This window comes from Hippocampus zosterae, chromosome 15, assembly GCF_025434085.1.
Source record: "Hippocampus zosterae strain Florida chromosome 15, ASM2543408v3, whole genome shotgun sequence".
Lineage (NCBI taxonomy): Eukaryota > Metazoa > Chordata > Actinopteri > Syngnathiformes > Syngnathidae > Hippocampus > Hippocampus zosterae.
The window spans coordinates 907,438-1,029,333 of record NC_067465.1 but is presented as its reverse complement, the minus strand read 5'-3'; the positions used below and the strand labels follow the sequence as shown (position 1 = coordinate 1,029,333).

Sequence of the window (121,896 nt, the reverse complement as noted above, 5' to 3'; positions counted from 1 at the left end):
CGCTAACATGACGCAGCACTCGGCTCGCAAGTCAAAGCGGATAATTGGCCGGGAAAAAAATCGTAAACGGCGTCATCCGTAGCACTGTAAAAGACAATTATGAAGATGAATAGATTTAAACTTCACATATTCATTTGCCATCCAATTGAGTCACAAAAAGTTCAAGCCTATGAACATGAAACTGATTATCTTCAGCCAATTTTTTTTGGGGGGGGGGTCTCGCACGTTTAAGCAGACATCCCATACATTTAAAACCCACACACAGCTGGCTGACCTTCAGGCTTTTGGAGAGAGACCCCCCCCCCCCCCCCATCCTACCCACCGACCCTTTCACGGTTAATGTGGCATTATTAGCGACCTGTCACGACGATGCTTTGGAAGAAGAAGAAGGAGGAAGAGGAGGCGGTGAGGCAACCAAGATTCCTCGCCGGGAGGGAGGAGGCGGGAGGGGGTGTGGGGTTGGGGGGGGGGGGGGGGTGGATGAAGCCCACCCAGCCAGCATTGATTGCTGCACCCCGGCAGTGTGCGCTGCAACGCGGTTGGCCGCTGATGACACCCCCTCGTAGCCGGATTATTTAACGGGCTTCAGCCTCATCCTCATGGAAGGTAAGACATTTTTTCCCTCCCCCGCTCGTATAATTTGCAACCTCACCTCTTTGTGTTTATTGTCATTTGATGCGTTTCAAAGCTCCATTGCGCGCTTTGAGAGCAAAAGCCTCTCGCGCTGGTTAACTTTAACAACGGGCAGTAAGTTGTGCGCAATTACGCAATCAATCGGCTTTTGAAAATGATACGCGCGTCTCGTCGTTGACTTGCTATAAGTTGAAAGCTGATTTGGGGCGTCAAATGCGGCAGGTGTTACCTTTAGGACCCCGCGGGCGCAAAAAAAAAAAAGAAGAAAGAGAAAGAAGGAAGACAGCGCTTGCCTCGGTGTTTTGGAGCCATGATCGAACGTCTCCGCTTGATGCTCTTCTGCAGCGCAACAAGCTGAGCAATTGCGCAGAGTCTCGTCTTTTGAACAAAAAAAAGCACTTTGTCATTTAAAGTGTTTTTGTAACCCCGATTCAAGCGACATCATTCTGGCAGCATAAAGTGCCGCCTTGTCGCCGTGCGCCACAATTGCTGGAAATGTGTTAAAAGTTGCAAAAAAAAAAAAAAAAAGAAGACCGAATACGTCGTCGTCGCCGTCGTCGTCGCGGAGAACTTGTTGAACGTGAGTATTTTCTTCACGTTGTGGCTTTGGGTGCATCCCAAGAACGATGCTGCTGTTGTACGCAGGGGGGAATTGAACACACTTCAACTCAACTGAACCTTTTTGTTGACGGCGAACCGGAAGCTTTTTTTTTTTTGTTATTTCGTTTTTTATGTTTCAACATTTTTGGAAACGCGCGTGTTCATGAATGTATTTTAGGGGGTCCTTTGAACACCAAACCACCCATCCCCAAATCTCTCTCTCTCTCTCACTCACTCATAATAGGACACCAAAAAGTCTGAAGGCTCTTAAATTCACAAGAAAGTGGGCCAATTTGGCTTGAAGCAGCCATTTTGGGGTGAATTCCAGCCTTCAGATGCTCATCAAAATGAGCCCCAATCTGAAGATTTTTTATGGGTGGGTGGATGTCAACATTTAATGATCATTTTGAGAATTCGTTTGAAAATAAAGCACCCCCCCCCCCCCCGCTGAGACCACTTTTGCCAAGTGACATGAAATTGGGTAAGACGGGATGCATGAAAAAGTGTAAATGAAGTCTTTGTTTTTGGTTTCAAGCAAGAATTTGGCTTAACTGCCCAAGCTCATAAATTCATCCAATTATGGTCAATTGAGCAATGTTTTACAAAGCCGCTGGACTTTTCCAGCCTTTCTCGTCAACGATATCATTCTGCGTCTCCTAATTGACTTTTCCCGTGGCATCGGTGCTCACTGACTGCCGAGCTCCATGACGGGAACAAACTTTGGTGGCTGTTGCGTCCTGGCCGCTCGTGTGCGGTGTGCCTCAAGCTAGCTTGCTACGGTTCTCATCACGCTGCACGATTGGTTCAATGCCGAGCAATTTATTCTACGATCGGCTCTTTGTACCGCCCACCAAAATATATCGACCGCATTTCATATCTATTTTTTTTGGTAATTAATCATTTATCGGAATTTTCTGCCCTAATATCAGAATCGGATCGGCATAAACAAACCAAAACAACCCCAAAATCCATCAGGTTAGCCCAAATATTGAGTACGTGCACATTCAGATCTTTCGATGCCACCAACTAGGCCAGTGCCGATTACTTTTGACGTCAAGACCACGTCAAGGCCAGGAAGTCGTCGCGGCTCTTACGTGTCGCAAGCTTGCTTCGATGTCCGGTGTGAAAGGGTCTCCTGAGTTATTTACGATTTGTGCCGTCTGCCTGCGTGGTTGCATGAATGTTACATGAATGCCGGCGATGTGATGTGCTCTGCGTTTTTTTTTTTTTTTTTGGGGGGGGGGGGGGTTTCTGCGGTCATCTGAGAGAAGTAGCGCGCGAATAACACGGGGCGATAACGGGGTCCCTCGCGTCGTCACCCCTCCCATGCAAATGGAAAGCCGTCTCACCTACGCGACGTTTGGATTCTTTTTCGTGCGTACGTGGAGCTCGTTGGGCAAGGTTACTGCTCAAAGCAACACGGAGACATGGAAGAGGATTAGGTGGCAGCGGGATGTGCGGGGGGGGGGGGGGGGGGGGGGGACGGCTCCAGAAGGAGAAAGACAATCAAAAACACGTGCCAGCGCACACATGCAAGCTCCGGCCAACTGATGCCGCCGTGACTCATATCTAGACGACGGGGGCCGAGGATGCCCGTCGGCTCCGACGTCCCCCCTCCGGCATCATGGCGGCGGCGGCGGCGGCACGGACACGTCGATTCTCGAGCCGAGCGGCCGTTCCATACAAAGATGAGTCACGGTCGGAATGGCGGCACGACGGGAAGCCTTGTTTTGTTTTGAGACGGATTCAATTTGTGACACGGCCGTCTCAATCATTGCCGTGTTTTGGCTCCCTAACTCCCCCTGTAGGCGGTGAAGTGGAACTTTTCCTCGACGCCAACAAAATCAACGCAATTGCATTTGTCAGAACAAACAAAGTTGATTTCTGATCCAAGTTTGGAAGAAGTACTTTATGATTATGAGTCAAGGTGTCAAAGTCAATGATTGATCATCAACTGATTGATCAGCAAAAGAATCCACAACTATTTTAATAATTTAACTTATAATTGCCTAAATCTTCGGATTCCAGCCACTCGATTGAAATGAATTCTTCTCCGATTTTTGTCGTCCTTCATGAATTTGACGGATTATCTTCTGTATTCAATATAAAATCCTGCTACTCACATTCAAATCCATTCATGACCTAGCCCCTCCATACCTATCTGACCTCATCCATATTCCTACGCCTGTCCGCTCTCTTCGTTCCTCCTCCTCTGTCCTCCTCTCTGTCCCCCCTGCTCGCCTCGTCACCATGGGAAATAGAGCCTTCAGTCGCTCTGCTCCCCAGCTATGGAACTCACTCCCCGCTGACCTTCGTAATACAGCCTCATTAACACATTTCAAATCCCGCCTCAAAACACATCTGTTTCGACAAGCCTATTCACTCAGACCATAAAGCCATTGTTTTATTTATTTATTTTGTTGTATTTTTTCTTATCTTATTTGATGTAGTTTTTTAACATTGTACTCGTGATTTTAACTGCTTGTTGTAAGGTGTCCTTGAGTTTCTAGAAAGGCGCCCACAAATAAAATGTATTATTATTATTATTATTTCATCACCATAATACGCTCGGGATGCAAAGTAAAATTTTGCGAGATTATTTGACAAATTGATAGAATAATTCATTCTAAATATATTTCATTATGAAAGCCCCATTGTCGAGATTACATTTGGGGGTTAGAAAGTTATCTTATGTGGTTAGGGTTAGGATTAGGCTAACTGTTAGCGGTGTCGGACCTTTGCGTGCCTTCAGCGATTCTCGTCAAACATGTATAAGAAGCTTTGAATTCATTTTCAACTTTCACTTTCACTGTACTAGAATCTCTACGCGGATAATATTCCAAAATCAATCAGCTGTTGCCACCATGAACTCACTCACTCGCAAAGACGGTTTTAAACGTCTTTTCAGCCTTGGTCCAGAATTGGCTGCTACTGAATGAGTTAAACACGGTCATGTTCAAGGGGTTATTTGTAGGCTAAAGTTCCAACACTTTGTTGCCTAAATCAAGTGCAGGCATTCATACCAAAAAAAAATCCAAAGCATTATTTATCATGATCATTATTATTTTTTGATTATATATTTTTTTTAACCAAGGAATCTACTAAAGGCGCGCTTGGTTTTGGTGAAGCCGACAAGGAAGCTCTTGGCCGTCGGCTGACTTTGAAAAGGCGTCCATGTTTGGAGGCTGTGTGAACTCACACACATCCACACATATGCACACATAAAGCGGCGTTTCACTCGCTTGAGGGGGGGGGGGGGGGTGAAAGCAACAGAGTGAGGAGGGGGCACTCACGCGGTGGTCATCTAACATCCCGCCTTTCCTTCCAGACTGACAGCTGCTCTAATATTGATGATTTTTTTTTTTTTTGCCACTGCGTCTTTTTCAAATGACTTTTCATGAGATTCAACTTGCCAAGGTTGCGTAAGTGGACGCGGTCGGATTTAATGCGGCAGCTCCTTGCTCCGGTTATTTCGCGATCACCGCAACATTTGCACAGTAGAAATTGCACAGCTGAATTTGTGACAAAGGCTGCCAGATTTTTTACATTTTTTTAAATAACTACATGGCAGGTGCACATTTGACCCTCATAAATGCTTACACTCAGTCACGACAGTCGATCATCTCTTTCAAATAATCAACGTGCAACCATTTTTTGCAGAATCACCGTCCTCTCGTACGCCGCCGCGTGTCTTTCATCTCCCCGTTTCAATCCGACTTTGCCATCAAAGCAATCTTGCCTCGCTTGGCTGCAGTTGCTGCTGCTTATTAGCTTGTCGTCTTCCCTATGAAATAAAAAATAAGATGGGTGTGGCGGGATTGAGGATGCGAGGCGCCGCCACCACCAGCCGACCTGCTGCCGGTCCTTAATTTGGCTGCCTCGGTAATGAAAGTCAGGCGTTATGAAAGAGGGGCCGCACGTAGGGGGCGCCTTCCCATGATGCCTCCTCAGATCAGAGGCTGACATTTACTTTTTTTTTTTTTTTGAAAGGTGCACATTAACATGACGGTCCTTGACATCTCATCGTGTTTGTCAAGCGGCTTTTCTTTATTTCTTTTTTTCCTCATTTGAGCCGTCGGCCCCCCCCGACTTTGCGGCCAACCGCTGCCGGGCGCCGTCAGCGGTTCGTCGTCTTGACTGATGACTTGTGATGGCTCCGCCGCCAAAAGTACAATCCCTCACAGAGACCGTTTCTGTCTCGCTATTTGACTTTAATATTACCCCCCCCCCCCCCCACACAAAAAAAAAATGCCTCGTGAGGCAGCAGTTTGGAAAAGCAATAAGTTAAATGCAGCGACTTGGGCAGATGGAAATAAGCCCCTTTGTATGAAAATCACCGAGCGGTTGGGCTTTGCAGCTCTCGGGCTCCACTCGAATCCTCCACTCGGAATTGTTATTACAGAGTCGTGCACGCGTCAAGCCGTGGAGGACCAACGGCAAATCAATTTGCTTTGTGTCGTACGTGGGACCCCTCCAATGTCACCGTAGCAGCACAAGCAAGCAATATAAATGACAGCGGTGTCAAAAAAAAAAAAAAAGCCAAATTAAATTCCTCACACAGGAAGTGAACGTATTGAAATGATGTATTACGCGTATGCTTGCAATTCTATATATGAATCTCGATGTTGTGAAAAGCAGGACTTTGCATGAGTAATATTTTATTTGAATTTTTTTTTAAGCGTGTTTCTTCCGCCCCTCAGGACGGCAGCCCCCGTGGTTCCAAACGCCAGCGCGGGGAGCTCAAACCGCCACGTGCGACGGCCTCTCGGCGCATCGCGTCTGACCTCAGAGCAAACAAGCGACCCGTCGAAAACACACGTTGGGTACAACCGGAGCGTCCGCGCGGAGGCTAATGACGGAAAGGACGCCGCGGTGGTCGTCGACCACGAGGCTCATCTAAATCGGCCCGAGACGCGCTTTCAAACCCGAAAAAGACGAGGAGGAGGAGGATTCGCCTGAAAGATGATCTTGAGCGTCCTGCTCGCTCTGCACGCCGTCTACGGCGGCGTAGCCCACGCCGTGCAGCATTACCCCGCGGCGTGGGGACACTACGACGTGTGCAAGTCGCAGATCTACACGGAGGAAGGCCTGGCGTGGGACTATATGGCTTGTCAGCCGGAAGCCACCGACATGACAAAGTATCTGCGGGTGGCCCTCGACCCGCCCAACATCACGTGCGGGGATCCGCCGGAAACCTACTGCGCTCTGGTAAGTGAGCAGTTCGCACGCGGCTCCGACGGAGATGAATGAGGATGCCGGCGTGGCGGGTCAGCGATACGCCAGGCGAGGTATTGTTCACCGTAACGGAGATTAATGAACACGCCGAAACCTTGCAAGTGCACACGGGCGCTTGAGCACAAGTTACGCCCCGCCAGGAAATACGGTGAATGCCCCCCCCCCCCCCCACCCCGATTCACCAGTTTTTCAACACAGCCTGACATTCGGGTATTTGATAAGTAACTCACCTATTTAAGTATACACTCGGTAGGATGCCACCCTAACATTTGAAATGCCGTGGAAGTGATAAGCGGCACGTCGTTTCTAGCTGCGCGCATTTTCAAAAAATAGCCAAAAGAAAACTCGCACGCGGTTAGAGCAAGTCAAATCGTGGCCCTCTTGTGCGCTGTCATCATACAAAGAGTTGGCGCGCTAACACACAGCGCGAAAGCAACCTTTAGCCTTTAGCATACACAAAGTGGGAATGCTAAAGGCTTGAAATATTATTTCTAAGAATCGCAAACATGCTAACAGTTGCTATGCTGACATACGGCGTGACAGTAACGCGAAGACGGAGGGCGGGATGCTAGGCGGTGGATTTCACGTCTCGCCGTGTCCCATTTTGAATAAGAATTGCTCACATGCTAACAGTCGCTATATTCATGTACACTTCCTAATCTAACGCCGGCCTCATGCCGAAAGCTAGCATGCTAACAGCATTTTTCCAACATCTTGCCATGCTATGAATTTGTCTTTTCCTCTTTGTCATCATTGATAAAACACACACACACACACAAAAATAAAAAAGGCAATGCTGATGAAGCGCAGCGCTGCTGCAAATGACAGGACGCGCCGCTAATAAAGTGCTTGACCTTAAGCGCGTCTCATTGCTTATTTAGCGGCTATTGTCAAGAGCCCAGCTCACAGGTTGCGTTTATCCGCACTCACAATCAAAGACGGCATCGGCGTCGGGGAGCGCAGAGGCGCTTAAAACACGCTCCGAGCGGAGCGGAGCGGAGCCCCCCCCCCTCCCCCCCGCTGAGAGCTCCCTTTCGTAAATATTTACCAATTAAAAGCGTTTAAAAAGCAGCGCGTCGCTGCTGGTGGCTCCAGATGGCGCGGAGACGTTTTAACGCCACCGCCGGATAGCGCGAGGCACAAAGAATGGACGTGCTGAGCTTTGCATCAAAACAAACGGCAGACAAAAATGAAGTCGCTGCGAGCTTTAGCGCGGATAGACGCGGAGGCTCGTGGTGCTGCATAATGATGAAGACGCGATGGAAGTTTCTGACAGGGGGGGAAACAAGAGCGCAAAGTTGGAAACCAAAATGGTGGATGGGAATGTGAGAAGCGTGTTGAGTTTACCAAACCAATTCTACGATCTTCGATGACGAGCGGGATGGGTCAGTGACGTTTGAGAGAAGTAAAACGGCAAAAGGGGCCTCTCGCTTCAGGAGATCCGTCAGTGGAGATAAGCCGAGGAACGCCGGCTTTGAGTTAGTAGCCTACGCGCTTCCTTTCAGTCGAGCTCGGTGGATCCTTGTAATACCGCTCAACTTTATTCCGTTCTCTAAGAATGGATGAAAGAGCTCCGGCTGCCAGTTGGGCACATCGTCACCCCCCCCCCCCCACCACCACCCCCAGAGGTTTAAGGGATGGCAACACCAGATGAGAGCCGCCACTAAGCCACTGGGGGAGACCGCCGTGTATTTATTGTTCTTCTACTTGGAGAATGACTTTTTATCTGCTTTTTGGCAAGTCAGCTCCCCTTCGTGTATGGGGGGGGGGGGGGGGGGATCGGTCCTCATACTGGTGCCGAGAAGTGTTCACATGTGAGCAGATATTTATCGGCCTACTTTGATGTCATCACATTTCCCTGGAGGATGAAGCGGAGACCAAAAATAACGTTAATCAGTTTGGCCCGAGGGCGGCCATCCAAATAAAACGTTGATGCGCATCTGCCGGCAGCATCAATAAGCAAACGTTTACCGGGAGCTTGAGAAATTGTCCGCAAACGCTTTGATTGAAGACATTTATGCAATCAAGATCGAGGCAGAGTTTGAAAAGTTGAGAAAGATTGCAACTTGTGGATATAGAAATCATGGATATTGATTGATCGATCGATCGATCGAGTTTAATTTACAAAAAAACACATTGCTTTATTCTTTGTCTTTATTCTCCTCATTTTTGGATATAAATGCTATAAAAGAAAAAAAAGGTTATGAACTACGTGGGTGGCATCGATCAATTAACGAAGCATTGTTTTTATCCGCGAACGGAGATTCAATGTCAATCTTCATCTCAGCAGACAAGTCGAAGAAGAAAAAAAAAATCTAACTCCTCCCATTGTTATTTTTATGACGACAGGGGTCACATCCTTGCGCTAAATCAGTTCGCGATGCCCCCCCCCCCTGCCCCCCCCTTGACCGTTTACGGAGCAGCGAGTTTGGTTCTTGACAAGGCGAGGTTCACTCATCCGTGCATTTGTTTGAAGACGGGGAACAGTTGGAGCGTTTAGCCTGCCGTCACCCCCCGCCCGCCCTTGACTCTGTCGCGACCCGGGACATCATCGCCGCACCGCTGACCGCCGAGACACCATCGTGACGTGCGACACGTCCCCCGACGCCAACGGGTGGGGAGGGGGGGTGGGCAAAGGGAAGCGTCACTGACGCTTTCATTCGACTGCCGGCGCTTTTGTGTGCCGCCCCGCTTTGTAATTTCCCCGTGCCTTGTTTTCTGTCAAGCGATGATGCGTAATATCTCGAGCGCCGGCTCGGCCACCGTGGATGAGCGGCTTGACGGGAGACGCGGCGCCATTATTTGCCGTTACGCGTGACAGGTTCATTCTTGGCCGATTGTAAATACAAAGATGGATTGAATGCATGCGTGGAGACGAGCAAAGAGGGAAAGTCACGTTTGAGATTTTGGATTTTTTTTTTTACTTTTGCTAAATTGGCCTCAATGTCATTTGGTTGCCGCACAAAGTGAAGGAGTAGCTCACGACATATACGGTAAATGTCTGATTTGCATGTGCGTTCTCCAGTTGTTATCCTTCAAAAATAAGATAAGATAAGATAAGATATCCTTTATTCGTCCCACAATGGGGAAATTTACAAATAAGCAATTCGCTCACCATTCTTTTGCTTCCCATGGACATCTGATGATGATGATGTCATTTGCAAAATGGCTGACCGAAAGTGGATACGTGGCAACCACGTTTTTTCACAGTTTGTATTGAAAACTGCAAAGTTGACCTTTCTGGGGGGAAAAAAAGGCAACTAAAAGTTGAACAGGACTCATTATTTTTATATCGCCCTTCGTACTCTCCCCGAAAAAAATGGCTTCATTGTCCAATGAAGAATCCGATTGGGTCTAAATTCATTCATTCATTCCCGCTTGATCCTCACTAGGGTCGCGGGGGGTGCTGGAGCCTATCCCAGCTGTCTTCGGGCAGTAGGCGGGGGACACCCTGAATCGGTTGCCAGCCAATCGCAGGGCACACAGAAACGAACAACCAATCGCACTCACACTCACAACTAGGGACAATTTAGAGTGTTCAATCAGCCTGCCATGCATATTTTTGGAATGTGGGAGGAAACCGGAGCACCCGGAGAAAACCCACGCAGACCCGGGGAGACCATGCAAACTCCACACAGGGAGGCCGGAGCTGGAATCGAACCCGGTACCTCTGCACTGTGAAGCCGACGTGCCAACCACTGGACTACCGGGCCGCCCTGGGTCTAAATTGAAAAGTTTATTCATTTGAAAACGTATTCACAAATGAAATCGGAGCGTACGCGCCCTTGCTTTCACGTAGCAGTGGTGTCAAGGTTTTCCTTTTTACTTTAAAATAGCTTCGTTCAACGTCAACAATGCCGAGTGTACCGAGGCCATAGGTCGAATCCCAAGTGAATCCAAGCAATCGGAGTGATTGGAATCGAAATGAGTCTCAATTGTATTCGGATCAATCGTTGTAATTGATGTGATTGCTCTTTGCGTAATGTGAGCGAATGCTACCGTCATCGGAGTCTCTGCTCTCGTAGCGTAGCCACTCGTATCCTCAATGGAGCCAATCGGATCGCGTTTCACGAGACACCGTAATCGGAGTCAATTGAGTGGGACTGCATCGTCGTGAAAATCAATCGGATCGTATTGCAGTGAGTCACGTAGTCGTTGGAGGGAAGGGCACCGTAACCGCCGAGGCGACGTACGACCGAGCTATATTTTAGTTGCTCGGAAAAACACAAACACACGCGCACATCATTACATCCTTCGTTCTTTTGACACTTTTCAGATTGTCCACGACCAAAGTCGCTCTCACGGAATCTTCTGTCAGCTTTACGATTTAGATCAAGTAAATGAAAGCCACATCTCACCCGCATTTTCCCGCCGTGGCGCAAAGATCCAAAGGCAAGCCTCTTATTTCATCATGACTCACGCGCTTTGCCGCAAAACACTCGTCTGGCGCGGGGAAAAAAAAAACACCGTCGCGAGTGCGTCACGGCTGAATTGCGCTTCTCACACTTGGTTAATTTGACATTTGGCGGATGAGACAGACGTTCCTCGACGGCGGCCATTCTTCACACTCTTCAATCAGAGCGTCTTGTTTTTGCCATACTTAACAAATTCATCCCCGACCTTCCCGTGCCGCTTCGACTTCGGTTTAAAAGGCACGTTAGGTCTTCAGAACGTGATTTTTTTTCCCCCTTCCCCCTTTTGTTGTATGATTGACGACGAGGAAAGCGAACCCATCCGTTAAAGTGGACCTCCCGGCGACCCATTTCGCCTTATTGACGGGGAAACGCGGCAGGATTGTAAACGTTGACAAATAGCTGATGTTCCCATTTTGGGATCCGGTTTCGTCTTTGCCAAAACAACCTTCCCGGTTCATTTGAATTGAAGACACTCGCGAGTTATTACAAGCTTGCGTTAACACAAAGTGAGCCAAATGGATGCGCTTTTTGTTGATAACGCAAATACATTTTTGCTTTAATTGATCAGAAAATTGTTATTTCCACCAATATCCTGAAGGACTCATTGCACGATCATCAATTATCTAAATTGAAGAGGATTTCAACCATTTATTTGGAATTCCGGGGCTCTGAAATCCAAATCGGACTTTGACGTTCGCCCAGCTGAGCCCCAAATCCAAAACAGGAAGTTGGTTTTTTTTTTTGTTTGTTTGTTTTTGCCAACGCTCTCTAATCGGAGCATGGCATCACAATTTTAAATTCTGCTTTTTTTAAATTTATTTTTTTTTTTTTTAATTTTGCTTTTGTTTGACCGCCTTGAAGGGAACCAGGGCCCAACACAGCATGCGTAATACAAACTTTGGTTTTTCTTTTGTCAAGTCATCATAAATGTCAAAGCGCTTGCCGTGTTTTTGGCATTGAGGGGGAGGGAAAAATTTTTTAAAAAAAGGTCAACCAGGACAACGTTTTAGATGTATGCATTCACTATGATGTCTTTTTTTTTCTCCTGCAGCGCGTGGAAAGGTTTGAAGGCAGAAAGAGTGTCAGGATGACAGGCAACTGTTGGGAGCTGGCTCCCCCCCCCCCCCCCCCTCGGCTATCACGTTGTCAAGCCACATCGATCTGAGAAAAGCAAAAAGCGTGCGTCTTCGTGAGTCTGCACAGGCCAGGAGAGAATAGGAGAACTGCCTTTTTTTTGGGGGGGGAGGCTGGATTTTTTATATCATGCTGAATGAAAAGGCTGACATTTGAGCGGCGCTTTATTCCCGCAAGCCGGCTGGCATTTGAAATTAATCGACGGCTCTAATAACTATGCAGATTGACGCGGCGAGTTAGCACAATAGCCGCGCTATTTCCCAGTCTCGCTCTCAATTTCATCTTTGTGAAAGCACTACCACCCAAAAAAAAAAAAAAAAACACTGAACTTGAAGTACCCCCCCCCCCCGCCCCTCCCCAATCTCGACCGCGGTGAACTTGTCACCTCCGCCTGCCTGAGCGGCGCACGAGCGTTTTCGGCACGGCTTTGGTGCTACTTTAGCGTTTTGAGTCTCTGGAGACGCGACAGCTCTTCGCCGACATCCCCGCGAGCGACGTCGTGAAGAAGAAAGCAGACTTCAATTGACGGCAATGCGGAATTGTTTTCACCCGCGGTAACGTGCTGTTCATATATGGGACGGACGTCCCTCCTTGGTCAAATCTTTACAAGCACGCACGCACGCAAGATGAGCATCGAGAGGAATACACGCCGAGCCACTTCGTATCCGACGCGGTCACGTGACAGGATGAGCGCCGGTCGCCATGGCAACAACGGAGATAACAAGACCGAGACTTTTGGGAGTCGCATTTGACACCAGATCAAGACCGCTCTTGAATGTTGCAACACTAGTTTGAAGTTGACTTTGACAGTAACTTTCGCCTGAGTGTGGCAATGAACATCTTGAAGTTTTTTTTAAATAGAATATTTACTCATTCTAATTTATTGTGAAGTGAGTTGAGTCATTTGCCACACAGTGCGTGTAGCTCAAGTCAAGTCAACAAGTCAAGAGTATTTCTCGAGCACTTTCAAACAGCCATCGCTGCATACAAAGTGCTGTACATGGAGCGATTTAACATACACAATAAACAGGAAGGGCAGCCCGGTAGCCCAGTGGTTAGCACGTGGGCTTCACAGTGCAGAGGTACCAGGTTCGATTCCAGCTCCGGCCTCCCTGTGTGGAGTTTGCATGTTCTCCCCGGGCCTGCGTGGATTTTCTCCGGGTGCTCCGGTTTCCTCCCACATTCCAAAAACGTGCGTGGCAGGCTGATTGAACACTCTAAATTGTCCCTAGGTGTGAGCGTGAGTGTGAATGGTTGTTCGTTTCTGTGTGCCCTGCGATTGGCTGGCAACCGATTCAGGATGTCCCCCAGCCTACTGCCCGGAGACGGCTGGGATGGGCTCCGGCACCCCCCGCGACCCTAGTGAGGATCAAGCGGTACGGAAGATGAATGAATGAATAAATCGGTAATAAAGGCGGTAGAAAGCACCAAGCAGTAAAATCAAGAACAAATCTAAGTCATGATGAGTCGAACGCCAAAGAATACAAGTGAGTTTTGAGGAGAGTCCGGTCCCCCTCCTCAGCAAAAAAGTAGTATAGGAGGATTACTCGATAGAAAATGGACGGATGGCCGTCCCCCTTTCTGCGTTGTGTATTTCGTGCTTTGCTGTAAATTTGACCCGGGACTCGCGGGCCACTTAACAGGCGGCGCTTTAATCGAGCGCTTTCATCGCATCGAGATCTCGCAGAGAGAATGAAAGAGTTGCTCATTAGAGTAACGTTGGAGCGTTTTATTCAAGCCCAAACATCGGAGAGACTCTAATCCCGTACACAACACACAGTGATGCAATCCGTAGAAGTTTGTCCGTCTGCACAAGTGTTTGCGACGCTCTGATCACGATAAGCGGCGTTAAATGCGGCCCAGTGGGACTGCGCCACACGGGACAGATAATGAGGCCAGGTGTTAATTAACACACAGCGCTGTTTCCCTTTTGTCTACAGTCGCAGACCTCCATTTGGATTCATGGGGCAGCGGTGGGGGTGCGATGTGTGTGTCAGTGTGGGGGTGGGGGGGGTCTTATTTGGCTAGGCGTCGACTTCAAAGGAGCAGACTTGGAAGCGGTGGCGTCCTCAAAGGGACTGCCTCGGCGAGGACTACGTTTACGTTTAAAAAAAAAAAAAAGGGGGGGGGGCACAGTGCTTGATGTGCGGCAAATGGAAAACATGACGATGCCGCGAGATGTGTGCGTTTTTCCCGTTGGTGTTTTATGATGAAAATGCCGACGCCAAAAGCGAGTTACGAATGTCACCTCTGCACCCGACACTTGATGCTTTTCGGCTTTTCATCTTTTTTTTTTTCTTTTGATATTTGAAGAGAGCGAAGCCAAAAACTCATTTAACATCAAATTGACCTAGCGTTAGGTTGAATTTATTTTGAAGGTCCATTTCTTTGATGGACTACATCAAAGACCGGCGTGATCCGTTTCATTTCGAAGTCCAAAACACGAGATGTCAACAGAGCGGTGCCAAACGGAACACGTCAGACTCCATCAGGTGAATGACTCACCGTCTTCTGCGTGGTCTGCGGCTTCGATATTCTACTTTACTACATTTGCTGCCAATGCCCGGCGAGATTTTGAAACCATCAAGACATCTGCCACGGCGTTCGTGGCGCGGCTGAACCGGTTTCCGACCAATCGCAGCCTTCATTTTAATTAATTAAATTTTGCGCAGTAATTTTGCTTTAAAAAATAAAAATAAAAAATAGAGTCCTTCAGGACTTTTTGGATGTTTTTCCACAATCTTGCTCCTCTCCAAGATGTACTCCAAAACTTTGCAAGGCATATGACGCTCAAACCTGGGATACGATCGAGCGGTCACTCAACCCGTATGGAATTTCTAAGCCGCAAACGTTCCGAATATCTTGACCCCTATTCCCGTCGGACGCTTTAATACGACCCCCGAAAGGATTAACGGAGGATGAAAGGTAGCAACACACGCGTCCTCTTAAAAGACCGATCTGCCGGAAATCATTTGGACTTACGTGGACTTGCTTTTGGGAGCGCGGGGCAAATGGAGCTGGCCTTTTCAACTGATGAGGAGTTTATTGTACGCGTCGATTGCCACCTTGCGATTTCACCGAGTGGGCGCTTCATCCGTTCGCCGTTTCTCTTGTCCGGGGTTCAATTCCCACTCGGAGGAATATAATGGAGAGAGACGCCAATTGTCAAAGTCCTTGCTGTGTGTGTGTGTGCGATTCACGGCACACGTGTGGCGCAGGTGTCATGTGGCAGGTTGGGAGGTGTCGGGACCGGCGGGACGGCGGGCTGATTAATCCAGCGACACCTCTGCTTTCACATGCAGTGGACGCCCCCCCCCCCCCCACCTTATAGCCCCTTAGGTTTTAGAAAGAGTTACGCTCTGTTTAAGAACTCTTGTGTCCTTAAAACATGGTGACAATATACAAGAAGAAACTTCCATCCATCCATTTTCTGAACCGCTTTATCCTCATAAGGGCAGCGCGGGGGTGGTGCTGGCCAGTTTGGCCAGTAGGCGGGGGACACCCTGAGCCGGTTGCCAGCCAATCACAGGGCGATGAACAACCACCCGCGCTCACACTCACGCCGAGGGACAATTTGGAGTGCCCAATCAGCCTGCCATGCATGTTTTTGGAATGTGGGAGGAAACCGGAGTACCCGGAGAAAACCCACGCAGGCACGCAGGGAGAAAGTGCAAACTCCACATTGGGAGGCTGGAGCCACAATGGAACCCTGCACCACCGCACTGTGAGGTCGACACGACTGGACCACCAGGCCGCCCCTAAGAAGCATTTTTTTCCCCCCCAGTATTTTAAATACTCACTGAGGACTTTCAAATGAACGACCATCACAAAAAGGTTCCCCACCACTGTCTCAATATGGAACGGCATCAGATTTCCTTGCAAGAGTACACGGTTTACGTGCCCCTCTCGTCTAAAGAGAGAATTCAGATGAATAATGGCAATAAAAAAAAAAGTGTGATTATGCAAATGTGTGGGTGTCGAAGCGTGGCTATGCCTGTATCTTAACTATGAAACCAGCTGCGAGGCGTTATCCGTAGCTCCAAAAAAAATAATAGATATATATGTAGCCTGATGTTCACCGGCTTTCTGACCCGCCTCATTAGGACTGTTGGAATCGTCGTGTAAATTTGCATGCATAATTTCCATTCACTTTGGTCGGATCGTTTTGAGTGCAGCCCGCTTTGCGTGGCCAACGTGAGTTTTCATTTCATATAAACCGATTGGCCCAGCAGCCAATTAGATCAGCTCCTTAATTCGGCAGCCGCTGACATTTAGCACCAGCCCCTCCCCCGTTGCTAATGATCGGACCCTCACTGCACACGTTCCTCATCGTTGCGCTAAGTTAAGCAGCCGCCGTGCAGTCGGGAGAGTGCAGCTGGTCGAGGCTAATAACATCTCGCACGGTGCTGCGCCCTTAAGGTCAAACTTATATTGCGGCAGAAGGAAAACAGACGGAGAGAGTTGGGCTGGGATTATTTTCAGCCAAATCTCATAAGATGGCAAGGACTTTATTTATTGATTTTTTTTCACAATGAGGATGATGATCAGGAATTTTATTCTGCCATGTTTTGACATCGGTTTTTTTTTTTTGTGATTTGGATTATTGCCCTCTTATTCTTTTGTAGTCTTGATTGTCTTCATTGTCTTATAAAATCACCGCCCAAAATAATTGTACAAAATAATTAAGTAATAATTTTATTATTTTAAATTTTATTATTATTTTAATTTTATTAATAAATAATAAAATAGTAAATTTTTATTTTGTGTATACAGTCAAATACAGTCAAAGCGGTCCAGTTAAAGTCCAAGAAGTGACTCAATCGGATCGTGTGATAGTCATCGAGAGATCCACGGCGGCTATTTGATCGCCTACCGAGTCAGACAATTATCCGTGGGAAAAGCCGAGGTGATATTTTTCATCTGGGCTGCCTCTGCCCCGACTGCGGGTGAAGGATCAAGCTGATGGGGCTTATTGTTTTCCAATAGGTGGCCCCCGGGTACGGCGCTGAAGCTCCCCCGAGTCCGCAATGACCGCCGAGGCTATCGATCAACCAGGAGGCGGTGTTTGCGTTGTTAAATAACCACCGCGGGAAATCCGATGGAAGGGTTCTGACCTTCTTTTCCTGCGCCCGAGCCATCAGAAAAGAATTCCGGCGTGGTGGGCGCTTTGTAGCCCAGAGTAAATAGTGTCACTTACTGTTGGATGAGGAAAGTGCCTCTGCTTTATTGAGCGTTATTAATGATGGAAGGGACTTTTGTGAAAGGAACGAATCCCCCCGCCGATGCCGATCGGGGCTTCCTCGAATAGATTGATGGCTTCCCCGAAGGCCCAAAGTGGAGGCGGGTGACGAGAGGATGATTATGGATTGAATTTATGACCACTTCCCCCATTTCGTCTGCCGGCGCGGCGATGCAAATGTCGCCCTTATTTGTGCCTTGCTGTTCGATGGGGAAATTGCTCGTCGTTAGCCGCAGACATGACGGTCTCGGGGAGACCAACAAATGAAAGAAGCAGGAGAAAGACCTTGGGGAAATCACAGGTTCTGCAAAACCATTAAAAAAAAAAAACCCACTACTTTTTGATCACATGTGACAATCCTGATGCTAGCTAGCTAGCTAGCTTCCTGGATAAGAAGCTAAGGGAGCAGATTCGATTTTTACGTCGTGCTCCGTCTTGTCACACAGCACCCGCCAATACAAAATGTTCATAGAAGATTCAAATCAAAGTCCTTTGCTCTCCGAAATTTGCTTGAGTGGGTTCTCATGCTGTTTTCACTAACATTGTCCAGCACCACGCTACATGATACATCTTGTTGTATGATGATACCTCAATTTGGCGTCCCTTCTTAAAGGTTCTCCCCCCTCCCCCCTCCCCTCACTGGATTTTTAAGTTTTTCCTTCTCCAGTTGGAATGTCATTTAGATCAGGGATGTCGTTCGTATTTGTCAACTGTAGCGCTTGCTGTGATTAAGAGCTATGCAAATGAATTTGACAATTTATCAAGCCACGAATAGGACTATGAAAGCGGAATGTCGAAGGCTGCCCAAATAAACCACAAATAGATGGACTCAAATGCACGACACCAATTACCGGTACAAAATCCTGCGCGCAGAAAAAAGCCGCTCCATCCCCACTCTAGTGAAGTCCGAAGAAGGTAAAAATCAGGAAGTAGGAGCCTACCAAAATAAAACCAGCAACAGCACAGAAGAACTGGATTGCAATAGTGGCTCAGAATTAGAGTCCTATGGAATGGGAGCAAAAACAACAAAACCAAAAGCAGCACAAGTAGATGTTCTCAAATTCTCAACACCAAGCTCAGGAGATTTAAATCAAAGTCAGACAATAACGACTCTGGCGAACAGAAAGACAACGTCGACAACCAATGCAAATTTAAAAAAAGAATAAACAGCAACCAAAGAAAGAATTCAACTTGGCTGCCACGTCCTCCCCAACACACGGCGTTTTCTGCCTTTTTGGCCTCTGCGCTGGTGCGTTGGCGTCTCAAGAAGGGAACACTTAACAGCTTGGTTGGAAACCCGGCGAGCGGAAAAGGTCTCCTTTTTACATTCCTCCCGCTTCCGTCTCGGCGGCATCACCCTTATTAGCCTCCTAATTGGATTATGCCACGCGCCTTTGAGTCAGCTCGCCCCGCAATCTTGCCGCCGCGCGGCCTTGTTATTGACTCCCTGCTGAAGAGCAAGTAGCTGATAGCGTCGGGTGCTTGCAAAAAGGGGGGGGGGGGAAAAAAGTGAGGAGATCTGTATCACGGGCGCAAAGGCGGGGTCATGAAGCGAGCCTTCTTTGAGCATGAAATAAAACGGCTCTTGAGATAAACGGAGGGAGACAAATACGGCGAAAATGCCGAGCAATGTGTGCACTCGCAAAAACTTCTCACAAGAGCTCGGTTCAGGCTAAAAAGAAAGAAAAGTGCAGTCGTCGGTGTTGACGTCTCACGCTAACTACTAGCTAGCAAGATAGAGAACGAAACAACCTAATGAGACATGAATGAAGGCTCAGTTTTGCTGTTGTGACGGAAGAAGCAGTGTAGACTGCTAAGATTTGGGATTTTTCGACTATGTTTTTTTGTGGGCGGGGGGGGGGGGGGGGGGGCTGACAGACCGATGGACTGGTAGACCGGTGAAATTTAGTCCCGATAGTGTGCTTAAACTAACATGAAGGACTGATAATCTGCCGATTCCAGTTCTGATTCGACTTGGAAAAAAATGGCGGACTAATGAATTCCCGCGTGCTTAATGGGGGGGCTGTAAATGTCATACGCATTATCGACACCCTTGGAGCCCCCACAAAGCACCGTATAAAATTCCTCTCAAGTTGAATATTGGAAAGACAAAAGCAGAGGCGCTGTGAAATAAAAATTGTAACGGCGAACGCTTATCGGTATTGCTCGCGGTGCTCCTCATCGCCCGCGTCCATCTCGCTCGTAGAGAGACGAGAGCGAGCGAGAGAGTGCCGAGCGATAAACCAAATGACTTGTCGCCCAAATGATTGTTCTCACCTTTAGATAATTCCAGCGTGTCGGGTGTCAAATGATTGCTGATTATCGAGACGCTTACAGTGGATGGGAATCTCATCAGCACTTAACCTCATTGTTCCGGGGTGGGGGTGGTGGATGGGGGGGGGTCGGGCAAGGGTGAGCAGAATGTCAATGGGAGTGAGTCTTCTGATCTCTCTCCCTCTCACTCTCACACACAAGCCCCATCCACACACACACACACACACAAGCCTCCCCCCCCCCCCCACACACACACACACGAGTGCTGGATCCCACTCAGAGATGAATGTATCAAGACACACACACAAATAGACTGGGTTGAGGCCTGCCGTATACAGAGCAGACTGGGGGTGGGGTTTAGGGGGGGGTGGGGGGTTGGCCATGAAAAATACATGCGACTCCGCTGTTTTTCTAAGAAACGGCTCATTTGGATTCCAGTCCCATCTCGGGTCTGAAATACCACGCGGGAATCTCAATCAATTACAGCAGCAATTTGGGTGGTGGTGGAAGAAGGGTCGTTTGCGAGGATCGGCACGGACGTCTTAACGAGCCGCGCTATGTATCGGGTGCGCATGCTTGATCAAGTGCACGTGGAGCTGAATGTGATGGAAGTGCTCTCGTGAACACTGGCGGAATTAAGACCGCTTGTTTTTTTTCATGGTGAGAAGTGGCAAAGCATTTTTGAAGTATTACTTCGAACAGAGCAGTGGTTACGGTCCGGGTGTTTTATGGCTATACGGCAGAAGCCCCGGCACGTGGATGGGGCTACGTGAACTGACAGGATGGCTCCTTATTTGTTTGTTTTTTACAGGAGAACCCGTACATGTGTAACAACGAGTGCGACGCGAGCACCGAGGAGTTGGCTCATCCGCCCGAGCTGATGTTTGACTTTGAGGGTCGCAACCCCACCACCTTCTGGCAGTCCACCTCATGGAAGAAATACCCCAAGCCGCTGCAAGTCAACATCACGTTGTCGTGGAACAAGACCGTCGAGCTGACCGACGACATCGTGCTCACTTTCGAGTCGGGCCGGCCGGAGCAGATGGTTCTGGAGAAGTCGCTGGACTACGGCCGGACGTGGACGCCCTACCAGTTCTACGCCACCGACTGTTTGGACGGCTTCACCATGGAGCCGAAGACGGTGGGCGACCTCACCCAGCGCACCCTGCTGGACATCATCTGCACCGAGGACTACTCGCGGGGCTACGTTTGGAAGAACGACAAGACGGTTCGCTTTGAGATCAAGGAGCGCTTTGCCCTGTTCGCCGGGCCTCGCCTGCACAACATGGCCTCCTTGTACGGTCAGCTGGATACCACCAAGAACCTGAGGGACTTCTTCACCATAACCGACCTGAGGATTAAGCTGCTGAAGCCGGCCACCGGTGCCACGACGGTGGACGAGAACAACCTGTCCAGATACTTCTACGCCATCTCCGACATCAAAGTACAGGGGAGGTGAGAACATCTTTTATTTGCAATTTCACCAGGTTCTATTCAATCCGTTTAGCCTCAGTTAAAGACCGCAGGGGGGTCCTCGGTTTACGACAATCAAATCAAAAACATTAAGTCCCATCATCGTAGAGTCAACTGCCGCTGTTCACGGGCGGATTTCAGGTCCCTAACGCCTTTCAACTCTGCATTTCATCTCGGTGCAAACAGCGGGTTTTCCAGGCATGCCGTCGATGTGTTTGCTGGCTTCCCCTAAATGATCAGAACGATCAATTTATTTCCCGTAACTCAGATTTTTGCCCTTTCCACTAACATTTCCAATTCCATCTTTCTCTCCATTTTTTTTTGCTTGCTCCCAAATGTTCCACTCATATGAATGCTAAATACACCATAGCACTGTAGCAGATAAACCATTGTGCCTAGTTGGCGGCCATGTTGGCAGGGGCGACTTGCCGACGATGCACGGGCATTTAAAAAAAGAAGTCGGAACCTGCTCACTTCTCAACCAATTTTTGTAAAGTTTACTTTGTTGTCAAAGCTAAAATGTTTGTTTGGAATACTTAACATTTGACCCCCCCAAAAAAAGCCCCAATATGGTTATTTTTTTGACCTGTGAAAGGTTATTTCCAGTTGACTTATTGCAAAGGTGTCAAAGTCCGGTCCCGGAGAGCTGCCGTCGTGCATGTTTTCAATCTCTCCCTGTTGCAACACACCTGGTTCAAATGAACATGATCAATATCGGGCTTCTGCAGAGCTTGTTGATGAGTTGGTCATTTGAATTAACCGTGTTGCAAAAGGGACGGCGGGCCAGGCCCGGTGTTTCTTTGCTGTGCACACACTTGGAATTCGCTGACGGCTGCCCCTCCTAGCTTAGCATTGCTAAATGATATTATATAAAAACAAAAATAATGAGCATCTTTTGCTTACAATCAATGATCAGTTCCTCTATTTATGTCCTCTCAGAATGTTCTGAACTTTTGTTTCCAAGACGGTGAGGCACAGTCGTGTTGGCTTTCTTTCGACAGCAAACTCGTCAAAACCAACAGCGCCTCCGCGAGTTGTTTTACGACGCCATTAATCTCCAATCAACTCCACACAATCGAGCTTGTTCTTAACCGCGGCGGTAAATGCTTTTTTTTTTTTTTTATAAGCCTCAATGTAACTCCAAATACCCAACGCCCGTATAAACGATTCACTTACCTTCTGTCAACAGAGCTACGAGACCCTCTGCGCTATAGTTCTTGCTATAAAATGTACATTTACAGAACATTAGAGACATTTAATTAGGACAAGGTAAAACGCCTCCGCTGCAGCTGCGGCTTTCTTTTCAGGGGAACGGGAACGTTGTATTTGCGATGCGGTGGAAGGGCCCTCAAGCCGGTCATAAAGCATTGGCAGCTGCTCTGCAAACTGGAGCGGCGCTGCCAGCCTGCCGGTTGCTTTATACGAGCATAACTAGGCTAGTAATGACCCATCAAAGCCCCCCCCCCCTCCCCCCGAGGTGAATTGAAACAGTTAGTCCCTAATTGCGATTCGGTTGGCAGACGACAACCATTAGCGCGTTGGCAAATTGGCAGGAGCCTAATCTCGTAATTAAGAGAGTTTGCGGCTGATTAAATGGTAATCACCCGGGACGTGTCGGCGGAAAGTGAGGACGCGGTCGAGCTTGCCGGGTTTTTCCAAATTTGCGCGTAGCCCATGACAATAAATGGGACGTACGCTTTGAATGAAAAGCCGTTCCGTTGAAACGGGCGACGCCGGATGAGACGCACGTCAGTCACCGTTCAGTCCTTCCTTAGCCAAAACACCAACGAGAACTATTTGTCAATGTCTGTCCGCAGCAGCACGCTTCCACCGACGTTTTAGCCCACCGTGTGATGCTGAATCGATACCGTCTAGCTTAAAACAAGATTGCCATAAGATAAGATCAATTACCGACATAGTCGTTGCTCGAATCACCTCGTAGCGCTCTTAAAGGTCGTGTTTTACTTCTGCATGAGGCCAAGCGTCCATGACGCTTTGTAAAATCCTCCATCGATACCCTCCAACGCGGATAAATGACTTGGAATATGCAAAGATGCCGAGCAAGTGTGGAATAATACCACCCACAAATAAATTCTGGGAAAAAAAAATCAGACGGATCGTGGAAAAACATGCGATTCCTCCCATTCTACCCGCTTCTCCGCTCCTGGGCATCAAATGCAATTTTGCCACCAAAAACTTTGCGGTGTAAATTGAAATAAAATGAACGGAGCGCTTGTGTCCAGCGGTGGATCAGCGGGTCAGTAGCGCGAGGCTGATTGGACATCCCGGGCGATGTCGGCGGCCCTCTGGCGCGGGAAGCAATGTTTCCTTGCAAGAAATCTTTGTACGTGCTGATAAAGTCTCCATCAGGCATGGAAGGCTTCCCACAAGCAGGTAACCTGCAGACATGGATCCGCATGGAACGAAGGAGCACCGGCATATTGCATAAATGCCGTTGTTTTGTTTTTTTTAGCATCATCTCCGAATGCTTTCATTTTCATTCGACTCGGGGCAAAGAATACAACCCCCCCCACCCGCCCCCCCCCCCAAAAAGTCCCATCTTATTGAATGATTCAGACCTTCAAACCGAATCCGGAGTAGCCAAGTCCAAGGGATCATATGAGCCCTCCGACTGGCTTCTGCTAAGTACACAAGGTGCGCCAGATCATCCCGAGCAGCGCACCGTCGCCTCATTTGCTTCAGCGACTCGAGTCGGTGGATTCGCAGAAAAGAAAGCGCAGACTCAAGATGATTCAATTCAATCGGCTTAGCGACTCCGGCCAGCCGCCTCGCTGAAAACAGCTGCAAGCTTATTTGTTTCGCCGGCTCGTGCCAGCAGACTAACGGGAACCGGAAACGTCGGACGCTCCAAAGATTCCGTCAAATCAAGTGACTGACTCAAGCTAATGGACGCTGATAAAATGATTTCGCTTGATCTTATTTGGCACCACTGTGAAGATATTTGGACTTGCTCCTTGACTTTTAAATGCTTATGCGCTCAGTGCTTTTTGGAGAAGAGCCAGCACGTTGTGCAAAAAGAAATTTGCACTTTTTATATTTCTTTTTTCAATCTTGAATTGTAAAAACACATAGTGGACACCCTGGGTATCACCCCCCCCACGATTAGCTACAGCTTACAGCATCAGCTTACAACTATCAAGCTAGATCATTAACAGTTATCATGACATCATGAAAGATCCTGCGGAAGGCACTTCAATGAAAAAAAATCAATACAGAATTCATGTAAAGAAGACGGCGGCCCGGTAGTCCAGTGGTTAGCACGTGGGCTTCACAGTGCAGAGGTACCGGGTTCGATTCCAGCTGCGGCCTCCCTGTGTGGAGTTTGCATGTTCTCCCTGGGCCTGCGTGGGTTTTCTCCGGGTGCTCCGGTTTCCTCACACATTCCAAAAACATGCATGGCAGGCATGAATGAACACTCTAAATTGTCCCTAGGTGTGAGTGTGAGCGTGGATGGTTGTTCGTCTCTGTGTGCCCTGCGATTGGCTGGCAACCGATTCAGGGTGTCCCCCGCCTACTGCCCGAAGACAGCTGGGATGGGCTCCAGCACCCCCCGCGACCCTCGTGAGGATCAAGCGGCTCGGAAGATGAATGAATGAATGAATGAATGTAAAGAAGACGAAATGGAGGAACCTTCGCAGCCGTCTCCTTTTTCCATCCTTGAGTCGAGTCGTGCAAGTGCTGATTTTCTGATGCTATGTCAGCCTTTGAGTTTTCCTTCACCTTCAGCGACCTGTGCGGTGATGTCGGTGCGGCTATTGAGCGCACGCTACGATAGTGCGCGTGAAAACCTTGAACCGCGCTGACTTGTACCACCTTTTCTCATGTATCGATCCCACGTCTGCTGGCTAATTAAGACGCGGCCGCTAGCGGATGCCCGCGCAGTCAGAGCCGCACATGTACAAAAGTGCGGGGCTAGTCGGCGGGGGGTGGGGGGGCCTGGGAACCGCGGAAGCGGCTAATCCATAAGCTGCTAATGCGCGATTGCGCTCATCCCCTCCGTGTCATTCCCAACATTGTCTTGTTTTATTCCGTGTCACCTTTGACCTCCTGTTTTTTGTTTTTTTTTCCCTCCGTCCTCAACCCTGACCCATCTTATTAATGTGACATTACAAAGAAAACAACAGCTGTTCACTGTAAGCCGTCGCGGTTTGACTTGTACCTCAAGGGCAGCTCACAAACACGCTTCAACTGGAGTTTTATTTTAACCCTCAACCATTGGAGGGTCTCATGGTCGTTTTATTTTCATCTTAATTTTCAACACCGCCTGCCCGAGTTGAGTAGATTTGCACAGGTTTGGTCATGTGACCTCTGCAAAATATTTTCACGCACATACCTGGGGTCAAAAGTTTGCAACTTGGAGATAAATCACAGCTTTTGCAATGCACAAATGAGCACCGTGTCGTTGGGCAAACGTTCAGCTGGAGTGACTCTGTAATTGCCTTCCACCGGGCTCCTTTCTTGTCACGCGGAACACAAAGTCAAACTGATTCTCTTCGTGTTGTTTGTGTCTTGGCAACAATGCTATCCCTGTTTGCAGCCATGTTGCGAGTGCGGGCCATGCATGTCAGCGAGGCCGCGCTTTGAGCTAAGGAAGCCCCCCCGTCCCCCCAAATCCTTTAAATCTATTAAGTGGCCAGCTCTATTTTAGCCCGGGCAATTTCATCTTTTTTATAACTTGTACAGACTTTTGGCAGCTTTTGTGGTTTGGCAAGTCCATGTTTGCATACATGCATTAAAAAAAAAAAAAAAGTTAAAATGGGGGGGCCTGAGACCACAAAACAGTGAGTTGACAGTGATTGAAAACGATGACCATGGGCGGGTTTCTGCGGCTCCACCAAAGGCTGAAGCGAAATCGAATTACTCGCGTATGCTGAGCAAATGATGACACACTTACGTTTGGAAGGCAAGCTAAGGGAGAGAGAGTGCCAGTGAGTTGAAGTTCCGGCGTGTTCAATCATTAAACCATAAGGCCTCTCATTATTGAACAGGACCAGGCCCGGACGTGCACATTTTCACCGCCTGCGCGTTTTTTGCTGACGACGTCTCTCTGAGGATTGGTCACATTAGCGCAATCATTTCTACCCAAATGGAGATTTAAAATGGCAAAGTCTCCAGGGCTCTGTCGTTTTACACCAAATATGAAATGATAAAAACCTGCCAAGGAGCCTCTCGCATTGGAAGATATGTCTCTCTATATCTCAATTAATATCGAACATCTCCAAGCAGCATTGAGAAGAAATGGGAGGTAAAATTCTGTTGGGTGACCAGCAGGGGCGCTATTGGTCCGCTTTACAACTACAGCAGGCTGTTTAGGCTGACTAAAAAAGTAATGGAGCGCGAATTATTCTGCTCATCATCCAATTCATCTGCTTTCTAAATCTCCACGCCTGTCCAGAGTTGTGCGATATCGGAACTGGTGGGTTACTACGGAGGATTTTACCGTTTTATGTAGATCTAGAGGATCCCAAATACTGTAGATGCCGCCCAAACGTTTTATCCTTCGATCGCGTTTCGAAAGGCTTCTTTGAAGAGCCGTGCGAGCGCTTCTGTCCGAAAGTTCATTTAATATGAAGTGAAAAGCCCTTGTCTTTCTTCTATGGCGGAGAGATTGATATATTTAAGCCGTGACTGAGTAAAGCAGCCTCCCTTGGCTTGCGGCCTCAACCTATTCCCTCTCAAGCTGGCCACGGTCACAAGCTGTAATGCGCCTCCGTGCTGTATAAATGCATAGTGAAGGCCTCCGGAAGAAACCTTCCAAGACGCCTCACATGTTCTGACAAGTGATAGATCTGACACAGGCAGGTGAGAGGTGGAGAGGAAAGATCAAGGCGGCCGAGGAGAAACTTTGGCCTCGCTGAAAGTTTTGAGAGGGGGAAAAAAAAAAAATGGCCGCGTGTTACCGGGACAAAGTGGAATAACTGACAAGCTTTCTTTTCAGGCTGAGGGAGATTGTTTGACATCTTTTGAAGGGGGTGTAGCTCTGCCGTCGAGGCATCCAAATGGTGGAATGTGCTTTTAAAAATATCTCCGCGGGGGCTTAGGGTGTCTCTTTCGCACAGAAAACCCGGAAAATTGCATCAGAGGGGGCTTGTTATCCATCTTTGTCTTTGAAAAAAAAGAAAGAAAAAGAAAAGGCATCTCGATCCCTCTAGTAATCGTTGCTTTCTTTATAATTCCTTTCGTTTCTCAGACAAAATGTCCACCGGCATCCCGTGGTGTACCTTGCTTTCGACCTCTAAGGCTCTACTATTATAAATATGCAAAAGGCATTTCATTTATACACAGACTTCATGAAATAAAAGAAAAAAGTGGCGCTGGACTTGAGGTCAAACGTATAAAAACGTGTCTGTTTTGAAGAATTTAGAACAGCTATGACGTTAGCTTCAATGAGCGCAAACATGCTAGGAGTCGAGCGGATTACGGCTACATGACACAGTAGGGGGTCAGGCGCACCCCCGTCAAGCTATAGACGAATTTGTGATCTGACGTGCGCTTAAACAACCTCACTTATACGTCAGTTGGTCGTATTGGAAAAACGGTCATCTGATAAGTCTCGATCAAGCCTAAACGTGACCTTGAGGCGCCGCAAATTGAACACGACACAGCTGAAGCGAAAGAAAGGGTTCGACGACATCGCCCGCCTGACGTAACCTCTTCCTACATTTGCAAACGCCGTTCGGATTTGTCTCGAGGGGGTAAAAGGGAGGACGGCAAAGTCACCTTATTATAGCCGCACGCATCAGCGTGAAATTGAGCAGTCCGATTGGGCTTGTTTCCGCCGCGCTGCGCCGTGCCCAATTTCTGTCATTCTTCCGCGTCTGATGTCATATATCTTGAGATGACTGTTTACAAGCCGCAGCTTCTCAAATCGTTGAAGAAATATTGAAGACGGATGGCAAGCTAATGCGACGCGGTCCCAATTTTTGTTACGACTTGAATTTGCTTGCGCGGCGCTGCTGGAAACTTGGGATTTGTTTGAAAGGCAGGCAATATCAGGCGTCAGAAAATAAATCACTTCAAAAGTAAACGAGTTGCCGTTTAACGTGAACTGCTTTAAAGTGAGGGAATGTTGCAAATGTTGGAAACACAAATGACTGTAAAACTGTAAAAGACGTGGTGCTTGTTTGCAAAGTTCTAACCACAAATATTTTGTCATCTTGCCCGACCGGAACAACTTTACATGAGCAAGCCCGAAGGGCAGCGGCCGAGCTAGGCGGTTTGACGTTTAAAGTTGAGTTTTATTTTTTTAGTCTTGTGTTTGATAAAATCCCAGCATTATCTGGAACTAAAAAAAAAAAAACTGTATTTATTATTTATGGAAGTTGATCCGAATGTTAATGGTTAAAAAAACGACACTTCTAATCTTGTTTAACCTCATGGGAAATAAAGGAAGTCAAGTTAGCTTAATGAATATAGCCCTCAATCATAAAAGAGCCTCGATGGGCTTCACAGGCCCCACCGTTGACAAAAATCAACAACATCCCCTCTGGAGCCTCTAAACCCATCTGGGAAGAAGAAAAAGAACGAAAGAAACCTTGAGAAGGGATCTCAGCCGGAGCAATCCTCTTCCAGGATGACGAGGCTGTAATGTATGCCGTGCGGGCAACCTTATATGATGCTCTAAAATGTTACTTTGAACATCATGAGAGCGTGTACCATGAAAAGAAGCACGGCGGGGTCAAGGCCTGTGGGGAAACGCTTCTCCTCGGGGCCTGTGCCGATCACTCGATGCAGAACCTTCGACGGCAAAAGCCTCACTTCACTCATCGCTACCTCGGTCTATGGAGTCGTGGGAGAAGCGGCAGCAAAACAGGCTGAAATCTTCCTTCCTTTGTTGATATGCATACAAAATGCAGCAGAAGCCCAAAAGCAATCAGCGAAGGGGCTGAATATTAATGCAGGCATGAGAGGACGACGACCGTGCCCGTGCACTCCCCTCTGGCACAGATTGGCGAGCATTCAGATGTCGGTCTTGCGCTCAGGTCTTCAGACCAACACCACACGCACGTCGCGGCGGCCCCTTTGCTCGGGCGGCGACGTGCAATGGACGGAAAGCGTGACGCGCGCTACCGTGTTTGCCGTCTTCCTTGTATGACACCTTGTATACACCTCGTGTAGCGATGTTGGCTTCCAGATCAGTTTGCGAGAGATCCATTTTCCACAAATGTTATTTAGAAAAGCGGCACGGCCTTTAACGGACGCTAATTAAACGCTGGAGACCACCGAATGACTGGCAGTAAACATCGCAGTGTGTGACAGGCATCTGTAGTAGGATGGATGGGAGGGGGTTGTGGGGGGGAAGGGGGGGGAAACCCCCTCCTCACCTACCCAAGTAACGCTGCCTGGTTGTGCGCACCCACACTTGAACCTGACTTGTGAATTCTGTCAATCATGCCGGCAAAAGCTGCCATGGTTCACCGGGCACGTACTCGGAGGATTGGACGTGTGTGTGTGTGTGTGTGTGTGTGTGTGTGTGTGCGCGCTTGAGCGTGTGCATCTGCGCACGAACTGCATGTGAGCATTTGGGATTAGCACAGGCTCATGTGTGCCGATTCCAACAAGTAGCAAACATTTGTGTCACGCGTTTGTTGTCTTACTGCGAGCAGGAGGAATCGAAATGGATGCTTTGCTTTGGTGACGTGCCGCTCGGCACGACTGCAATTGAAATGCGAGCGAGTACTCTCGAGAACGATCCCCCGAATAGCAGAGCGCTAACAATAAATATCGCCGTCCAACGACAAAGAGAAAACCACTGGAGGAAGTGACGCCTTCCTCCGCCTCGAAATGTTTATAGTCGTCGTATCGCGATTCACTTTTTGCGGCTTGTGTGCGTTGAAGGGTTTTTCTAAAATTGTACAATCACCAATTTTTTGAATATCTATTTTTTGTGGTGATTTTTTGTGGTGATTTTTTATTTTTTTGTGAAATTTTGTGGTGATTTTCTTTGTGTGCGGACTACTTTTGCCCACTCGAAAGGCAGTAAATCGCCAGACCTTTTATACGTCCTCGTTTCCCGACGCCCACGTCACTCACCAGGCGAAGCTCCGCCTACCATCGATGTGAACAGCGAGTAGGTCAATGTTTTGAGCGAAACGAAGCTACGAGTGCTAAAGAACATGATGAAGATGTGCCAATTTGGTTGAGGGTTGACAATAAACCTCCGCGTCCTGGCCAAATCCCGTGTAATCCAATCGCGTTTTTCGTCTGCGACGGCACTTAATCCTCCCCCAAATTGGAAGAAAATGGAGAATGTTGTCAAGCATGCAGCCGGAGAAAGACACCGAGAGGTGTAGCGGGATATTTGCACGTCAGAAGCTGAAATGCAAGATGATCACGATACTGTTTTGCTGGCAACTCTCGCCATCGACCGCCGAAAGAGAATCTCCGCCATCCGGAGGGTTTTAGATCTTCCCCGTGTGTGTTTTTGCAGCGGGGCGCCATGCTCGTCTCCAAGGCGCTGGTGGAGGAGCTTACAAATTTAGACTTCTTTTAAGTGTCTCGTTGTCGCCGAAGTGTGTGCAAAGCGCCACTTTTATGAGCTCGCAGCTCCCACCGGAGGAGGCGGCGGCGGCAGCGGCACAAGGGTACGCAGAGTTAGTCGATGGCTTCGGGGGAACATTGGGGAGCATAAAATAACACACAGACGCTTTGTAGCTTCTCTAAAACTATTCATTTTCTCTAAATTGAATTTGAATAACGCGTGTATACCTCTGAGGGAAGATTGGTGACATTATACATATATATTAATACATATATATGTGTATTATTTCACACAATTCAAAAAGAAGACAACGTGAACGAAGCAATCGTGAACGCAGAATTGGCCCACGATCGCCGGCACAAGGTAAACGTGAACATAATTAGCTCATTTAATATATTGCTTAGCCGCAAGTTGTCAAGGATGGACACAGCCGTCGGTGCACCCTCAGTTGCGTTATTGAGCAAAAGAAATGAGTTATAAGCACGCTGATCGGGTTCGGTAGCCCACAGCTGACGCCGAGTCAGTCAACACGCTGACATGCTAAATGGTTAGCCGGATAACGGCAAAAAACCAACGATACTTTCCTTTCAAAGCCACACATCCTCAAAGTTGTATATAGAAGAATGTGAGGAATGTGCGACCCCTAATGGACAGAATTATATTAGCGCCTGACATTGTTTTCACTGGAATTGTACGTTGCTATGAGTGCTTATTGTGTCGCTGCAGGAAGTAATGTTACGATTTTAAATGTCATTGGATTTTTTGTTTTTTTTACGTTCCAACACTGGATTGAACGGAAACCAAACTCAAACCTTAAAAACAAGTTACAGACAAAACCCTCATTTTTTTTTTCCAATGCGTCCCCAATTTCCAAAAATTGACACACACACACACACATACGCGCAGTACAAGCCTTGAAATAGTTACAATGATTTTTTTTCCAAATCTTGAATCAAATGGAATATTCTCCGCACCCATCTGCCCGTCTAAAGTCTCATTTTTACTCCATGGCCACGGCAAAGATTGTCAAAGTGCACAAAAAACCTCCCGTGACATAAACTAATCCAGTAATTAACACTTAACAACATTTGCGATGAAAAAGCGACACGGCCCACCGCTCGGGTTGAACGCTTGGGATTGTGGGATACGTTCTCATTTTAGCACAAAGGTTGAATCCCTCTATATATATATATATTTTTTTTTTTAATGACAATGCCAGCGGCAAAAGCATCCAGTCGCTGCAATCCTCACCCACTGGACTCCAACATAGTCTCGGCGCAGCAGTCGAGGGCCAGATGATCCAGATTTTGCCGGTTTTTAATTAAATGGAAGGTCAACTCTAATCGCTCTCCACTTGAGGGAGCGAACGCTGTCTGTGTGGCGCAAGGGCGACGCCCAATCATTAATTTTGTAGAGCGCCGTCGTAGCGGTGGGCAACCGGGGTTTGCGTTGATTAAAAAGCGATGGACTTTGGGGGAGTTTTGCGCTATGAGATGGGCTACGGCAAGCGCAGTAAAACTTTGCGGAAATGCACAAATGGCGCCATCGTGAAAAGGGATTGCCGAAGAAAAGTCAGGCGATGCTGAGTTTTTAATTCCTCTTCAAAGTTTTCAGTCAAGTTGTTCATTTGCATGCGAGTGCCCAGTACACATCTCGTGCTTCTACAGCGCCCCCCTTTGGGCGATCTATGACTAACGTGAGCCGTCACCGCGAGGCCAGGAAGTCAATTAGAACGGATGTATTTTGGAGGGCCGCCGTCATTTCTCCCCCTCGTGTTGGCCGCCTTTGTATAAACAAAACGGGGCGGCGCCCGATGTTCTGGGGGGGGGGGGAGGCTCACCTGGCCTTCGACCCTTCCCCTCACGGCAGTTGTAACCTTTCAAGATTCATTCATTCATTCATTCATCTTCCGAGCCACTTGATCCTCATTAGGGTCGCGGAGGGTGCTGGAGCCTATCCCAGCTGTCTTCGGGCAGTAGGCGGGGGACACCCTGAATCGGTTGCCAGCCAATCGCAGGGCACACAGAGACGAACAACCATTCGCACTCACACTCACACCTAGCGACAATTTAGAGTGTTCAATCAGCCTGCCACGCATGTTTTTTTGGAATGTGGGAGGAAACCGGAGCACCCGGAGAAAACCCACGCAGTCCCGGGGAGAACATGCAAACTCCACACAGGGAGGCCGGAGCTGGAATCGAACCCGGTACCTCTGCACTGTGAAGCTGACGTGCTAACCACTGGACTACCAGGCCGCACCTTTCGAGATCTTTGTCCAAATAGGGGAAGCGGAGCCGATTTCCAAGCCATCGGCGGCTCAATCAGATCCCTGTTTGATGCTCGCTCGGCAAAAGAGCGCCTTTCATTTCGCCGCCCCTGTTCTCTTCGCAGAGGCACTGACAAATGAGGCCTTGTCGCTCTCTTTTCTTTTTTTTTCTTTTTTTTTTCCTCCCCTCTCCAAAGGGAAGAATAATCGAGCTTTGATCCGAGTCAAACAACTCAAGCGGGATTTGGATTTATTTTATTTTTATTTCTTTTTTTGCCATGGCTTCCTGGAGCGAGCGTCTCGCGCGCTTGTGCTTTCTCTCTCTTGCGTCTCAGGTGCAAGTGCAACCTGCACGCCAACAGCTGCGTGTTCGACAAGGGGAAGCTGGGCTGCGAGTGCGAGCACAACACCACGGGGGCCGACTGCGGCCGCTGCAAGAGGCACTACCACGGCCGGGCCTGGAGCGTGGGGTCCTACCTGCCCATACCCAAAGGGACCGCCAATATATGTAAGTGCCTCGCCATCCTTCCTGCCGTCGCCGTGGCGATGGGTTGCGGAACGCCAAACCATCTGATCTGGGGGGGGGGGGGGGTCTCGGATCGCGGCTGAGTCATTCCTTGTTGTCGCGGGGACTGAGTCACACCCGATATGGAGCATCTCGTCGTGTCCAAGCAACCCTGCGCCTCAACCCCCCCCCGTAGTGGGTCGCGCCGACGCCAACTGCAGGCTGGGCTTGAAATCAAATGAAAGGGCGCAAAAGTTGCTCATTTCTGATGGAGATCTTGCGCTTTGCTTTGCGATGACGTTTTTGCGACGTGTGGATTTGATATTGATGACGTAATGAGATTGGCGCTCATGACAGACTAGCGCAAAAACGCCTTTGGCCCGGTTCCCCCCCCCCCCCCCCCCCCGATGAAGCCGTCGTTTACGTCACTCAACCCGCGCGTGTGTAATGAAGTCGACATTGAGCGTTTTGGCAAGTTTCTCCAACAAATACATGCATATTAGCTCGTGTAAATACGCGCAAATTCCACGGGCGCGCCGAGACGCGTTGCGCTTGCCATCTCGGTTTGTGACTCATGTCGCCATCTGCGCGTCCTTTGTGGATGAGATGCGATCTGTTTTTCCCGCTTAACGGCGCGCAAAAGCCACACAATCCTTCACTGAATTTGGCCGTGAGAATCGCAGCTCATCTCAACTTGGAAGCCAAACTGTTTCGCACCTGGATTGGAGAGCGAGCGGGAATAGCAGATGGCGGAAGATGATCCCATCCTCTATTAAATCTATTAATAGACGGGGGATGGAGTCAGAAAGGCCATGCGTCCAGAAGAGGAGCGACCACAAATGGGGGAAAAGTTCTTTCCACGTGATGATCTGGGATGGGAGTTGAGTCCCATTCGTCACATTTGCCTCTATAAATCTCATCCCGTCACTCAGGGACACCCGGTCGGGGACGGGCGGGCTGGGCCAGATGGTGGAAAAAGGATCCGGCCCGCCGCTCATGCCGACTCAGCCTTTGCCGTGGTGACACCGGTGGCCACGCGAGGCGCCGCCGCCGTTTGATCGGCCGTATCGCATTCCCGATCGATCTGCGATTTTGTGTCGGGAAACGCGAGCGCCGTCCTCTCTTTTTCTGGAGGATATCGAGTCTCTTGGTCGTTGTATACGCCACATCGTGCGACGCGGCGGCGGCGGAAATCCGAGGAGATGTTGCCGGGTTCGCCTTGCGCTCGCTGCGCCGTGGATTGACGGGGCCGTTATTAAAAAAAAAAATGGCCGCATGCGTAGTGAAGTGACGAAGCCCGGATGGAGCTGCTTCAAACGCAATACGAGTGCTTAAAATGCAATCATGTCACACGTGCAATATTGCTCCCCCCCCCCCCGCCCGAGGTGCCAAATGCACTTATTTTTGTCTTGTATTATTCCCATTGCCGGCGCCTTAAGCCATTAGCGTTTCTGCCGGCAATATTAAACATATCGCGGCCTCGTGTGAAGACAAATACGCTGAGCGGGCAGAACGTAATTAGGCCGTAATAGCTCTCATCTGTCATTAGGGGTCTTCCTCTTTAATCATCACGGCCAATGTTCCTCAGGCAGGTGGGAACGCAACGAGCGTTCTTACGTTCGGGCGTGAAAACGTACGCGACTTTTCCGTTTAATTGAACGAGAACAAACAAAACTGAAACAAACAAACAAAACTGAAGCGTCGCTCTTGCCTTCTTTCTTCAGGTATTCCCAGCAGTCACGGACCTGCGCGTAAGTCCACCATTTTCTTCTCCATCCGCATGACTGCGACTGCCCCCACCCCCACCCCATGCATGCCGAATGCGCTTCCTTCCTGTCACGCTTGTTATTTTTGACATGGTGCAAAAGTTTCTCTTGTCAAGGCCACTTAAAGCCGGAATCGCATTTGAATGTTCTGCTCGATGGCGGGATAACAAGAGGACAGCTAGCGACATTAGCATCTTGTTGACGCATTGCAATGCGCGACCGGTGGCAAGTGGATTTCATAATGAGTAGCGTTTTCATCACAACCAAATTGTATATCCCGTCCCATTTTTCCTCATTGTTATCGCTTCTAAACTTTTGGGGCAGAGGCACAAAAAAAAAGAAAAAAAAAAAAAAAGAACCTCGATAAAAATGGATTCAGTTGCACATTTTTTTTTTTTGCCGGTATTAAGATCGGGACTTTTCTAAGGTGTGCATGCATGTGTTTTTTTTTTTGTGTGGAATTATTCACAATCTGTCAAACTGTCGCTGGTTGTGAAGCGAAGGGAGCCATTGCCGGCACGCGGGGCTCATATCTCAAATTTTCGCTCTCAACTCAAAGCGCCCCCAAAAAATTGTCATTTGACAAACGCTTACGTTGAGTCACTTGTATGTAAAGGTTCTTGTATGCACTATTTTCTGTTTCCAAATGCTACGATAGCAATCGTGTTTGAAAAGAAACTCCCTCGTAAACCAAGGACCTCAACTGATTCCCGTTCCCATGAACGAAATACAACAAAAAAACGACATTGAAACCATTTTAGGCTTAAAGAAGCTCCGTCTGCAGGGGGGGAGTTGATCAAACAAGTAGAAAATAGCATGCTAGCATCCGGAATGCTTTTGATGGTCTATCGCCAGGTAGCGCCAAAACAAAAACGTAAATCATTTCTGCCTCGCAGACAAGAGCACAGACTAATATTTGCCCACAGCCAGAGACGAAAAAGTCTTTTTTTTTTTTGAAGGATGTGGCTCCTAACCACCGTGCATGCGGATGCCCGAAGGTGACTCTTTGGTAGCGGGTGACAAAGCTGCCGCCGCGTGTAAACGTCTCCAACTTTGTCATCTATCAAAAAAATGCATACGGACGTCACGAAACGACATCGTGCTCCTCCAACGACGCTCTGCAAACGTCCTCGATTGCATGCCGTCCCTGTGTTTCAATTGGCATGCCCATTGTGACTCTCCGGAGCGATGTGTAACATTTCCCCCCTCCCCCCCTCGTCTTTACGCAGATCGAGCAAACGCGTCATCGCTTGGCGTCGCAAATCGTAACCAAGGTAGGCTCAGAGGCTTTGTGACTTCAGCATGCTGATGAAAAAAAAAAAAGGCCATTTTACACCTTTCTCCATATCAGAGGGCGGAAAATGACCAGATCAACGTCACGGTGGCCTTAGTCTCCAAACGGGACCGACTTGGAAAGGGTGGCCTGGCAATTTTCCGCTTTCGACGGTACGAAAGCGGACCAGCACCGTGAGGTCGACTTCCCCCTCGTAGTTCAAAAATTTAGGTTTGAAGCTTGGTTTAAGATTTCAAACGTGGGTGGGTTGTTTAAAGTATGTTAAAGAGCGCTACAAGATCTTAATCAGAGGTGACGCTTTCACGCCGGGGTTAAGGTTTTAAAAAAATAGAGTTCAGAAAAAGAGGTTCCGATTTTAAATTTGGATTTAAAAACTGTGGAGATCTTCTCCCATGAAAAGAAATGAAGCGTATAAAAAAACAAAAAAACAAGCAGCGCTGTCGTTTGCCTTTGAATGCCGTTGTTGGCCGGTGGCTGTCATGTCTCACTGCAGGGCGGCGGAGGCGGCGGGGGCGCCATCAATAATCAACGTCGGGGGGGCGGCGGTCATGATGAACGGCGACGCATTCACATTAATACGATAACGGGAGAGGCGCGGCCGAGAGCGCCGGGTTTCGGTTTACCCGGACGTCACGGCCAAAGTTATCGATCCGACGTCATCAAGGCAAACGGCGTCCAATTAGAAGATCCCTGAATCTGAAAGCCATCTCTCATTATTTGCTTGCACAGGGGGGGCATCTACAGCTTACCGACGGGGGGGCGGCGGGGGCATTTGGAATTATTGATGTGTTGCTGGTAATCTTTTTAGTCCCAAGTAAACGGATTATCTATCGCCAGCGATGGGCTTAATTGGCCATTTGTTGGAAGGGATTCTATCAATAGTCGCGCCTGAAAGCAGTCGAGGCAAAGTGGAGCATGCTGCAAGCGGGGCGGGGCGGGGGGGGGGGGGGGGCTCAGTTTTTAGGATGGAATTCCCTTCTAATTCCGGCAGCGTCATAACCCGAAATCCGGCCGCCGAGATTTTCATATTTCCTTGACACTAATGACTACTTTCCTTTTAGCAAGAGCTTTTGGCGTCATTTTATGCCAAGGGCATAAAAAAATTAAAATAAATGTAAAAAAAGCACAAAAAATGTAAAAAAGTGAGATTGTGAATAGCGAACCACTGGTCACTCTCGTACCTCACGCGTTCATGTTGCAAAAACTGAAAAGCTCATTTTGACCGGTGATTCCCTCCCTCCCACAAATTTGCCAAAACAATGGCCAGTCTTCAAAAAAATAAATGAAGTACCTTTGTAAGTGGCTTTTGTCAAGGGAGAAATCTTATTTGTTCAGTTGACAAAAAGCTGAGGCGTGGGCCACCTCAAAAAAAAAAAAGAAAAGTGATTATGCCCTGGTGGCTATCCAATGACTCGGAAATATGCGGGTAAATATGACCTCTTCTCGACAATAATGGACTTGCGAGTCGTTTTGCTGCAGAACGGTGAATCGGAGCTTAGGTACTCCTCATCTCTCTGTCAACACTGGAAATTTGTAGACGCGTAGGGTTGAAGGCCAGCGCTGACATGTATAAAAAAAAAAAATACCCAAAGAAATTTGCTACATAGTTTTGATTTCCGATGGCCTTTTTCAAGAGAATTGTTTTATGTTGTCGTCAGGAAGAATGACCGACTGGTGGCGGTTGCCATGTCTTTTGTCAGTCGAAAAAAATTGCAGCTTTTGGTGTTTGAAAAAGTGTATTTTTCTGATTTAGCTTTTTTTTTGTTCGCCACTTCACTACGTTAGCAAAGAAACGAGATTGAATCGCATGCAAGTTGCGCTCAAGCTAGCTAGCTAGCTAGCGCTGAAAGAACGACATGCAACATTCGTTAAATTGCGTTGTGTGCATGTTTTTTGTTTTTTTTTAAATCTGTACTTCTATTCGAGTGCAGAGTGTGAGTATTTTCCCCACTTCTGATTCAAAGGCAGACGTTTTTGGGGGGTTTTGTTCGGAATTGGTATCCATTGTCTCCCCCACCTCCCAGCGCTGAAAACGAACACAGCGGGCCGCCTCACAATACCCACGCAGCTTGATTCATTAATTTGACCTCACGGCTTTGCCCCTCTTTTGTCTCGCTGGGCTTTATTTGTTCCCGCTTTCCCACTCGAAAAATGTCTCGCAAAAAAGTCCTTGTCCCGACCTCCCTCGCGAGCTGGGGTGACTCAAGACGAGACGAGAGGAGGCAGCTGGTGGCCCCGCGGAGCCTCCCGTTGACACCTTCCCGACCGAAGCGCCCTATTTTGACTTTGTTTTTTTGTGTGTGTGTGTCCCCGCAGCGCGCGTGTGTGACAACGCTATGCTCCGCTGTCAGAACGGCGGCACGTGCCACCACCACCAGCGTTGCCACTGCTCCCCGGGCTTCACCGGTGTCCTCTGCGAGAGGGTCCGCTGCCAGGGCCCCGGCGAGTGTGACAAGCAACTGTCGGGACGGGCCAGCCGCCGCCATCTCGCCACTTGGCGTTTTGTCCTCGCCTCGCTCTTACTGATTGTTTCTCTTTGCTGAGTAACCAAAACCCCTAAAAAAAATAATAAATACATAGATCAAATCAAATAAAAAAGGACATGAACGCAACGAGGCGGACCTCTGGACTTCTGGACGGGGCGGACCTCAGTGAGCTCGCGAATCTTTTGTACGTGTCAGGACGGAGTAGTCTCGGAGTATCTCGGAGTAGTACGCGAGATGGACCGATGAAACGTCACTGCTGTCTTGTGATCTCACGCAGGAAACAACTCTTATATGGCGTGATTTGCGGTCGGAGCTACCCGCAAACTGTATAAAGCTACACATGTTCTAAGAAATATCAGAAAGAAGAGCGCGATGGGGTGTCGACCGTTGACGAAAATGTACAAATCTTGACCTTCCGGAGATTTCATAACCCTTTCACAAAATACAGACTTCCTTTTTAGGATAGACCTGTCGGATGAGCAATGACAAATAGAAGGATGGCGTGTCAGAAACGTTCTCTGTTGCAAATGATAGCGTTCAAATCAGATTCACCGAAAGCCATCGTTGTCATCAGAGAGACTCGTTTGAGTGACTTGAAGACTTTCCATGACGACGGGGCAGCGGAGGATCGGACTTTGGCAGCAATACCGATTCGATCCAGAAAAGGAGCCACAGCAAAGAACCAGACAGAAGTTGTTCAAAGAGGAAAAACGAAATAAATGACCGTATTTTCCAGACTAAAAGGCGAACTGGATGTGGCGCACCTTCAATGAATGGCCTATTTTGTCTTTCCCTACATTGGGCGCACCGCTTTATAAGACGCAATCTACAAGGCATCCACTAGATGGAGCTGCGCTCAAGGAAACGCCAACAGAACGATCAGATATTTCATAAAGCAGCGGCATTTTGGGGTTGAAATATTACCGTCATGATCATCCACAAAGCGCATCACATTTTAAGGCGCTCTGTGAGCTTTTGGGGAAAATACGGTAAGCACTTGGGTTTTCTTTTCCACGCAGGCTCCCGGCACAAACTCTCGACAGCCAATTTACAGCAAGAATGCAGCAATCTCCGGTCGTTTTGTAAATAGAAGCCCCTTTCACGCTGTTCTCACGCATTCAGATGCGGTCATTCGATGTCTGGGAACGGCCAAAATTGCTTCCACCTCCGTGAGGGGTCCGGTAATAAGTCGTATGGTGGTAAATTCAACCCGGCATTCTAAATGGACACGTTTACACGTACGGGACGGCGAAACACGACAAAGGCAGCTAAGATGGCAAGGGTGAAAGGGGCGAGACACAACTGCAGAACGGACTTTCTTGTCTTTGCACAACTGCCGTCATTCATTCTTTGATATAACGTCAGAAGATCGCAAGTTTGTAGGTCGATTCCGACATCGCTACTTTACACACACACACACACGGGACAGTGACGCGAGAAAACAAAAAAAATGTCCTGGATTGAAATGAGAAGGTAGAAGGTGACATATGGGCTCTATATTGGCGTAATGTCACTCTGGTTTTGCTTTCAGCCTGGGGAGACTTTCACACCGCCTTTGTGGTTAATTGTCACATGGCAGAGTCGTCATTTTATCGCCTCCACCTTTCCAGCGACACTTCCGTTCAACACAAAAGGGTGAAGGCAACGAGTCTGCGATGTCGAGCTTGACGCTGATCGCGGGTCAGGGGGGGGGGGCGAGGCATCCGTAGGCCTGTAAGAAAGAGTGGAGTGATGCGTAGATGAGATTCTACTGGTGTCCGAATGACGTCACTCCGGCTCGGTTCTCTGCCAACGTGAAGCCAAACGCTGAAGTCGACCGGTCCTAAAAGCCGTAACCCCCACCAGCCCCGGCACCAGCTTGGCATGAAAAGGGGACACTGGATGCATTATCTGCTGGCATCTCCGTGTGTTGTCTGGCGAGACAATTTCATGCTGGCGTATGTTTTGGATTCCACTCAGCGTTGAAATCGGACGACGTGCGGAAATCCGAAGAAGCTATTCGACGTCTATCGAAGGCTGGAGAGTCATATATGGCAACTAAATATGTGGACAAAGACACTTTCAAAGGCATTGCCTCACTTGCTTCCTGACCTTTCTTGTTCTCGTCACTCCTTCGCCCCCCCCCCCTTCTGTGCTTCTGGTGATACCCCAACCACATGTGCTACAATGGAGACCATCGAATAAATGTAGAAAATGGCTTCATATTCATGTCAGAGTGCGGCGGCGCCGGGTAAGGAAGTTGTATCATAAGTAATACGTGTATTTAATTTTTGTACAAAAAAAAAAAAAACTAAACATATTTTCATGAATTTGCCAAGATGTGTTGCTTGTTTTCTATTGCGGCGGGCAGGCGCACGTGGACTGCGTCACGAGTTTGGTTGTATCGTTTGTTTGCTTATGTGCGCGCACGCAGTTCTCTTTCAAAAAAAAAACAAATAAAGACAATGTTTACACACTTACAGAATACACTTCTGCCAAAGGGGGAAAAAAAGGAAAAACTGTCTTGTCTTGTTGTTCAACGTCGAGCGTGTGTGCTAACCGCTAAATGTTTTTGATATTTCAACGCTGCGTCGCTATGTCCAGTGAATCAAGCGCGCTCCATTTCGTGAGCCGTCCCGATTGGACATCAAGAAGTCACACAATGCAGCTTTGGATTGGTCTGCCGCAAGCTAGCAAAGCTAACGTAGCGCTCGACATCCGCACTCGGTGCTCCTTTTTGCTAAACGGCACAAACGCATTCAAACGCAGACTCGAATGCAGACACCTGTCGCAAAAAGAGACAAATAAAATCCTCCGTTCGCAAAAAAAGCCGTTCAGTACCTGCTCTGACTGAGTCCGATCAAGCTCGCGGGAATCGCAAGTCCAAATAACTTCCACCACATTCACGATGGCGCTAGCTTAAAATGCTAGCTTAAAATGAGTTTTGGGAACGGTGCGCTGATCTCTGGAAAATGTGTTTCGTGGAAGTTTAGCGTCCGCTCCAACATTTGAGCTTGAAAGCGTTCGATGATGTCGGCGAGCTCCCGGCTGGGAATCACGACTAATCCTTGAATCCAAATGGAAGAAGCGGAGGGAAGTCGGAAAGACGGCGCCCCGCTGCGCCAGCCTTCATGTCGCTGATGCGCCGAGGGAAAATTAGCTTGAATTCAAGGAGGGTCAATGAATAAAAATGAAGTGGCATCCCAGCGGGGGGCATATTGAGTGCTGACACCAATCTTATTGGAGAGATTCGTTTGCCTCCCCAGGGCTGTCGCAAAACACCTTTCTGTGCTTGAGTCGACTCTAAGTGCCTCTCATTAAATCGTCCTGTCGGCAAAAATGGAGAACGGCTGTTTTTGGAATTGTAAAATAATCATAATTTTGGGGGAGAGGGGGGGGGGCAGTTAAAGCTGAGCAGGATCGGATATTAATTCAGTGAAGCGTTTTATGTTGCTTGAGACAGGAGCGTCATTTGCATTGTTTTAATTTGCGCTGGAATATATTTAAAAAAAAAAAGTGTAGCAGTAACTTGGTAAGTCCTTGAAAAGTTGAATGTTCTCAGAGTACAGATGTACAAACTCTTTGCACTTTTGCATCAATAAAACCACTGTCATGTGTCAAAGTTCCAAAGACAGGTTTCGGAGCTTGTGTTTTTTTTTTTTTTTTTTTTAATTTCGTGACTTCATCATGATCCAAAATAACAAATAAAAAAGCGTTGTCGGAAACCTTTTCATTTTTCAGCTGAAAAAAAAAACAAAAGCACAAAATCTCTTTGCCCTTACACACTTATGTAACAAATGGCCACCAAAAAAAAGAGAGAGGCTAAAGGTGGGAATATACACGAGAAATCTCCAGCAGATTCGACTTCACTTTTACACATTCATATTCAAAAATCCCATTTAAACGCAAGATTATTTTTTTTAATGTACAAGCTAACACGAGTCATTTAAATCCAAAATTATTCTAATGATCAAATTATCAACTCAACAGTTTTTTTCCTCACGGTTTTGGACATCATTCGACAGATATGTGAATATGTTTCGCTCGCTAGCAGTGCTAGCAACAAAAAAAATGCGTACACTGCTGCAAATTATCGGCCATACTGTCGCTTCGTTTTCCAGCCTGGAGACATGACAAAATTATTCGCAGCGTGACAAACCAAGATTTCAACATCAGATCAGCATAACAATGGTGACGAGAAGGACTTTGTTGCGCTTATTTGGTTGTGAATTCAGAGCAAATTGAATCAGCAAACTTGCTGCTGGTCCAACGCATGCCATACAATCTCTCTGAAACTCGTCTGCGATTGAACATTTTAGCTTGAGGCCTCGCTGCGTAAAGTGGCCCGCGCGGAACGCGAAGTGGCACGTTAGCGAGCGTGGCGTTGGTTTTAAGAGCCGACGATTACATTTATGACATGTTAGTGCAATGAAAGCAATCTTTTATGCTACTTGATACCCCGGGCCTTTGGGGATGAATCGCCGTTCATGTGTTATGTGAGCCTTGTGCTCGACCAGCCTCCAAAGCAGGCCCAAAGTACTGTCAACTTCGCGTATGTAATCAAACATTTTTTCAACATTTCAGTTGAAAAAACAAACTAATTTTAACCGTTACCGGGACAGCAGTTACGACAGTGGGCAGGTTACATCACTGCTGTGATGTGAAACAATTGTAAATAGCACTGCCATTTATCCATTTTGTTTTTATATTGCACTTAATTGAACTGTGTTTGTTTTTTCTTCTTTCTACCCACATTCTTGCTGCTAGAGGCTGTAAATTTCCCCCGTGTGGGACAAATAAAGGATATCTTATTCAACGATTGTTTACATGACTGTAACGAGCGATTTGGGAACAAGAAAATGCTGACAATATGTCTCCGATTCATTACATACGAGAATTTCAAATGTTGGTCGAAATTTTAGCTAGCATCATAGAAGTTGACATGTTTGATTTGCTTGCGCGGGCCACATCGAATGATGTGGCGGGCCAGATCTGGCCCCCGGGCCTCGGGTTTGACACCAGCGGGTTAGAAGGTGCATGAAAGGGTCAAATCAATCAGCCTATGTCAAAATGTTATTATTACATATCCGAATCATATTTATTGGCCAAGTATGTAAAACACAGAAGGAATTTACCGTCCCGGTTGCAAGAGAAACTCAACAATGTAGTTCTATAAAACAATCAAATGCTTGAGACCACATATTCTCCCGTTCTCTCAAAGATCCCAAAAGGAAACGCTCGTCGACTTTTCAGTCAGTCGGCAATGTAAATACTCCATTCGGCATGCATATATGATGAGCCTTCGCCATATCCGCAGCTCTGCATTTCCCTTCCAAAACACTTTGAATATTCATGGCACTCCAGCTAAAAATGGTAACGGCCCCGACTTCTTTCTGGGCTTTTTCAACTTGAAATTTAAAAAGTGCCCCCCGAAACTTGGGTGGCGCACTCTCGGGGATGTTTACAGTGGCGCGAAGAGAATCCAGGGGGGAAATCAAAGCAGCGGGGGGGGGGGGGGGGGGGGGGGGGGGCGAGCTGACGCGCGGCGATGAAGACCCGTCGCCGTTTAAAGAAAAGTGCGGCTTTCCGCCGAGGGCGGCGGCGGCGAGCACGGAAGGGCCTTTGACAACAATGTTCAGAAGCGATGCGCTGCCTGACAAAAGATGCTCTCGCCGATGCGTTTGCTTCTCAGGGCACAAGTTCACATTGTCTATGTGTGTCTGCGTCTTTTCAAGAGAGCACCGATAAATAATACAGCGACGCCGAGGAAGCCCGAGTACAATATCGAGACAAAAGTAGTGGGAAACAGTCCGTATGGACGCTTTGTATTGTAAGACGAGACGAGAAAATGCGATGACTTTTCTTTTCTTTCTTTTTGTTTTGTTTTTTTCCCAATCATCCAGCAGAGAGGATGCAAACGCAATGCCATGCGATGAAATGTGACGCCATCATAACCTTGAGTTCTTACGCAACAACGACGGGAAATAAGGCATGATTTTCGATTTATCTTCAGGCGGGGGGGTTGAAGTTCACGCTCCCACCCCCTCCGCTGCAAAAACAAAAATCAGCTTTCCCGTCACGACCGCGTCTCCTCATTTTAATACAATCGCCCCCCCCCGGCTCCAGATGGTAATCCCGTTCGGCGTCACCATCGCGGCTCTTGTCCGTTATCCCTCAATGCCATCAAATCTTTCCACCCGGATGGCCGTTAAAGAATCATACGTGTATCTGCTCCTGACGGCGTTCGTAAATAAAAGAGCCGCTTCCGTCTGCTCGCCTCCCACAGCTCGGCAAGAAATCCGTTTGTCCTCGTTTATTTCAGGCGGCCGTGGTGAGCTTTAATGCTCCCTCTGCCTCTGCACTAACATGTTGAATTGGGAAGGGGAAGTAATGGGGGGTGAAAATGGAACTCAAATAACACATCCGTCACCCCAACCAAAAAAAGATTTCCTTCAGCACCTTGCCCGCGGTGTTTTGGGGATGTACAAGCTGGATATGAGCGTGTTTTATAGGAGAACGCACCTTGAAGTAACTTCAAAACTGCCATTTTAGGAAATCATGCGGACAAAAATGTCATCATGTCGTCTTTGAGTGGCACTGCCAATTGTGTGAAACAAATTATTCTCATTGTAGGGTTGTTTTGTTTTTTTTTGGGGGGGGGGGGGGTATAAGAGCACACAAAACGAAAAGGGCAAAACAACAGGGATGATCGGAATATTTTCAGAGGATGAAACGGGCACGAGTACAAGTGGCTAACTAAATGTTCAGGGCACTGAACCGTTTATTTTTGATAAAAACGTATGAATATAAAGGCCTCCGTAATAATTAAGCTAGGCGCAGCTAGCTTAGCAAATGCTTAGAGTGCACTAGTAGAAGTGAATTGACGAAGGCGACGCAGGTCGGAAAGGCCGACGGGTCGCCCCTGCCAAATCGCCAATCCGTGAAGAGCGCCGCCACCTTGTTCAACGTGCCCCCCCCATCCCCCCACCCCCCCACCAGCGAGTCACGGGCAGCTGCTCGGCCTCTCGCTGAAAGGATGATGAGAGTCAGCTTGCCGGCCAGAAGCGACTCTTGACCTCGGCGCTGTCACTCTTGTGCACGCCGGCGCCGGTTCGCCACGCTCGGCGGGGCACCGTCACTTTTTGACGACCGCCCCCCCCCCCCCCCACCCCTACCCTCCACAACAATGATGTGATAAAAACGGAGTCAAGCACTCTGACTTTTTTCAAATGGGCCGGCGCCTATCCCGGGTGATTTTGGACAAGAAGTTGGGGGTACGCCCTGGATTGGTCGCCAGTCAAGTGTCGGGCAGATAAAGCAGACAAACCCCAAAACCAGCGCGAGACTGTTAATGTTGGAGTCTGGTTTCATAATTCATTTTCCTTGAGTCATGGCAATCGTGTCTTGGGAAAATTCGAAAAAGCCCCCCCCCCCCCCCCCCCCAAATCATCAAGTGATGTTAAGCACATCAAAATGTTGGCCCGCGAATGCAAATTCCTCCACCGGCTCGCATTTAAGGAGCGCGGCCTCTGTCGAGCATCAAAGCGCGCGAGCACAAACGACTTGAAGAGGGAGTAACGAGGGTGACGAGGCGATAGCAAAAGAAGCGCTTTTCCCCAGCGCCGGCTCATTTGGACTCTTTTGATCAGAGAGATCTTAATTGGCATTGCTCCAAGATGCAGCGGCGCGCCGTATAACGGAGGACGTGTGAACCCATCGCACACGTCTTGGGCCCCCCACCCACCCCCCACCCGCCGATCCGGCACAGGCACCGCTTATGCACGGCAGCGGCTGTTCTTGAAGAAAAATGATGGGCTCGACAATGCGGGAATCCAAACAAAACAACCTTTCCCGAAGTGACAGATGCCCTTTCCAGGCTGCGAATGTCATGCTGCCATGGAGGAAATCAAAGGCAGGGCAGCGGTGGGAAACTCAACCGACTGACTGATTGTTGTTGTTATATTGTTTTGTTTCGTTTTTTTTGGGAAGGAAGGGAATTCGTAATCTTGCCCGCCCCAGGTCAAGATGCTCAGGATTGAATTGAGGGTGAATTTTTAACTGTCGCTGCACCGGGTCGAGCCATGTGTTCTTTTTTTTTAACGGAAAGTATATTTCTGGAAGTGTTGAAGAAAAAGAGAATTGTTCCTGAAAAAAAGGGGATATGCGGTCACGAACGTGTTTCCGGCTGCGGGCCCTTTCGCGCTTCCGAAATCTGACATTTGTCAAGCACAATTCAAAAGGAGATCATTTGATCAATTATTGATGAAAGTCACTCGCCGCGCGTGTCGTCGAGCATCGTCGCTTGAACGCCTTTGGGCTCCCTCTGTCTAGTGAACGGGTCTTACATCACCCTTGAATCATGCCTAGCAGAACCACAAAGATTGAAAAGAGAGAAAAAAAAGGCAAAGAAAATCCAAAGAATGTGGAAAGCCCCCGACAGTGGTTCGAATGAAGACCTGAACATGAAAGAATCAGTGGCGGGCCGTGCATTTCAACCTTCGGCCTTCAGTGACGTCACATACTTGAACACAATACAGTCTCGGCTCGTCGGGCAGCACTTCATTTCAGGAGCATTTCAAACCATCAAGTATCACATTATCAAGTCATCTGACTTTATCATATAATTCGCCGTTACTTTGCAGAACAACAACTCCAGCAAGCAGCCATCATCCGCATTTGAGAGAGAAGCGCATTTGCTGTCCTACCTTATCTTTGCTGTCATGCCCTCCAAGTCTTTCCACTCCGAGCCTTTCCAGCACAGCTGTGCTTTAATGCCAACTCATTCGAAGTTGCACTTGCTGTCTGTTTTGTCAGAGTGCCCATTGTCAATCCTTGCCTTGTATGAAGCAGCCATAGTGACGTTTTCTCCCCTTTCACCCAAGGAGGTGACCAACTTCTTTCCAAACATTTGGATCCTGCTTCTTCCTTCCACACACCTGGACAACTTCTTCTTCGTTGGTGTCTTTTTGGTCATTCAACCAGTGGAACTCGAGCTGTGTTATCTGGATGTGTGCACCACGCTGCCCCTAGGAGCACAAGGGTGTGCATAGACAAACAACCATTTGCGCTCAGAATCACACCTCGGAACAATTTGGAGTGCCCAATCAACCTGCCATGAGTGTTTTTGAAATGTGGGAGGAAATTTCAGTGCCCGGAGAAAAGCCACGCAGGCACGGGGAGAACATGCAAAATTCGACACAGGAAGGCCACAGCCAGAATCGAACCCGGCACCTCTGCAGTGTGAGTAATCATTTAATTATTTCATGTTGATACTGTATCATGGGTGGAAACAGAACCCAAAAATAATGATATTTTGTCCCACCCTTAGTTCAAACTGTATTTATCACGGAAATATCAATACTGTATCATAAATGAACATATACTGACATGTCACATTATAGTTATTTTGTCCCACCCCTCGTTAAAACGGATTGATAAGTGACACTTGTACAAAAGATGCAGTTTGGCGCAATTCGAAACGGGAATGTTTGCGCCGTTGTGGGCGTGAACAAAGCCGAGTCGCTTCACATCCAATTAAAGCGGCTTCTCTCATTCCCTTAAAAATTGGTGCGCGAGAGGCGCGCTCTCTTTTATATGGCGGAAGCAGAAACCGATTTGTTTTTACTCTGAATCTGCTATGGATGAAAACATCATCAGAAATTGAAATGATATGTCGAAATTTGGATTCTGTAGACTCAATTAAATATTCCCTTTATTTACCCGACCTGTGAAGACCAGAGAGTTCAAGCATCGGACTGGCACCCGTCAGCTGGACGTGTCTGCCCTCCAGTCGGCTGACTGAGCCTTCGCCGCTAACACAACATGACGACAACCGAGGCAACGTTCACACCAGCCCACCAAGTCATCAATAATAAGACAAGGTGAGTAGGCAAAGAGAGAGGACGGAAGGCGGGGGGGTCCAGATACAGATCCGTGATGTGACATGTGCTCTGCATAAGAGTCCTGCCGGCGAAGGTTTGGAGGGTGCGGCCTTTTCCTCTCGAGTTTCTCCCCGCGACATCAAAGAGACGTGACGTGCGGGGGAGGCCACTCAGCGTCACGGTCACACGGATGGGACATCCATCCGCTGGTTGACTCAGTCCTCTTCTTCGACGTAAGTGGAAGGAAACCAGCCCACCTGGAAACAAGAGCCCACACACAACTCATGCACGGGCTAGAATAGAAACAGAGCAAGATCGGTAGCGGATAATAGCATTAAAAAAGACATCAATACAATTTGTAGGCATGCATTGCAGCATATGGCTTTTTTGGGTGATTCATTTTGAAATTAATTTATTTCTATGTTTAGAAAAAGTGTCAATTCAGGGGTTATGCAAGTCGCTATGTCCGGGCAAATACAAATAGCAAGGCGATATATTAAATTTTTTCAAAATTGATTTGTTAAAACATTTTTGGGGGGGAGGGAAGTTTGTGCGGAAAAATTTGGGACAACACAAAAACAGACCATTGTTCCACGAAAGTCAGTGTCTGGCGTATCTTTTCGTGCCCGAAGAAAAATGTTCACTCAAGACATTTTAAGGATTCGCAGACACCCTGTAAGTAAGCATTCCAAATCAAACTACCTTCAGACTGCAGGTCTCACTGCTCAATTCAGATTTTGGTGTTAATTAATGATCTAATTAATAACTCAGATACAGGTCCCGGAAGGGCAATAAAAGAAAAATAGGAATCGGGTAGCCAAAGTCAGATTGCGGCGCACCTTTCCAGCCACCTCCCCCTTCCACCAGCCACTGGCCATCTTTGAGTAGATATTGACCATGTCCCCCCGCAGCAGAGGCAGCTCCCACGGGTCCTTGGAGCTGAAGTCGTAGCGAGCCACGGCCACGGCCACCACCCTGGGAGAAAACACTGGTGGACCGCAAAGGGGCGAATGTCATCGGGGGAACTTGAACATGCAATCATTTTGTGAGTGAAAAAAAAAACATGCAGGGAAGGTCGCATCCAAGGATTTCTTCTGAATGGGATGTAACCGTGTACTAGAACTGGAGCGCTAGTTGTTAACGATAAAAGCAATATTGAACTTTACAACATGCAAAACGGACTGCGTAGATTGTTGAGTAGGTGCCGATGTTTTGGTCAGCAACAAAGTTCAAAGAGTTGAAGTGACGTCGGAGCCGAGCGGATCGATACGTTGAAACAGAAATGAGAACGTCTCATTATGGCTAGTTTGTCCATTCGTAGTTCGCATGTATCGATGATACGCTATCATGAACAGAAACGATGCATCAGAAGATGGAGATATTTTTATTTTCACATTTGGTGCTAACTGTATGTTTAACTCGTGTATCAAACGAGGGGAATGTTTGTGATGTATAACAAACTCTAACTTGTCAAGAGGCAATTCATGCGCCTCGGGGATGCGGTTTTATCTTGCAATAAAATTGAAATGGGCTGAGCAGAATTTTTTTGCTGTGTGATAAAAACACACAGTACTTTTTCAACTCAAATACATTTTATGACGTTTTTATTAGTGATTAATATTCATTGATCTGGGTATATTTTGAACACCGACAAACTACCAACAATAGTTCCTCGCTATGTCCTTTTTTTTTTTCTTTTTAAGCCAAATCCTGGCTGCTGTGTGTCAACACTTTTTTTTTTTGCATTATTTATTCGTGGAGTAGCAAAAAAAAAAAAAAAGTCATGCGGCAAGACTGGAGAGCAAAGAAAGGCCGTGTAGCTGTACCTGACCAGAAAGGAGAGGATGAGGGAGGAACAAAGCTGCAACCACCGGGAGCAACTACACACACAAATACAGCCCAAAGAGAGAGCAGCAGAGGCACGGGGTTACACGAGTGCACGAGAGAGAGAAAAGTTGGCAAAGTCAAAGAACAAGCAAAGGAAGCCATGTTGAGTGGGAGAGAAGAATGAGTGGAAGTCTGCACCAAGGGGACAGACCAATGTATGGGCAAAGGGTTTAATAACGTGAGTTTTTAAAAATATATAATTTCACAGATGGGTTTTTGTAGATCTGTTTGTTTGTTTTTAATCCATTGGCCTCCGGGACAGTTGCGCTTGTGACCAAGTAAACATTTGGCAGAGGCATCAATTGAGGTGAGACCTTGAAATTGGTCCAGTCTGATTTGTTTGTTTTGTTGTTGTATTTTCATTAGCCTATAGAGAAGTTGTCAGCAAATGACTGCGGACGGCTTCTACGGAGGTGAGGCTAGTTCGTAACCGTTGCCCCTCGAAGGGTTAAAGATTCGCATTGCTTTATACTTGTACAGATCCATTTTGTTATGATGTACAGAGTTGTATGTTTTTTTCATTGGCCGATTAATTTGTGCCCTCTGAACAAGCAACAAGTGGCCGGGCAAAATTCTCAAGGTGATGCCTTTATTTGTACACATGCATTTCGTCAAATAAATGCCTGCCTGGCAGAGAGCAGCAGAAGCATCTTCTTTTTTTTTTTTTTGGTCCATAAGCACTTCTTTTGATTGTGTTTATTTATTTTGATTTCATTTTTTTTGTCGTTGTTTTTTTTTTTTCTTTTGGCATGGCATCTGTCTCTCAAAGGAAGCCGGTGCCCACACAATCTCGCTCTAAGTCTACGGGGGCGGATGACTTAAGGCAATAATAATCTATCCCAGAATGCACCGAGGAAGCAGCGCCTCTGTAAAGGCGTCTTGTCGCTGAATGGCGCCGCTGCTTTGAAGCCGTGTGAGGATGTGCACACACACACACACACACACATTCATACACAGAAAAAGGCTAACGTTAGCTTTGTTCTGGCGATGGTGCTTGTTTACGTATTTTCACTCCAGCTCCCCACTGCGCCTTTAATTTGCAAACTTCTTCCCCCGGTAATATCCCCGCCACGACACCCGGGGTTTCCCTCAGGTTTGTGTCACTCACTCTTCTTCTTTCCCTCTTCTTCTTCTACTCGGCTGGCTGCGCGAGTGACATGTCATGTCCTGTCAGGAAAATTGTGCATGCGCGTCAGAGGCGAGCAGCGTGCTATCTGGCATGGCGGTCATGAATGGTGGGGCTCCCGTTGCCCGCCTGGGGCGGCGACCTCGAACTGGGAGCGCTCTGGCGAGCTGCCAGGACGCCTCTCCATTCATTTCGCTTTTATCTTTGCTCGATTTTTTTTTCGACTATTTCAGAAAACATCATGATAGGGAAAAAGAAGAACTTTTGCCATCCTTTGGGATTGTTTTTTTTTTTCTTCTTCTAGTTTGCACTGAACCCAGTGTAATATCGCTATCCAGATACCAGGCAAGAATATCAAGATATGAAATTCCGTCCATATCGCACAGTCCTACTACACGCTGTTGTCACCTATCGCCCAACCGCATTAGCTACTTTGCTACGGTGCCAACCTTTAAGTATCTATGCAGATGCAACAACTGGAGGTTCATTAAAGTCAGTCACATTCCATTTGAGCCGTCTGTCTCGTTTCTGACCATATCATCCCTTGTCTGTCTAACCGCCTCATTAAAGTGACTTCTTCCCTACCTGCCGTCTCCTCACTCCTTGCTTCGAGAATGTGCTTGTTATCAAAGACAGCGCCTTGGCATACCCCTCATGGCTTTTCACGGGCAAAATGAATTTCTCCACAAAAGCCCACAAGACGGTGCCATCAAATGAATTCAGACCCCCCCCCTCTCCCCCTCTCCTCCCCAGCATCCGTATTTGCTCTAAGATGGGAGCATCTACAGCTGTCAGACGCAAGAGTCTCTGAAGCAAAGTCTTTTTTGCGAGGGTGCACTCACCGCTGCCAGTCTTGCTAATGGCCCAAGACGAGCTTCCGTCATAGCATTCCCGGTAAGGGACACGAAGATTGGTGTCGAGGCTGCTGAAGCCTTCTTTTAAGGAGTGCTGCTTGTAGTACTTCACCAGGTCCTGCAAGGAAACCAAAACGCATGTCGCCGAATGACATGTGGACCCTTTCATGCACCCTGTAACCTGAGAAGACGATAAGCTATCCACTGTCGTAACTGAAAGGGTTCATCAGATCAACAGCTACAATAATTCTCACAAACTACCGAATCCTCTACTATCTGGATCCATATAAATTCAACAAAAGAGTTTTTGTTCAGTGTACTTTACTTACCATGTGTACCTAGCTAGCAAGAGTAGCTAGTGTACGCCCCCCAATACGCCTACTGTCACTTTGCAGCAATAGAAAATGCTCTGCTAACCGCCTACCGACTCACTACTCCCTATTTTTCTTCGTACTTCATTTTATTTTATCGGTTTATTCATCTAGTTAGCATGTTTTAATGATGCTGTTATTCCACGGTGATTGGCAACAAAACCCTCTGAACGGAACGACATCAAATAGACGGGATTGCACTCAAGTTTCACGCTTTGTGGAGCACCTCGGAGCCTTACCAGCAGCGTTTTGAAGAGTCGACTCTCTGCGATGTAAAAGCAGCCGTCCTTGGTCAGAATCTTAATGTGCTTGACTCTGTCGTTGAACCTGCGCGAGGATGAATAAGACATGCGCTGCTAATCAACGAGACACGCTTGCAAACGTCAGGCCCGGCCTCCCGTGTTGAAAGTCACGAAGGTCTTGCGAGAGCACACTCAAGACCTCTTTTGAGCATTCCACATTCGCTCGCATCAAATGAGACGAATGGCTAATGGCAGAATGTTGTCACGTTTGTTTTAACATGCGGTCAGATTTAACCTTCCTGTTGCTTTGCGCATCAAACTGACCTGTTCTCAAGGTTACAAATACATTGGTGCGCCGGGATACAAGTAATCTGACTAAGATGTATTTGAAGATTTTTTTTTTTTTTTTTACTTTGGCTTGGCTCCGAGCTCTCCCTTAGAGATAAGGTGAGAAGCTCGGTCATCCGGGAGGGGCTCAGAGTCGAGCCGCTTCTCCTCCACATCGAAAGGAGCCAGATGAGGTGGCTTGGGCATCTGATTCGGATGCCTCCTGAGCGCCTCCCCGGTGAGGTGTTCCGGGCATGTCCCACCGGGAGGAGACCCCGAGGAAGACCCAGGACACGCTGGAGAGACTATGTCACCCAGCTGGCCTGGGAACGTCTCGGGATCCCCCGGGGAGAGCTGGAAGAAGTAGCTAGGGAGAGGGAAGTCTGGGCTTCCCTGCTAAAGCTGTTGCCCCCGCGACCCGGCCCCGGATAAGCGGTAGATGATGGATGGATGGATGGATGGATGGATGGATGGATGGATGGATTTGGCTTGTTCGCCAAACGTCGAGATATGATTTGAGAAATGAGCGTCAAGTGGTGGCAGTGAGCTCAACTCGCGTCGCGTCACAACAAGCAGCAGTTTCGCGCAGCGTGAATGACTGTCAAACTAAACATCAAATAAAGAGAATCCCACATTATTTGAAGATAAACGACGGATCCATACATGTTGACACAAAATATACTGTTGTAATCTTCAGGCATACGAACGATCATTATCCTCTATTAAGCATGACTAACTCTTGAATCCTTTCCACAATGACGACTTACTTTATACTAATGGCATACTCTGTGCATTCTTTACTCCGATGCCGAACCAGATAGGTGCTGTTCCCTCTGTCCTGAAGCTCCTCCTCGGCCTGGCACCTCTCCATAGGCCCCGCAAACCTGCAAAAGCCCCGCCGAGTCGTTGTGAATGTGAACAACTGCACGTAATTGAGAATTCACGTGTTATTACCAGAGCTGTGCGGAGTAATCGACAGGCTTGGGTAGCTGGCACGTCGCAGAAGAAGAAAAGAAACACGACGGTTATTATTCGGTTCATTGCGCTTGAAAGGCATGGAGGTCAGAGGCCCGTTGGTGTGATCGTGGAGGCACAGGAGGGGTTGGGGGGGGGGGGGGGGGGGGCTCAAATCAGACCTCAACAGGAGCGCCAGCATGTAATGGAAAAGCACATCTCTTCGCCGCCGACGTCAATAGTGGCCATTACTTGGCTAAATGCATCGCGCTCACGCTTAATGCGCCGTATTGATCGGCGAGAAAATATGCGCACTTACGCAGGGGCAAGGCTTCACGGCATCGCTGGGAAAGAAGCCAATCTTGCCGCTCGCCGGGATTCTGCCCTGTGAATAGGACGGGACGTTAAATCGCATGAAATGTGTTCCCGCGCCTCCCCGTCCAATCACACCCCTTCCACACCTTTCCCTTCCCTCCCACACCGCCGCGGATAAATCCTGGGCAATTAGCGCGCAACGAGCGGTGCGTCTAATTTGCAGCTCGCGCCCGGTTAATTACGCTCGCGACTCAGCCGGCAGTTTGATTTGTAGCGCGTCACATCCAGGGGCTCGTTTCGGCCCCCGAAATGATGGAGACTGGGTTGCACCAAGCGAATACGCAAGCAGCGCGGAAAACAAACAAACGAACACTCTTGTTGATCTCAATTTAGCGTCGGAATTGGATGCAGAGGTATTTATTTGATTGCCTCCTTGCAGGATGATACAAGAAAACAAAATTACAACCCATTGCCATGAAACGTTGTAAGAGTAACGAAAATTGTATGGAGCATATTGGGCAAGAAAAAGGAAGCGTAACTGCCTCGCCTTTGGCTAGCGAACGTTATCGCAAGTGCGATGATTTTGGGCACATGTTGCACTTTCCCAGAGAGAGGATTAAAGCCACGGGTGTCAAACGCAAGGCCCGGGGGCCAGATCTGGCCCACTATGTCATTTTATGTTATGTGGCCTGCGGAAGCAGCTCAAACATGTCAAATTCCACGATCCTTTCTAAAATGTCTGCCAACGTTTTCAATGCTCATATGCTCATAAATAAGAGGTATATTCCTTTTGACCAAACCCTCATGTTAGAAACTTAAACAACAGTTAAATCAACAGTTACTCTTGACTTATTGATATGGTTTCGGTCATAACGGCCCGCCCAAGTGAAACGGTAACTAAAATGTGGCTGGCGACCTCACAATGCAGAGGTCGAGGGTTCCATTCCGGGCTCCGACCGTCCTTGGTGGAGTTTGCATGTTCTCGATTGTTTGTTTTACTGGCGCAAAGGTTATTTTGCGGACCCCCAAACTCCAGCTCGCAGCCCCCAAGCTGAAGTCTCGATGTTGCTGACTTTTTCGACGTTTCGGACCGTCTGACTTTCAGCTTGGCTGAGGTCTGATTCCAAAGTGACGCTCCAGTCTTGTGAACTTCATTGCGACAGACTGAGTTCATTTGTAAACGTTTAAGTCAACAAAGCGGCCGTCGTTAGCGCTAATTGAGAAAACGGAGTCCCCACCGACTCCAGTTTTACGTTTTGTTTTGGTTTTTTTTGCTCATCGACTCATCTGCAATTGGCCACCGCACTTTTTGGGGCAAGAGCGTGAAAAAAAGAAAAAAAAAGCCTGGCGGTTTAACTCGATTAGACTCTCTGTGATTCATTCTACGCAATAACATTTCATCCAAGCTCTTTTGGTTCTATTTGTTATGCCCTGGATAAGCGCGTGCTAAAAAGATTAAACGCATCACTCGAGCAGCATAAACAGGAGGCACCCGCTGAAGGATCAAATGAAATCACTGTGATTGATTGTATTGCTGTGCCAGCGGGACGGAGATAATTGCCTTCTGGGTAACGGCGGAGGGTGGATGTGTGAAGGCGGATAGAGATGGGAAGATATGGGAGGGGGAGGGGGGGGGGGGTAATTCTATCCTGTGGCGCCGCCGGGGACGCCCGAGATTAAGGGTACCCCGTGGAGCTTTAATTGTCATCACAAGTGCTTGTGTTTGGAAGCCAAGTCCTTCGCAGTAACCTTTGAATTCAGAAGACAACATCAATGTCTGTTTTTCTGCTCGATGTTCTTGTTTTGACATTGGTGTCAAGATGGAAATGAACCCCCAACCCCAAATGGGACAGTCTTGTCCTACAATGGCAAAATGTTGGTCAAGTCTGGCCGCGGACCACGTTGGGCCCACTCAGTTCTTTAAGCCAACATTTTACACCATGAAAAGTACTGTACTATATTACTTATAGTACTTTGATTTGTTTTGAAATCTTGAAATGGTCTCGCTCGACCTCCCGACGCGCCTGCCCCGGTGCCTCAGGTCTGCGGAGCAGCCGCTGCTGGAGTGACTGAGGACTAGGCGGAGCCTCAGTGGGGATCAAGCCTTTTCTGTTTCCGGTACTTCCCTTTGGAATGACTTTCCATTAACTATTAATCAAGCCCCCGCGCCCCCTGGCCATTTTTAAAACTTGTCTTACGAAACATTTTTATTCTTTGGCTTTTGACCCAACATGACACGTGAGATTGTTCGATTGTTTTAAGTCTGCAGTCAAATCTGCGATCTTATAAGAAGGAAAATCTAACGAGAAAAAATATATCAGATGAAAATGCTTTTTTTTATACCTAATTGACATCCAACTCACAGTTTGCACATTCACAGATTTTTTTCCCCTAATTAAAAAATTTAATTTTTTTAGGAGGTTGGGTTTTATTTATTTCCCCCCGCCGCCACCCGCCATCAACCTATTGCCTCAGTGGCATGATAGCGCACCGACGATTGAAAACTGTGATCCGGATATATATTTTCATTGGAGGTCTGCCATGACACGGACAAACATGGCGGATGAGGCTTTAATCGCCAACAGCCAGGATGAATCAGTGGTCTTTCAAAAAAAAAACAACCCCCAGATAAGGTCAAACGATATCATTGGCCTCACTAAGAAGAAGGTGCCGCCCCACCATGAAAAACAAGCCGGAAAAAAAAAGGCCAGCAGGTCGTTGTCCCGCGAAAGCCTCTAAATTCATCAACTCTCCGCTGACATCATCCAATGCCGCTCTATGATTTCATCTGACCAAGCAAAGAGGGAGTCACATGACCCGTGTGTCACGCGTTACCAAAAACGCTTTGCGTCATCGTTCAAGTGACAGATGGGAGTGCAGACTTCCACCAAGGCGTAAGAATGATGCGATTTTTTTATGACCTTGTATGTACGTATATTTTGACGAGGTTTCATTGAAAACACTTTGCTCGCTTTTGATTCCTGACGATAAAAACAACAAAGTAATATAAAAGAATGAAAGTGATTTCAATCAAGAAAAATGTCATGGATATCAGCAAAGACGTTTTTGACTGCGCCAATAAAAGCAAGAAAGAAATGACGGTGAAAACTTTTGGAGTCGTCATTAAAGCCCCCTGAAAGAGCGAGTTAGTAATGAGAAATAAAACGAAAGCGAATGATTAATCTTTCATATGTTCATGAAGAAATGAAGGCAACCTAGCAAAAGGTGGTGTAGTAATGAGTCATTTCAGTCAAAGATTTGGCGAAACTCATTTTGCTTGCGTTGGATTCATGCGGATAAAAACAATACAGAAATGAAGGCTGCGGTAGACAATAGCAATCATACGAATTAAAGCCCAGGCCGAGGCGATTTAGTAGAAACAGAACAGATTTTCAATCGCAATGCGGTGCCCTCCTTCTGACATTCGCCAGCAATTTTTTTTCTCTCCTCGGTTACTCCACGCACTGCGCGGACTCAAACGAGCGACTTTGCAGAGGACGTCGCGTGCGGTCCAAGGCCTGCGCCGTGACACGTTTCTCCCTCTCCGAAGAGTGGCGTGAGGCACGCACACGCAGAGACGCACGCACCTGCCACCAGTAGCTGTGCAAGTCGGCGAACATCAGCTCGATCACATCGCCCGTGCGGGCGCACAGCGGGGCGCCGTGGGGCGGGCAGGGGGCGCCGCCGTAGTCGCGGATCACCAGCATCCTGGCTAAACCTTTAACATACAAGCGGAAATGCTTCTCAGGAAAAATTGTCTTCATTCGTACAACTCTGTACATCATAACAAAATGTATTTGTTGAAAGGGTTAACAACCACTGAAGAATATTCTAGAAGAATATGATTTTAGACATTTTCAAGCGTGAACATGGATATTTGAGATGGGGTGGGGGCTGAGGCAGAGGTGTAACCCCTCCCCCCTCCCCGACTGACATTAAGTCATACTTCTCCAAAGCGGTCGTTCACTTGAACAGCAGATTCTTCTCCGTCCTTCCTGACCACTCACAAATGCTATATTTTCTAAGAGCAGTGCAAAAAAAAAAAATGGCCGCTGGCGTCAGGCTCTGAGGTGGAGACGGAGCGCTCCTGCCAGGGCAGACGACACGGCCACTTTGTCAGCCGCCTTCATCCAGACCCCCTGAGGAAGCTATTAACTGCACCGCTCCACCTCACATGCTCATATTTTCAACATGAGCCTTTCACACAAAACAAAGCAAAGTGAGATGTTGCCGCAACTGTGCCACGGACAAACTTTGACGACGGCGTGGATAAATGCTCCGCCGATGCCTTGACTTACGAGTGCCCCAAATTCGAGTCATCGCTTGGTTGATTGATTCTCTTCAATTTCCAGTGAGTGTGTGTGCGTGCGTGTGCGTCTATATATGAATATATATACAGTATATATATTCATTCATTCATTCATTCATCTTCTGTACCGCTTGATCCTCACTAGGGTCGCGGGGGGTGCTGGAGCCCATCCCAGCCGTCTCCGGGCAGTAGGCGGGGGACACCCTGAATCGGTTGCCAGCCAATCGCAGGGCACACAGAGACGAACAACCATCCACGCTCACATTCACACCTAGGGACAATTTAGAGTGTTCAATCAGCCTGCCACGCATGTTTTTGGAATGTGGGAGGAAACCGGAGCACCCGGAGAAAACCCACGCAGGCCCGGGGAGAACATGCAAACTCCACACAGGGAGGCCGGAGCTGGAATCGAACCCGGTACCTCTGCACTGTGAAGCCGACGTGCTAGCCACTGGACTACCGGGCCGCCCGGCAGTATATATATATATATATATATACATTAAAAAAAACAACAACAGACCTGGATCTGGAGGGGTTGTGCCTTCCTGAGGAGAGATGGGAGACGGAATCAGTGGAACCTAAACGATATGAGTCACAGTCATCATGGTGGACAGACATCGAGAATAAGGTACACTGAGAGGGGCTTTCATCACTTCGGAAAGACCATCATCATACATATGCTTACGTGGAGGAAGACAAAACAGTGGAGATCTTCTTACCTTGGAGCGATGCTTGGATGACTCTGCGGAGGGAACAAAAGGTAAGAAGCGGGTGAGAAAAAAAACGAAAAAGGTTGTCCTCACCCGTCCTCCTGCAGAGTCCCAGCTGACCAAGACACTCCTTGTGGACGGCCAGTGCGCATTTTAAACAAACGTAGCCCTGGTTGAAGACGCCCCTGCACGGAGACACATTTCGACATGATTTGATGTCATCCTCATGTCACAGATGAACACGTGAATAGAAAGCGCCAGTGTAACCTGAGCAGCAAGTGACAAAAGCTGCACGAGGAGATTCGGTCGAAGGTGTGCATCTTGAACTGGTGGCCGTTATGGTTGGCCAGAGCCGGTCGGATGTTCGATCTGGTCCGCCAAATGGAGAAGAGAAAACACCCGAATAGCATTCTTTTGGTTCAAGTCGCTCGGTTGGCCGGGTAGCGATAACGGGCAAATGTTAGTCAGAGTAAGGAGTTGTCTCAAATACTTGGCTCCTCCCTCCGAGTTACACCATCGTGACCGACTTGAAAGTACAATTTGTGGCTACTCCATTCACCTCTGATGCAAACAATGACCAACAAAACGAAACATAGAATTGTCATTTAAAAATAAAAGACACTTACACGGCCATTTCAAACTGATCCAGCCATTTCTTCTTCAGCTCCCTGGTCTTGAAAAAGAGCTCAAAGCTGGTGTGGCCTTGCTGGTGCGTCACGTAGAAGCCGTAACACCACTATGTGAGGGGGGGGGGGGGCGACAAACAACGACATTCATCAGAGATTTGGGAGTTGGAGGTCAACTGTAGCACGGCATGGCCTGGTTTTTCAAGAAAGGGATCATTCTTCTTGACTTGATATGGCGCAAATGAAACTCATCAAAGATTGTGTTATAAACAGAGAGCGAGATCACCTTCTTGCCCTCCTTGTCCGACATTGGGTTGTCGGTGATCTTGAAGACGTTGAGGTCGAGCACGTCCTTCATCTCGTAGTTGTCGCCGCGTCGTTTGCAGACCACGGCGGCCACGTCAAACAAGAATAGGTGTCTGCAAACCAGGCCGCGGCAATTCGGTCGGCTGGAGTGTTGAGATGAAGACAAAATGTCCGCTCCGCAAACCTGTCCAGTTTCCTCCGGTCAAAGTTGGACACCATGCGCACTTCTCCGTCTCCTCTCGGCCGACCGTAGCGGATTAGAGGCTGGTTCTTTCGGGTGCGAACGGCAGATTATTTTTGTTATGATCAGAATATATCAATGTAAAAAAATATGACACTTGTGCCGCAAATGCTACGTAGCCATAAAATCATAATCAACAACAACTGTGCTTTTCGAGACAAATCTATAATTGCATTCCTGTAAAATCGAAACAGCTATTTACCAACTACCGTACTTTTAACGTCATTTGCTTTCCAGCATGGCCCTGACATTGGACTGCATCATCAAAACATATGATAATAATTAAAAGAAGCAACCGGCAAATAATGTTGAGCTGCTTTCTATACCTTTCGGCATGAATGCCGGCCTTTGTCTACCATATTGTTATCACCAGCTGATGTTTACTTGCTCAATGAAGACTTTTTAAACAGGGCGACCCTGAACACATCCAATTGTATTTCTTCCCGACACAAACACGATCTGAATGAAAATGTTACATGCATGAGGCCTACCAGGTTCTCGATGGACCGCTGGTACTGGTCCATCTCCCGGAGTGTCTCATTGTCTCTCTTCACTTCATTGACAAATTGAGCCAGGTCCTGAGACACACGCACGCACACACACACATAGTGAAAAGCTGTGAGGATTTGATGCCTACACAAAAAGGTTTGTCAATGCCGATAGATGCCACAAGATGGCAGTGAAGCACTATTTCTCTGTTAGACAAGGCTATGGCCTGACTCAAGGAAGCTCCAAAACTCACTTCAACAGAGGTGCCTGGCATCAAGATTGGAGTTTTATAGAAAATAACACAGAATAGGTTATTTAATTGTTTTTTAAAAAATCTGCGAGCTACAAATCTGCGGGATCGCTGTTCACCTTTCTACTTACTTTCATGGCATCCAGCGCCACCTTCAGGTTGCTCTTGTCTGCAGCATCGTGAGTGTGCTTTAGAAGCTCCTGCGGGGGAAAATAATTCATTTACTTTAGTGTCAAATCGTGACCATCGTAAAAACATGACAGAACCTAACAACTTCCAATGAAGTGCGTTTCAATTTCAATTCACACATGCACGCGCCAGCCTCTCGAGCAAGAAGCAGTGGGACGTTATTGATGGAAGGAGAGGGCATGTGTGTGCGGGCGGCCATCTGTTGACGACACCTGAGGACGACTTTGTGAAGGTCAACGCAAATGAACGAGGCCAATGGGGGTGTATTTAATTTATTTTCTTACGCTTTAAAAGCTGGTCCTTAGGCAACGTTTTTTTTGTTTGTTTGTGTTTTTTTTTACATAAAACAATCAGGATACAAAAAAATGCCTGATGATTTCACAAATGATGACATTCAATTATGGCATTTAACTTAATGAAGCACATATTTAATTTGAACACGTCCAATTGCATGTTTCTGTGGTGAGACGGTGAGCCAAAATATGGAGAATGTCTCCCTCTAGTGGTTAAATATAGAGCGGTAAGAATTTCACCCACTTTCAGCCAAATTCTTCAATGAAAATTCCATACTTGCAACAAAAGGTGGTACTTGAGGACCCTCTGCATAGGGACCACCAGCAGGTCCCTCAGGGTAAACTTGCCGTTATTGGCCCTCTTGGAACACTCCTGCAAGTGCAAGTGTGACCATAACTCCTGGAACATTTCTTGGTGAACAATGCATGCCGCCGCGATGAGCACGGTGTAGATGAGCTTGTAAAATCCTGACCTCTAGCTTGAGCCGGACATCCTCCTTCTCCTTGCAGATGAGGTCCAGCACGGCGATGGCGATCTCCACGCGGCTGCAGTAGATGCCATAGATGAGAAGTCTGCGAGACAAAAGTGATACAACCCACTGTTAAATGGCACTTGTAAGGCAAAATTGACTTCTTAATGGCTTGCATCCGAATAGCGGGGTCTCTGCAGTGCCTCCCTATTCATCCATCCATCCATCCGTTATCCGAGCCGCTTTATCCTCACAAGGGCTGCGGGCATGCCGGAGCCTATCCCGGCTGTCTTCGGGCAGTCGGTGGGGGACACCCTGAACCGCTTGCCAGCCAATCGCAGGGCACACAAAGACGCTCTTTCAAATAAAGGTGAAATACCTCTCTTTGTAGCTGATGAAGATCTGGTAGAGATTCAAAGCATTCTTGTTCAGGATGGAATCCCGAACGTCAGCCATCAGACTCTTGTGAACCTTCACCAAGTCCTGCGACGCGTATGAAAGCAGTGAAATGTTTAAAATAGGAATAAGAATCGATTATTACATTCATGCTCCAAACATATGACTCGAGGAAAACTCACTGGGATGTTGACAAACACTTGGTCGATTTCAGCCACGGAGAAAAACCTCTTGAGCGGGTTGAGGAAATACTGCGAGAAGACACACACAACAGCATCATTATCCAACCTGCTGGCAACAATATGAATGCAAATGTGTATTCATTTATAACAGCACTCAAACGGAAGCCGGCATTGCAAATCAAGGGCCAGGAAGAATGGGACATTAACATAAAAAGTGGAACAACTGCTCGATAAACACGAAAGGCATGATCATCGGGGACCGTAAAATAACCCACTGCATAACCACACATAATAAGTGTCGCGCACGCTTGGTTGAGCGTGAGGCAAAGATCCGAAAGGCAACGCGGGTACCTTCTCGATGGATTCCAGCGTCTCTGTGTACTTCTCTTCCGTCTGCTTGATTTCGGAGAGGCAGCAAGTGCGAACGTCTGACATCTCGACCTGCTTCTGGAAAGAAACGCGGCTCGTTGTGAATCTTAACAAAGGGATTAAAAAGTACATTCAGCGAGCTGCTCACAGCAATGCAGTAAACTGTACTGTACTCATTTGTGTGTGTGTGTGTACCTGTTGCTCGGTCCTCATAAGGTCCTCATAAATCTCCCCCCCTGCATAGTCTTCTTCCAGGGTGTGTACGGCCGCGTACAAATCATCCTCATCTTCCATGGCATGTTCACTACAAACCCACAAAAAAAAAACATGCAAACTTGAAATTTGGTCGGCATCTCTGTTAGGTGTAGACCCACAAAAAGGTCTCAAGAAGCCAAGCAAAGAAAAAAAAATAAAAAGGAAAAAAAAAAATTTGGTCTGTCTGCCATTTTGGTTTGTGTTGGCCATTTTACAGTCATTTGGGCCCTTTTCAGGGGTCCCTCGAAGACAGAATGATTGCTACTAAGGTTGAGCTACGTCTATGCGTTTTCATTGTGTGTAAGCTAAGTCTGACGACTCACTGTTGAACATAAAACCCAAAACCCACGTGCACAAGGTCAGAGCTGGACAAAACTTGTGTGGTGAAGGTCCAACGATAAAGTGATTCATTTGCGCCCCCTGCTGGCATGACTGGAAGTTGTCCCCCCCCCAGCCCTGAATAATTTTTAATAGGCATGTCATGCAAACTCATTCATTTCCTTTGATAATAGCAAACAAACAGAGCAGCGCCTCGCAGAGCCAAGATGATGGGCCGAGACGGTTCTGACACGCGCTGACATAATTATGTTCAACCAACAGCGATAATAGACCCTCAGAGAGAGAGGGAGAGAGCGCGAGGGCGACACCTCATACATACTCAATCAGGTCTTCCAGGTGATTGTAAATGTCCTCGTCCTTTAGACTCTCCTCTGTGGGGAAAGGCCTGCGAATGACAAAAGAAGACACTTGAAGATTACACCGGTTTCCAATGAGCGGAAGAATAGATTCTATTAAATTCTGATCGGGGTCTAGAAATCAAGGTTTGAATCCTGAATGCATTCAGGAAATCTGGTGGGGCTCTGAAGTCTCCTAACTCGGGTCAATTAGCGGAAGCCAGAGTTCAAATGAAACGTGGTGACAATGCATTTAGCTGTTGTTAAATGCTCTTTGGTGTTGTGTCCAGCCCAACGACAAAAACAACTTACTTGAATCCTCCTTGCTGGGCTATTGCTGTATATGAGAGTTTGGATAGGCTGTCCATGACCTGGTGAAACATGTCAATGTTTAGGTGAGAGCATATACTGTTGAGTGTCTATTTATACATTGACATTACAGCCAACCTTCCACGCACGTTGAAACAAGGACTGTTTTTTAGTCAAGTGCTCTGTACCTACAGAACAATGAGTAGCCTTCTTTCGTATTTTAGCTTAGCTTTGCCAACAATTGTCATGCACCCGACCACCACAACATCCATCGAAGCCTCTGGTTCATCTTAGATTCGCAATAAAACCGCGCAGGTGTCATATTTTATATTAGTGACCCTTTCCAAACAGCCGTAGCATTCAACGGTAAACTGAGCCTTGCTTCTTCTATTCAATGCCTTCAAAGCTTCTCAAATTTTCAAGAGTTGAAGAGTTGAATTGAAGAGGTGGTTCATGAGGTTTTCATTAGACAGGGCGGACGCAATCAGCTTCCTGCCGTGGCGTCTTGTCCACCAGGTGCACGAGCAGGATGCTCTCTTTGCGGCTTGAACGGATTTAAAAATAAATAAATACATCTGACTGTGAAGCAGAAGCAGAGATGATATATTGCCGTCATGAGTTGAGGTATTCTTGCGACACGATTGCGCATTTATGCATAAAGTTAATACAGTTTCCAAATCTGTACAACTACACCGAAGCCAAACCGGGTTTTTTTGCTTTGTTTCGTTTTTAAGAATGTGCTTACTACATCACATGTCAAAAGTGAACAAGACAATGGAGGATAAAATAACCACCGTGGTCTGTCGCCACCGAGACTTGTACAACACAGCCAGTCTCCAATACGTGAATTATTGTTTTTTTCCAAAGCTTTTTGCTATGGAGTATGAATGCACACAAACTCCACTTCAATCTTTGTAGTTGTTGTCGTAATAGTGGTAGTAGTAGTAGCACGAAGCGTGGCTTTCTGTGGTCACTGTAATGTAGGTTAGTCATCTTGTCATCAGTGTTCTAATGCTGCATCTTCTCGACCTCCAGTTGGCATCACTGACAAAAAGTGGATTATCCTGCTTCTGATTTTTCACATGTTCCCTTCTGGAGGAAAAAAAAAACCCCAGCAACACACCTTTTCCACATGTTTAAGTTGTAAGCATCCCAGCTGGATTTCATCCATCCAGGATGAACCCGACACGCTGAGAGGTGGCGGTGTTGTTGACACCTTGCCAGAAGGTTGTTTGATGAGGATTATACGGTACTGTACAAGATGCCTGGTACAGTACATATTTGCAGTGTACGGGATTATCAGATTAACTGGAAGCTTCTTTGGACCTCAACTCAACGAAAAGAAAATAGCATAGGAAAGGCATGCCAGCACCCGGCTTTGAAGCCGTTGCCACGCTTTGGAGAGACAGCGCAAGATGATAAACGGAAAAGCGTGTGAGCGGGAATATAATGAAGGGGTTAAATCGATCTGAACGTCACCTTTCCGAAGTCACGCACGTCAAACAGGTCGAAGGCATCAAACAGGTCACTTTTCTTCATGCCGAACACGTCGCAGCAGCACATCAGAAAGGTGCGAATGTTCTTCAAGCACAAAAACTGGGACAGTGATGGCAGGAAATTGTCAGGTATTAAATCGTTTTGATACATGGTGTACATATTATATAGCCTGCTCACTGTATTCAATGAGGTGTAGTTGTAACGGGAGGGAATAAGACTACCAAATTTCACACGGAACCCGTGGGTGAGTATATCGGCTTCCGGCAACCTGAACAAGAACACTACTAGAATAAATGCTGAAACGGCTTGCCGTAGTTGTGTGCGTGTTTGGACTCCTACAAATAAAAGTCCAAGTGTGCATCTGGCAAAAGCAGCGCTGGAGGGAGGCTTCTTTGTCCCACAACACTGGGCTCCATTGACCCTGATGCTTTGCTTTCCACACAGGGCAGAGAGCGGGTCACCGTGAAAGGGGGCCGCACACGTATGCATTTTTGTTTTTTCACTCGTACGCGGCCTACAGCTAGGGGCTATCCTACTCTTTTGCCATCACAGTCTAGTGAGTACACACAAGAGGGCCGCGCTCATCTTAGGGCTATTGTCAACTGACCACACAATTTCACATCATCTCCTGACATTAATTAACACGCAACTATATATTTGACATTTAACATGGCCTGATTTTTTTAAGTCACTTTACTGAGATTGACTAAGCGACAATTGCTTCAACTGGGGTCATCCCTCAAAAATTCTCTCTCCTGTGGAACAGAAAAGGCACACCTCAAATGTACATGATTTTGACTTCATGTCTGGAATCTTTCTCCAGTGGTGCCTTGAGATGCGAGTAACCCAATTAACTTTTTATTTTTTATTTTTTACATTGACTTGCTGGCAGAAATGTAAGATGTGAGCTCTGCGTGGTGGCAGTGAACTCAGTTGAACTCCATAGCAAGGAGCAGTTTGGCAGATAGTTAAAAGGGTTTCCGATACATACTGCACAATTTCTGCAATCACCTGATACGATTGATACTGTTGACAAAATACCTGAATACGAACACATTGGCAGCGATAGTGTATAGACATTTCCTTTCATTTCATATATTGTGGAGTAGCGTTGTATTGTTGCTACCTGGGACATCTGTGGCCTGAGGTTGATGTGCTTCAGGTCGATAGTGCTCGCCCTCAGGTTGTTGAGCAGCTGACAGAGCAGCACGCCATCGCGGAGCATCTGCGCCAAGTCGAACACTTGCGCCGTGTCCGCAGTGACGCGATGGTTGAGCGGCAGCACCTTGCAGCCGATGAGCCACGCGGCGCACTGCCTCCAGTACTCCATGACGGACGGACGGTGCGTGGACTAGTTTGAAAAAAAAAAAAGATTAAGTTTACACGCAGAAAAAACACGGCATGACTACAGCTGCATCGCTCGCAGGAGCGCAAGTGGAAGCCCACTACAGGCGCAACTTAAGTGATATGGGTCAAAAGTGGGCAAAGCTCCCCCCTCCCCCGCCTCCTTCCTCCGCCTTCTAGTGACATTTTACACGCGGTGTAAGTCTCGCTCTCGGAAGATCACAAACAACGAATTATTTATTTTGTTCACGTTTATTATTTTTATTTTGGTTTAGACTTTTAATGTATTTTGAAAAATACTTGTGTATTTGCCATTTTCTTCATTTTTAAAATCCCCCCCAATGTTGGGGGGGGGGGGTCAAAATGTCACCCAAGAATCAAGTTGCAGCATTATTTTCTCTATTTAAAAATGCATGTAACCACCTTCATCCATCTTTAATCCTGACCTTTAACTACGTGTAATGAGGGGCATTGGAGAGTGGCCACTGCCTCTCAAGCAAGCACAATTCCATCTCTATACTTTAAACGTACTGTTTACAGTTACACATATTTGATAGTGAGATAAAAGCTGAACTCCAGTAAGGATGCAGAAAAGAAAGAGATTCCCCCTGCAGTAGAATCACGAAGACTGACATAAACACAGGAAGGAAACCATTTTGATTCTCACCGGATGTTTTAGTATTCCTCACTGCGCTGCACTGGATGATTTGTCCAGTCCAGTCAATGCAGCTATGTCCAATTCATTCAAATAGTTTAAACAGGTTAATGATTTTGTGTTTATCGTGGTCAAACCAAGTTTTATTTTCAGGAGAAAAAAATAGCCTCAGCACACCCCACGCCAAAAGATAATCGCTCAGGATAATATTTTAGTGACATCAGATTATCTGTGTTTTGTTGATTTTGATTGTAAGATTTGAGGAGAATTGATCAAATTTGGCATGAGTGTCGGTAGTGCCCCACTTAGAGACCAGAAAAAAAATATATATATATACATATATATATTATTTTTTGTGTACATACTTTTATTTTATTACACAGAAGGTCGTTTTGGAGTAAAACAGATAAAAAACGATGTAATAGTCATTATGTCACCGGAAATAAGACCAAAATAAAATAAAGGCTAAACCGTCAAAACACAGTAATAAACAAAGGCACGTACAGTTTTATCTAATGGTGGAACAGATTAACGTATACAGATAAAAGAGAGAGACGAAACAATATGCGCAAGATCATAACACTTATTTGTAAAATTCGCTTCTCTTCTGCATCTACTTCCGAGTTTCAAAAGAACTTGATTACGTCACCGGAAACTAACCAAAATCTCTTAAAGCGGAACCATCAAACATAAACCCAAGATCACGCGGCCGTTCTGAACCTAATAGTGTGACTGGAGAGCGTGTATAAAATAAAACTAAAGGAAAAGAGCCAAGAAATGAAATTTAACGAGCAATTAGCGTTTTATTTTCGCTTCCTTTCGTTGCTACTCGTAACTGGAAGACACCCCCTCAAATCTTCCGTTAAAACGCAAACACAAGGTTTTCGTGTTAAAAAATATATATAACAGACGAAAACAAGTCATTCGGAAACACAGGGGATCTTGATTTTATTTCTCGATTTTTTTCCGCTGCTGCAACTTCCTGGTTTTTTAAACAAAAACGTCACGTACTTGTCGGAAGTCCACCCCCTGCCCCCCAAAATAGAAGCGATACCGTCAAAACATAAACAGAGCAGTCGACCTTGTTTGAACGCCGCAGAGTTTGTTTTCCTCTGAAAACTTGACGCACAATGCGGCGTCTTTTCTGTCTCGGCCTGGCTGGTAGAGGCGTGGTGTGACGATCGCAAAGCTGCCATATAAAAGGACTTAGCTTTCAGAAAGATAAAAAAAGAAGTGCGCTGAGTCGGGCCTGCGAGTCGAGGTAAAAAATGCTAAGGCTAAGTTAGCTTCTGTGTTTGTATGTGTGTGTGTGTGACCTAACAGGTGTTGTTTGCTTTACAGCATCAAAAATGACAGCAGCGTATTTGTCAATATTATGCCATCTAGCTACATGCTAATGTTAGAGGGCCTGTAAACGTCAAACCGAGTTTTAACGATGCCGTCACAAAGAGTGTGAGGATATATTGGGGTGGAATTAGCACGCTGGTTAGCCAGCCTCGCAGGTTGCAAACGCTTCTCACGCACACACTAAACTGGACAATGCTGAACTTTTACAGTCAACTTGACTAATTTGAGACACCTGTATGACACCCCCCCCCCCTTGCGTGTGTGACAGAATTGCCTTCACGGACGTCATGGCAGAAACCGAAGGCAAAACCACGTCGCTCAACGGTAACTGGATTGCAAACCACTCGTGGTAGCCATTTCAGATCGTTTCTGACCACTGTTGGGTTCTTTTCAAGGGGCCTCTGGGGAGGAAGAAGCCAAGGGGGATCAACACAAAGACGCCTGTGGGAGCGAAGATGGAGCGAAACACAGTGGTAATTTTTTTTTACATATCATTTACATCACGAGGTTGGAACCTTAGAAGTTGAAGGTAATATAGCAAATACAGTAACTGACAGGATGTTATGTCTCATGGATTTCAGATCAGTAAGTGACTACAGGTAGTTTTTTGTTACAGTGGAAATCTGCTCCAGTGGCGGGAATGTGGTCATCAGAATTCCAATATTTTTCAGAGAAACACTTTTCAACCATATCTGAAATAAAACTACTGCAGTATATACCCACGGGTATGGCACAACTCATTGGCTAATTAAATGAGCAAAATTAACACCACGAAATCAGCCATGTTTAATGCACTTGTAAAAAGACAGTTATCTTCCCACTTATTTCGTTTTTTTGGGGGGGTCAAACCTTGAACTGGCTCTCTTTGCTGAAAGCAATACTAATTTCCATGTTTGTTGCTCTACTTCAAGACAACGGAGAGGCATCTGGTGACAGAAATGGACCAGAAAGTGAGCCGAAGGCGGAGGAAGGTGAAGAGGAGGAGGAGGAGGATGATGAGGAAGACACTGACAGCATGGATGGAAGCGGCCTCTTTTCTCTGACTGAGGATGGTGAAAGAGACAGCGAGGGAGGCAGACAGGAGAGGGCGAAAGATGGCGGAAGAAGGGCCGCACGGAAGCGGAACAGACCCTGCGGCGGCAATAACAACAACCGTTCCTCCAGCTCGGATGACGATGACGAAGAGGAGCTGAAAGATGGCGACGAAAACGACAAGGAAGACGACGAGGAAGACGAGGCGATGGAGGCGTGGTTGGGCGCCGAGCTGCAGGACCTGCGCAGGCTGGCGTGGCGCGCCATCCCCTCACTGCGCTGTCGGGAGATTGGCCGGGACTCGCAACAGTTTGTGAGGCGCGTGTGCGGCGCCCGGGGCCTGGTGCAGAGGCTGGAACTACAGGGTCGGCTGGAGAGACACTCCGGTTGCGTCAACACGCTGCACTTCAACCCGTCGGGCACGCGGCTGGCGTCCGGCAGCGACGACCTCCGCGTGGTCATCTGGGACTGGGCCATCCGGCGCGCTGAGCTGGAGTTCGACAGCGGGCACAAGAGCAATGTCTTTCAGGTGAGGGGTGCAATACTAACATGCACTGTACAGGACAGTCACAATTGAAGACAAAGAGAAGTTAACTGCTGTATAGTATTCACGGAATAAAACTGACATACAGTAAGTTTTTTATCAACATTTTTTTTTTAAGATAGTAGCTGAAAATAAGGCAGAGTGAGGATCAAGCGGTTCGGAAAATAGATGGATGGATGGATGTAGTTTTCACTCGATACAAGTGCTGTATAGTGGACATAAGTTCAGGTCACTTACTCACAAAATAAGCAGAAGTGGAGGTGCATGGTTTTATCCCGTTTTGTTTTGACATGTTGTGTGAAGCTGTTAGTAGATGAAAGAAGAGCAAATTACAATAAAATACAAGTAAATAAGTTGGAGCGTCCATTGACGAAAAAGAGATTGGTTCACTTCTACTGTCCCATTTAAATCCGCTTCAATTCCAAGCGGCGACTTTGTTCCAAATACGATGCGTATGGCCAGGATGCTGTAATGCATGACGTCACTTGTTGAATTTAAACAAACTATTTTAATTTTCTACGCGCAGATAGTTTCTCCGTTGGCGAGTAAGACACGGGTTGATTCAGTTTTCTAGCTCATTTCATTTCAAGTTCATTAGATTTCAAAATTACGCACTGTGATATTTGTTCTGGCCCACAAGGCCAAGTTCCTACCTCACAGCGGTGACTCCACCTTGGCCATGTGCGCCCGTGACGGTCAGATTCGTGTGGCGGAGCTCTCAGCCACCCAACGCTGCAAGAACACCAAGAGGGTGGCACAGCACAAAGGGGCTGCACACAAGGTCCAGTACACATTTCCAAATGTGTAAACAATACATTGATGTTGTAACTTTGTTTCTTTTTTTTTTTTTTTGCATCAGTTGGCCCTGGAGCCGGACTCTCCGTGCTCCTTTCTGTCGGCGGGAGAGGACGCCATCGTGTTTGGAATCGACCTGCGGCTTGACCGTCCTGCGAAGTGAGTACTCGTGTCTCATCTAATACTGTGCTTGTCTTGTGCTACGAGCAAAAAAAGAAAAATTGCATTGCTGAAGGTTATTGTCAAACACAACATAAAAGTAGTCGTGCACACTGTGTATTTAAAACAACTACAATACATAGTTTTCCTCAAGCTTAACACAGTGGAAAACTCCATCTGCGCATGGGCTAACAATTAGCATCTCGTGGCGGTGTTTGGTGAAGCAACACACGTAGACCGATAATATAACCGTATTCAAAAATCCCAAGGTGCGCACACCAGAATGAGCAACACAATGTGCATTGAGAAGGGGGATTGGATTAGGGGATGTCATCAATATTTGTTGCCGTATAATTATTATACCAGAAGGCCATTCCACCCCGTTTGGTATGCAAGATGACCATTTAACACCTGTTAAACCTTCCCCTTGTTTTGCAGCAAACTGGTGATGGTGAAGGAAGGTGACAAAAAAGTGGGCCTCTACACAATCTTCGTCAACCCGGCCAAGACGCAGCACTTTGCGGTCGGCGGGAGGGATCAGTACGTCAGGTCCGTAAGCTTAATGGCCACCACCATGAGGATAAAACGTCAGTCAGTGCAACGCAAGTCAGTTTGATGAGAATCGCAACAGGTGGCTGCAAATTAATTGTACCTTCTGCCATCTAGTGGAAGAGACTTGAATTGCTCTTCCTGTGAATAATTGTTGGAAGAATACGGTAGATACATTTACAGGTATCGATAAGCGAATAGAAATTTTTGGAATCTATAAAGTGAACATGATTATTTCCATTCATGTGGTTAGGAATCACTGCCCTTGACTGCCTCCGTTGTTGCTCCATAGGATTTACGACCAGAGGAAGATCAACGAGAATGACAATAACGGCGTACTGAAGAAGTTCTGCCCCTCACATCTGGTGTCCAACGAGTCCAAAACCAGCATCACCTGCCTCGTGTACAGCCATGATGGCACAGGTAAGATTGCACATGGAAATGGCACAACGGCGCTTTAAAGCAAACGTCTGCTTTTCGCTGACTCTATTTACTGAGGCCCGCAAAATATCAACACCATGCATCCAGCATGTACACAATCATCAACCCATGGTACATACATGATTGTATTCAGGAGTTAAACAACCAACTTACCTTCACGTGAGGATGATTGATAGAATTAGGCAACGAGTTTGAAAAATGTCGAATCATAACTATGCAAGCTTTTACTGTATTATTATGATTATCATCTAGAGCTACTTACCACCTACAATGACGAGGACATCTACCTGTTTGACTCCAACCACAGCGACGGCGCCAACTACTGCAGGAGATACAAGGGACACCGCAACAATGCTACAGGTAGGATGACAAGTCTGACCAAATGCGTATCCAATCTCAATATCCCTCTCCCCCCACCCGAAACTACCACCCGGAAGTGAAGGGCGTCAATTTCTACGGGCCGTGCAGCGAGTTTGTGGTGAGCGGCAGTGACTGCGGACACATCTACCTATGGGATAAACACTCAGCTCGCATCGTCCAGTTCATGGAGGGCGACAGAGGCGGAGTGGTGAGTATGGGCTGTCAGCGTTGCGCAAGGCACTACTATGACATTTTATTTAATTTTTCCATTATATTTTTGGTTAAATAATTGAGACGAGTCATCCAGTTTATCTCATTAAAATGTTAGTAATTGATATATTTTGTCCAAATGTTTTATTATTATTTTTTGTACTTGTAGTAATTTTTCAAAAGTTTCTATATAACCTGCAGATTAAGTACAATAATAATAATTTTAAAAAGCAGACACTTTTTTTGCTGGCCTGATGTCGCCCAGGTGAACTGCTTGGAGCCGCACCCCCACCTGCCAGGCATGGCTACGAGCGGCCTAGACCATGACATCAAGCTGTGGGCCCCCACTGCCGAGGTTCCCACTGGACTCAAGGGCCTCAAAGAGGTGCGTGCTTCTAAACCGTAAGTTTCTCGAGCAATTGCACTTGAAGTCAAACACGGCAGTGTTTGTGCCCCTACCTAAAGGTGATGAAAAAGAACAAGCGGGACCGTGATGAGGACAGCGTGCGGCATGGTGACCAGTATGACACCCAGCTGCTGTGGTTCCTGATGAGACACATGAGGACCCGACGGCCACAGAGCGTGAGTTCTGGGGAGAATATTGTCCCGGTGTACCTAATGAAGTGTCCATATATGTGCTGTTCAGTGGTGCCTTATGATGCAAGCGACCTAGCTTACACGATTTTCAAGGCACAATGCGTTACGTAATGGTCTGGAAAAAAGAAAGCTTCAACGAAATTGAGTTGTTTTGAGCCGGGAGCGTGGCCATGGAACAAATTCAACTCGTATCTCAAGGCACCAATGTACTGTGTATAAATGACTTCATCCTGCTCACTTCCTCTCCTTTGGTCTCCATCCAGACACGACGTGAAGGAGCTGACGCCGACACCGACGAGTCTTGGAGCTCGCCAGACACCTCTGACGAAGAGGAGGGGAGTCCAGATCATGTTCAGTGCATGTCCTCCTGAGCCACACACGCACACACATGCATACAGATACTGTCCAGTAAAAAGCAGGTACTGCATGTCCCCAAAAAAATAAATCAATAAAAAAAATCAACGGCGATGTTTTGGATAACGAGAAAAATAATAAACAACTGAAAATGTAATACACAATTATGTTTCAGACAATAAGGAAACAAATTCATCACTTGGTATTTGTGTCCAAAAAAGATTCAGGGCTACAAATTTATATTTATAATCGATAAACCAAATTTAACAATTTGTCTTTTTTTTATTAAAACATACGTGTCTTAATAAAATGTTTATTTGTTACATACATGTCTACACAGAAGATGCACATGTACGCAGAGAGCCAATGACCAATGAAACGCATCCATCTCCAACTCAAGTATAAAAATGATGGTGCTGCCTACTTTTCACTGGACAACCATGGCGCATTCATGCCCTCTTTAGCATGACTGACACACCGACGCACACACAAATCAGACTTAGTGATGGTGGAGAATGCTGGCCACTGTACGAAGACGTCAATTTTCCAGTGTCCCATTTTTGACTTCTGCCTCTAAACGTACACCAGCACGTAGCCACACTCCTTCCCATCGTAGCGTCACGCTCCTGCGCAGATTGCTGACCCCTCTCAAACTACTGAGTGCACTTTGAATCAGGGACGTTGCCGTTTTGACACATGCACTAAAGAGTGATTTGTTTTCTCTTTTGTCAGCAGTGATTCGATTTTCTTCTTCACAGCATTCATAGTTTTTTCTCACTTGCGCCCATTTCTGTTCACTCCATCTTTGACAGGAAACGTTCTGCTCACTTTCACTGCATGCGCCACGGACTGGAACTTTTAACACACCCCCACACCCCCAAGATTGGATTCAGTGCAATTGCTCCAGTTCACCCACGCAATTTTTAAGTAGTATGGCCCTGACAGGGAAAACCAAATGGTACCAAACTATAAAGGAAAAAAGTTCCCCAACCCCCGATTGGAAGCCGTACGATCTGTAGCTGAATTAGGAGCAGCTGATTGGCTGGAAACTGGAATAGGTATAGAGGGTGGCGTTGGGGGATTTTTGAGGAGGGTGGTGGTTTCTTTGGACATCGTGCTTGCCCATTCTTTGTGGTGTGAGAGCAATTGAAGCTTGGCTTTTTTTTTCTCGTTTTCTGAGAATCCGTAGTCAAATTGTACATATATAAATATGAAAAGTGTAAAAAAAAAATCAACCTATAGAAGATGCTGTTTGTCATGCAACATATTTGATTGGTTAAAGATGCAGAGGTTTATATTCGATACAGATCCATGATGCACCTTTTTCTCCTGATCACCCGAGACTGTCCTTTACAGTATTATGTTACCATTGTACACAGTGCCGTTTTTCATTTGGAAAAATGGATTCAAATTTTCCCACCCGCAGGCTTGACATTTTTGAAACATCGACTGGTTCTGTTGGAAATCTGTTGAAGAATTTGTGCAATAAAACAGACAGTGCTCTTGATGCTTTGCCCTATTTACACGTCTCATGATGCATTTCCCGATGCTTGAGAGGATAAGCGGCTCGGATCATAGATGGATGGATATGTTTGTTATTTGGGGGATTCAGAGAACAGAGCATAGTGTCCGGTAAAACATCTATCAAGCTACTTTGAGATGCATATTTTTCCAAGGACATGAATACTGTATAGGAGCTTTTGGGCCGGATTATATTCCATTTCCTTTCAAGTAACACATCTGCGTAGCAATATATTTATTGATATGAAATACTTTGACACCACCTGAATGAACGACAACTTCTCTCACCTCAATACGCTCTTCATCTCTGATGAATGTTTTCAGGCTTCCCTGCCACCACGATGCCCTGAAATTTTCGCCTGGTTCTCTCCCCTGAGATTATTTTCAAAGAAACCTGGAGATGTTTTTTTTTTTGTTACGTCAAATTTTTATTTAACACACAACCTAATATGTACAAACAGGCGTCTGACCTGTGAGCGTTCTATTCCTTGCGCTTGTGAAATTAAAAGCCTCCAACATGTGCTGTGTTATCAGCATATGGCAGAGATGTGAATATTAAGTCATTCCTTGTAGTGCAGGAAAAGCTGCAGCCTCTTGCGGTGCTCTGCCGACATGTGAACGGCGCTGAAGGGGTGCAAGAATAAAATGTTAGTATGTATGTTCATAGACTGCGACACACTGACAAAAGAGCGACTCACTTGAGGTGATCTCCAAAGGTGGTGGTGATTCGATAGATGGCCGTCTTGAGCGCGGCCCTGAGAGCGAAACGCAGCGTTTTGTAGGCAGGCTCGACCATGCCGCCTGCCGTCCGCATGGGCTTCGTGGAAGCATGAGGCAGCTTGAAGTGTCGGTCCACTGCCTGTGGACAAACCATATTTGTTTTGTTTTTTAAATTTTAATGAAATATGTTTTCTCCCCGTCTTTCCACTTGTATGACCGTTAGCAATGCTGAGTAATAGTAATGGAAAATAAGGATCAAGAAAATCAAAGTCGTGGTCCAGTCACTACTGTATAACTCTGACCTCTTGCAGAAGCAGCATTGTGCTAAGGATGCTGGGTAACGCTGTTTGCACTACGCCAAAGTGGTCCTCTGAGAAGGATGCTTGAACCAGGTAGGACAGTCCTGGAAAGCATTCACGTGGTTAACCTCACGTGCTGAAGGGGAAGAGAAAAAATTTTTTTTTTGGTTTACCCTCCAATGCCCAAATGTGGGCCTGGCTGCCAGCAAAGAGCGCTTCACTGGAGGCTTCTGGAAGCTGCAAAACAGAAAACGTTACGCCACATTCGCATGAAATGTAGTCTAGTGTTTGGTACTGAGCTCACCTTGTTGAACAAATACGCGATCAGCACACGCTTGGACAGGAAGCTTTTAACCTGAATGGGGTAAAGTTGGTGATTAAATGAAGATGTCCTGGGTTCTTAAGCAGAAAAAGCCAGAGCAGACAATTTGCGTTTGACAAAATAACAAGTACAGTTTTATAGATTACAGCGGCCATAAACTACATGTCCGATACTGCATACGTCATCAACGCGCTGCCTTGTCAATGTCTCAAATGGTAGCCCGCACTCCCAATTTTCCGTCCGTGCCTCAATATTTCACTGGGTCAGTCCGTCGCTTGTAACAAAAGTAAACGCCTCTCCTCTAATATTAATCTGCGTCTTACTCCCGTGTACTAAACCCATCGAAGCACTTTTTCTTCGGTGCATACCTGTTCTTTCCTGTTGTGGAGGAACTGGGCCAAAAGACCCGGTTGGTCGGCAACCTGCTTGGGACTGGGCAGTGGGGCGGCGGACAGCAGTGGGCTGCCGCTAGACTGTGAATCTGTACGGAGACGGACAATTGAGTACAACCTAACCAAGGGCTTCCACAAGTACATCCCTTTACCTGTGGGGGTGGACCACAATTTGGGGGCCCTCCTCATAACGTGGGGGCTCTGCACGGTGCCATGCCATGGCGAGCCCTGGTATACGGATGTGGCGAGGCGTCGCAGGTTCGGTGAGGAGAAGTAGCTGTCCTGGTAGGGTGGGGTGAACGGCGCCGTCGAGTGTCTTGGCTGCGTGCTGCCGAAGACGCAATCCGGACTTTGGATCGGGACGTTTCTGGCCATTGGACTCCTCTGATCCTCTGCACCAGAGATTAGTTTCAAAGTTGAAAAAGATGACAGGCTCAAATGTATAAAGAGTCCACCAGATCGCAAAAAAAAAAAGACACTGCTGTGGGGGAGGCAATACTTTAAAGATTTCCAATATGGCTGAGCATATGTGATAGGAGCCCTACAGTTGCAGGAAGTAAGTACCAAGTATTACTAGTCCCTGGAACTACAACAACTAAGCGCAAAATGTCACTGGACCTATAGGTCTCCTGTAGTCCCAGTGACTTTTTTTATACATTATATTGGAGAACTATAGTTCAAGGAGCTGAGTACCAATAGTCCGTGGACCTACAAGAACCAGGCACAAAAAGTCACTGGAACTACAAGTACGAAGAAGTAAAAAAATCCTGGAACTGCACTGCGCTTACAAAGTAATAAAGTATCCTGGAACCACACGTACAAGGACGGATAAGTCTTTGGAAATTCATGAATGACGAATTCAATGTCTCTGGAGTTACGAGTACAAATCGTGGACTTGTAAGAACCAAAGCAAAAAAGCCTCTGAAGCTATGAGTGGCAAGAAGTAAGTCTTCAACGCAATGCACTTGAAGCTTTTTCAGTTTTTAAAAATCCCCAAAATAAGTATTATAACATGCCTATTTCAGGCTTAAGTGGTTCATCAACAGATGAGATCATTTACCCGAAGACGAGTCCGACGTGGACTTCAGTTCGCCACTTCCCGACGAAAGCGACTTGGCCCTGCCGTTGGTGGCCACGCTGTCGTGATATGCGATCAGTCGCTGGGTCAGGTCCGCCAGAAGCGATTGACACTCCTTGCTAATGGCATTCCAGTTGTGAGGATGTCCACCTGATGGGGAGAGAGTGAAGGGCCCTCATTTGAATCGTTTTATGTTACGTTTAAATATAAATACGCATACCTGGCTGACTAAGGCTGAACACCTCGCCACGTCGCCATGGCGAGTGCTGAGAGAGCAGAGCCAAGTCTTGCAGGGCTAGGAACTGTTGGGCGTAGAGTCTTCAATTCAACGTCCATATATCCCATAGAGCCTGAGGAGGAAAGCTGAAGGGCTACCTTTAATATTCCTGGCTTTGGGTCAGACAGAACTCTGGGAAGACACTGGTGCACATCCTCTGTGAAAGATGACTGTATTGGGAAACTGTAGTCCTGTACAAATGGAGGAAAATAAAAGTGTGACCCATGTCATTTCCGCTCAATCATGACAGCGATTAAGGCACAACATATGGCGACACTTCCCTACATATGTATTTTCACCTCTATTGCCCCCAGTGCCAAATGATGTGATAATGTACTAACTAGAAAGAGTGTATGGAGACACGCATACACACACAAACCTCCGTGATAAAAATCCTGAAGAGCAGCAAGGCCGTGTACCAAGTGAAGAGTAGAAAGGTGGCACTGCTCCACAGGTGGTAGAGCAGGGTCAAGTCCAGAAGCCCGCTGATGGTGTCTAGACGGTGAGTGGAACTGGAAGGGAAAAGGGAAGACTTGTGAATATTCGTAGGCACATGTGAGGAAGGATGTTCAGGAAATACACCGACCTGTTTAAGTGAAGGTTGAACATTTTACAGATCCACTCTCTTGGGATGTATCCTGTTAACACAAAGAAGAATAAAGCAGCGTTTATTTCATATGGAGCAGTGGTGCTCAACTTTTTTTTTGGGGGGGGGGGGGGTGAAGTGGACCATTTGCATCTCTTTCATTAAAATAACTGCCAGTTACAATTCTCAATGAATTAAACTTAGTGCCACAATACAACGCTCGCAAGTTTTGTGGTTGCATGTCAAAGCAAGAAAATCTGTCAAATATTGACTTGTATCTTAAAAAGCTCCGAAGTGGAGTCCTACAAAGCACCAGTGTATCTCGACTTTTAAATCCTTTTAGGTCAATTTTGGTACTCAAACAAATGAATTTGTAAACTCACAGAGGAAAGAAACATAACATACCCAAGAAGAAATAGACTAGAATGTAGTTCCTGATCGAGTAAAGTGCTTGGACAGCACTGCACTTCACCACCAGCGGTAAGGACTCCTTAAAACGAAGGTACTTGTATTGCTGGGGGAAGGAAGGGTTCAAACAGTGAATACAACCTCACTCAACAGACGTACTCAACCGTACACGTACCTGAACGGTGGGGAAAGACACATAGTTCATGTTGTGGATGACACCAAACAGGTTGTGGGAGAAGCCCACGAAAGCTCCCGCTAGCAGGAGGATGAGATGGTACTCATTCAGACACATCTGAGGGGGACTGTAAGACAGTTATTAGTGCACGCGTTAGCAATTAGGGAATCACAAACACTGCGCTTGAGCAGACTTACGCGTCTTCGACGCCGCAGGGATAAGTGTTCATCTCGTAACGGCCCCCGATGGTGACAGCGGCCCACCAGGCCACCATGATGCCCATGAAGCAGTGGAGCAAGGAGTTGGCCACGTGACGCGGATGCAGCAGCAGACCCAACAGAGCAATTTTGGAGCAGGCAACGGTAGGGATGACTAGCAAGAAGCGAAAGACAGGAAGGATTTTGTGAAAAAAACTGAAACGGAAGCAATCACAAGGGGGATATTTCATTCACACTGTGATTTGAACCCCACTTACCCGTATAATACACAAAGATCAGGAAGCCCACCATGGTGGTGACGCTGCACAGTAGGACAAAGGACAAAACGCCGCTGGCGCTTGTCATGACGGACAAACATTCTGTATAGGGAAGACATTTTGATTTGGAAGCATGTTGAGTGATCAGATGGAATATCAAATTGTGATCGACTGACCTGATAGAGTCTGGATTGGGAAGAAAAGACTGAACTTGCTGAGGATGACAAAAACTGCCGTGGTTGGTGGCAACAGCAAGACAGCCCAGGCTATGCTGGCTGCAGCCCTCCAGCAAATCACCTTCGGACAGGGTAAGCCAAAGTATGTACACATTCACATTTATTCATTTTATTGCATTTCCACTTATTCTGTGTGATCATTTCACCAACGACTCCATGGTGAACTCTTTAAAGTTTTAGTAGTAGCAAGGGTTGTGGTTCTATAATAGGGGTTCAAGATGTGTTTAGGATGTGTAGGTTTCGTCCCAAAGTGAGATTTCATGACAGGATTAATACAGTACTGTATTTCAAAACAGTGTTTTAAGAAAGGGTTAGGGTTTCAAAACAGGCTTAGAGATTCAAACAAGGGATACATGTTCAAATTCGAACTTCAAGGACAGTGGTCGGACTTTAAATGACAATACTACTCGCGTGGTTTGGTTTCAATACGCTTGCGCCCGTATACACATATACAGTAGCTGGTCCTACAGGCTATCATGCTAACTAACGCCGGTCGAATATTGGAGGTGCGGGAGGGTCGACTTTTAAGTGACAGAGACTCACCTTGCGGACAAACCAACAATTTTGGTCCGCAGAAAACATAGCGGAGAGCGTAAATGATTACTTCTTTCTTCGTCAAAACTTCCAAATTGCCATCATGCCGCGCCACTTTCGTTGAAAGGACCTCCAGCAGGACCAACGCTCCACGACGGTCTCCACATATGTGCCTGTTTTAAAATGACGTTTATATGTTTTGTAGACAATCTGTCTTTTGGAACTCAGGATGACTTTGAGTTGTGTTGAAAGCATTTTTGAGGAAATGCTGTATTGGTTGAAACACAACGTCATATTTTGATATATTTCTTCAACAATTTGCATAAGGCATCCCGAAAAGTGCTCTTTAAATCACGAGCCCATTTACTTCTAATCTAGACAATTACACATATTAACCCTCCTATGATCCTGAAATATAACACATTTTACCCATGATATCAATTTGATCCCAGAGATACTTTGCGCCATAAAATGATGGACATTAATTTGCTGACGCAGTTTTTGTATCAGGCACTTTCTTTTATTTGTTGATGACATAAATACCCCCTTGAGTAAAACTTCTCAGCGGGTTGAATTGTGATCTAGCGGCACCACCAAGCCAACGTTTCAAATTGGTACTAATTAGTTGTGAAACCCTCGACTTTTCAAAGCAATCAACATGTGATTTATAGACAAAATGCATTTGCCACTAATCATTCCTGGATTAGGAATATGTTGCTTCTCTAAATTACTGTACTAGATACGAATTATTTGTGCAGCCCTTTACTTTCTTCACACATCGAAGACTTGTTATCCTGGTAAGTGGTAAAACTCTGTCTATCAAATGTGCTCTTTGGTCATATCCTTGAGGTTCTGCTGCAGAGACTGGACCTGCTAAACCTCCTCCTAATGCAGGATCTTGGACGTTACGGTGTTGGCCAGGTCGGCTGTCAATTCGTCCACAGTCAGGCCGAGCTTGGCCGCCTTGTCTATCAAGGCCTCGCACTCCTTCTCGTGCAGGTCGTTGACAATATCCTTGGTGGTCTTTCCATGGAACTTGGGGCTGCACTCCAAGCCGATCTCCATGTGCAGGGCCTTGACTTGCTTCTTCAACTCCTTGTTGTCTGTCAGCAGGGTCTTGAGCGTCTGTTTCAGGGCCTCAGTGGAGCGCAGCCTGGACTCAAACAGCCGGAGTTTGTCCCGCACGATCTCGGGTGTCATCCTGCTCCTTTTGACACTGCTACAGTTGTTTTAAAGTCTCAAACTTGGATACTGTGTCACCTTTGGCAGTGGCCATCATACCGCAAATCCCCCTTTATAAAGTCATTGTTTGACGCCTTACAAAAACTCCTCAAGTGGCTACCTGCGAGCTCGACACTGACGCGGGTGACATTGCTCTCACAGGGCTTGTGCCGAGCTCTCGTATGTAACCCAAGGGGGGTGACTAAGATGACCTGTAATTAGACCGCCAGCTACCACCGCTGATGACGTTTCCAGTGACACCATTTTTTTCTCCCCATTTTCCTAATGACCCCCAGAGACATACAAATGCCCCCGCTCCCCATAAAAAGGACTCCCATGGTTTGGTGTTCATATGACTTAGTGTTTATTTGATAGAAGTTTTGTGTAACTTCTCATTTATACATTGAATATTTCTGTAAAACAAGTACACCTTTTTTAATCAAATGTACTATAGCCTGTCGATCAGCAAACATGAATTATGAAATAAAAGATGGTAGCATTTTTTGAAAATTTACATTTTTTTTTGTGCAAACGTGATGTATTAGGGCCACACTGAAAAGAACAAAAAAGAAATAGAATGAGGTAAAAAAAGTTTAATATTGAGAAAACAATTTTTTCTCAATGATTACAACCTTATTCACATTTGATGACTTTATTCTAGTCCAATTCTTCATTTTTGAAAACGTACAACTTTTTCGTCATATAACTTTCACCATGTAAAAGTATGATTTCCTGAATTCCTGTCCAAAATTAGGACTTAATTATTCGTAATTATTCTGACATATGAGAATGAAACTAAAGTTGCATTTTTAAGGAAAAAAAAACATCATAATATTACATGACCAACGTTGTAACATGAGAAGGAGAACGTTTTAATTTTAAAGACAAGAGAAAAAAATCCGACTCTGTTCTCGGAAAATTATTCTCAGTACAATCTATTATGCTTTTATTATATTTTTATGCTATGATCATTCACAAAAATTTTCCCCCACATTGCTTTTCCCTTCACAAGCGCTTTTCTTTTTTTTAATTTACATTTGTTGTCACTTCAGTGTGGCACTAATAGCTTCCGTACTTTTGTCGACATTATTAAGTAGGAAAGAAAATGAAGTACAATCCTGTGGCGTGCTGTCCGAATCCCACTACCTGAATATTCAATAACAGCATCCAAAATGCCTTCGATGCCATTCAAACACCTGTAAGGTTGGTTGTGTTTTGGCGATAAATAGAAATCCATAGTGCAACACCTCACCGATCCCGTTAGAAAGAACACACTTGGTAGCAGCGCGCCAAGCGCACCCCCGCCCACAGTAGGTTATGGGGTGAAATCCAGACGGCCCATGACTTCATCGCCAGACTGCAACCTCATTCTCTCAAATAAAGCAACGGGAGACGCTGCAATTTTGGAGAGGCAAAAAAAGAAGAAAATAAAACAGGCTGTACATTTGCTTTAGCAAGGAGAAATCATGTCGGGGAAGTGCGGTGTCGGATGTTGTCGGTGTTCAAATACAAAGACGTAGACGTGACATAGTAGGCCACGTGGCATGAGAGAAGGGTAAAATAAATACATCAATAATGTGAAAAGTTGGCTCTACCTTTCAACAACTCCTCATGTCGTGTGCGGGAGGACCACTGCTGTCGTCGACAGATTGGCGGGCGTTGGCACCGGTTCGGCTTTGCTGAAGAAATACGCCTAAAAATGGATGGCATCAGCAGAGAGACAAAAAGCCTTTCAGACATGGCGATTTAATCGGCAGATCTCTTACGGAGATGTGAGCGAATAAACAGCCGTGACGTGACCATGCTGTGTCATGAAGAGCATCGGCAAAGTTGTCACGTGACATAAGTTACAGCGACGATGAGAGATGTGACAAAGTGTGTCACGAAGGAAATCTGGAGCGTTTACTTTGCATCCGACGGCGAGCAGGACGTTGAGCACCACAATGGCCGACATCACCGCCGCGATCACTCTGGGCTTGTCGTCGCGGACGGCGGGCCAGAAGGTGATGATCAGGACAGAGCCGGAAAGGCAGAGCGCCACCCCGATGGAGAGCCACCGCAGCCACTCGTACGGGAAAATCCACAGAACCTTGTGTAGGGAAGGAGAGCAATTTAGCAAATGATCGCATGGGGAAGATACTGTATAGGGCTGGGAGGACAAGAGAGAAAAAAGACCATTTTTCAACACACGTTGTTATTTTTTAACAAAAACTTACCACGGCAGGAATGTATACGGAAAGTGAGTATCCATACACGCAGACAATCTCCATGAAGGAATAAGACACCAAGTTCATGATCTTGTTGCTCCTCCACAGCAGGAAACCCCACACGGCGAGAGGGACCAGCCAAGCGTAGCTGAAGATGGCTGTCGCAGCTATGGTGACTGGGATGGACAATAACGAACCTTTTAAGCTCAGAGAACATACATTTCAGCAAGTACAGACAGCTATAAATCTGTTTAGGCTTTAGTCAAGCTTTTGACCTTGTGGAGTTCAGTTACTAGAGTTTTTTTTTTTTAAATGGGTCACCAACTTGGCAGACATGTCCGCCCTTGTCCATTGAATTGTTCATTGCTCAATTTTCCCTCGCATGGAGAGTCAACTCTTTATGTATCAGACATAATAATAATTCACTTTTTAAATGACGCATTTTTTGCGGCGCTGACCTTTTCCAAACTCAGGTGTGTACTTGTAGTTTGGCTTGCCCAGGTTCACCAGGAAGGTGGAGATGTTTCCACTGATGGCCATTGCAAACACGAGCGTGGTGCAGATCCAGAACGGTCCTGAGTGGAGGCACGAGTGTATTAAAGTATCATCTTGATACAAACTGTCAATGTTTTAAGAACTTCTCAATGGAAAAACAAATGTGTGTCTGCATGCTGACCATAGAGATCGGGATTCCTGCGAAGGTACACGTGAATGAAGTTCTTGCCCGGCCAAGGCAGCACGGAGCCAACAATTCTTTCCGTTACCTGAAACAAAATGTCACATCATCACACGTCACGTAAGCAGGCCATAAATGACCCAACTTTTAGTGAACAATTGAGTCCATGTGCTTGTGCTGTTGCTGCTGCTTTTATTTTGGCAGCTTCCTACTTCTTGTTTTTTGTTACCATGGTAGCATCAGTGAGCGTCAACATAAACCAACCTTTTGTGTGTAAAGGACCTAATATTATCCATTAAACAATGTTTTTGGGTGATTTTATTTGCAATTAAATAAAGTCAGACTTACGTGGTGTGTGTCGACGTCGAAAAACTGTTGATAGTACTGAAAGGTCCAGAAGGGGATGCTTTTCTTCTCCCCTGACAGAAGCTTGAAGGTAAAACAAATAAATGATTTCAAAGGAAAAATGATTTAAAAGCTCCCAAATACATGTTAGCCACAAATGCATATCATAACCCTCTTGCCTCCGCTTTGTCATCTTCAGCTGTGGGGTCTTCATCACCACTGGGAGCAAACCCACTGGGGAACTTTGGGTTCATAATATCATCCTCGATGCTGATGGTAGTCGACTCGCTAGCAGCTGCTAGCAGATTGCTCTCTTCAAATTCTTAAATCGTGACATTAAAAAAATAAAATGAAATAATAACATAAGTTCAGTTACACTGGTGGAAGCTCGTGTATTTGTTACCTTGACAGTTCACAATCAATACTAACCTAAAAACATGACAAAAACATAATACGGTACATGTTCATAAAATACATCATACCACAGATACTGATTGTTAAATGTATCAACGTAAGCACATAGTTTACAGATGTGTGTAATTATCTGTCATTAGTTAAGTAACTTTGTAGATCAAAAGTGTCAGTGGTATCGGTACTGGTCGCCGAGACGACTCAATAGTTAAGTACTTATTTTATTATTATTATATATTATATTATCAATGTTTGTCACCACGAAACTCCACAGCTAGATAATGCAGTGCCATTTTGGAACGATTGAGTGAAAAGTTGACGTCACCCACCTTGAAATTGAAATGGGTCGTTTGTAGACGCCATCTATGCCAACCAGTTGGACAGAAAGTTGTCAGTTTATCAGTTGGAGTCAAACGGGAGCTGTGGTTTTTCTCTTGGGAAGCTGTGAGAAAATTAAAAACAATCCACGGTTAAGAGGCGTTCTCCATATCAAGCGACAAAGAAGCACTCGCAAACAAGCCAGCGTCACAGCTTGGCTACTTGTTAGCATATCCACATGCCAGAAACGATGATGCTACGTTATATACGCATGTTGAAACAAATAATCAATACTATTCCTTCGTGTATGAGAAACCCTCGAGTTCAAATTTGACCACAAGGGGAAATGAAATGCTCACTTCAACCATGCAAGATCCAAAAATCATGTCGCGACTGCTAGCCTACGTTGACGGAAGCTGGATCCGGATGTGTCAGCTTTGTAAACAGACTGGCTTCTTGTCTGTCATTTTTCAAAATAATAATTAAGAGATGCTTTAATCGTTATTGCAATACAAGTTTAACGAAAATCGAATACGATAGAATCATTAATAATAGCAAGTACTATTTATTATAATTGATTACCCTATTACCGTGATAAAATGACGTATTTTTACGTTAATAACCTTTATTTTGACAACACGAGTTGAAAGTGACATCCGGGAAACCTGGCCAGACAAGATGTGTGTATTCGGGTCATTCCAACGAAAACTTGAATCAAGTAAATAAATCAGACTGCAACTTCAGATTTAGCGAAAGGCTAATTAGGGTGTGTATAATACGTCGTAGCCGGACAAAGACACATTAAGTGTCGTGTTTGGCGTGTGCTCACTGCTCACATAAAACGTGATGTTTCTTGTCAAAGGAGCTTTTATTTTGACACCAGCAAAGCAATTCACTGAAATCCCAGTCAAGTCGAATGTAGGTTCTGGCTTGTTCTTTTGAGTGGAACAGAAACACATCAACTTGATGGTATTGTGAGAGTCGACACCAACAATGGACGCCAGCGGCGTGTTCGTGCGGGAAAGAGGCAAGCTGCATCGTGTCAGCGACATCGTGCTCAAGCCTGTGGTGGGCTTTTCCTCGTCTTCGTCTTCTACCTGTCGGCGGACCAACCCACTGGTGCTGCGTAAGGAGCACTTCGTGTTTACGTACAACGCGGAGGGCAGTCTGCGCTACAGCAGCAAGTCTCTGTTCGACATCGCGCTGCTCTTCGTGGCGGGTAACGTGCAGCACGTGGACTCGCTGGTGGGCTTCCCCGAGCAGATCGGCGACAGGCTGTTCGCGGCGGCCGAGGAGAACCGCGTGTTCCTGAAGCCGGACGTCTCCCCCAGAGCCCTGCGGCTCTTCAGCGACGCCTATGGGGAAATGGTGCTTGGCTCCCTCTGCCTCAGGAACAGGTGTGTTGCAATGCCCCCCACCGGTCCGTTGTGTCATTATCGGTACACTTGCACAATCTAAACTAATACGAGTTTGATTAGTTCCCTGACCACGCTCGCAACTCGAAACACTCGACTCACAAATCGTCTTTCCCAACTGAAATGAATAGAAATGCCATCAATCCGTTCCAGCATCCCAGAAAAAAACCTAAATTGTTTGTTTTTCAATAAGGTAAAGTTGCACTCCACAGCATAGTGTTAAAAAAATTAACAGGACATTCTTTCATATTGAGAGTGCATAACACGCATGCACACAGTTAGATTTTATATTCAAAATTTATTTTAAAAACGTATCTGTGTGGTGTCCTGCAGGTTTCCTCTATTGAGCGAGCGTATGGCTGACATCAAGACCTTCCACAGTTTGAAACGTTTAGACCTGTTTGGCTGCCGGCTGGGCGACAACCACGAGATATTCCAGCACCTGACATCCGCCTCTCTGGCGAGGTGATAATCTGCTCAGGGGTCGGTGTTGAAAGACTTACCGTGCCCTTAATTTTTGTTTTCTCCTCTTGTAGCTGCTTGATTCAGCTCTTCATTGGCTGCAACGGCCTGTCAGACACTGGCCTGCAACGACTGACTGCACCAGTGAGAATAATGAGGAAAGGACTGGACTGTCTTCAATGCCTGGATGTTTCACGTCAGTTAACATGTTGCATATTTTGAAAAGCATGGAAAGAAAGAGATGTGTTACTAAATAACTACATTTGCATATGAGGTTCAGATGTTGTCCATTTGGGGTCGCGAGCGTCAAGTCATTGTGACTTTTGATTTTGTGTGGCTTTACAAGGCGATGCCTCGCAAGATGAGTGAGAGTCAGTGAATTAGAGTGTAGCCTTGGCTGCTATGTGTTCAGGTTAGCAGCCGGCCGTTAACTGGCTAACCTTTAGCCAAACTTTGTGCTGATTTAATGCTTGAGTTTCCGCGATGGCCGTCGCAGCGTGTGCATGCACATTTTTAGTTTTCAATCACGCGATTGAAAGTGCACCGGCGATTGCGTTGTTAATTGTCCTATTTCGTGTAAAATGTACTTAACTTTTGATAAATGTCAGCAGCACATGTTGATGGCAGAGTCTAGAATCAGCCTGCTTAATGTAACTTCTGTGTATATTGTTCTTCTCATAGGCCAAATAAAAAGATAAACACTGAAAATGGTTTCTCTAATCCAGATAACCCCCTTTCGGAGAGGGCTCTCCGCTACCTGAAGTGTCTCCCTAAGCTTGACAAACTGGATGTATCTAGCACCAGCGTGAAGGTGCTTGACGCACACACAGTTGGCTCTTATTTGCACTTAGCCGAATAATATTCAACAAAATTTTAAAAAATTGTCGTCGTTTGCAGTTTGGCTCAAGACTGAAGTCGAGCATGTGGGAGCTGCTGGGCCTGACTTATTCCGAGAAAGCGCTGGATGCCTTTGACCACTCTGAATGTAAAACACAAGGATGGGCGGAACAGGTGACACAGTTGTTTGTTTTTTTGACTGGCTGCTTGTTGCGTGGCATCTTATGTACACAAATGTGTGGTCATCAGGTTGTAAACCAGTGGGAAACCAATGGAGCGCAAATGCCGAAACAGAAGAAACTTGACGAGTCCAGAATATCAGCGCTTCGCTTTTGTATGTGTTTGCCAGGCGCCTTTCTGGGTGTGCGGAATCTCCTGTACAATTGATTCTGTCATTTATGCACCTTCTTGCAACATGTGTACTCTGGGCTTTGATTTTGTACAATAATTTTATTACCGTAGATGTAACTTTTTACATGGCAAAAAAATATTCTTCAGTTACTTTGTTTTTATTACGATCTTAAGTTGGCAGGCAGAAGTTTGTCCAGGAGGTGTTGAACGCGGCACCATTGTGTCGCAACGGAGATGCAACAGCCGAGGAGCAACGTCTGCACTTCTGCAAACCTCCAGCGGGAAGCACCGCAAACGGCAGCAACCCTGACAGAACTTGTTGGAACGCAAGCAACAAAAGGAAGCAACCGTCGGAAAAGCGCAGTGACCTTTCGACGGCCAGTCCGCCGATGAAACGTGCCTCATCGTCGGTGTTGAACGCTGACGACATGGACTTATTGGACCAATACTGAGATGCATCGGCACGACGATTATACAGTCATTTTGTTGAGTAACGTTTTATAAAGTTATTTTCTACGCATGTTGTTTGATGCAGTTTGTTTTTCAACTGGAAGGTAGACCACAAGAATTCAATTAAGAGCAAATCGTTTTTATTGTTTAACTCTGCCAACTGCAGATTACGGCAGTCAGAAGGCAAGAACAAACAGGGAGTTAGTTTGGCCAGCACATTGCATGTCATTTCCCCAAAAAAGTTTTCAGTGTCTGAATGAAATCACCTCAAAAGAAGCCTAAAATAAAAATAAGCACAGTCACCAAGCGCGAACAAAAATTAGGGAAGGGGGCGGGCTGGTTGGTGGTCAAAACAGTTCTGTAGTACTGGCATGACAGTACCATAATGCAACCATTTGAAAAGCATTGCAAGGGGCATGAAGAATTAATTAGAGAAATATTTTATTTCTCTTACAATGCAAGCACACGAGTTGTTACCTCACCACTTTTTCTTTTTACACATCTGACTGGCCAATATTTACTTTGGAAGGAAGGGGCCCGGCTTCTTCGCTTACTTCTCCTTGCCCTTTGGAGGTGATGATGAACAGGGAGGACGGCGAGTACGGAATGAGCTTCTGCTCTGCGAAGAAATCCCTGTCACCGTAGATGCTCAATTTCTGAAAAAATAAAATACAAATCGGTAATACCTGGACAGTCAAACACAAAAATGCTAAATTAAGACTTGCAAGGAGAAGGTGCGTTATGGGAGGACATCATCTGGCCTCAGCTCAACCGAGAATAGTCATTACCAGTAAGTTAAGTGACAAGCATGGCATGGTGGTGTAACAAATCAAACTCTTAAGTCAAGGCACCACTGCACAGTACATTGTGTGCCATTTCTCTGCAAAGTGTGAAAGATTGCGGAGCGCATACTGGTTAATGGGCTACAATCCCCCAAAGGCCTCGCAGCAACTGACCTCAGCGGGCACATACTGGTCCACGGCGGTGGCCACGGTGGCACAGCAGATCCAGACGAGGACCAATACAGACAGTACCAAGGTGGTGGTGAAAATCCAGCCTGGCAGCCAAGGGTTCCTGAGGAGCAAATGTTTCAACCTGCTTAGTACCGTATGAAAAAACAAAAACTTGTTTTCCTTTTTTCCCCCCCATCGACTGGTATAGGAATTTGCATTTCTCGGTGTCACTGTGGATGCTGCTATCGTGCATGACAAGGCGACATAGCAGCGACATAGCAGTGTTGCGTGATGCCATTTAGGTGTGTAGGAATTATGTTGAAATGTAGTGAGGAGTTCTATTTTGATATAAGTAATGCTTTGCCATTATCTTGTGGCCTCCGTAGGCAATTAAAAACCTTTTGGGTTCGGTCAATTACTTGAAGTGTGCGATTGTATAAAATTATTCAACAATGGTTCACTTGGTGTTAAAGTGTGCTATTAAACCTTGAGAGGCAGCTGAAGAAGTTGTAATCATCAGAGCTGCGGTCAGCGCTCATATCGCGATCCCGCTCTTGGATGAGCGTACGCTCGTAGTCTTTGTAGACGGGGCTGTTCGCATCAGAGACTTCAAAGGATACGCCCCAAAAAACAAACAAAGACCATCACATGAACGTCAGACGCTATTTGGTTTCGAGTGACAAATGTGTGCTTACGCGTCTTTTGCACTTCGGGGGAGTCATCCTCTTTCTCTGTTTCAAACTGAGAGAAAAACAGAATTGATTCAGTCTGACAAGCGGAACACACATGTTCATCACATATTGTTGACAAGCAGTCACATGTTTTGTTTTGGGGTCCCCCCCCCCCCCCCCCGTACCTGTAAAATGACTACTTTGCCGTCGTCGGCCTGGAGATAAAGGGTCCATGTTGACGTGATGATGCTGTGCGCCTGACTCATCACGTCCTCCCACAAGTCCCGCGCAAACATCAGCGGGTGCAGCAGGTGAATCCTTGGCACCATTGCTTCAAGCTAAATGGAACAATATGAGAGCGCACAGCTCTCAAATTCACCCATTCGTGTTTTGGGGCTTTGCCAAGCGAGTGCCGAGAAGCTCTTGTGTTAGCTCACACTTCTCTCTCAGGTTTACATTCCAAGTACTATACGTCATCTCATTCGGACAATCACTTGCACTTTCTCGGGAGCCAGTAGTCTGAGACATGTTAAGAGTGAATTTGTTCCTATAACAGGGACCTCAACGGGTTGGTGACGTGATACGGAATGTAGCTCATCAAGAAATTACACAAGGAACAAGGAAGCAGTCACGAGTCCTTCGCTTCATTTGAGAATATGCCTCGAGCTCGCTCAGTCACCTATAAAGCCTGGTTATATACAAATGTGTATATTCGCATTTTGTGCATTTGTGTATCTGGCCAAAGTGTACATTTGGCATCCTTGTGTCTTTAATTGCTATAATACAGTGAATCCAACTACCAGGGACAAATTCTGTTTGTGTTTTAACGTACTTGACCAATGAAGATGACATTGATTCTGAGTGGAAGGTCCGTATTCGGACAGACATATGGTGCGCACCTGTTCATTGCGTCGCTCAGCAAAAGGGAGCTGGTTGTGGCAGCCAAGGTTGCATGCGTACTGCTCGTTAACTTGGGTGTAGGCTTCTTGACAGGCTGCAATAGATTGTGTAAAAAGGATTCAGGACAGACAACAACGGATATGTCAACAAAAATGTCAGAATAAATGAAAGATTCGGCCCCATTTTTGTGTGCTATTTACCCTTGTTTTTTGTTGTTGTTTTTTTTTTTTTACACAGCAAGCATCACGTGATTGTAGAAACATGTAAATACCCTCCCCTCCTTCAATTTATAAGTACCGGTTCCAGGTGAATGTGAATCCACTGACACCCAAGTAAACGCCGGCCATTTTATGACTTACTTGACTGACAGTCGGCCGTGGTACGATTCAAGTCTTTACTGTCACGAACAAACTGGCAAATAGAGAACAACCGACAGCCTCGCTGACAAGCGTAGAGTTCCTCTTCCTTGGAATGCAAACACACGTACACAAAAACCACCACAAAGGTCCATTAAACACGCACTACAAGACATGACATATTTAAAAACAAGCAGTAAGCTAAATGCACTGCCTAAACTAAAGCTAATAAACTATGTAGGGACTACTCACTTGCGGGTACGTGTGTAGAGTATACGTCATTTCACAAGAGCGATGGCAAGACAGCGTGCTTCCCAAAACGCTGTCGAACACGTCCGACGACGCCCCGGCCAAAACCCCAAAGAACCCCAAAAAGCATACGTACACAATCCCCATTTTTGTGTACGGAAAACAAAACCCAAACAACACAAACACAACACGCTCGCTTCCTCTTCCTCCTTAATCGGATCAAGTCCTCGCGAGAACCTAATCTACTCCGAGTTCTCGTTGTTTATTTGGCAATGAACGTTTTGGTGCGCGTCGCTCTCGCGAGACAACGAGGAACTATTTTGATGCGTTCGCAGCTCCGGAATTTTTAAAACTCTGCGTTTGGTGCCGAGCTAAGATGAATTTTGATTCAAATATGCCTGTAATGTTATAATGCTTAGAGTGATGAAAATATAAAAGAGCTAAAAATATAGCAGCATACAATTCAGAAAATATGTGCCTGCCTTTCGAGTGTGTCGGTCGAATATGCATTTTAATTGCATCATGAAACAATGTGACGTTGAATATGAAATCTTCATGATGCGTTTTAATAATGTATTCAGAATATAAACGTAACTACACCACAAAGATGAACAAAAACCCAGGGCAACTCGTGTACCTACTCTCGAGAATGTTATATTTCCTACTACTACTAAATGCAACATAGGTAGCCTTGCACTGCGAGCTGCGGCTAGCTTTACCAGCAGATGTTTTGCTTCAGTGTTCCTCAAAATAACCTCACGTGAACATTTTGTCAACAATTCTTAAAGATGGACAAGTTTGTGGTGCGTCTATCTAAGGGAGAGACGCCTAAAACGTCGAGGAGCACTGAGAAGATTTACAAGCAAGCCACCATAGAATCCCTACGAGTGAGTTGGGGGGGGGGGGGGGGGGGTGCATGTTTCTTTCAATGCAACCCAAATATGAATGAGCAAGCTAATGAATTTTTTCTCCAGAGGGTGGTCGTCATTGAAGACATATTGCGCTATAAATCCTCGCTGGAGCTGCCGGGGCAGAGCAGGGACAACATGCTGAATGCTTTGACCGACCTAAGCAAGAAGATGCCGTCCAAGGAGGTGCTGAAGTCCACAAAAATAGGTATTATTATGAAAACAATGCTGACTTACCAATGTAGGCACTCACAACGAAAGTCTGGGGATTTTGTGTCAAATAAAATACTTTTTCCTTGTCATCTCCCATAAAAATAAACTCAACAGTTTATGAAGGCATGGAAATGGAATTGTCGTAAGCTTGGCCTTTCACATTTATCAACAGTAACTAAAAAGCCATTGGTTTGAGATCGGTGCATTGAACAATATTGCATTTCCTTGACTTGATGAAGATGACAAGGAAGTTATCGTGTCATCCACTTCAGTTGTTTGCTATAATAATAATAAAAATAAATCACATTCAAAGCTAAGGCTGTACGTTTAAATTGATGGCCTGAAAAGTCTTGACTTATTTTCTTTTTACTTCTCCTTGTCTTCCTCAGGTCACACCGTCAACAAACTACGGAAGCACGCCGAGCCTGAGGTCAGCTCAGCAGCTGCCATGGTGTACACAGCCTGGAGGACGTTTGTGGAGGAGAATTCCAATAAGCCGCCCATTGAAGTGCGCTCGGACAAGCAGTCAGAAGGCCTGAGGAGCAACGCCAGGAGACTTCTGGCCAAAGCTTTGGAGCTCAAGGTGAGGGCTACTGTAACAACCGTAGTCAGACAACATCCACCCGGGATTTTTTCAATCTTCTGAGGTGGATGTTCATGCTGCCTGAAAAACAAATTTCCCCCATTTTTGACCCTGCTGTATTCTAACTGCCTCAGTAACCTGCAGTATTAGTCATTGTTTTGCAGCGGGTAAAGAGAATGCCTTCACGTTTTGTCCTATTGTCTGTTGACCATTTTCAAATATCCGTTGCTTAAAGGGTTATAACGTTGAAACTATAAATGCTATTTGTAAGCCCGTCTATAGCATTTTGTGTTAGCATCGAGTTCTTGGAAGGCAAAGTCAAATGGTTTCACAAGGTGAAGTGCTCTTTTATTTTATGTTTATTTTGACATTAAACTTAGGCCAGGAGTGACATTAAACAGATTGAAGCCTCTTTAATGAAGAATTGTTCACGATCTGCCAATTTGCTGTCTCGCAAGTCAAAACAAAAATATGCTGAATGACTGGTGGTAATCGCTCCAAAAAATTGTAAGTCAGGTCACTTGTTTTTCAAGGCACCACAATTTCACTTTTTTCCCCCCATGGTCTTGTTGCATACAAAATGTCTGTGTTAAAACATTGCAGGCAGACACAGATAAGATCTTCTGTCAGCACTAACAGAACAAGTTTAATGGTATCTCCTCCATCGTGCCCGCCAGGTGTTGCAGCTGCACTATTAATTGTGCATTTGTTTTTTTTGTATTTCCCTTCTCGACTGCTAGGAGGACTGCGGTCTAGTGGACAACACGGAGAGGGAGGTGTTCCACCAGAGCGGCCGGCTGGTCAGCGGCTCTTACCGGAGGACGGTGCGAACGCTGGTGTTCGCCTTTAGACGGCAGCCTGAGCTCAGAGCTCAGCTGAAGCGGGACCACTCCTCAGTTGCCCAGCTGGTGTCCAAGTATAAGAGATAAGCGTCTAACAATGAATCTGCTTTTTATGCACCAATGTATTTTTTTAAATCGTGTTCAATGTAAATAATCAATTTGTTATCATTGTTAATTTCATTATGGTTAATTGCGCTTTGTTTTTATACTGTATTGAAAATTTGAATTTCAACAAAAAAAAAAACATGTTGATTTTTTACCATTACATTCACAGATAAACATGTCAAGTAAAAAAAAAAGAGTTTCTTAATTTGATCGTTTATTTTAAAACGTTGTTTACTTTAAGTGATGTCTAGAAAGACCCTCTTTAAATTAAAAAAAAAAATCAAGTAGCCCATTTCTGGTCAGGTGAAATGGTATTTTTGTTGTTAGTTTACGACGATCGTCGTTTACAATTACGACGATTTTAAGTTAAAGCTCCAGTTTTGGATCCAATTTTTACATTCAATTGAACGGTTATGCGTCCCTAATAATGTGACTGATGAAGAGAGCGCTAAAGCAAAACGAGCCAGACAATGGCGATCACCATGAGGATGACGGCCAGGACACAGATGCTAATGAAGACGATATCGCTGAGGTCGTGGGGCTCGTCGACGCGCCCCTCCTCGCCCCCTGCGGCGACGGCCTCGCCCCGCATGGCCTCCCGCTCGAGCCGGCGCTCCTCGGCCGAGACGATGGACACCGAGGCCGCCTTGCGCATGGCGTCGCACTGCACCTTGTACTCCTGCACGTTGCGCCGCTCGCCGTCGGAGAAGTCGATGTAGAGCTTGTTAACCAGCATGGTGACGTTGCGGCGCTTCTGGCTGGCCGTGCCGCAGTTGACGAACTGGGCGAGGATCTTGTAGGAGGTGGCCGTCAGCTGGGCGGTGCATGCGGGGTTTCCTAAGTAGATGCGTTCGCGGTCCAACTGGGGCAGCGAGTGCTGGGGTATTAGGATGGTGAATTCTGACCTGGTGCAGCTCACGTTCACGGGCACCACTACGGAAGGGCAAAGAACTTTGGCAGCATGACACAAAAATCGATAGGACACGTCTCAACAGAAGAGCCACGACAAACACCCCGCTTTCCGACGGGTGGCGTATGGCTTAAATCGGGGGTGTCAAACACACGGGCCGCGGGCCGGAACCGGCCCCCAATGAGGTTCGATCAGGACCCCAGGATAATTTAAAAGTGAAAAAATACATAAAAGACATGGAATGAATATTTTTAATAGGCTGCAATTCATAGATAATCCGCTAGGGGGGAAACCGTTTTGATCAGAGTAGGAGACAACAGCAGTCTCAGTCTGTCACTGAGACAGACCCAAAGCAGCAGTAAAAGCCAGCTCCTTAATTGCGAGCGAAATAGCATTTGCATCAAAGCCGTATTCCGACGGTGGCTTTGTTAAACGATGCATGAAGAAGGCGGCTGAATTTGTCCCGAGAAGCCACAAGCTTTTACCAATATTAGCCTGACGAGGAATACTATAGTAGGGGATGTTCATTAAATTCCAACATTTTCCGAATGTTCTTGTGCTTCTTTCTACCAAAACAAACGAAAGACGTGATATTTTGGTTATTTCTAGCACAGTATGGTATAATTTTAATGGGCTGGCCCACTTAACATCGACCAAGGCCGTATGTGGCTTACAATGTGAAATGAGTTTGACACCCCTGTGTATTTTTTTTTAGATGTAATGTATCAGTTATCAAGTTTTTTAAAATACTTTGAGATCATTTTAAAAGGGAAAGGAACCATATTGAGCATTACGCCAAAGAGCAACCAATTAACCTTACCCCCGAGATAAGAAGCGGCGAATCCTCCGTGCGCCTCGTCCCTATCAGTGCTCAGCACCACCAGCATCTTATTCCCCCGGGAAAGGAATGCCGGCGGCCTATCTGCGCCGCACCAGCGTCCGAGCAGCGCGTCTGCCGCCTGCCCGTCACCGTCGTACACGGCCACCCAGTCGTAGTCGCACGCACCAGTCAGGCTGTTGCGACCCTCCAGATCCACCACGGGGAAGAAGAGCTTGATGCGGTAGCCGGCCGCCAGTGAGATGCTCCAGTGGCAGTTGATGTTGTTCGGATAGATCTGCGGGAAGTTGGGGCTGCTGAAGTTGCCGCACACGTCTGACAGAACCTGCTGGCATTCGCCTGGTTGGGGGAGATGTCGGACAAAGCAAAAATTCTTCACGCATACTTGCGACGGGATGTTCTGCCTCTCAGGGGCTGTCAGCAGAGAAATAAAATTCATCCATTTTTCATTGTGGTTCGGTTTTATTTTGTTGTTAACGTTTTGTTATTTTTATATTTTATATTTATATATATTTACAAATATAAAATATAAATATTTTATATTTATATTTAAGTGTATTTATTTTTTTGCCTGTTTTAGTTTTTATTTAGTTTTAGTATTAGTTTTAATCGGACAGTATTTTGTTGAGTGCGAGGATGTAATTTTTCTATATATTTTTTTTTATCAAGCACTGTTGTTTTTACTTTATTTCGTTCATGAAAATGGTTTTCAAATTAGATTTTATTTATTATTTTTTAAATAACCTTGGGATTTGGGGAACTCTACAAGATGACAAGCAGTACCTGAGTAGTAATAGGCCTTGAACCCTCGTCCCCCGATGTTGAAGTCGGATTTGAAGACGAGCAGTAGCTGGCTGGCGGTGGTGATGGTGGCGGGGGGCTTGTTGGCCCCGCAGTACGTGCCCAGGTGGCGGTGCGTCACGGTGGGGCCGTCGAACAGGGCCACGTAGTCAAAGTGGCATCCCTCGTTGTTTTCCATCTGGAAGTCCAAGAAGAGAAGAGTGACGGCGCTGCCGTTGGACACGTGGATGAGCCACGTGCAGTCGGCATCGTTGCTGTAGTGCGCGGGGTAACCCGGGCTGGAGATGACGCCCGACAGGCCCGTTAGCACACCGCCGCACATGTCTGCATGAATAAAAAAAAATATGCCAGCACAACTCAGAGTAGATTCGCACGATAGATGACATCCGGTCAGCCGTTATCTATCAAACGACTGTATCTATCCTTCTATTTAGTCCAAAGAAAATTTGGGGGTTGAACTTCCCTTGAAGGAGTTTGTCCCATATTTACATTTCTCCTTTTCTTTTTTTTTTTTCTTTGTGCTATGCAGTGCTGTCTTTTACTTTCTGTCTTACAATAAAATGCCACTGCAAAAGTTAAAAGTGAAATGTGAATCTTGCCCACCCTCTCGCAATCAATTTCCACAATCACAAAGGTCCAACTTTCAATTTCGAAGACTGAGTTTGTTATCAAAACTTCTGCCGCAGTTGACATCAGAACCTCTTTTGAAAGACGCGTGAAAGGTTTCGAGAAAGAAAATGCATTTTGCCGAGGAACCGCTCTATTTTGTGCTCGCCCGTTTTGAGCAACGTCTCTGCCGTTTTGCAAATATACATTCATTCATTGAAGATGGTTGACGTACCTTTCCTGTAGCTCAAGCTGAAGCCCCTGTGCGCCACGTGACGGTCCGAGCGGAAGATGACCGACATGACGTTCCAGGACGAGGCGAAAGCCGGCGGGGCGGCGTCGCCGCAGAAAGTACCCAGCAGGTTGCCCTCGTCGCCGGCCACGCCGTTATAGATCTTGACGTGGTCGTAGGCGCAGCTGGCGTGGTACTCCAGCTCAAAGTGGTGGAACGTGAGCAGCACCGAGGAACCTTCCGGCACCACGATGAGCCAGGAGCACTGGATGTTGTACGGGTAGAGGCCTGGGAAGTTTGGACTGGAAAGGTTGCCGGAGGGGGCCGAGAGGATGCCGCCGCATTTTACAGCTGAAAAGATCACAAGCGCCGTTACTACGGTGGACGGCTTATCATGTTAGCATGTTAGCATGTTAGCGGGTGTATGAAAGGGTTCAACTGGAGGATATTTGCTTTCATTTGGGCCTCTAATTCAGCTTACGTGTTTGTTCGGGGGCGGCCCGGTGGGCCAGTGGTTAGCAAGTCGACCTCACAGTGCAGAGGTACCGGGTTCGATTCCAGCTACGGCCTCCCTGTGTGGAGTTTGCATGTTCTCCCCGGGCTTGAGTGGGTTTCCTTCGGGTACTTCGGTTTCCTCCCACATTCCAAAAACCTGCGTGGCAGGCTGATTCAACACCCCAAATTGTCCCTGTGCGTGAGTGTGAACGCTGGCAACGGTTCAGGGTGTCCCCCGCCTACTGCCCGAAGACGGCTGGGATATGCGCCGGCACCCCCACGACCCTTGTGAAAATTTGCGGATCGGAAAATGGATGTGTGGATGCTTGTTTGGTTGGCCCCTTCCATATCTTTTAATTCAACACAAGAACATTTCATTTCTTGATTTCTGGATTAGATATGCGCGTACTACACAGCACAGTTCAAGTTGCGCTTCTTTGAAAACCCTCGCTGCATGGAACCGTTTTTCTTGCGGGCTCAGAATTCATCTTGCACATGGAAACCTTAAACTGACACAGAAGCAACCTTGTTGAGCGTGCGTGCGTGCGAGCGAGCGACGACAACACGCTCACCTTTTTGATCCACCGCCTTGTCAACAAGCAGCAGGAAATAAACAAGTGGAGCCCTCCAAAGCGTCATCTTCGCCGATGCGGGCTTTTTGGTCCCACATAAAGTCGGCATTGGTACAAGAAACACGGCGGCAAAATGACGACACACACGAGGAGCCCTCGGCTCTTGCTGTGTTGCGTAGCTCCTAAAAAATTCATCCCCCAACCTGAAACTCACCTGAGGCTATTGCCACTAAATTTTCATGAGGGTGGGGCGCCTTGTTGGGACCGTGTACATTTTTAATCATCTCCATTGAAGAGAAAGACGGCAACGCAGAACACGTGTCACCCACATGGAACATACTAGGTAAAGAGGGAAGGGACACGAAACGTCCCTGCCTCGTGCTTTACTCCCTCAAACAACCACAGTGCAACTCAGCCTCGCATGCACTTGTTGGCAGGATGTCAGATGATGGCGCTAAAACAATAACGAACGCCGTTTTAATGGCATATTCATTATTGTTTCTTGTCGACCTAAAATGATCACGTTTTAAGAGGCCTCCCCCGTGCAACTGAGTGATGGTATGGCTGGAAAGATGAGTATTTTCACTCGAGGAGGCAGCACTTCATACACTACGCGAGTGATTCCTGTACCACTGTGCATTCATTCATTCATTCATTCATTCATTCATTCATTCATTCATTCATTCATTCATTCATTCATTCATTCATTCATTCATTCATCTTCCGAGCCGCTTAATCCTCACTTGGGTCGCGGGGGTGCTGGAGCCTATCCCAGCTGTCTTCGGGCAGCAGGCGGGGGACACCCTGAATCGGTTGCCAGCCAATCGCAGGGCACACAGAAACGAACAACCATTCACACTCACACTCACACCTAGGGACAATTTAGAGTGTTCAATCAGCCTGCCACGCATGTTTTTGGAATGTGGGAGGAAACCGGAGCACCCGGAGAAAACCCACGCAGGCCCGGGGAGAACATGCAAACTCCACACAGGGAGGCCGGAGCTGGAATCGAACCCGGTACCTCTGCACTGTGAAGCCCATGTGCTAACCACTGGACTACCGGGCTGCCTACCACTGTGCAGTGAAATTATTATTGATTTGTTGTTTATTTGTTGCAAATAATGTATCTTCCATAGGTGACTCGGTGCACCACTTATCAGATGTTAATCGGAAGCGGGTGCTAATCAGCACATTCAAACAAACTCAATGCAGCTCTGCTTACCTTTCGGGTTTGACACCATGACTGAGGTGTCACACCTCTGGGTGATTGTGCAATATTGTTTTAGCTTGTTAGTGGCTCTGGATCTTCCCCCAACTTAGCTGCTCATGTCATGGGCAGAGAAACTCACAGCTTTATGTAAATTAGCCCCACGTAGAAAGGCTCACTCGCAAGCATGTTTTCATGCAGTTAAATAAAAATGTACTATATTGTTTATTTCACACTTGAGGGGTGGGAAGCCAGTCCAGACACACAACTAGTTGTATGTGCCATTAAAAAGTCCATTTTCCATTATAGGCCCCCTTTCAAAACATTACCTGGAGAATTAATAAAGGTTTTATGACGGTGACAGTTTGGCTCGGGAACTCCATTTACATTATTTCCCACGGGGGAACCACTTTCCCCGCTGCTCAATTCTCACGAAATGAAAACAGACGTTCTTAACACAAACACGAACAACCTCAAAAACAAAAAGCAATCTGTCGTGCTAGGCGGCGCTGTTGCATCATGATAAGAAGGCAGAAGGTTTTTTTTTCTTTCTTCCCTTTCTCTATCCATGCAGCAGCACCTCCTTACAAGTCAGGCCAAGCTCCAAGCATGAAATAAATAAGAATGTAATGATAGTCAGTCAAGGTTTTTTTTTTTGTATCCCCACCATACAGCGTCTGCGCGCGCGCATTCACAAACAAGCACGTACGGACACACGCACACACGCGCTCACGCGGCCACACGCGCGCGCGTAAAGACATTCTTGGAAGTGACTCCCCTGCCTTTGAATTTTAATTCCGTCCTCTATGAGAGGAAGAAAAGCTCGTCATTGTTCAAGGATTCGGATATGTGGCGGGGCAGCAGTCGAAATGTGTTGTGGAAAGATAGCGGCCAACTGTTCAGGCAAGGTGGGGTGGGGGTGTGTGTGTGTGTGGGTGGATGTGTGTGTGTGGGGCGAGGGGGGTGCAATTAAATCAGCCTCGAGTAATACTCCAGAAACAAATGGGCTCCAAATGAACCAAAGGAGGTGGTGGCTTGAAAGATAGTTTCACATCAAATGGAGCCTAATTGAATATTGTTGCAGTGTTATTGGCCACACAAGTCTATAGGGTGCCTGACATCGTTTGGTGGGGGGCGAGGGGTCAGATTTCAGACCCTTTAAGACCACTTCCATTGAATTGAATATGTAGCAGTGGCGGAAATATGACGGCACGATATTTGTAATCAAATGTGGGCCGTTATTATGAAATCCATTTGATCATGAAAAATATTGTTTTACTTTTATACCAGTAGCAGACCCTCGGGGCCAGCAAGGCCTTCTCTGCTGGCCTAAACATTCATACAATAACATACATGTAATTGATGTTATTTTATTTTCATAAATATGTAAACAAAAGTATTCACTGTTTTCTTTACATCATATTATTTCCACTTAGTCGAGTGGCTGTTTCAATGTTATTTTAAATAACATTGAAACATGTTATTTTAAATAACATTGAAAGCCACTCTATAAATAACTTACTTATTATGGTAGAGTTTTTAACCAATGATATGTCAGATGGCTTGTGTTGCCAGGTAAACTAAACGTGCTCATTGAAACAGAGCAAGGTCCTGTGCGCTGTAAATGAACAGGCACAGTTAGCTTGCAATTGCCAATCAGATCACGAATCTGCGCACCGGAGCCAGCTGGAATGCTTTACGTCGACACTGGACGTGCGCGTTCGGTGATTGGATTAGCGCCAGCTAGAGGGAGCTGTTGCTGCATTTTGACCCAAAATGGCCGAAGGAGAAGACGCTGATCTGGTTGCAGGACTACTTTCCACACAATTTTCAAGACGGACCTTCTACGAAAAGCTGGATATTGTGCAAAGAGGTCGCCCAACTCCTGCGCTAGCTAGCCTGTCCCAGCAAGGAAAAGGGCTTGTCTGTCATTTTCATAATTGCGAGACGTTACTACATTGGTGAGTAAACGAATTTTATTTGACATTTCTTCTTGTCATTTTATTTCGTTGGTATTAAATTAATGGTAACGAAATAAAATGACAAAGCTACAAAAATATATCGAATAAATCTGCTCATTTGCAATTTTAATGGCGCATTGTTGTCACCTTCGTGCAATAAAGTTCGTTCAGTCAGCTGCTCAACATTGCTTTTGTTTACCGATTCTCAAAATGCAAACGATCTGTTTACTTTATTTTCAAAGCATAGTTTGTTTTGCTATTGTTTGGTTGGTGTCTTATATGAAACTGCGACATTGCGCAATTTATTGGACAGACTTGTTGAAGATCACACAGCGTAATTTGGGTGGTATTTGATTTAGTATTTTGAAATCATCTTTTTATTTTTGACAATATCTACAGTATCTATTTAGTTTCCTGCTCTTAATTATGAACGCATACTGGATGATTTTAAATGCTCCTGAAATGAAGTGCTGCTTGACGAGCCTATACTGTATTGTGTTCATGTATGTGACGTCACTGAAGGCCGAAGGTTGAAATGCACGGCACGGCCAATTTATATTCATGTAAAATCTGCAGGTACGCCCCACATATGTACAGTGCATGTACAAAACACACTCACAGTTCACAAAATTAGATACACAAGCTAAAAAAAACAACAACAACCAAATAAAAAACTCCATGTCTAAGAGATGATGAGAAATACATGGTTACAGTCATCCCTCCATCCATTTATTCATTCATACAAGTCAGACTGAAAAGGTGATGCTGGCTAACTGCAGATGCGTTGGTATGAGCCGTCAAGACTGATATTTTTATCGACCTACCTGTAGTCGGAAAAGTCATCCGAAGCCTCTGGCAACCATCTGCATTCATGCAAACACGGATTTGGGAAGTGCTTAGTCAAATTTCATCCTGCTAACAGAGGCTATTTATCAGCTCTCTTGTTACGCTAATCAAAAGGATGGCAAATGCCAAAGCTCACACCACACGAGCGTGCATATGCATGATAACAAGCAGTGAAATCCCATTCGCCACTCTCATAAGGCAAGTCTTAAAAAAGTCACATTTTCCAAAAGGAAGACAACAATTGTCCTTTTTTAAAAAAAATCATGTTGCACTTACTTTTGTGTGTGTGTGAAGGTCTTTGAAATGTCACACACACAATCAACAATGAAATTCATCAGTCACAAAAAGGAAAGCCTGCTCAAAAATCTCAATCCTCTTCTTCAAAGGTCTTAAAAATGGCACCAAAACATGACATATTTGTACTTGTGTGGAAAACAAAAGGCTGCATCAGTCACAATGCACACACCAAAATGTCTTCGAAATCCCACAGACACAATAAACAACATTTTTGTACATCATTTGACACATTTCTACGTTTTATATTTTTGTATCATTGTAGCACATCAACCTTCTCGCAAGAGATGGAATGAGCGATATGTTGAACATTTTCGTACTTGCAACGGCATGAACGTTGTGAAACGCACAAGCGGAAACAAAGTGCCGCATCATTCACAGCAGAAGACGCAATAAGCCAAGTTAGAAATGTCACAGGAGCAAACAAAAAAAACAAAAGAAAAACAACATTGTTCTATTTTCAACCACGACTTTGAGCTTCTTTGTTTGGTCTGGTCGTTTGTGCACAGAGCCGTGCTAAGTTACGTGTTGCTCACAGCCATCCTACAATGAGACGCCCCACCTCATCTGATTAGGGGGGCCACAAATACATGATGTACAATGATATTAAAGATCATTCCGAATATAAGTAAGTGGCATGATAATGATGGTCGTAAGAAATATTGACATTTTCATGAAGAACTCTCACTCGTCAAGCTCAGTTGCGGGTGGTTAGCTTGATTTTGTGGAAAAATAACATTTGAATTCCAGATTTAATTGATTGCTGACATGGCAATGCTACAGCCGAGCGTACTACGACAAAACGTGGAACGCGGCGAGAGTACAAGCGTGTCCTCTGGTGCGTTTGTGAGTGGCGCCCGCTTGTGTGACTCACCATGCGGCATCATGAGATGCCACAAGATGAACTCGGCATGAATATTCACGCGCCAGTCGTTCAAGTAATTGGAAGACAAAGTGGATGCGGCGCGGCGTGGCGTGGCGGAGACGGACGCGGGCGTGGAAAAATTGAGGACAACCGCTTGAAAATTATTTCGTGAGGAGTCCAGTGAGATAGATGTCTTGGAGGCTAATGTTTACATGTTAGCTTGGTCTAGCTAACATGTAAACATTAGCCTAGACCATGTTAGCTAGACCAAGCTAACATGTCAAAAATAACATTTTCTTCCACAATGCTTTGACCTTTTTTTTTTTTGTGTGTTCAGTCAAGAAATCTCTTAAACAGAACTTGGCTGAGATGATAAAAATCGCCCAAATGATCTTAGAAAGCTGCAAAAATTGTCACTATCAAACCAAACGCGCTGCACCTAAACGCAAGGCAAGCCGTATTGTTGTGTGACATTTCCTGGCTCATTAGATCAGGCTTTGCCGGTGTAATCCCGCAGATATTTTCCTGTGAAAACAAAACACGTGTTTGTACACCGCGACAGTACAAAGGCACAAGTAATCCACCTGCCTGCCTGCATGCGCTGTGAATAAACAGCTGAGAGATAATCAAACCCTGTGGGAAACATTCCACGGGAGTTACGTTTCATAAACGATGCTATGGAACCATTCCATTAACAGCATGTGAGGAGGAAAAAAAACGAGGAAGTGGACCTGATGTGTTTAGGGAAGGTTTCCTAGCAGTCCGAAACCTTTTTTTTTTAAAGCCTTTTGGGGAAAATATCGAAATTAAAAAACAAATTCAAGTGGAGGAGCGGGGGGGGGGGGGGGGGGGGGATCAAGTCATTGTGGAGACAGGGCGTGCGGTAGGTTGGTTGGTTATTTTTTGGGGGGGTTGGGGGTCGTATTTAAATTTCAACAGGTCAACAGGTGTTGCCCAAGTTGCAAAGATTAAAACGTGCCATTTCAGCTTGATTTTCTGAAAATGTGATGAAAGCTGATATTTTTACGGAATTAATTTGCCACGGGTGATCGATTGGTTAGCCCGTCGGCCTCACAGTCCAGAGGCGGAGGGTTCGATTCCAGCTCCGGCCTTTCTCCTTGGAGTTTGCATGTTCTCCCCGTGCCTGGGTGGGTTTTCTCCGGCTACTCCGATTTCCTCCCACATTCTAAAAACATGCATGGCAGGTTGGCTGCTAAAAAAAATGTGTGTACAAGTTATTCAGACCGCCATACGCAGTCGAAATAAACGTCCCTACTCCGGAGCTTCATCTTTCCCATTCATTCATTCATCTTCCGTACCGCTTGATCCTCACTAGTGTCGCGGGGGGTGCTGGAGCCTATCCCAGCTGTCTCCGGGCAGTAGGCGGGGGACACCCTGAATCGGTTGCCAGCCAATCGCAGGGCACACATAGACGAACAACCAATCGCACTCACGCTCACACCTAGGGACAATTTAGAGTGTTCAATCAGCCTGCCACGCATGTTTTTTTGGAATGTGGGAGGAAACCGGAGCACCCGGAGAAAACCCACGCAGGCCCGGGGAGAACATGCAAACTCCACACAGGGAGGCCGGAGCTGGAATCAAACCCGGTACCTCTGCACTGTGAAGCCCACGTGCTAACCACTGGACTACCGGGCCGCCCTTCATCTTTCCCAAGGCATGAAAACACTGGATGCCTTTAATTTTTAGGTACAGGCGGGCCGACGGAGATTGGCGAGATTTTTTTCACGGCGCAGCAAAGGCTTATTCATCACAGTCTTGGTAGTGTATGGGAAGGAAGGGAAAAGGTTAATGCGCGGCAACGGCGGCAATAATATGTTGGGGAGGGTAGGTGGGGGTGTCGGTGACAATACGGCAAAAGCAATCACTGCACTTTGTCACGTCATTGTGTGCGGGGGAAGAGACGCCAAAAGCGGGAATGTAATGGTCCAAACACAGCCCAAGGTCTCAATATTTGTGTGTGTGCACATGTGTGCATGTGGTGGTGGGGTGGGGGGGGGGCTGGTATGCAAACGGCTGTCACTTGAAATCTCACTCAGCCTCTCCTCCTTCCAAAATCCCACATTGGAAAAAAATAAATAAATAAAAGACTTCCATGCAAATCTTCTTCGACACTCTTTTATGACCTCGATAGAAGAATAAAGACTTTTTTTTTTAAATCATAAGATGAAATAAAAGCGCTTTAGTGTCTGCCTCACAGTCAAGCGGTTCTGAGGCTGAAGCTCAGACTTTGTGTGCAGTTGGCATACTCTTCCTGTTCTTCCTTGCGTAATTATCTGCTGCTACTGCGGCTTCTTCCCACATCTACGTTTTTTTTGTCCGTGAGAGGGGTCTGTTTATTGTCTGCACCCCCAATTGCAAATGTTTAAGCAACAACATAACACAGCCTATGCAAGTTTATTTATTTCGGTTAAATAAAAAAAAAAAGAAGAAATATTCCTTGGAAGAGGACTCGTGGCCAGTTATAAACATGTTTTGTCGTCATGGCAACCAGTAGTCAAAGGTGCCCTGTTGAGATCGATACTGTAAACATGAATAATTGACACCATTCAGCCTGCATGAATCATTCATGTGATCGGATCACATTTGTACACAGGACCTCTGGAAAAGGTTGCCCTTAGCATATTAGAGTTGATTTTTGCATCGTTGTAAAAAAATCAAAGTGACTTATAGCAATGTGAAAAGGCTGTGAGATCCATTTGACACTTTCAAAGTGACAACATTTGCAGCTCACATCTTTGTCAATGTCTTCAAACAGTAACGGCGGCGAAGACGCTGCCGAGTTGCTCGTAGCACGTCGCTAACAGGAAGTGCTTTTTAGCTGGGATCAAATCACGACGCCAGCAAATGTTGGCCAGTCTTGAAGTAACTGGTAACTGCTAAAAATAATATAAAATATAGCAGCAAAGCACTACTTTTGTTGAAATGAAGCTCTTAACTCAATTGAACATAATTCTTTGGCATCAAGATGCCACAAGATGTCGCCAAAGCAATACTGCTGCTACACGATTACAAGAGTATCATCACTTTGGCCCTTGGCCCGATAAAAACAGTGCGTGAATAACGGAGGATATGTGGCCCATAAAAATATGCCAATATTTGAATTTGTGAATGGCAAACTTGCCACGTGAGGAGTGCAATGAGGACCCAGAAGCAGACATGACACGTCCGTTGAAACATAAACGTCTTTATGAAAATACAAAGGACGTATATTTTAAAATGAAACACGAAGGCGTCCATTTTGGTTGGGCTGAATTTCAGAGCTCTTATTTTAACAAAGTCCTCCCGGGGAAATCTCCTAAAGGAGAATGCTTAATATCGTCATTATTTTGCAAATTTGCCCTGATAAAGTGGTTGCAAGGACAATTGCAATTGCTGCTCGTAACTTTAATTATGATCTCTATTAGGGACAAAGATTGCTGTTATTTCTTCTGGTTCCATTCTTTGAACGGCCCTTGCTGCATTTCTTCTTTAGAAGCAATGGCGCGTAAACAGCCCACTGAGAAATCTTCATTTATTTTTGGCCAGTGTCCACACACTCATGCACAAACTCATATTGTAGCTGTTGCATAGGAAGTGTGATGTCAAGCTGAGGGTGGATATTACCCCCGGAATAGGGCCCCTCCCCCCATTTATCTCCATAGGATGGCCAGTGAAGCAGGAAATTAGAATAAAAAAAAAAAAAAGAAAGGGTGGGGAGCACTGTACTTACATCACCTCTATTGTTAAGTCTGCTTGGCGTGGACATGAACAGTGAGGATGTTCATTTCACGCTTAAAATTACACGTGTCGGCTGTAGACGCCTCCTCGTTAAGCGCCGGGCTTTTTATCAGGAGCCTTGTAACCGATGTGTCAGATCACGGAGAATAAACCATATGCAACTAGCTGGAACTGGATGGAATCCCGGACGAAATTTACGAAACTTTGATGAATTGCTCACAGACGTAGGCGGTAGGCGGGGGACACCCTGAACCGGTTGCCAGCCAATCGCAGGGCACACAGAGACGAACGACCATCCGCGCTCACACTCACACCTAGGGTATATTCCATATCTATATATATACAGTATAGAGAGAGAGAGTGAGTTTAATGCAGCAGTAACTGCTGCAAGCCCTTCTCTTGTATCTCATTGAAGCCAAAATGTAAATCATCTGCCATTTTAGGATTTTAGGAGCTAAATCATCTGCCATTTTCTACCCTTGCAGTGACCCCACCAGCTTCAATAATAATAAGCCGCCGCTCTGCGAAGAATGAGCTGTTTAGGATTCACGTATGGTGATGATGAAGAGAACCTACTTGGGAAAAAAAAAAAAAAAAGTAGGTCGTGTGGGAACATCTTGAGGGAAAGTCATTTGCCGGGAAATGAATTTCTAATGGCGCTAAATGAAATTGAAGCCGTGAACGGCGCTTTCTTACAGACGATGCAACGCTGGAGGAGACGTGAAATTCCATATATTATTGCATTTTAATAATGCTAACATTAAGAGCACTATTACCATTTTAGAAATAATGTTACCCTTACGTTGGATTGTGCCCTTCCGCGGTATGAGCTTGAGTCCTAGCAAGTGACATTTAAAAGCCGTTATTTATGTTCATATTGTGGCTGGCGGACGACAGACGATTGTTTTTAGCCGCTAACCTGGATATAGCACTGCATCAAGAACCGAGTGGGATGTACCCGATGAGGTCAAGAAAAGTTGGTTGTTTCAAAGTGAAGTTCGCATTTTTAGTTGAATTGATAGCTTGTAGCTTTTTACTTTGAGTTGATCTCGTAAAGCATTCGCTAGTAAACTGGAAACGGTAGATTTAAGCTAGCACGGATCAACTTGAACCTCCAATTTCAAAGGAAAAAGTTTGTAGTGTTGAAAAAGTGTTTTGTAGTTTGTAGCGCTGAGCTTGAATACAAGTTACTTGCAAAAGACATATTTTGTTTTATTTATGGTCAGTCGGGTTCTTTTTCAAGGAAATTGTGGCACGTTAGACATGCAAAAATGGGCCTCCAAAACGGGCCTTACATAAGACATCAGCTTTGGTTTTTGAAAAACTGTTGCACGAGTTGCTAACTTTTTCATTCATTTCTGCTTCCTCATTCCTTTCTTTAGCTTGTCGAGTAAAGTCGATTTTGGGTGAGAAAGTAAAAAAACTCGGATTGCGCTGGCTGGACCAAACGCTGCAGCGGCTCATTAACAAGCCAAAAAGCCCACTGGCACGGTTGCCAACGTCCACGGATTGCTTTCTGCTAGGTGGCCGCTGTTCCATCAATGCCGGGCACATCACTGATTTTTCTACGAGCCAAGAGCTTTATAAGCATCCTCGCATATTTTTCTAAGCATATAGTTCATTCCATCTCTGACAATAAATAAGCCACACACACACACAAGTCAATTAATATGAGAGCCTCTTCAGTTTCTGTAAAGGTGCCCCATAGATGGAAAATGAAGTCGTCGAATCAATCGCATTTGCTCTTTAATGTAGATTAATGCGCAGCATCCGTGACGCGTAAAGAAAATGAAAAGGTGCCTTCCGCATTCACCGGAATGAAACATTTTGCAGCCCATCTCACGGCTGAAAAAGTACGAATAAGATACATAGGTTGCATTAGCACCTTTTCAACCGCGTCTTACTTGACATTTAAATGCTTGTCTAATGTAGATGCTGTTTTACTGGCTGTACAAACATGTTTTTTTTTCTTTTTATGCCACTTGAGTGAAGCCTTCAACTTTTGGGACAATCAAAACCACCAAAATGAAAGACAAAGGCTTTGCAATTGTGTCAAACAAGCAATAACTCGGCCTTGGAAGATCAATGACTTTCATGCAACTTTAATGACATCGTAGTCGATGACAAAAATGGTTTTGTTGTTCAAACCTGAGAGACATCAACGTTTAAATGCTCACATTTTTTGAAAAAATGAAAACTGCTACTCTTACTGCCATTGATGGTGACACCATCATAAACGGTTTGTGACAATGTTTTGCTCTTCAATGTCAGTGAAAATGTTTTGCCCTCGAACGCGTCACGCCCTCGACCGAGCATGTGCAAGCGCGTTAAGAAAAACAAGATATTTAGCAGAGCAAATGTCCTCCGGGAATACGACTCAAGTAGGGGATTTATTTACACCCAACGCGCGCTCCGAGGTGCGTCTTATCTCAATATTGCTTATGTCACACAAACGGAAATAAAAAGTCAGCAGGCGATGCGGAAGATGAATAATTAACATTCTTTCCGGAGCGTTTTCAAATGTTTACGCGTCAGGGTGGTGCGTGGCATCTGCGAGCGTGATGGGATGTGACAGAACGTTGAAGTCGGCCAAAGTCATCGCCGCCCACGCACGTGGCTTGAAAAGCCGCCTCATTCAGCTTGTCGCCTGTATTTTTGTGTGGATATTTTATTGTTGTCATGGCCAAGAGGCAGAAAAAAAAAACCCAAAGAGGGATATGGGACTCAGTTGCTTCAAAATCGACTGCCATAAAAAAAAAATCATCATATTTCTTCATGTAGTGGTTCAGTCTATTGTAGGAAAAGTTTTGAAGAGGGGAGTTTTTTTAATGTATTTATGTTGATGAAGACGTTTTTTATAATATAAAATAGGATCGCCTTAGAAATGATACTTGATGAATATAATCGTCTCTAAGTGAGATTAAACTGGAGTTTTTTGGTTGTACTGCTAATAGCAATAAATGAACACATTTTGCTATCATGAATTTTATGTTCGGAGGGTGGGGGGGAGACATAAGTTTATTCTGGTTAGTAAGTGAAAATTACGGAGAGTCTTCGCCACATGAGGGACGTACACGTAATAATTTATTCATTCATTTATCCGCGGGGTGCTGGAGCCTTTGGGCAGTAGGCGGGGGACACCCTGAAGCGGTTCCCAGCCAATTGCAGAATTATTAATATTTTTTCCCCCCGATAATGTTGAATACAAAATTTTAAGTCTTGGGGGTCATCGTTTGTGTTCCACTTCCACTTTGATCGACGAATATAGGCAATTATTCACATTTTAGCCCGGGCCGTCACTTCCTTGTGACCTTTCTCTTTTCGCATCAGCGCTTGGTCCCGATCCCGATGACTGGACCGCTAATACAACAAATTGAACACGTTTCAGATTCAGGGCATCATTACACGCTGCTTCGAGTGTGACTGCTGACATGTGACGGCGTCGCCACCCGCGGCCCACCTCCAGCTTACCGCCCTGTCGCCGATATTCATCTTTTAATAAACCCAGCCGCCCGTGGATTAGCATACGCGTGTCAGGCGTTACCGCGCTCCCTCCTGTGCACCGGCGCTTGGCGAGATAAGGTCGGCTGTTAAATATTATCTTCAGCGATAGAGAGCGAGAGAGTGGCCGGGGGTGGGATCGGATTGGATCGCGGCGGGTGGCTAGGGTGGCGCCTGCCATGTATAAATGCATTCAGAAAAAGGCTAATCAATGCAGAGGCGCCTCGAGGAAACACTTGTTCAAGCTCTAACATGATCCGGCAGTGGCCAAGCGTGACATTCGACCCGATTAGGTTGACTCTCAAACACAATCGGGGTCGGGACTTGAACAACCGGAACTCAAGATCAAGTGTATTCTTTGCTCATGCGCATAGCTCTCGTTCCACTCGGCGAGGAGGACTTCACGCGGTCACTTCCAGAATATGCTTGCAATCCGGTGACCAGAACATGTACGCCATGTAGCTAGCTTAGCTCCGTCGAATAAGCAAGCGGTCAAATAGAGTCCATAAATCATAAAATGTGCCGTTTTTACTCGCCTTTGCCCTCGGCTCTCCACCGTAATGGAAAACGGAGCCTGGATAGATTGTTATTACTGCTCCCATACTGGCGAGCAAGATGGAGGTGAAAAAAAAAATCAATTGTATCATCATGGCGTAAGCAGATGGGGGGGGGGGGGGTGAAAGGGCGAACTTGAAGTTCCCCCCCGCATTCCGGTCTCCGTACCGGATCACAATACCAAACAAAACAGTGGAGTACAACAACTGCAAAATAGAGAGCAGCAACAGGAAAGTGAAATCAAACAAAAAATAAATAACCCCCCCCCCGCCCCGAACTCCAGTTTTACCTTTTCGATATGGTTTTTGGAGGACATGTCTCCCAAAAGTGAAGGTCACATGCTTTGCACTGAACAGTTTGGAGGATTTAGTGTGAAAAAGTCAACCTTATTCTGAACCAGCAATCCTGGCTGGATGGAAGGCGCCCAATGTGGACGGGGCACGCCATAAAATGGATCAACATATCGTGCGTTCTCACAAAAGAGGGTGGCATGGCCCATCCATTGTTGCTCGCAGCTTGAATTGTTTTTTTTTGTGTGTGTATATATATATATATGTGTGTGTGTGTCATTTTCATTCGCCAAAGCAATTTCCTCTCAGGTCCTCAGCCATGAATACTAAACACAAAGCGGGGCAACAACATTTCAGCTCAAAACGTCGTGACTATTTCGGTACACACTCTCTTTGTTTGGGCTCCAGGTATAACTTTGCCACGGGAGCATTCTGCCACGCGCGGCTCATCATCTCCTGCCCCCACGTTCACTGTGACTCGGGGGCGTTTTATGGCATCGCGGCGAAACGCTTGCCTGAGTTGCCGCGGGTTGGAGTGGGAAGCTTCAAAGACGCTCGCGAGCTCGTTTGGAAGTTTCCTTGAAAAGCGTTCGTGGGTTATGCACAAAAATTATTCCTATTTAAAGATTAAAGTGGGGGGTGTAATTGGCAAATGGTCCGTGGGTCACTTATTAAAATGACATGATTCTCTATCTATCTATCTATCTATCTATCTATCTATCTATCTATCTATCTATCTATCTATCTATCTATCTATCTATCTATCTATCTATCTATCTATCTATCTATCTATCTATCTATCTATCTATCTATCTATCTATCTATCTATCTATCTATCTATCTATCTATCTATCTATCAGATAGCTGGCTAGCTAGCCAATCTATCTATCTATCTATCTATCTGGCTAGCTAGCCAGCTAGCTATCTATATATACTTTTTATTTAAAACAAATTTTTTTGAACATCTGCTGTCGCAGCCCTACTGAAATCATGTGCAAAGGGTTTTGTTGCTGAAGCTACCCCCCCCCCCCCCACTAAACTAAAAAATGTTATTTACAACAACAGGATTGTGATTCATGTCTCCTAATTGAGCTTAAATAGAAGCCGGAATGTGTTTATTAAAATGAAGTGCTTGTAAAGTAGGGAAGAGAGTTAATTGGCTATTAAAGAGGTAAGTCCCTTGCCAGGACATCTTGTGAACACTGAATATAATTGCACAGCAAGTGGAAAAGGAATACAAATACGGCTAAATGGGAAAAAAAACACGTTTTGTTAAGCCTCGGAAAGAGGGTCTTTTTTCCTGAGCCGGTGACTTTGGACGTCACGTGTACTTCCTCAACGGTAGGACCCCCATGTGGGGGTCAATCCAATTCGAACCGGCTCCTTCCTTTTGACTGCGACCTTCTGATTGGTCTTATCCTAGCGTCTGCTAGCATTTTCCTCAGGTTAATGACATCACACGTAGAAAAAATAGGCCTCAAAAGTTCTACAACTGCTCCCCCACCCACCAGCTGTGCACATATACAGAGAAGACATTTTAATACAGCCCCAATCATCCCTGTCCGGGTCGTCCTCAAAGGGAAATGACAAACATAAAACGTGGGAGTGAAGACGCTCTATTTGCGGCTTCGCCTTGGGCTGGCCGCGAAGGCGCCTCTTAGGAGGCCGCCATTAATCTTAGCGAATGGGAGTCGCTCTATTAGCGGGGAAGAAGACATCAGTCAGGCTTTGTTCAAATCTGCTACATGGGCCGGCTGGCTTTCCTACACAGCCACGCTCTTCTCCTTTTGATGTGCAAAACACAAATGAAAGTACTGTCAACTCGCGGAGGAAATAACAGGGATTGAACACTAATTAGCAACAAGTGACCACCGAGGTCAGGGTGCTGATTTACATAAAAAAACAGACAAGAGCGAGTTTCTTCACAAAAGACATTGCAGCCATGCTGGGTGAAGATCCAGGCGGAAAAGAAGCCCTTTATAGCCGAAGCACGACCGTGACACTCTTGCCAATGTTTGCTATCCTGATTCGAATGTTCAACGGAGCTGTTGATTTGGGCTGGGAGATTTTTGTTTGTCATTTCTTGTGGCGGGCGCCCCATCTCAATGAATTGCAAATTGCATTTTGTTGGCCCCGGTGATGAAACGCTGCGTGCGACATTGTCATAGGATCTCCTTGGGTTGGGCGACCGATGAGGATGGGGCACGTCAAAGGTGGTTCAGGGTTAAACGAAGCAGTTTTCTGCGCTTGACGTATTCATGATAAACGGGTGTCATCTTAAGGGAGCTCACATATTTTCCCACAAAAGCTGAGCTCACCTACCGGTGGGATCATGGTTGGCTAACTCCGTCTTACGAGAGACAGATCCGCCGGTAAAAACCAAAAAACAAAACAAAAAAACGAGCCAATTTCACCATCGCAAGAAATATGCTGCGCATTAGTCTCTCGACTTTCTAAACAACAGCAGCACTTGTTGTGTTATTTCCGATGGGGGCAGTTGGTGAGCAAACAAGCCTCGAATTTGAATATCGTGGGCGCATTTTGGGTACGGACGACATTAGATGGTGCTAATCTAAAAAAAAAAAGGGGCCCATTTGCATAAAAAGCACCTTTTGCATAACTCTGCGCGATGATGTCATGTCTTTTCACTCACTCATTAGACACACGCACTGAGAGGTAATAAGAATTCCATAATACACCCCCCCCTCCCCCGCCTCCCCCGAGAGAGACAATTTGCATGGAGAGCAGCCGCCTATTTTACATGAAGTATAGTTTGCGTGTGCGCTCACAGCCGTGCCGTAATTTCACCCTACTGACACCGACCGACTCGTGATGCATCGTGGGAACACGTTGTGGAGCATCTGTTGTGTTATATAAGGAAAAAAAAAAAGACCCGTCTCAACAAGCAATGGCAAAAAGCAGTTTGTAGGCACTGTAAATGCGTTTGGAACAAAGGTGTCCCCTGTCTCTTGGACCACTTGGACACCCCAGTCCCAGTCCCAGTCCCCCCACAACAGTCGACGTTATGATGTAACATTTTGGCCTTTCTGTTTCATCCTAAATCACAGCTGACGGCAAAGGTCTGCGCCGAAAGTTTCCCTTGCAAAGTGCACACGCGCGAGTTGGAGTGGCGGAATAAACGGCAGCGGTCAGAGACGAGATGGAGGAATAATGGAGTTCCTCGCAGGTCATCGCTGAGCCGCCGACCCCCGCGCCGCGTTCTGTCCATCCTCCCCGCTCATCCGCCGCCGTCTCCATCACTCGAGCGAGCTCCGCCGGGCTTTGCGCCGAAGCGACAGGAAACGCTAAGTGGGAAGAATACTTTTTTTTCTCCTCTTTCCCTCCCAAACATCGATCAACGTTGCGTTGTGTTTTGTCGGTGCTGTTGATTGCAAAGCGCAATTTAGAAATAAAAGGGAGAAAACTTTGCAATATTCAACTTCCATGTTGGTGCCATTCATCGGGAACAGATACTCATCAACTCCAAAGATCCAATATTGATGGGATGTCCAACTTTGCCCCCACATTCTGTCCAGTGACATGGGAAGGCTTTGAAAAAAATGGTTGGGTTTTAAAGGTCGTTTTTGAGTCTTTTGCACTCATACGAGTTGACTTTGAGCCCCCTTTTTCCTGTTGACACTATTTATATAGAAAGGGGTGATCTGAAAAAGTGATGGAAAATGTTCTAGATGTACTGTGAAAGGATTTTATGAATTATAATATTTATTTTATGAATGACCCCGGCCAGATGGACTTTTAACCCGATATTCCAAGTCGGTGTTGTTCATACCACACAAGAGCCTGTCGAGAAAAAAAAAAGGTGGAAAATTGCCCGGTCTGTATTTTATAACCCCCATTTTTTTAACAGCGTGGAAAATGACGGCTTTGCAGGGGGCGGGAAAGGGGCTATGATCTGCTTTTGAGTGGCTCTCTAGTGTGAGTGTCTCTCAAGACATCATCCATGTGATCTCCACGACAACCCCCTTTTTTGGGTGTTGTTAGCTACAATGTGTCTCACGCACACGCACACCCACAAACACATCGGCAAAAGGTTAGTTGGCACCACTGACGCTGATGTTTTGAGCCAAAAAGCGCCAATTTTTCTAAGCCGGATTGTTGAGTGGATGAAAGTGGGGTAGTGGTCGTGCGGTGGGGCCGAGAGCGGGACTGAGGGGTTTGTTGCGGATTTACAGACAGAAAGAAAGCGTTGTCGTTCAAAGATGCTTAGAAGTGCGCCAGTCATTATACAAAAAAAAAAAAAAAAAAAGACACGACAGGAGCCAAAGCGGCACTTGTGGCAGCGCTGTTGTTGTTTGCTGACGGCGCCGTCCAATTAAGACCAACCGTCAACCCAGGCTGCAGAGGTGGCCGATGTTAACGAGTCTTCGGCGTGAGAGACGGCCAGGCAATTAGGAGACATGAGGCATGCCCGGCACAGTCCCAATTACCGGCTGATCGGCAAAAGGGAGATATGAAGGAGGCGGGGGGGTCGCCGCTCAGTTCGCTGCGGTCGAGTGGACGACGGCCATAACCTAGTAACCGAAAATGACGTGGCGATGCACTGGCTGTCTTTGCTGTGACTAAATGGAGTTGATAAGGAGGTCTGCGGTTAGACAAACAAACATGACAGTCATGCCAGAAATAGGAAAATTATCAATACATTTTGATCTGAAGTGATCGTTAAAATATAAGCCATTTTTTTCCGATGGGCCACGTAGCTGAAATCAATAATTATTAATTTGATGAAAAATATGTACTGTACTGAAAATAAAAGTAATTGTTATTGCCTTAATGAATATTTTTCTTTGCATTATCAAAATACTCATAATAGGTCATTTATAATATGCAAATGACCAAGTGGCATTTAAATTAGTTTACATTCAGAACAGCCCTTTGGCTGGAAATAAATAAAAGTTGCAAAGTTGCGCACTTGTATTACGGATGAAACGTCCTATTGCACACGTCTTGAGCATCAGTGAAAGGAAAATGCGGTCCTTACATGGCGCTCCGTGTCCTCAGGGCGGTCATCGCGGATTACTTCAAACGAAGCATGAGCCTGTAGGGGGCGTTCGGGGACGTGCTGACGCATGCGGCTAAAAATTCATGAGGCCTAATTTGGCAAAAACGCAGAAGCTACTTGTTACATCTGAAATGAAGATGCTGGCTCTTCGCATTGGGGCTCACTGTAGCGGCCACCAGGGGGCAGTAGCTGACTTGAACAATGGAGTGTTGTTGTGGGGATGCATGGGGTCTGCACCCACGTCACCTCAGGGCGGTCTGGACTGCCCAGTTTAGCCGGAGACTCATCCCCCGAGCTGCCCACCCAAGTGCACACACACACACACACACCCAGTTCCAGTAAATGACTCCTTTGCGATATATCCTTATCTCAGGACTACTGCGAGAAAATTATGTTGAAAAACAAACAAACAAACAAACAAGAAATACAAATCAATTTGCTTGCTATTAATCTCCAAACTAAGTAGGTATTGTGCATCAGTGGGTTCTTCACAAAGACACAATGTCATTTATCTTCTTTTCTCGCAGTGTTGTTTATTTTAGTAAATCTGCCAATAAATGTGGGGTGCTCTTCAACTGCTGGATTATTCTGAAGCTTTTTCAAGAGGTTTTTTTTTTTCTTGCTTCGTTTTTCCCTGGTGGAGAAGAAGGATTAAGGGAGGAGTAAGAATTGGCATTAGGGTTATGGGTGAAGGATGAGGGTTTCGGTAAAGTAAGGCGTTAAGGATAGGGAGTCGTCCACTGAAGAGTTTTTATCGTCAACTATAATGTTATGAAGCACGTCCACTTCAGAGTGCAAGGACTGCAAGGTTTTTATTCCAGACCTTCCTGTGTGGAGCTTGCGTATCACATATAAGTAATTACCTCACGTCAAATTTATGCAACCCCAATAAAAATGTCATCAGTAATCACCAAGTCATTTCATTGCGTCTTACTCATCCATGAACATGAAGGAAATACACTCTTGCTCACATATGGACATCAACCGTGTGGCTAACTGTTGCTAACAAAAACAGCTGTACCAAAGCACCTTCACCTCTCAGAAGAATTAGTGTTGATACGCCGTAACAAAGACCATTTTACATTACTCAAGCCCAGATTGGCGCTCGAGTTACTCTCTGAAGCTAAATATAAAAATAGATCAGTACCGCGAAGACAAAGCGGTGAGACATCTAAAAGAAAGGCGTATTCAAGTCGCAGATTCATCTGCCCTGTAAAATAATCTATGCGAGAATCTTGAACATTAATTCTTCATTCGGCTGCCAATCAATGATGTCAACTGAGGTTAGCCAAGAGAAGATTAGCCTGCCGGGGTAATCGGTGACCATTTTCTCCATATTCTCTGCAGCCGGTAGAGTGTTGGCAGCGCCCACTGTTGTACTGTTGCCAAAGAAGCTGCCTAATCGATAGCTCATTTTTGAGCATATAAAAGGAAAAATCTCGCTCTCGCTCTCTCTGTCTCTGTCTCTCTTTCTATGTAGTTAGCTAGCTAGCTGGCTAGCTAGCTATTTCAATCTATTGAGAGATTGAATCCAACACAATTACATTACTCACTGTCTCTCTCTCTCTATGTAGTTAGCTAGCTAGCTGGCTATCTAGCTGTCTGTCTATCTATCGAGAGATTTTATTGACTAAAATGACATGTGATCCGGATAGGTCTGGACCTTAGGTTCACAAAATTGTTTCATGTCGTCATTTTGATGAAAGGTCATGTTCCTGTTTTTTGTTGTAAAAAAAACGAATCCAGGAAACCATTACTGTGAATAGCGATGGTCTGTCTGGTCACTCCAATTTCTGTATTGGAAAAGTTTGAATTGATGAAGTGGAAGTCAAACAAAATCTATTTCAAGTGACGCCCTGCTTCCTGTTCTGGGAAGTTCTTTGGCACCGCTGCTGCGTCAAGTGGCGACAGCACCTGTTCCAGAGGTCGACCCAATGGCCCCCCCTCCAACGTTTACATGTCGTTTACAGAAGAGGATTGAGGAGATGCTTATGAAGTCCTCATCTTGTACACTGAGGGGATTAGCCACTTTTTTGTTGGGCCAGTGCCGATGAGTGCTTACCACCTGCTGTGAAACAAGCCTTCTGCAAAAGTCTGATAATGTCACGATGACTGACGCCGCACTGACATTTCTCCATATCACCGCCACTTTTTTTTTTTTTTTTTAAAGAAAAATACTACCTTTCTGTGACTTTTCCACTTTTATTGGGAAGTGAGAGGGGATAACGAGGGGAAACAATTGCCATGTTCCCGACCGTTTTGACAAGCTGCTGGCTGCCGGGGACAGTTTCCAGCATCCCGGACATGCAGACTCGCGTACCACGGGACATATTGCTTTATATTCCAGGACGTGTCAAACATGACGGGAGACAGGATCCGTTCGGAAGTATGTTGCCAGTAAGCGCGCCTTGTTATTGTCAAGCTTTGTGCCAAGTGGCTCTGAGTGGAGCATTTCAGATTGAATTTGTCGAAACGGACATGTTTCATACAGAACAGATCAGCTGCCTTGACATTGGAAATATCTTTTCACGACATCTTTTTAGTTATTTTTTTTATCCATCACGCTCCTACAACTGTAGGCATGAAAACACTGATACAGGGAGAAGCGCCTTGTGCTCCAGCACCCTGTGGGACAGGACCCCACAAAAAACAAACAAACAGTTGGGTCCGATCGTAACCAGGTATTCGAGACAGACGGGCGATGCTGGATTATCATTCTTGGCTACGCCATCTGATGTGGGTGTGTAGAATTTTGTCAAAATTGGACCATCTTTTCAAAGGTTTGGCAAGAAAAAAAATATTACTACTTGTATGCCCCCGGAATTGAGACTATTTGGTGTCTTAGTCTATTCGAATCCCCTTGAAATATGTCCACGTAGCTGGTGGCGGTGTGGATTAGTCTGCTGGTTTCTTGCAAGAAAGCTGACAGAGAACAAGCTCGAAGTTTGGGCTGCAT

The 121,896-nt window shown here is 46.2% G+C and overlaps 10 protein-coding genes and 1 long non-coding RNA gene across 21 annotated transcripts; 5 read left to right on the top strand and 6 right to left on the bottom strand.

The window, feature by feature from the left end:
- Positions 1 to 470: 470 nt before the first annotated feature.
- LOC127616276 (netrin-G1-like) lies at positions 471 to 40,510 on the top strand. Of its 3 annotated transcripts, none has more exons than XM_052087777.1 (7): positions 471 to 606; positions 5,934 to 6,441; positions 20,342 to 20,985; positions 33,107 to 33,279; positions 35,001 to 35,027; positions 36,272 to 36,316; positions 38,653 to 40,510. In XM_052087777.1, exons 2-7 carry the CDS (start codon positions 6,196 to 6,198, stop codon positions 38,877 to 38,879), a joined length of 1,362 nt encoding a protein of 453 aa, XP_051943737.1. In that variant the 5' UTR covers positions 471 to 606; positions 5,934 to 6,195; the 3' UTR covers positions 38,880 to 40,510. The 3 variants fall into 3 exon arrangements, with proteins under 3 accessions (XP_051943737.1, XP_051943739.1, XP_051943738.1); XM_052087778.1 differs by lacking the exon at positions 471 to 606 and adding an exon at positions 622 to 1,213; XM_052087779.1 differs by lacking the exon at positions 36,272 to 36,316.
- LOC127616293 (uncharacterized) lies at positions 24,146 to 26,894 on the top strand. The gene is made up of 2 exons (XR_007967087.1): positions 24,146 to 24,266; positions 24,651 to 26,894. It is a non-coding gene; the product is annotated as an uncharacterized LOC127616293 (long non-coding RNA).
- Positions 40,511 to 48,037: 7,527 nt separating the features above from the next.
- Positions 48,038 to 67,779, bottom strand: LOC127616268 (guanine nucleotide exchange factor VAV3-like). Of its 3 annotated transcripts, XM_052087763.1 has the most exons (28): positions 67,450 to 67,777; positions 66,306 to 66,422; positions 64,830 to 64,888; positions 64,502 to 64,567; positions 63,784 to 63,892; positions 63,571 to 63,666; positions 63,220 to 63,288; positions 63,021 to 63,124; positions 62,645 to 62,744; positions 62,449 to 62,544; positions 61,821 to 61,889; positions 61,442 to 61,528; positions 60,894 to 60,979; positions 60,690 to 60,822; positions 60,404 to 60,513; positions 60,045 to 60,146; positions 59,871 to 59,962; positions 59,787 to 59,809; positions 59,588 to 59,645; positions 58,346 to 58,476; positions 54,763 to 54,828; positions 54,444 to 54,478; positions 54,257 to 54,373; positions 53,160 to 53,247; positions 52,538 to 52,667; positions 50,509 to 50,562; positions 49,522 to 49,670; positions 48,038 to 48,939 (listed from the first exon to the last, which is right to left on the bottom strand). In XM_052087763.1, exons 1-28 carry the CDS (start codon positions 67,651 to 67,653, stop codon positions 48,898 to 48,900), a joined length of 2,592 nt encoding a protein of 863 aa, XP_051943723.1. In that variant the 5' UTR covers positions 67,654 to 67,777; the 3' UTR covers positions 48,038 to 48,897. The 3 variants fall into 3 exon arrangements, 2 of the variants coding, with proteins under 2 accessions (XP_051943723.1, XP_051943724.1); XM_052087764.1 differs by lacking the exon at positions 50,509 to 50,562 and having other exon boundaries at positions 67,450 to 67,776; XR_007967085.1 differs by lacking the exons at positions 48,038 to 48,939; positions 49,522 to 49,670; positions 50,509 to 50,562 and adding an exon at positions 50,911 to 51,736 and having other exon boundaries at positions 59,753 to 59,809; positions 67,450 to 67,779.
- A 1,647-nt stretch (positions 67,780 to 69,426) lies between these two features.
- dcaf8 (DDB1 and CUL4 associated factor 8) lies at positions 69,427 to 76,217 on the top strand. Of its 2 annotated transcripts, XM_052087770.1 has the most exons (13): positions 69,427 to 69,583; positions 69,938 to 69,993; positions 70,065 to 70,142; positions 70,581 to 71,230; positions 71,886 to 72,026; positions 72,105 to 72,199; positions 72,638 to 72,748; positions 73,041 to 73,171; positions 73,442 to 73,549; positions 73,627 to 73,757; positions 74,025 to 74,144; positions 74,225 to 74,341; positions 74,620 to 76,217. In XM_052087770.1, exons 2-13 carry the CDS (start codon positions 69,957 to 69,959, stop codon positions 74,725 to 74,727), a joined length of 1,827 nt encoding a protein of 608 aa, XP_051943730.1. In that variant the 5' UTR covers positions 69,427 to 69,583; positions 69,938 to 69,956; the 3' UTR covers positions 74,728 to 76,217. The 2 variants fall into 2 exon arrangements, with proteins under 2 accessions (XP_051943730.1, XP_051943729.1); XM_052087769.1 differs by lacking the exon at positions 69,427 to 69,583 and having other exon boundaries at positions 69,906 to 69,993.
- ndc1 (NDC1 transmembrane nucleoporin) lies at positions 74,656 to 81,909 on the bottom strand. 4 transcript variants are annotated; one of them, XM_052087765.1, is made up of 20 exons: positions 81,743 to 81,905; positions 81,140 to 81,260; positions 80,964 to 81,065; positions 80,686 to 80,860; positions 80,489 to 80,615; positions 80,311 to 80,419; positions 79,906 to 79,957; positions 79,699 to 79,831; positions 79,418 to 79,510; positions 79,263 to 79,344; positions 79,025 to 79,192; positions 78,117 to 78,371; positions 77,941 to 78,053; positions 77,555 to 77,605; positions 77,424 to 77,487; positions 77,254 to 77,354; positions 76,930 to 77,090; positions 76,702 to 76,855; positions 76,520 to 76,625; positions 74,656 to 74,723 (listed from the first exon to the last, which is right to left on the bottom strand). In XM_052087765.1, the coding sequence occupies exons 1-18, from the start codon at positions 81,779 to 81,781 to the stop codon at positions 76,792 to 76,794; spliced, it is 2,010 nt and encodes a 669-aa protein (XP_051943725.1). In that variant the 5' UTR covers positions 81,782 to 81,905; the 3' UTR covers positions 74,656 to 74,723; positions 76,520 to 76,625; positions 76,702 to 76,791. The 4 variants fall into 4 exon arrangements, with proteins under 4 accessions (XP_051943725.1, XP_051943726.1, XP_051943728.1 ...); XM_052087766.1 differs by having other exon boundaries at positions 76,520 to 76,603; XM_052087768.1 differs by having other exon boundaries at positions 78,117 to 78,356.
- Positions 81,910 to 82,598: 689 nt separating this feature from the next.
- zgc:113691 (uncharacterized protein LOC503529 homolog) lies at positions 82,599 to 83,188 on the bottom strand. Its single transcript, XM_052087794.1, has one exon. It carries the CDS (start codon positions 82,931 to 82,933, stop codon positions 82,619 to 82,621), a length of 315 nt encoding a protein of 104 aa, XP_051943754.1. The 5' UTR covers positions 82,934 to 83,188; the 3' UTR covers positions 82,599 to 82,618.
- A 106-nt stretch (positions 83,189 to 83,294) lies between these two features.
- On the bottom strand, positions 83,295 to 87,386 carry yipf1 (Yip1 domain family, member 1). Its single transcript, XM_052087795.1, has 10 exons — positions 87,271 to 87,386; positions 86,923 to 87,035; positions 86,362 to 86,504; positions 86,186 to 86,266; positions 85,838 to 85,925; positions 85,620 to 85,736; positions 85,171 to 85,337; positions 84,861 to 85,043; positions 84,550 to 84,647; positions 83,295 to 84,349 (listed from the first exon to the last, which is right to left on the bottom strand). Exons 2-9 carry the CDS (start codon positions 86,954 to 86,956, stop codon positions 84,564 to 84,566), a joined length of 897 nt encoding a protein of 298 aa, XP_051943755.1. The 5' UTR covers positions 86,957 to 87,035; positions 87,271 to 87,386; the 3' UTR covers positions 83,295 to 84,349; positions 84,550 to 84,563.
- A 164-nt stretch (positions 87,387 to 87,550) lies between these two features.
- On the top strand, positions 87,551 to 90,496 carry lrrc42 (leucine rich repeat containing 42). 2 transcript variants are annotated; one of them, XM_052087781.1, is made up of 7 exons: positions 87,551 to 88,308; positions 88,660 to 88,791; positions 88,863 to 88,984; positions 89,514 to 89,599; positions 89,686 to 89,799; positions 89,875 to 89,986; positions 90,151 to 90,496. In XM_052087781.1, the coding sequence occupies exons 1-7, from the start codon at positions 87,905 to 87,907 to the stop codon at positions 90,426 to 90,428; spliced, it is 1,248 nt and encodes a 415-aa protein (XP_051943741.1). In that variant the 5' UTR covers positions 87,551 to 87,904; the 3' UTR covers positions 90,429 to 90,496. The 2 variants fall into 2 exon arrangements, with proteins under 2 accessions (XP_051943741.1, XP_051943742.1); XM_052087782.1 differs by having other exon boundaries at positions 87,552 to 88,308; positions 89,875 to 89,959.
- A 53-nt stretch (positions 90,497 to 90,549) lies between these two features.
- Positions 90,550 to 93,814, bottom strand: tmem59 (transmembrane protein 59). The gene is made up of 8 exons (XM_052087786.1): positions 93,559 to 93,814; positions 93,310 to 93,415; positions 92,950 to 93,044; positions 92,236 to 92,388; positions 92,075 to 92,120; positions 91,866 to 91,986; positions 91,383 to 91,500; positions 90,550 to 91,082 (listed from the first exon to the last, which is right to left on the bottom strand). The coding sequence occupies exons 1-8, from the start codon at positions 93,700 to 93,702 to the stop codon at positions 90,921 to 90,923; spliced, it is 945 nt and encodes a 314-aa protein (XP_051943746.1). The 5' UTR covers positions 93,703 to 93,814; the 3' UTR covers positions 90,550 to 90,920.
- Positions 93,815 to 93,931: 117 nt separating this feature from the next.
- tceanc2 (transcription elongation factor A (SII) N-terminal and central domain containing 2) lies at positions 93,932 to 96,363 on the top strand. Its single transcript, XM_052087789.1, has 4 exons — positions 93,932 to 94,442; positions 94,530 to 94,671; positions 95,066 to 95,259; positions 96,000 to 96,363. The coding sequence occupies exons 1-4, from the start codon at positions 94,344 to 94,346 to the stop codon at positions 96,186 to 96,188; spliced, it is 624 nt and encodes a 207-aa protein (XP_051943749.1). The 5' UTR covers positions 93,932 to 94,343; the 3' UTR covers positions 96,189 to 96,363.
- Positions 96,364 to 96,570: 207 nt separating this feature from the next.
- cdcp2 (CUB domain containing protein 2) lies at positions 96,571 to 101,927 on the bottom strand. 2 transcript variants are annotated; one of them, XM_052087774.1, is made up of 5 exons: positions 101,883 to 101,927; positions 99,597 to 99,944; positions 98,738 to 99,079; positions 97,937 to 98,293; positions 96,571 to 97,139 (listed from the first exon to the last, which is right to left on the bottom strand). In XM_052087774.1, the coding sequence occupies exons 1-5, from the start codon at positions 101,899 to 101,901 to the stop codon at positions 96,655 to 96,657; spliced, it is 1,551 nt and encodes a 516-aa protein (XP_051943734.1). In that variant the 5' UTR covers positions 101,902 to 101,927; the 3' UTR covers positions 96,571 to 96,654. The 2 variants fall into 2 exon arrangements, with proteins under 2 accessions (XP_051943734.1, XP_051943733.1); XM_052087773.1 differs by lacking the exon at positions 101,883 to 101,927 and adding an exon at positions 100,661 to 101,055.
- Positions 101,928 to 121,896: the final 19,969 nt, after the last annotated feature.

Coding starts and splice junctions, on each gene's coding strand:
- ndc1 (XM_052087767.1), bottom strand. CDS start 81,781: ATGTTTTCTGCGGACCAAAATTGTTGGTTTGTCCGCAAG. Junction 80,616..80,685: donor CCCTGCGGCGTCGAAGACGC/GTAAGTCTGCTC, acceptor ACTGTCTTACAG/TCCCCCTCAGATGTGTCTGA. Junction 79,345..79,417: donor CAAAGCCAGGAATATTAAAG/GTAGCCCTTCAG, acceptor TACGCCCAACAG/TTCCTAGCCCTGCAAGACTT.
- dcaf8 (XM_052087769.1), top strand. CDS start 69,906: ATGACACCCCCCCCCCCTTGCGTGTGTGACAGAATTGCCTTCACGGAC. Junction 73,758..74,024: donor AGGGCGACAGAGGCGGAGTG/GTGAGTATGGGC, acceptor GATGTCGCCCAG/GTGAACTGCTTGGAGCCGCA. Junction 74,145..74,224: donor GACTCAAGGGCCTCAAAGAG/GTGCGTGCTTCT, acceptor CCCTACCTAAAG/GTGATGAAAAAGAACAAGCG.
- lrrc42 (XM_052087781.1), top strand. CDS start 87,905: ATGGACGCCAGCGGCGTGTTCGTGCGGGAAAGAGGCAAGCTGCATCGT. Junction 88,985..89,513: donor TCAATGCCTGGATGTTTCAC/GTCAGTTAACAT, acceptor TCTCTAATCCAG/ATAACCCCCTTTCGGAGAGG. Junction 89,800..89,874: donor CACAAGGATGGGCGGAACAG/GTGACACAGTTG, acceptor TGTGGTCATCAG/GTTGTAAACCAGTGGGAAAC.
- tceanc2 (XM_052087789.1), top strand. CDS start 94,344: ATGGACAAGTTTGTGGTGCGTCTATCTAAGGGAGAGACGCCTAAAACG. Junction 94,443..94,529: donor CCACCATAGAATCCCTACGA/GTGAGTTGGGGG, acceptor TTTTTTCTCCAG/AGGGTGGTCGTCATTGAAGA. Junction 94,672..95,065: donor GCTGAAGTCCACAAAAATAG/GTATTATTATGA, acceptor TGTCTTCCTCAG/GTCACACCGTCAACAAACTA.
- cdcp2 (XM_052087773.1), bottom strand. CDS start 100,769: ATGCCGACTTTATGTGGGACCAAAAAGCCCGCATCGGCGAAGATGACG. Junction 99,080..99,596: donor CAGCTTGAGCTACAGGAAAG/GTACGTCAACCA, acceptor TTATTCATGCAG/ACATGTGCGGCGGTGTGCTA. Junction 97,140..97,936: donor CGCCGCTTCTTATCTCGGGG/GTAAGGTTAATT, acceptor GCCCTTCCGTAG/TGGTGCCCGTGAACGTGAGC.
- zgc:113691 (XM_052087794.1), bottom strand. CDS start 82,933: ATGACACCCGAGATCGTGCGGGACAAACTCCGGCTGTTTGAGTCCAGG.
- yipf1 (XM_052087795.1), bottom strand. CDS start 86,956: ATGGCGTCTACAAACGACCCATTTCAATTTCAAG. Junction 86,267..86,361: donor CTGAAGATGACAAAGCGGAG/GCAAGAGGGTTA, acceptor TTTACCTTCAAG/CTTCTGTCAGGGGAGAAGAA. Junction 85,044..85,170: donor CCGTATACATTCCTGCCGTG/GTAAGTTTTTGT, acceptor TCCCTACACAAG/GTTCTGTGGATTTTCCCGTA.
- tmem59 (XM_052087786.1), bottom strand. CDS start 93,702: ATGGGGATTGTGTACGTATGCTTTTTGGGGTTCTTTGGGGTTTTGGCC. Junction 91,987..92,074: donor CCCCGAAGTGCAAAAGACGC/GTAAGCACACAT, acceptor TATCCTTTGAAG/TCTCTGATGCGAACAGCCCC. Junction 91,501..91,865: donor TTCTTCAGCTGCCTCTCAAG/GTTTAATAGCAC, acceptor TTTGCTCCTCAG/GAACCCTTGGCTGCCAGGCT.
- LOC127616268 (XM_052087763.1), bottom strand. CDS start 67,653: ATGGAGTACTGGAGGCAGTGCGCCGCGTGGCTCATCGGCTGCAAGGTG. Junction 59,646..59,786: donor CATCCAAGCATCGCTCCAAG/GTAAGAAGATCT, acceptor CATATCGTTTAG/GTTCCACTGATTCCGTCTCC. Junction 58,477..59,587: donor CACAACCCCTCCAGATCCAG/GTCTGTTGTTGT, acceptor TGTATGTTAAAG/GTTTAGCCAGGATGCTGGTG.
- LOC127616276 (XM_052087777.1), top strand. CDS start 6,196: ATGATCTTGAGCGTCCTGCTCGCTCTGCACGCCGTCTACGGCGGCGTA. Junction 6,442..20,341: donor CGGAAACCTACTGCGCTCTG/GTAAGTGAGCAG, acceptor TGTTTTTTACAG/GAGAACCCGTACATGTGTAA. Junction 36,317..38,652: donor CGTCGCAAATCGTAACCAAG/GTAGGCTCAGAG, acceptor GTGTCCCCGCAG/CGCGCGTGTGTGACAACGCT.